Raw genomic sequence first — 140,094 nt, 5'->3', positions numbered from 1 at the left:
CCATGGTACTGGAAAAGCCATCTGCGCTGCAGGAGCTGGGCACTGAGGAATCCCTGCCTACTACCGGAGCCTGCTGCAATACACCAGAACAAGGAGGAAAACCCCTTCCTCATGCAGTTGTTCTCCAGAGCCCACAGCTGACAAAGCTTAACATTGCACCACCTGACAAAGGAATAATTACTTTCATATGGTCCAGCTCCATTCTTCCACAGCAAACAATGAAGATTGAATGTAGAACCAAGAAGCAATAAATCTGTAAGCAGCAAAATCCCTTCCTGTGGATGGGCACCTGGGTGGTTCAGTGGGTTAAGCCTCTGCCTTCAGCTCAGGTCATGATCTCAGGGTCCTGGGATCGAGCCCCGAGTGGGGCTCTCTGCTCAGTGGGGAGCCTGCTTCCCTCTCTCTCTGCCTACTTGTGATCTCTGTGTGTCAAATAAATAAATAAAATCTTAAAAAAGATTGTTGATCATAGCTGCTGGAGTACCACAGGGGTTAGAAGTCAATATGTCAAGGAAGGGCCAGCATGAAGAAGTGTATATTTGCCCATTTTTTAATTAGGTTGTCATTGTTATTGTTGTCATTGTTATTGTTGTCAATGAGTTGTATACATTCTGGATCTAAATCCCTTATCAGATACATGGTCTGCAAATATTTTCCCTCATTATGTAGATTTTTTCACTCTCTTGATAGTGTCCTTTAATGCACAAAAGTTTTTAATTTTGATGAAGTTCAACTTATCTATTTCTTTCTTTTGTTGCCGGTGCTTTTAGGTTCATATCCAAGAAATCATGACCAAATCCAATGTCATGAATTTTTCCCCTATGTTTTCTTCTAAGAGTTTTATAGTTTGGTCTCATGTTTAGGTCTTTGATTTACTTTAAGTTAATTTTTATATATGATGTAAGGTAAGGGTCCAACTTCATTCTTTTGCATGTGAATATCTTGTTTACCCAGCACCATCTGCTAAAAAGCACTTGACCATATATATACAAGGGCTTATTTCTGGGCTCTCCTACTCCACTGGTCTGTATGTCTGCCTTTATTTCAGTACCACACTGTTTTGATTACTTTAGCATTGTAGTTGGTTTTGAAATCAGGGAGTGTGAGTCCTCCAAACTTTTTTTCAAGAATTTTCTGACTGTTAAGGATCCCCAGGATGGACTTTTCTATTTCTGGAAAAAGAAAAAAAGTTCATTGCGTTGTGATAGGGATGGCATCAAATCTGTAGATCACTTTGGGTAGTATGGAAATGTTAACAATATTAAGCCTTCTGATTGATGAATTTGTTTTTCCATTTACAACTTCTTTAGTTAAAAATTTTTTTTAATATTTTATTTTTAGTAATCTCTACGCTCAATGTGGGACTGAAACCTACAACCCAAGGTCAGGAGTCACATGCTCCACTGACTGAGTCAGCCAGGCACCCGTATTTACATACACTTTAAATTTTCAGCTATGTTTTTTTTTTAATAAGATTTTATTTATTTATTTGACAGAGAGCGAGATCACAAGTAGCCAGAGAGGCAGGCAGAGAGTGAGGGAAGAGGAAGCAGGCTCCCTGCTGAGCAGAGAGCCTGATGTGGGGCTCGATCCCAGAACCCTGGGATCATGACCTGAGCCGAAGGCAGAGGCTTTAACCCACTGAGCCACCCAGGCACCCCTTCAGCTATGTTTTGTGGTTCAGTGTACAAATCTGCCTCCTTGATCAAATTTATTCCCAAGTATTTTATTCTTTTTAATGCTATTATAAATGGAATTTTGTTAATTTCCTTTGCAGTTTGTTCATTGTTGATAAAAAATATGCTGATTTTTCAATGTTGATTTATTTGTAATTTTGCTGAATTAGTTATAACAATTTTGTGTGTAGGTGCAGACTCTTAAGATTTGTCTACATATAAGATCATGTTATCTGCAAACAAGAATAATTTTACTGCTTCCTTTCCAATATATGTGCCTTTTATTTCTTTTTCTTGCCTAATTGTTCTGACTAGAACTTCCAAAACTGCACTGAATAGAAATGGTGAAAGCTGGCACCCTTGTCATGCTCCTGATCTTAGAGGGCACGTTTTCAGTCTTTTACCATTGAGTGAGATGTTGTGGATTTTTCGCATATGACATATTTACATTGAGGAAGTTTCTCTTCCTAGCTTGCCAAGTCTTTTATCATGAAAGGGTGATGAATCCTCACAAATGTTCTTTCCACATCAGCTGAAATGATCATATGGTTTATTTTTTCTATTCTGTTAATGTGGTGTATTACACGAATTTTCTCATTTTTATTAAAGTATAACTGACATATGACGTATTAGTTTTAGGTGTAAAACACCACAATTTGATATTTGTTTATACTATGAAATGATCGCCACAATAAATCTAGTTAACATCCATCATCGTACATAATTATGAAACATTTTTTTCTTGTGATAAGAACTTTTTTTTTTTTTAAAGATTTTATTTATTTATTTGACAGAGAGAAATCACAAGCAGATGGAGAGGCAGGCAGAGAGAGAGAGAGAGAGGGAAGCAGGCTCCCTGCTGAGCAGAGAGCCCGATGCGGGACTCGATCCCAGGACCCTGAGATCATGACCTGAGCCGAAGGCAGCGGCCTAACCACTGAGCCACCCAGGCGCCCTGTGATAAGAACTTTTAAGATCTCCTCTCTTAGCCACTTTCAAATATGCAAAACATTATTACTAACCATAATCATCATGATAGACATTACCTCTCCATAACTTATTCATGTTATAACTGAAAGTTTGTTGATGTTCTTTTATTGAACCATCCTTGCATTCCAGGAACAAATCCCACTTGGTCTCGGTCAGTAGTCCTGTTAATATGCTACTAAATTTGCTTTACTAGAAAATTTTGTTGAGGATTTTTGCATTGTTCATAAAGGAAATTGGTTTATAGTTTTCTCATAGTGTCTATCTGGCTATTTAAGAAGGTAATGCTGACCTTATAGAATGAAGTAGGAATGTTCCTTTCTCTTCAGTTTTTTGGAAGAATTTGAGAAGGCCTGGTGTTGATTCTTAAGGTTAGTAGAATTCACCGGTGAATCCATCTGGTTAAGGGTTTTCTTTGTTGGGAGGTGTTTGATTACCGATTGAATCTTCTTACTTTCATAAATTTATTCAGCTTTTTTATTTCTTCGTGATTCAATCTTGGTAGGTATGTGTTTCTAGGGATTTGCCCATTTCATCTAGGTTATCCTTTGATTCATGTCTCCTTTCCTTTTGTAGTCTATAAATATTTTCTTTGTGGTTACCAGGGGGATTGCATATCAAAGTTATAACAAGCTATTTCAGATAGATACCAACTTGACTTCAATGACACACAATCAAAAACTGCACTGGATACAACTAATACTGTTATTGATATCACAAGTTACATCTTTATATATTGTATACCCATTGACATAGATTTATAATAATCTCCATGAATTTGTCTCTTAAATCTTGTAGAATAGAAAAAGTGGAGTTATAAACCAAAATTATAACAATACTGGTTTCTATATTTGCCCATGGTTTTACCATTCACAGAGATCTTTATATCTTTATATGGCTACAAGTTACTGTCTAGAATCCTTTCATTGTAACCTAGAAGGCTCTCTGTAGCATTTATTGGAAGACAGATCCAAATGATGACCTCCGTTAGCTTTTATTCACCTGAGAATGTCTTATTTTCTCCCTTGTTTTTGCTGGTTATAGAGTTCTCAGTTGACAGGTTTTTTTTTTTTTTTTCTTCCAGCAGTTTAAATATATAATTCCGCTCCTTTTGGGCCTCCAAGTTCTTACTGATAAATTGGCTGCAATTTTTTTTAATAATTTTTTTCAAAGATTTTATTTATTTAACAGACAGAGATCACAAGTAGCTGGAGAGGCAGACAGAGAGAGAGAGGAGGAAGCAGGCTCCCTGCTGAGCAGAGAGCCCGATGTGGGGCTCGATCCAGGACCCTGGGATCATGACCTGAGCTGAAGGCAGAGGCTTTAACCCACTGAGCCACCCAGGCGCCCTTGGCTGCAATTTTTAAAAGAGATTTTACACCCAATGTGGGGCTTGAACCCACAACCAATCCCAAGATCAAGAGTCTCATGCTCCACTGACTGAGCCAGCAACATGCTCAGGCTACAAATTTTATTGAGGATCTCTTGCACATAATGAATCACTTTTCTCTCTCACTTTCAAGATTCTTTGCTTTTTCTTTTCATAGTTTAATTATAATGTGTTTTGGTGTAGTCTCTTTGGGTTTAATCCTATTTTGAGTCATTGAGTTTCTTGGACTTGTAGACCCATGTATTTCCTCAAATTTGTGAAGTTCTTGCTTATTACTTCTTCAAATAATCTCTGCCTCTTTCTTCCTCATGTCTCCTTGTGTAATTCCCATAATGCATATATTGGTTTGTTTGATGATCCCCCACATGTTCCTTCAGCTCTGTTCACATTTCTTTCTCTCTTCAGATGGGATAATTTCAAAATGTCCTATCTTCAAGTTCACTGATGCTTTGCCTGCTAAAGGTCTGCTACTGAGCCCTTCTAATTTATTTTAAAATTGTTATTGTATTTTCTAGCTTAAGATTTTTTAGTTCCTTTTTATAATTCCAACCTCTGTTTATATTCTCATTTTGTTCACATACAATATTCATGATTTCCTTTAGCTTTTTGTACTTAGTTTTTTTTTCTTTAAGTCTTTGTCTAATAAGTCTGATGCTGTGATTTTTCAGGGATGTTTTTTGCCAATTTATTTTCCTCCTTTAAATGGGTCATGTTTCCCTGTTTCTTTATATGCCTTGTAATTCTGTGATGTTGAAATTGGGCATTAGAAAGAACCCATCTCTCCTAGTCTTTGCAGACTGGTATTGCACTTATGCATTCTTCCTTAGTTATCTGGCTCATCTCTAGAACTTGAGATCAGCTCAAGTTGAAAGCTCAAAAGTCTTCTCATGTCCCTTCTGAGTATGTGTCTTCCCTCAGCCTTTGTGTCTTTACTAATTCCCCTGTATGCATGGCTACTTTTTAATGTCTTAATTTTCCAGAGTCTCAAGAGCTTCTTGAGACTATAGATGGTCTATTGTATATCTCCACCTATAATCCCTGTGGGTCTGTAGTCCTCTGCAGCTTTCTTGAGCCATGCCCACTACTTTTCCACTTAAGCTTTCAGTGAGACAAAGCAGATACAAGTCCTTCAGCCCCCAGGCAGTTTAGAATGTTAAAGTAAGTTCTGCTCTGCTCTCTCTGGTTTGAAGGAGGGAATTGAGGACTGGGCTGCTGCCTCTTTCAGGTGAAAACCATTGCTATGCCATGAACGATGTGGGGCAAGGACAGGTAAAAATAGTACAAAATTCCCTACTGTTTTGAATCTGACTTTTTCTTGATTGGGTATTTACTTTAACTGTTTACCAGAACTCCTAGAGGATTATTTTAGCTAGTTTCTGGGTTTTTAATTTTTGTTTAGTTGTTTGTTCACTTTAATGTCTTGTGTGAGAATAAGAGTTTGGAGGTTCCTATTCTACTATTTTGCTCTTGTCACTTTTGGTGTCTTCATTTTGTCCTTTGTTCCCATACCATTACCTAAAAAAAAAAAAAAAAAAAAAAAACAAACCCTTGTGTCTAAAATATTACATTCATGACATTTTCATGCTGCATATTTCTTATCACTGAGAGATCATATATTACATACTTTTTATTGTCTGTCTCTTCTAGAATATAAAATGTATGAGAGCAGGGAACTTTAATCCTGAAAGTCTAAAATAATATCTGGCACATGCTACATGTTTAGAAAATATATTTTGAATGAATGAGGTTTAAATTATTGTTTAAATTTTGCTCATTTTCATTAAGAGCTTTTAATGGTTCTGGTTGTTTAAACATACATATATGTATTTATTCGACATTTATTCATTCAGCATTTATTTTATAACTACTGAAGATGGGGGTGGAGGCAAAGGTGTTTCTAATGTTATAGGGGAGCTAGACAAATACACAGGTAATGCAAATGCGTGAATAAGTGGGGAAGAGAAAGAAGTGTTGAATATAAGCCATAGTGAGCTCTGAGCTTGTGAATGTGTCACTTAATGCAGACACAGGGAGTCACTGCACCATAAGCCTTGTCTTATCAAGGGCAAGCCATATGACCCAGATGAATCTCCATTTCTCTTTCCACTACCCTATGAAGTAGTTGCAATAATCTTTAGAAAGTGACAGAGCTTTATAAACTGTACATGGTTATGCTAACATGAGGAATTGAAGTCTTCTCCTGAAGCACGCTTACTAGTTTTTATCCCCTGTCTGGAGGTCAAACCACTACATAAGGTACAAAGTCCACTTTATAATCTTACTGCAATGATATCATCAGAATCAATTCAGAGTTCTGGGGCCAGAGAGCAAGACAGATGTTGGCACCTGTTTTTAAGTATCATCTCAGAAGCTAGGAGGGCAGGCATGTTTAGCAATCTGTGAACTGACAAGTAAGGAGTTTCTATGAAGAGGCATAGTAAAATGGAAGATACGGTTACGTAGGGGTCAGATCTCACTCTTAGCCTGAATTTGCTTTTTATTAGTTATATAACCTCAGGGAAGTTGTTAAATTATTTCCTTATTTGGAAAACTGGGACAGTAATAGTTCACAGGGTTTATGTAAAGACCAAGAAACGTAATACAAGGCCCTAAGATTGTTGTGTCTAAATCCATTCTCTACACTAAAAAGGTCAAAGACTCCTTGGGGAAATAGCTAATTCCAGGTCTGGGGCATACAATGTATAAGATGAGCCTAGATGGACATCTTGGTTTACACACAAACAAAGGCATTCTCCAAGACTACTAGGTTAATGCCAATAGAACATAAGAATCACACGAAGGAGCCCCCACTGTCCAAAGATGGAAAAATTTGAGTATTAAAAGTGAGTAAAAATGAATGAAATTGATTAAACACATTGTGTTTTAAAATGGTACTTGAGTTCATAATGATTCTCAATAGGATAAAAGGTAGAGTCTGTTAGAACCCTGAAAACCCATCTGTAAAAGGGAATTAGGGGTGCCTGGTTGGCTCAGTTGGAAGAGCATGTGACTCTTGATCTCTGGGTCATGGGTTTAAGTGCCACATTGGGTGTAGAGATTACTTACATAAATAAATAAATAAACTTTATTTTTTTAAAAGATTTTATTTATTCATTTGTCAAAGAGAGAGTGCACTAACAGGGAGAGCAGCAGGCAGAGCAGGCAGAAGGAGAAGCAGGTTCCCTGCTAAGCAAGGAGCCCAATGCGGGACTCCATCCCAGGACCCCGGAATCATAACCTAAGCGGAAGGCAGATGGTTAAACAACTGAGCCATCCAGGTGTCCCAATAAATAAACTTTAAAAAATGAAAAGGAATTAAACATTTGTTTTGCCTTTCTTGCCAAAATGTATTTCAGGGTAACTAAATGGACTAGGTTGATGAAAGAAATATTTCTAGCAAATAAATGTGGAAGGAATGATTGAATTAGAAATTTATATTTTGTGGCCTATAATGAATAGCAAATAAACATAATAGCAAATAAAGCAATGAACTATAGATGAAATCATTAAATAAAAGTTTATGTGGAACTTCACAATTTCAAGGAAAGGCTGTTACTACCTACATCACTAAAACTGAGACAATGAATTATCGTGGAAATCCTGGTGTGATACCAACACACATTACTTCCTAGGAACTTTTCTTTACCCCCAAATTGAATCTGAGTATAAACGAGTCTCTAGATTCAACCTGAATTTACAGGAAATGTGGGAGAGAGAGGAACAAGTTAAATGACACCACAAAGCAGCAGACAAATCCTCAAAGTGGGACATTTTACAGGACAACTGACCCAGTTTCTGCAACAAGTCAGTATCAGGGGATATGAAGAGGACAGGGAGACTGCCCTAGAACATGACTTCCAAGCAAGCTTCATGTAGATTTCGCTCATATTCTGAACTGCATCCCGGTGTCTTCTAGACAATCAGAGCAATGGGATTCTGGACTGAGGATGAGCTAATAACAAGACTGGCTGATTTTGTCAGGTGTGAAGATAACACTGCAATAGGTCTAATTTTTTAGAGCTCATATGGAGAAATATCGGGGTGAGATGACATTAGGTCCGCCGCAGAAGAAAACAGGGATGTGCAAAGCAAACGTGACAGGCTCTTGTTAAGCGCGGAAACCGCGTGGAGAATACGGGGGTTCATTGTTCTATTCTCTGTACTCTTGAGGTATCTGAATATTTTCGTGACAACAAACTCCGGAGAGATTTTTTTTTAAAGACCGTGCGTGGGAGAGTAGTAAAACGATATTAGTTTCTCTTTTTCGCAATAGCGAATATAAGACGTGGGCGGAAGAGAAAATCCTCTCGGCGTTTTATTAAAAATACTCTCGGGGACTCGTTCCTTTAAGGATCCCCCGAAACCGCCCTCGGAGCGGGTACGCAGGCCACGCCCCAGCCGGGAGCGGGCTTCAGAGCGCGGAGGGAAAACTCAGATCAGCACCAAACCCTGCAAGATCGAGTATCAGGGAAGGCGTTTTTTGTTTTGTTTTTGATCTGTTAAAAAGAAAATCCCCAAGAGGGGAGCCGCAATTTTTGTGGGACGAGAATTATCTGGGCTTGTTAACCCTCCGCACAATAAAGGCGGTCGCGGCCGTGACTCCCGGGAGCGGCGCTGAGAGCGACAGCAATTGGGGAATCGGCCCTGGGCGTCGCCGCTGAGCCGGGGGCCACGGAGCGCGGAGCCTCCCGCCCTGCGGTGCCGCGGCGGCCCCCGGAGCGCGGAGACCTGTTCCACTCGGGCGCAGTCCCCCGGCCCGGGTCCTCTTGCCCCCTCCCCGCGCCGCCGCCCCTCCTTCGGGCCCCTGCGCGAGCCGCCGGCGCGTCCGGCTAACGAGTGCGGCCCCGCTGGCCGGGGTCGTGGGCTCCCGCGAGGAATCCGCAGTCGCGCGGCTCCCGGCGCCGCAGCGGGCCCGCGTGGGGATCTCTCGCTGCCCCTCCTCGCCTCCCGCTTCAGATCATTCCTTCCTTCCTCGTCGAGAGGGGGACCGCGGGAGGGAAAGGAGCCGCGCTCGTGCGGCCGCAGTGCTGGCAGCGCTCTACGGGCCTCCCTTTCGGTCTCCTCGGTGGACGGCCGTGGGGCCCTGCGCTGCCGGGACACCAGAGTTGCTCGTACGGGAGCGACCGCTTCACCTCACGTCACCACCGGGCGCTCCCTCCGTCACCTACAACCTGACTGATGTTCACGGCGGAGGAGAGTCTCCGGACGCGCGCGGCCGGTTTCCCGTACGCAGTCTCTCACGGCTGACTTCGGGCCATTTTCCCGTTCGGGCCAGCGTGGACCGAGGGCTCGGCCGGACTCCGCCGAACGCCCCTCCCGCACCCGCGGCCACACGCCGCAGGGGAGGGAGCGGCCGCTGCTCCTGCGACTGGAGCGCGGGCTCCCGCGAGCGACTCCTTCCGGGCTCTGTGACGTCACCCGAGGTCCCGCCCCCGCGGGCAGAGCCAATCGGAAGACGGGGCACGGTCTGCCAGGAGCGCGCGCGCGCGCGGGCGGGCGGCCCTGGGGCGCAACGCCATGGACCCGGTTCTCCTCAGCGCCCAGGCTCAGGTCCCGCCGCAGCCACCGGAGGGGTGGCCGCCCGTGAACTCCGAGGAGGAGCTCTACGACTGCCTGGATTACTACTACCTGCGCGACTTCCCGGCCTGCGGGGCCGGGCGCAGCAAGGGTCGGACGCGGCGCGAGCGGGAACTGCGCACCAACTGGCCGGTGCCCGGCGGCCACGAGCGCAAGGTCGCGCAGAAGCTCCTCAACGGCCAGCGCAAGCGTCGCCAGCGCCAGCTGCAGCCCCGCGCGCGCACCCGCCTGGTCTGAGCGCGGGTGCGTGCGGGCTGCAGCAGCCCGGACCCTGGCCCAGAACCCTGGCCGCCCGGGCGCGGGTTGTGCTGGCCGTCTGCGACTGCGGCGGGCAGTCTCGCCCCCCTCCCCCCCCGCGCGGCGGCTCCCGCTGGCGAGTCACGGCCGGCCCCGCTCGCCCCTGGGCCGCAGTACGAATGGCGTGAAGGATCGACACGGTCAGAGTGGGGAGTCGGAGAAGAGGCTCGGCGGTGCGGAAACATGTCTTTAAGACTGAGTGGAGCATTTTCCTCCAGCGCCTGCGCGCCGGCCGGGGACAGTGATCGGCCTGGCGGTTCCCTGCGGGGCGCCCGGCGGCCCCGAGCGAAGTGTTTTCTCCGGCTCGGCGGCAGCTGTGCTCCGCAGGGGAGAGTGCATGTGAACCAGCATTTCTTCCCGACGTCGCCCAAGTTGACCGCCGCCGCCTCTTTTCCTTGTGATTGTTAAGTAACACCAAGTGTCCAAGGGGTGTGCCTTTTTAGGGTTTCTAATTAAAGCAACAAGAACGGCATTTTAACTCTTGGTGGTTTCTTTTCCCCGTTGCTACGGTAACTCGTTTCAAGTCCACAAAGAAAGTAGTTCATCTTACGCATAACGAAGATGAATGGGGGTAGGCGGAACCTGCACGATTCACAGATGTGGTGTGCAGGCTTAATACTCGCCAGAATAAGAGTGTATTCCGCTATAATCGTGTACATGGGACATTGGCTAAGACTTGATCTCGCACCAGTCCTTCCAGGCGCGCCCTGCTAGCTCCCATTCCTCAGGTACACAGATCAGGCCCCTGCAACGAAAGTAAAGGAAGAGGAGAGAAAGCACTCACCAAATTTGTGTGGAAGCTCGGAGTCCAGATGAAAAGACCCAGAAGCTCCACATTCAGGTACCAAATGATGTGGTTTTGGAATACAGGTGAGGTTTGGTGAGGTGGGGTCCAGAGCTGATGACCAAGAAAGAATTCTTGAGACATATTTGGTGCACAGGGGTGGTTTTATTAAAGCCTGGACAGAAAAAGCTGCTGTCTGGAGCTCTTTTTTATAGTTACATAGTATGTGATGTGACTTTAAAAAAAAATCAGTATTCTACTGACAGGAATCTAGGTTGTTTCAAATCTTATACCATTACAAAATAGCCTAGTACAAATATGTAATATTCTCTCTTCAGTGTAGGAATTAATGACTTAAGCCAGGAATGATTTTAAAAGTCTGTTCTGGATGCTTGCCTGAACTGTCCACAGTTATGCTCTTCTGGGGCCCCGATGTCCTATACAAGGCTGGCTCCTTTACTCCTTCTCCGCTTATGAATTCTCCGCCGGCAAGTACAAAGTCGCATCATTATTAAAGCTTTCATTGAGTGAAAATAAAACTTCTTCGTGAAAGGTTTGTGCGTTATTTACCTTTTGGATGCACACACATTCCCTGTTACTGGAAATAATGCGTTAAACTCTCTTACTCTGGTGGAAGGGGAAGGCGTCTCTTGACATCCACGCAGAAATGCAGGGAACACCTCCGCTTCTCCTCCTCCATAAATCCCACCCCATCCCAAGGCCCTTCCCATGAAATGCCACTAGCCAACCTCCCCCCTTACTGCAGCGGTTCGGAAACGTTACTGCAGCCGCCTGTCGCACCAACAGTCACGGAAACGCACACACTTGGGGCTTTCGCAACTGCTGTTCCCTCCGCCGGGCCTGCTGCGACCCCTGATCGACACCTGGTTTCCTTTCGGTGCCTCCTCCAGGAGTCTATTCAATGCCGCCTCTTCAAAGACCGCCGCCCCCTCCTGCCTCTCAACTTCCATCTCACTCGCGCAGCTTCTGTTCCTGTCGCCACGACCTGCTTCCTGCGGGCGTCTGTGTCCCGCTGCCTGCCTGTCTCACGTGCTGCCGTGTGGACCTGCAGGGCCTCGCGGGCGCCGGACCGTCGTTCGGAACACGGGTGACTACCAGCGGACGGTCCTACCCCGCTGACGCGCACAGGCCGGGACACAGACTAAGAGCGTCCGAACACGCGCAGCCATAAATGCGAGGCGCCGCTAATCTCCACTTCTGCTGCCTCAGCCCAGATGAGAGAAAGACAAACCGGTCCGACTCGGCGCCGTCGATCCTGCCTGAGGTATTCCGGCTCCCTCGTTCAGTCCCTACCGCGCGCCCACACGGTGACTCAGAACACCCGACCCGGGCGAGTAACTTCATGCTGAGAGCTAACGCGTCCGAGGGCAGCGGCAGTCGCGCCAGAGATCTGTCCGCCCGACTAACAACACGCCGGTCCGGAGGGAAGCGGCGACGGTCCTCGCGCCCAGGGAAGCGAACCGCAAGCCCCGCCCACTCAGGCTCAGCTGGGGAAGAACCCTCGCGCGGTTACTTCACGCACTTCCGGTCCCTTGCCGGCGTCCGGCGCGGAGCTTATGACGCAAACCGCGTGCGACCTGGCGCCGCTGTGGCGTCCTGCCCTTCCAGCGACCTTCAGGGCCCGCGCGGACGTGGGCGAGCAGGAGCCTCTGCGTGCGCGCTGATTGGTCGCAAGCGCAGGCCCAGCCCGCCCCCTGTTTTCCGTTCTGCGGCGCCGCCGAAGCCGCTGGGGTCTCCGCCGAGTCTCGGACGTCTGGAAGCAGGGCCGCTCCGCCAGGAACCATGCCGCGTGGAAGCCGGAGCCGCACCTCCCGCATGGCCCCTCCGGCCAGGTGAGGCCTCCGTAGGGGGTTGAGGCCCAGCCGGCGCGTGACGCAGACGGAGGCCGCGCTAGGCCTCGCCGCGGCCGGGGGCGCCCGGAGGCCGGCGTGGCGGGGGTCAGCGTCCGCCGCCGCTCGTTGGTTGTCACGGCCTTCGGCTGGGTTTCGCGGCGGGGGCCCTTCCCGGTTCCGAGCGCCCGTGACTCCCTAGAGCCCGTTGAGTTAAGTGACTCCTCCGGGAGGGGCTTGGGACTCAGGACCCCCGCTCCGGCCCGGCCCGCCGCGCGCTCCCAGAGCGCCTTTTACCTCGGAGCGGCCGCGGCCTGGAGGTGGCGTCCTCCAGTGGGAGCCGAAACGTCAGGAGGAGCCCCCCCCGGAGGAAGAGGGGGAGGAGTGTGCCGGAAAGGCCGTGGGTTGGGGGAAATGACCCGCATTTCAGTAAACTGGCAGATCTGAGCACCAGCAGTGGGTTCCGGGGGCTCGGCCTAGTCGGGAACGCAGTTACTGAAGCCTCCCGTGTAGGGGACGTTTTCTAGTTCTTTTCTCTTCTTTTTGTAATACTTATTTGTCAGGGCACAAGCAGAGGCCGCGGTAGAGGGAGAGGGACAAACAGGCTCCCCGCTGAGCAGGGAGGGGGCCCCCCCCATGTGGGCCTCGATCCCGCGACCTAGAATCATGACCCGCGGGGAAGGTGGACGCCTAACCAGCTGAGCCTCCTGCCCCCCCCCCCCCTTTTCTAGGTCTTAAAATATTTTGAAAGTACACGGTTACTCGCACTTTAACCTCAACACCAGTAACCTTAGGGAGAGATGTTATTCATCTTTTCCAGAAATAAGGAAATCGACGGCTCGGAGCAAGTGACTTGTCCACGGTCCCTCTGTCAGTGCGTAGGAAAGCCAGGTCCGACCCGAGTCTTCCAGTTCAGGACGTTTTAGCACACTGGTTTTCTGGAGTAGGGTGGATTGTGGTGAAACAGTAGGCTAGGAGTATAGGGAAAGAAGTTTAACGGAAAGAAGTTTCTCTCCAAAGAACCAAAAACCACATTTTTCTAAAGTGATGCCAGATGCACCTTGATGGAACCGAAGTATAAACTTCTGACCTAGCCTTTTTTGGGGCAAGAGCACCCGAGGAAGTAATCTAAAAATGGCCGGAGGAAACATAACATTTTATTTTTTAAAAATTTTATTTATTTGTCAGAGAGCAGAGGCAGGCAGGCAGAGAGAGAAGCAGGCTCCCTGCTGAGCAAGGAGCCCGATACAGGACTTGATCTCAGGACCCTGGGATCATGACCTGGGCCGAAGGCAGCCAACTGAGCCACCCAGGCATCCCTTTATTTTATTTTTTAAAGATTTTATTTATTTGACAGAGCACAAGCAGGGGGGAGTGGCAGGGACAGGGAGACGCAGGTAGCCTGATGAGCCAGGAACTCCATGGGGGGCTCAATCTAAGGACCCTGGGGTCATGACATGAGCCACCGCCATAGGTGAAGATTTTTAAAGCAGTGCTGGACATGTTAGTGAGAGCCTGTTGATGACCAGAAGCCTTAGTAATAACAGAAGCAGGTAACATGTATTTTGTATGTTTTATTATTAAAATACTGTATTCTTACAATAGAGTAAACTAAAGGAAAAATGTTACTAAGAAATCATGAGAAAATACATACGGTGGTGTACCTATCCTGTATTTATCGAAAAAATCCACATTGAAAGTGGGCCCCTGCAATTCAGACCTGTGTTAAATGGTCAACACTACCGTTCCTTTAAGTACAAACCTGGTAGCAGGTGGGCATTTCATACTTTCTGTTCTGTTCTTTCTTAGCCGGGCTCCTCAGATGAGAGCTGCACCGAGACCAGCGCCTGCAGCTCAGCCGCCAGCAGCGGCTCCCCCATCTGCTGTTGGCTCACCTGCGGCTGCACCCCGGCAGCCCGGTCTCATGGCCCAGATGGCATCCACTGCAGCTGGCGTGGCTGTGGGCTCTGCTGTTGGGCACACGATAGGTCACGCCATCACTGGGGGCTTTGGTGGAGGAAGTAGTGCTGAGCCTTCAAGGCCTGACATCACTTACCAGGTAAGGTTTTGAGCAGTGTTTTCTTTCCGTGGGTCATTATGAGAAAACCTAGTTATTTTTAAGTTCCTTATGTATAGGAACTGTCTGTAATTTTAGAATCCACAGTGCTTTTAACAGAAAATGGTTTATCAAGAGCCAAGCTTGGCAGTTGTTAGTGGCTTAGATCAGCATCATCAAGTACTGAACAAATTGTATTCGTTTTTAAGGAATAGAAGAGCAGTTCAACTTGATTTCACTGTAAACAGCCATTTCCCCCTTATTTTAAATTTAGTTTCAATCTTACTAAGTGTTTAAAAATCTCTTCAGTAGCTCTAAATCTCTTCTCTACTATGATCTCTTCTCTGACATTTGCCACTGCCCCTTTTTCTGAAGTATGTGAATTTATTTCTCTGATGAGCATATGTGTTTGGTGTGTAGCCTGTTGTATTTTGGTGTATTCGATACTCTCATCTGTCAATTTTTCTGTAATAGTCCCACTTTCTCCTCCATGAAACTTCACTGAACCTCACTGGTATTTTGCTTCATTGTTCTTGAATCTTCCTTCTTATAACTGGAATTTTGTTAAAGCCCATTTGCTTTTGCCTTTAAATTTTTTCACTTTCCATGTTATTAGATGGAAACCTTAATTTCCATCTAGTTCTAGTTATGTTTCCTCAGTTGACCTCAAAGACATTGGATACTGTTCTTTGTTCAGGCGTAGATCTAATTTGCTTTCTAAATGGTCCTGAATGTTGTGCCTTTCAGGAGCCTCAGGGAGCCCAGCCAGCGTACCAGCAGCCACAGCAGCAGTTTGGCCCTTGCCACTATGAGATGAAACAGTTTCTGGAGTGCGCCCAGAACCAGGGTGACCTTAAGCTTTGTGAAGGTTTCAGCGAGGTGCTGAAACAGTGCAGATTTGCAAATGGTAGGTGATGCATCAGTCCCTGTTCGATCCTGCATCTGCTCAGTTCATAACTTTGGGATTCTGTGTCATAAATTAAACTGACAAGTTGGAGATTTCGTTTACATTTTAAAAATAATCTAGTTCTTCTAACAAAGAGCTGGTCCAGAGGTTTCTAGTCATTATCTTGAGTTTTTGCCAGTTACATTGTGATGCTGATTTTTCTTTAAGTGGGTGTAGATTAGTGTGTCAAGTCTTGTTCTGGTTACAGGATGTGAGTGATCTAGCCATAAAGCTGTGAATAAAAAATTAGATTCCATTTTCACCCATGTCCAAGATTAGATATAAGGACTGATAAGTTATTGGCATTCTTCACACCTTATTTGAGAAAAGAGTTTATTCCATCCCTCAGTGGAACTCTGAGGTTTGGGCTATCTGGAATGCTGGCAGTGAATTTGTTTATATAATCTCCTCCTTTTGATCTAAGAATTCACCATCTGTTAAAATGCTCATTTTCATTTTCCTACCTTCATTTAGGCAAGAATCTGATAAACCTGGGCTTTCATCTGTCTTTTTATCATTTGGAAGGCTTCTGCTTTGCCAAGAATATACAGTTATTACTCTACTAACTTACCTTTTCTGTTTGCAGGATTAGCCTAATCAAGAAGTTCAAATTGAAGACACGGAAAATCATCTCTCATGACCAAGTTAATTTAGCATAAAAATATATAATTAACAGTGAATATATAAAGTCTAAAATCACCAGTTAAGCCTTTCCATCTTTAATTACAGCTTGAAAAAGCATGTTCTTACTGAATAGAAGTTCATTGAGATGGTTTGAGTTTGGGGCTGCCAGGATGTTTGTGTGCCTCCTTAAGTCACCTTTTGTGATGTTCTCATTTGTGAACTAATTAATAGAATAAAGTGATTTTCTCTCAAAATGTGGTGTCTTTGAAGTGTGAGATTATAAATTAGATATGGTATACGCACGCTGCACATAGGCATTTTGCAAAAGAACCCAAGTGTCTCAACTTGTCTTTAAGCATCTATGTTTTATAGTTTTAATATTAAATTAGCATCCATCTGGATGATCTGGCTGAGCTCCCCGAGGAGCTTTTGTAGGAAAGTAGTTCCGTAAGGAGTCGCTCACTAGCCAGCAGTGCTCACTGAAAAGGTTCCAGATGGAAGGCCAGGGTTTGGTACTGAGCAGTAGTAGGAAACTGTTTTAAAGTGAGCGATAAAGGAAATGTGGGCGGAGACCTATTGCAGGAGTGGGTTCCTGTGGCCAGGTCAGCACTTCTGTCACTTCCCCAACTATATCCAATTAATTGGTCAGAGATGTGAACCAGTCTCAGTCCAGGCATTTCCCCTGCAAATGTTTTTCTTCTACATAAGGCCTTGTAGCTTCCCTTTGCTGAAAGACTCAAGCTAGCTGCAGCTGCCCACTCCATGCTGTCTTGAGATGGGCTCAATTTGGGGTGCATCATTTTTAAAAAAGGAACCCAGCGCCACTCTTCACAACTCAAAATATCATTCACTTCTGGGAGTTCTCCAGCCTGTGTTGTGCTCTGCACTTCTGCTTTCAGATGCACCTTTCTGAGGCCACTGGATTTCTTCAAGTTGCAGAGACCCGTGTTACTGCAAGGTGAGGAAGGCGCTGTTGAGTGAGTAGATCTTCCTCCAGTTGCTGCCTCCTGTTCTCAACTGTGTTCTTAGAGTGTCCCACTCAAAAAATTTTTTAAAGATTTTATTGGACAGCACAAGCAGGGGAATGGCAGGCAGAGGGAGTAGTAGAAGCAGGCTCCCTGCTGAGAAGAGTGCCCAGTGCAGGGCTCCATACCAGGACCCTGGGATCATGACCTGACCCAAAGGCAGATGCTTGACCAACTGGGCCACCCAGGTGCCCCTAGAGTGTCCCAGTCTTACTGAGTTCCTGAAAGGGGCCAAGAACACCTTGCCTGAATCACCACTGACCATTCACTCCTGGCAAATCCCCCAGCGCCCAGTTCTGTGAAAGCTCAGAACTTCTAAATTCTAATAGTGTTACTTCTAATAGTTCTTGTAATAGTGTTACTGCCCCTTATGTCCATGGTGTGTGATGGGGTATGGTGGGTACCCAAGTAGTATTTTTTTTTAATTCTTTTTTTTTTTTAAGATTATATTTATTTGACAGAGATCACAAGTAGGCAGAGAGGCAGGCAGAGAAAGGGGGAAGCAGGCTCCCAGCTGAGCAGAGGGCCTGATGTGGGGCTCAATCCCAGGACTCTCAGATCATGACCTGAGCCGAAGGCAGAGGCTTTAACCCACTGAGCCACCCAGGTGCCCCACCCTAATAGTATATTGTTGAATCAATGAATCAAGGGAAAAATGGGGCAGCTGGCTGGCTCAATGGGTAGATCATGTCACTTTCAATCTTGGGGTTCAAGCCCCACATTGACCGCAGAGTTTATGTTAAATAAATAAATAAATAAACAGCTGTCAAGAAGAATGAAATCTTGCCATCTGCAATGGCGTGCATGGAACTAGAAGGTGTTATGCTGAACAAAATAAGTCAGACAAATACTGTATGATTTCATTCACATGTGGGATTTAAGAAAACATAAACACGAAAAAATGTTCATCATCACTAGCCATCAGGGAGATTCAAATTAAAATTACATTGAGATATCACCTTACACCAGTTAAAATGGCCAAAATTAGCAAGACAGGAAACAACGTGTTGGAGAGGATGTGGAGAAAGGGGAACCCTCTTACACTGTTGGTGGGAATGCAAGTTGGTGCAGCCTCTGGAGAACAGTGTGGAGATTCCTCAAGAAATTAAAAATAGAACTTCCCTATGACCCTGCCATTGCACTACTGTGTATTTACCCCAAAGATACAGATGTCGTGAAAAGAAGGGCCATCTGCACCCCAATGTTTATAGCAGCAATGGCTACGGTCGCCAAACTGTGGAAAGAACCAAGATGTCCTTCAATGGACGAATGGATAAGGAAGATGTGGTCCATATACACTATGGAGTATGATGCCTCCATCAGAAAGGACGAATACCCAACTCTTGTAGCAACATGGCAGGACTGGAGGAGATTATGCTGAGTGAAATAAGTCAAGCAGAGAGAGTCAATTATCATATGGTTTCACTTATTTGTGGAGCATAACAAATAGCATGGAGGATATGGGGAGTTAGAGAGGAGAAGGGAGTTGAGGGAAATTGGAACGGGAGGAGAACCATGAGAGACTATGGACTCTGAAAAACAATCTGAGGGGTTTGAAGGGGCGGGGGGTGGGAGGTTGGGGGAACCAGGTGGTGGGTATTGGAGAGGGCACGGATTGCATGGAGCACTGGGTGTGGTGCAAAAATAATGAATACTGTTATGCTGAAAATAAAAAATAAACTAAAAAAAAAGAATAAAGAATGGTCAAGAGAAAACAAAAGAAAACATAAACACGGGAAGGGAAAGAATAATAAAAGATGAAAACGAGACAAACCATAAGAGACCCTTAGCTATGAGGAACAAATAGAGGGTTGCTGGAGAGGAGGTGGACGGGAGTTGGGGGGGATGGGGTAACTGGGTGATGGGCATTAAAGAGGGCACTTGGAGTAATGAGCACTGGGCATTGTTTGCAACTAATAATCACTGAATTCTACCTGTGAAATTAATATGTGATAATTTAAGTAAAATTAAAAAATTAAAAGGAAAATGAATCGCTGACATCAATAAATGCAAGAGTCTGGCTGGCCTGGCCTCTCTCTGGTAGAAGCCATGGCTACAAAGAGACTGGAATAATCCACTAGATACATTGGCCTTTTGCCCTGAGGTTAGAAGGGATTTTGTTAAACACTGAAAGTATAAAGCAGAAATCAAGTCTGTAGTTTAGCATCCAGACAACAGAAGGGATCAGGGAACTTAGTGACTGTAAGTGAAGTGTTTTCATCTTGAGCCAGATGCTGCGTCTCAGCAAGCAGAAGCCTTTATGCACAGACCCCAAGTCACTTCTGCTCCTGCCTCTCTAGCAGTCCAGCAAGTATCTCCCCCAGGGGAAGAAACAGATGGTCAACATGAATAACGGAAAGAGCACTTGGGGCCACAGCTGAGATCAGTCTAGAACCTCTTACGTATTTAGTGGCCTTGAGCAAGTCACATTCTCTTTACCATGGGCTTAACACCAGAGTTTTGGGGTGCAAGTGCTTTGTGAAATGCTAACCAGGTGTGCTTGTGGGCTCCGCCTCTGTGTGGGGCACTGCATTACCCCTTCCTTCATTTGTTCTATTCAAATTAGGGATTTGGAAAAAGATAGTTTTAGGGACATCTGGGCGGCTCAGTCGGTTAAGCGTCTGCCTTCAGCTCAGGTCATGATCTCAGGGTCCTGGATCGAGTCCCACATCGGGCTCCTTGCTCAGCAGGGAACCTGCTCCTCTTTCTGCCTGCTGCTCCCCCTGCTTGTGCCTTCTCTCTCTCTCTGACAAATGAAATCTTAAAAAAAAAAAAGAGTAGCTTAGAACGAGAGAGCAATAAGTAAGTGTCTACTGTGTGCCAGCACCTTCCATACATTATTTCCAATTCTGTCAACCTCTTAATCATACTGATGAGGACCCTCACCCGAAGAGCCCAAGGGCGCACACTGTCAGAGCCCATATGCTTTTCCTGGCTGAAAACCAAATGGGTTAAGGATGAAATCATGGAGGTAGGTCAGAGATCGATTCCTAAAGGGGATGTTCCCTAACCTTTAAGGTCTGCATTTTGCAAGTCAGCCACACTAACCGTTCCTCCGTGGGCCCCAATGTCTGGGTCCCCATGGCAGCCAGGGCTGCTCTATGGGTCTGCCAGTGCTTGGGTTTCTCCAGGGCCTTGCTCTCAACATACACAGAAATGGTTCCCAGAGAAGTGACTGCATTCCCACCAAGGCTGGCTTTGTCTACTCAGGGTCCGGAGGCCGAGGGAGCTCCGAAGGGGAGACAGGTCACCTCTGCTGTCCTGACTGGTCCCAGGCCGCCCGAGCTTCCCTCACCCTCCAGCAGAGGTCACCTCCTGGGGAGACTCCGGGCCTTGGCCTGCATCCCAGGTTTGCAGTTGTGATTTATTTCTGGTATGTCAGCCTTCCGTCACCAAGTGGCAAAGCCCGAAAGCCGAAGGAGGAGCAGCAAGATATCTTACTGTGGCCACGAGCGTCTGCGGGGGAGCTGCTTCAGCGCTCAACTGTCCCCACTCCCCAAGGGGCTCTGAGAACTTCAGGATTCCTGTCACATTCACTCCGGGGCCTGCGAGGACCTAACAGTGAGTAGCTGGGCGGGTGATGGACAAAAGCCAGGCGACAGGCAGAGAGAGGGAGAGGCTCTGCGGCAGAGAAGACAGAAACCCCAAGAGCTGTTAGACCCACTTTTCTCTTCTGAGGGCAGATGGATGCAGAGCGACACCACCGACTCTTGAAGCCCCCCTCAGGGTATTTGCCTACAGAGAGCAGGTTCCCTGTATTTTCAGACTCTCTGAGCTTGGGGGAGGGATGTTTTGTTCCAAAAAAAATCAGGTAACCTACTCCCATCTGGGGACCCTTCCCAAAGAAGTCTTGGGAAAGGTGTGGGGGGTATGGATGGAGGCCATGGACAGAGGCCCAAAGATGGCCCAAGTTAGGCCTAGAGCAAGGGGCTGGCCCTCCTGCCCCACCCCAGGAGAGGTGAGTGCAGCCAGAAGTCTGTGAAGCTCCTCATGCCAGGGAATGGAGACCCCAGCCTGGATGGCTTCCGGGGCTGGGGGTGGGGTGGTGGTCCAGATAGATACACCCTCTGCCTGTGGAGGGCTGGGGAAAGGGAGAGACGGTGTGCTACCCAGTCGTGGCAGGTGGGGGCACAGATGCCCATCTTGGGAGCTTAAAAGGACTTGCAGGAAATAGGCTTGTTTTTACAGGAACAGACATTTCTGTGCTCAGCTGGGGTTGCTGACTGGGAGCCTGCAGCAGCCCGGGCACCTGCTCTTGGCAAAGGAGACTGTTGTTATTCTAATTCTTCCTCTGGTAACCAGGCACCCGGCAGTGGGGACACCAGGCATCCTGGAACAGCTAGCCCCACTTGGCTGGTCAGAAAATTGGCCCCTTGGATAGACCAGGCCTTCCTGAGCCCATAAAGGGCAGTAGAAGTGAGACTAGAGGCTGGTTTGGCCCTATGGAGTGTGAACTTGTGCCCATTTTCTGTCCGCCCCCTCTCCATCCCTCAAATCCTCTATCGAAGGTAGGAGTACTAGGTGGCCTCGTGGGTTGGTGGCCACCATATTCCTGTGGCAAAGCCAGCTAGCTCAGCAGCTCTGTGTCCGGCCTGCATATCCTGGCTTGGTAGTGCCCCGAAAGGCAGTACCTGCCACAGGGCTCACTGGCCAATATTTTGGTAGGACATGGGGCATTCTGAGGACAGGTCCACTCTGCCATCAGGACCCTGAGCCAAAGGGATACCTCCAACCATTGACTCACATTCAGGGAGCAGCACTGGGCACAGGTGGGGAGGAATGGCTAGGGCATCCCAGATAAGATCAGTCGAATGGAGGAGGTGACGCCACCCACTGATGAGTGACACCAGAGCTTGGGACCATGAAGCTCTGCATCCCTCTGAGCACCAGGCAGAGGGCTTCTCGAGGAGTATGGAAGAAAGAAGAGGAAGAAAGAGAAAGAGAGAGACATGGAGCGAGGGACAGCAGAGCAGGCAGGCAGGCAGGGAGGGTGGAAGGAGAGGACAAGAGGGAGGAGAGAAGGTTAGGAAAGTCCTGGATAAGGGCAGAATGAGTAAGGAACAGTGGGAAGCACAGGAAGTGTGTCCTCGAAGGAGGGGAGTTTCCAGGAGAGGACAGTTATGACTGTAGGTGGCAGGGAAAGGCTATAGGACTGCCATATCAAGAAGGGAAATCATGAAGCTTCTCATCTCTCAGAAGTGCAGAGAACAAGCAGAGGAAAAGCAGGACCACCCTCATCTCCTCAAAGAGAGGAGACAGCCCTTTACTTTGTCCCCTGAAGGTTTCTCGGGAGTTCTTTCTGGATTCAAGGGTGTGACAGCCTTGTGAGAGCTGACCTTGAGGGCTGATGGCCCAACCTCCTGCCTCCAGCCTGGGCTTAGGCCTGGCCGACCACATGCTGTCAGAACAGCAGCTTACAGCCAGAACATTCCAGGAGCCACGTGCTTGCCTGGGGTTCACAGAAATTTACAGCCAGTGGGAAGGTGCAGGTGTTTGGAGCATTCACAATAGGGCTGCTTTGTGCCAGGTGATACAGATGGGTGAGAAAGGGCCTGGCCCTCAAAGGGCACACCACCTAGATCAAGAGGACTAACAGCTGCTGCTGCTTCTTTTTTTTTTTTTTTAATTTTTAATTTAAATTCAATTTCGTTAACACCTGGTGTAATATTAGTTTCAAGGGTAGAATTCAGTTGACAGCGTCTTTCTATTTCTCCCTCAGAGCCCCTGAGAATCACCCCGAGTTGCTGAGCATGACCCGGGACGAGGCACTGCCAGACTCGTACTCAGCACAGGGCTTCTATGAGAACTATGAGCCCAAGGAGATCCTGGGCAGGTAAGGCCCAGACCTTCCCCAGGAAGTGCTGTCTTAGGCTCCAGCCAGTTCCATGGCCCCTTTTCCATCCCCAAAGCATTATCCCCTTGAAGAAACCCTTAGTTTGGGTCCTGCCCTCCTGAACCAGGACCGATGAGAAGGGTACAGAAGCATCCAGGTAAGAGACCTCTCCCAGCAGAGCTGTCCCGGTGCTGTCGACAAGCACATCCAAACCCAGTTTTGTGCCAGTGTCGGAGATCAGGGGTCAGAGGGAAGATTATGGCCTTCGGTGCTGAGAAAAAGCACTGAACTAGGAGTCGAGGGTCCCAAGACCAGGCTTACTACGAAGCAGCTCCAGACAAATCACCCTCCAACTACCTTCTTCATCCTGCCCTCCCCCCAAGCTCACAGGGAGGTTGTGGGCAAGAAAGGACCTTTCTTTGGTGGCTTAGACCTGGGATTCTCCCTGGGGTGAGGGGGCCCTGGAACCACTTGTCCTCCGCACCCCCAGAGGAGTGAGCAGCGTCGTCAGGCGCTGTATCCACAAGCCCACGTGCCAGGAGTACGCTGTGAAGATCATTGACATCACTGGCGGAGGCAGCTTCAGCCCTAAGGAGGTGCAGGAGCTGCGGGAGGCCACACTGAAGGAGGTGGACATCCTGCACAAGGTCTCAGGGCTCCCCAACATCGGTGAGTGGTGGCCCTAGGCCCCAGCACGGTGCTCCACCATGACTCTGCTCTACTAACCCAAGTCCAGGATCGTGGCCCCACCGGCCCGTCTCCTGCCCCTGAAACCCCGCCAGCTCGGTGCCCTGAGGCGTGAGACTCCCAGTTCCATGCTCTCCGCTGCAGAGATTCAGTTCTAAGCCTCCTCTTCCAGCCAGACGGAAGGGGTTGCAAGCAGGGCTGGGGCTAGTTGCAGGTTGGGAATGGGAACGCGAGGTCCCTGGGCGGGTCCCTCCCTTAGCGGTCCTCCTTCGAACAGCATTCTGATGCCCCTTCCAGCTTCTGAGGTCGGTCCAAGCAGCTTTAAACCTGTTGCTCCTCTACCCCTGCTGCCGCTCTGCCCAGGCTCCTCTGCTACCTGACACGAGTTAGTCATTTCCATTTCAGTACAGCTGAAGGACACTTATGAGACCAACACTTTCTTCTTCTTGGTGTTTGATCTGTAAGTACCCAGCCCCGGAGCCAGCCACACCCTGGGGCCTGTCGGAGAACCTCCTGTAGTGGTCCCCTATCCAGTGCTTCCTGAAGCCCAACAGTCAGCTCCCGACACTGTGGAGGCCAAATACGATCTCCAGTGCGTTAGGGAGATCAGCCCTGGGGGTCAGGCTGCCAGGTCTCGAGTCCTGTGTCCACCATGTAGAAGCCAATGATTTCTTTCAGTGTCTGTTTTCTCATGGGTATTGCAGAAGTAATAATAGCACAGCAAATGGCAGGATGTAAATGCTATGAATTATTTACTACAACGGTCCTTCTACAAGCGGTCCTTCAACCCTCACTTTAGACACGGAAGCTACAGCAATGAGCAAGACATATAAGGTTCCTGACTTCGTGGAAGGATTTTCAGAGAGTGAAGAGAAAGCAATAAAGTCAGCCACAACACACGCACAGTTACGTACATGTACAGACACATGAGCCAGAACAGGGCTTAGAGAGAGGTGGGGTTTCTTTAGATGGAACGACCGGCCAGGGAACGCTCTCCAGAAGGTGACCTAACTAGAGACACAGACGAAGTGAGGGAGGGATCGGAGTCAAGACCTGGAGAAGGCTCCGCAGAAGGGCAGAAGGAAGAGCCAAAGCAAGGGCCCTGCTGGGTGGGCTTTGCATGTTCCGGGAAGCCAGGGTGGGGGCAGGGAGCAAGCCTGTGGTGTTGGCAGGATGTGAGGTTGGTCTGGACACCGAACACCAGATTTTGCAGGCATGTTAGCCAGAGCCAGGATTTTGGAGGGATGCGAGCAGGAAGGTGATGGGATCTGATTTGCTTTTGAAAAGCATCCATCTGACTGTGAGGAGGCAAGAGTGGGAAGGAGGAGACCCTCAGTATTGGTGCAAGAGGCCCAGGAAAGCAGGTGGTAAAGGTTATATTTGGGGTGTGGCTGAAAGAATGACATCTTCGTTGTCATCATCAATGTCACTATCCCCCTGCTTCTGCACCACTAGGGCTCACAAGATGAGCTCCTGTCAGTGTTAGCTCTGAGAGCCTCTGTTTTCTCAAGAAAGGAAAAATGACACCAACCACTCTCTCTCCCAGGCTTTCAGCATTAAATTCCAACCACACAAAGTGCTCTGTGAACAATGCATTCAGACCTACTATCATTATTAGAAAAGTGTCCCAGGGAAGGGAGCCCTCCAGCTCCCTGTTCCCCCACTCCCGAGTCCTCACTGAAGAATGTGAATCTCCCTGTGTGCATCATTCCTGTGGGGGCGTCTTGATTTCTCCACACATAATGGCTAATTTAGGGACTGGGTTTACCTGAGGAAATTACTCAAGTAGATTTTGTCTTGTTAGAATGTTTCATACTGTAGCCATACTGTAGTACGAGCAGGGTTATTGTGCTCGGAGACACAGTGTAACTTGGCTGGTGTGTACTGTTCAACTGCCACCTCCAGGAAGCCACAGCCCGTTGCACCCTGCACAGTACCCAGTTTTACTGGTAAATCTTTCTGCAGCTGCTAACAGTGAATTCTCCTAGTGTCTTTAAAATGGAATTAGAATGATAAAAACTGGATTCACACATTGCTTTTTAGGAACACAGTACAGGTATCATGCAAGTAAGTTTCACCGCTGTGAATTCTAGGTTATCTCCTCAAAGGGGCCCCCTTCCACCTCCACCAGCTAAGCTCAAGGGTTTTCTTGCCTCTGTGCCATGGGCCAAATCCCTTGTGCCTTAGGAATCAAACCGATTTCCCCAGACGGGTGGCTGGGAGGGGGCAGGACGCATCTTTCCTATTTAACCAGGGGAGACTTTCCCAGGATCCCCAAGACTTAACTGGCTGCAGCTGTCCCAACTCTGCTCAGTGACATGGTCCTTCAGAGCCCTTGAGGCAGCTCAAATATCCCTAACCTTTGAAGAAGTCGCTCGGGGAAGCTATTTTTAATGCTGTCCTGAGTTGCCCTCCAGAGTGTAACTAGATTGTTCTAGCAGCGACCTCTTTCCACGTCATCCCAAGAAGTGAGAAGACTGAACCATAATTCTTAATCCCAAAATAAGCAGACTTCGCTCCCTCAGCACCTGCACTATGGCTTCTACCATTCGTTCCTGGGAAAGATCAGGATACTCCTGTCCTTCTGCTCTGCATCTGGGGCCTTGGACCAGTGGCTCGGGGTCCCTCTTTCACCTCCCAGCCCTGATTTTTTTTTTAAGATTTTATTTATTTATTTGACAGACAGAGATCACAAGTAGGCACAGAGAGAGAGAGCGCAGGAAGCAGGCTGCTGGGCAGAGAGCCCAATGTGGGGCTCGATCCCAGGACCCTGAGATCATGGCCTGAGCTGAAGGCAGAGGCTTAACCCACTGAGCCCCCCAGGCACCCCCCAGCCCTGATTTTGACACTGACAGATCCCAGTCTGGGCTGGGACTTCCACACATGGGGGACCCGACACTGCTGCCATCCTACCCCTTCAGCCCCCCCCGCTCTCTTAATCTTCTAGACAATGGCTCTACTCACGTCCCCAGCTTTTCCCTGCAGCCCTTGGTCCTTTATCGTGGCCTACCCTGTCTCTGGAGATGTGAGGGTAGGAAATAGGTCCCTGGGAGCAGGATAAGGTGGGGTGGACTTGGAACCAATCCAGCCACAAACACTCTGTCCCCACAGGATGAAGAGAGGGGAGCTCTTCGATTACCTCACGGAGAAGGTCACTCTGAGTGAAAAGGAAACTAGGTAAGGATCCACCTGCCCCCACCACCACCCCCTGTCCCAGAGCACAAGTGGTCCCACCACCAAGGGCTTGGAGGGGGCACAGCATGCGTTTGTCTGGGCTGGGGGTGTGCTGCAGGCTTCCACAGCCTTCTGCCAGCCTGTCCGGAGCCCTCCGTCACTGGCAGTCCGGCAGGTACATGGGCTTTCGTCTCCCTCCTGGGAGACCTGGCCCTGCAGAGGAGGAGCGAAGAGTAACACATGCCTGTCCCACCCCAGGAAGATCATGAGAGCTCTGCTGGAGGTTATCCGCAACTTGCACAAACTCAACATTGTGCATCGGGATCTGAAGCCTGAGAACATCCTTCTGGATGATGACATGAACATCAAGCTCACCGACTTTGGTTTTTCCTGCCAGCTGGAGCCAGGAGAGAAGCTGCGAGGTCTGGTAACATGGCCTTGACCTATGTCAGAGGCTCAGACTCTCTCATCCACACTTCCAGGAACAGAAAATGCCTGCATTTCTCCTCCAAGTCCTCCCCCCTTCCCCGGGAATAAAAATGTTACTGTCTCAGGTTAGGTGTCTTTTCGGGTAAGCCTCATCCCAGGGTTGGGCCAGGTTCCCACTGCTGGTGTTCTAGGCCATGAAACCACAGGCCCAGGCAGGTGTTCCTAGGAGCCAGCACCTAGTCCCTGCCCTTGGTCCTGCAGTTGGTCAGTATTAGAAGAATACCAGCCCAAGCACCCGGTCACTTTTATCACCACGTCACCATTGTTTTCTTTGGACCTTCCCCTTCCAAGTGCCCCCTGCTGACCTATCCCGATGGAAACTATTCCTGCAGAGGTCTGTGGGACCCCCAGTTACCTGGCCCCTGAGATCATCGAATGCTCCATGAACGATGACCACCCAGGCTACGGGAAGGAGGTGGACATGTGAGTACACTGGGGAAGACAGCGACCCACAGTGACAGGGGAGTCCCCATGGCCCAGAGCACCTGGTTACGGAGGGAGGAAATGGCAGGAGCCACAGCCAGCCCTCCCGCCTTCCTGTCTCCCTGGTGCCAGGTGGAGCACCGGGGTCATCATGTACACCCTGCTGGCGGGCTCCCCGCCCTTCTGGCACCGGAAACAGATGCTGATGCTGAGGATGATCATGAGTGGCAACTACCAGTTCGGCTCGCCTGAATGGGATGACTATTCAGACACTGTGAAGGACTTGGTGAGAGGCCAGGCCTGCTGGAGTGGGGGGCATATGGTGCTGCAGAATGGAGGACCCTGCTGGGAAGACCCTCTGTCTCGTCAAGTGTAGCGGGGACCCTGCCTTGGTGTCTTCAGCTCCCTTCCTTGTTCTCTCAGGTTTCCCGCTTCTTGGTGGTGAACCCCCAGGGCCGCTGTTCAGCAGAAGAGGCCTTAGCGCATCCCTTCTTCCAGCAGTATGTGGTAGAAGAAGTGCGCCACTTCAGCCCCCGGGGCAAGTTCAAGGTACTGAAGCTCCTCCCACCCAGGGCCCTGGGGCAGGACCCTCAAGCCCAAGCCTCCAAGTCCCCTTCCTTCCCCCAGGGACTCGTTTCACCCACAGGGCTTCCAGAGCACCTGCCCTTCCGCTCTCCACCCATCCCCGCGATGGTTCCAGTTCAACTTCTGAATTCAGAGAAGGCTCCATCTGGCTCCTGCAGCCTACATCTCTGCAGATGCCACAGGGGTTGGGATGTAGGGAGAACACGGGGAAGCGCCCAGCAGTAGGAACACAAGGCTTCATGGCAAACGAGCTCAGGGACTCTGTGCTTCGGAGGGGAAGGAGACAGGCCGGCAGGGGCTGGGGCCAGCTTCTCACTTCTGGCTCTCCACAGGTGATCGCTCTGACAGTACTGGCTTCAGTGCGGATCTATTACCAGTACCGCCGGGTGAAGCCTGTGACCCGGGAGATCGTCATCCGTGACCCCTATGCCCTCCGGCCTCTGCGCCGACTCATCGACGCCTACGCTTTCCGAATGTATGGCCACTGGGTGAAGAAGGGACAGCAGCAGAACCGGGCTGCCCTCTTCGAGAACACACCCAAGGCTGTGCTCCTTTCCCTGGCTGAGGAAGACTACTGAGGGGCTGGCAGGCGGGGTAGGTAGGGTGGGCAACAGGCAAGGGGGGGAAGCCCAGAAACGTAAGTTGAGGAGTAAGACCATGCCCAGGCCTCTATCCACAGGGGGCACTTGGCCCTGGCCAGGACCCCTGGCACTAGGGCCACCATCCCCTCTCAGAGGCTCTGCACAGGAAGAGCAGGTTGCTCCCATCACACGTTGTAAGTGTGGTCAGGGCCAGGTCCCGGGGAGGGGCAACTAGCATTTGGGTTTGAGAGCCTTCCTGCTTCTCTCCTTCCCAGCTGTACCACCATCTCAGGTCCTTCCCCGAGACCCAGAGTTCCTGACACTCACAGGTACTTCCCTTAGGGTTCCAGGAGGAGGGTAAAAGAGAGGACAGTCTGAGATACACAGTCGTGGAAATTTTACTGACCCCCAACACCCACTGACACCATGGGAGCAGGTTCCTTTCCAGGGACATGTGTTTAGAGGCATATGGAAGCCCTCATATAATTAATAATAGAAAAGGAAGGTTCTGGTATTTGTTTCTCTGGAGTGTTACTTACTTTGTGACTCCCACAATGTAGTTTTGTCTAGTCCATAATTCAGTTCTCCTAGACCTTTTTAAGACTCATACTGTGCTTTAAAGGCCTAGCTACCGCCTTCTACAGACCAACAGCGGAAATCAGGTTCCCTCAAAGGCACATGAAACACCCCAAATGAGGCTAATGATGGATGATTTTCCTTCTACAGCAGTTTGCTGGGAAAACAGAGAAAAATGGGGAAATTCTGTTTTCGGAAAACAATGTGGGATCCCTGCATCAGGCACTGAGAAAGGGAGAGGGAACAAATTTAAAAATTTCTAACGACGGGCCTTTCAGAGCATTCTGCCCCAGATGTTTAAGGACTGGCCCTATATGGTTAATATCTGACCTCTATGAGAAACAGCCAGCTCCCGGGCCACTATCCCTGAGTCAGGCCCCTTCTTCAAGAGATAGCGGGACCCCTCCTCTGAGGTCAGAGTCCTCTCCTGGCCTGATGAGAGATGCCTGCCACAGAGGGATGGGGTAAGGGGAGGGAACTCCTTCTTGAGGCTAAAGCTGAAGAGCCTGGAGTTTGGCTGTGTGGAGTGTGGCTGTGTGGGAGTGACACGGGTACCACCGGGCTTTTCTCGGCTCTGCGTGGCTGTTCACAACTCCCCAGGCAGGCGGCCTGCACTGGAAGCACAGCGGAAGCCTAGGTTGTCTGAGGCTGAATCTGGAGTGTTGCCCATCCTGCCACCAGAGAAGAGGAAAGAGAATGGACATTCGTTGAGAAAGGGGCCTGGAGCCTTACCCAACTTTCCTGCTCCACCTCCTAGGGCCTGCTGTGGTCCAGGGTGCCTAAGGACTGAGGGCAGGGACTAGAAAGAAGGCTGGTTTGAGCGCAATCCTGGGGAAAAGGGTAAGAAAGGATCTGGGATATGGTGGAGGAAGTGGGAGTGCGTAGTCCTGAGCGTCTGCTCTGGAAGGCAAGAAAGGCAATGACTAGTAGCTTCGGCTGCTCACAGTTCAGAATAACTCAGCCAAGACAAACCTGTCAGTAAGAAGCGAGAATATCATGTGCCAATGAGTACTTCATACTTTTCAAAGGACTTTCACATATATTCCTGCATTTGCCGTTTCTCAACCTTCCGGCAGGCAGGTTTGTTCACCACTTTACAGACCCAGAATCAGATACCAGGAAGATTCAAATGTCTTGGCCAAGGCCAACCAATGCTTCACGGGCACAAGAGATTCAGTGGCAAACCAGCTTCCTGGTTCCCAGGCAGTACTTTTTCTACTACTTTACTGTAGAAGAGGAGGGAGGGAAAGCCGGGGCCCTCACTGTACCAAAAGAACCAGCTGCAAACCTGACTTCCCGAGGCCACGGAAGCTGTGGTCTCTTTCTGGTCCTTATGGAACCCAGGAATGGGAGGAGTCAGAGGGAGATCATCCAAATAACCCTACAGATGAACAAAGCAGAGAGTCCCAGCAGGGGACTCGGGAGCCTGGGACTCTACCACTCAGGCACCAACACTACCCATCTGTGTGACACGAGCAGGTCCCAGCACCTCTGTGAACCTATTTTGACTGTGAAGTAAAATGGTTATAGAAAATGATTTTTCATGTGCTTTCCACTTTGAAGGGTGAGCATTTCCATGACCACGGGCCATGACCTAGTACTGATGTGGCCATTCCCCTCCCCTGCCTCTGCCACCTAGTTATGAGGAGAGGAGAAACCCTTATGATGCGAGACACAAAGTCTCTCTGGTTGCTGAGACATGGCAAGAAAAGGTGCAAGTTGACCTAGGTTCTTCTGCTTCTCATGGCAAATGCTGCTTATTCTCTTTCCTCTACCCACAATTTGGGGTGCAGACCGAGGGGTGGAAGCAGCAGCAGCACCAGCTCTGGGGCTGCCTGTGCTCTGGGAGAACAGGACCCAGACCCTCAGACCCCAGCTACCAAGCTCCTCACCTGGTGGTGACCCGGGCCCGGTGATTGGCAGAACCATCAGCTGTGTCGATCCAGGAGGCCCCCCGAAGGACACGCATGTCCTGCTCAGCAGCCTGGTATGGAGATGCTGTCCACTCCCACACGTTGCCCATGAGGTCATAGAGTCCTGCAGCACAGCAGGTGGGTCAGTCCCAGGCTGGGCAGCACCATCCCCCACTCCCATGCCCCATAGGTATCAAATGCTTCCCTGGTGGTGTTTCTCTCGCCTCATCCTTCAGGCAGAGTGATCCCACCAACCAATTTGAGTGTTGAAAGCAACGTGGAGGGAGAACTTACCGTAGTTATTCTGAGGGGGGAAAGCATTCACTGGGGAGACTCCATGGAAGCCATCCTCAGCCTTGTCACCCTTGGGGAACTTTCCCTGAGGGGGAGAAATTTAAGCTCAAACATTTACCATCCTGTTCCAAGGTGGGTGTTCCTGCCTGCCCGGAGGAAAACCAAGGTCACCTGGGGCAGGATGAAGGGCATGAGGCAGTGTACTGAGATGCCCATCCTGAGCTCCCAAACCTGTCTCCTCATGGGCTCCACCCTTACCTCCTGGCTGGATTAGGAAATGTGTGGTTTCCCTGTGCCCATAGTGGTCTACGTCAAGCCCATCCCACTCCCACTTTCTCCACTTTCGGCAGCTTCCACCTCTCAGCCTTGAACGCCAGGTCTTCAGTGCCTTGGGGAGGCTCCTCCTCTCCGCTCAGCACCACCTCCCTTCTCAAGGACGACTGATGCCTGCCCTATGCTCTCCTGCACCATCTCCTCCCCTTCTACCCCCAACAGTTTAACTCTCCCTCATCTGACCCGACTCTACTGTCCTCATCTGTTCTTATCACCAAAATGCTTGGAAAGGAACCTGTATTTGCCGATGCAGTTTGTTCAATCTTCTCAGTAAAACTGGGGTTCAGGTCCCCCTACTCTACAGAAGCTGATCTCACTAAAAGGAAGATGAAGGGGTAATAATTTACTCAGCAGCTACTCTGCTCCGGCTGCCACATTTCTCTCTTTTAATTTCATCCTTGCACGGTTGTGAGGTGAGTATTTTCTCCTTTTAAGAAACTGGCAACTGAGGCTCAACGTGGTTAACTTATCAAAGACAATAGAGCGAACACCTCAGATGTGTCTTTCTGCAAAGCTCTGATCCCAAGATCATCTAAAGATCAGTTTAGCCCTCAGGTCCACTTTAATGCTTTCCCCTGAAATGTGGATGCCGTGCCTGCCCCCCCACACTCTACAGGGATTCCCAGGGGAATAACATTCTTGCCTAAGATAAATGTTGCTGACTCTCAAGCCACTTGCTCTGACCCAGACCTCTGTCCTAAGATTCAGACTCATAGATCTAGACTCATGTTTTCAATGTTTGAGCACATAAAGGACCCAAGGGTACCTTAAACTAAGCTGATGCTAAACCCATCATGTTCTATCCTTCTGACCCCAACTGCATACCATCTGTTCTGGATGATGGTAGCACCATAACCCTGTTGCCCAAGCTTAGTTTCATGCTTGAATCCCTCCCACATCTCCACTTTGATTAATTACCAAACCCCGTCTATCTTTCGGCCATGCCTCTCCCATTTGGCTTCCTCTCCATCCCATTTCTACTTGATTCATGTGTTCATAATCCCCTGGGCCATTGCCACAGCCTCAAATTCAGAGACAGCTCCCACCCCTGCCTCCACTGCAGCTCTACTTCACTTAGGCACCAATGAGTGACTAGCATCCTCCCCAAATCGAATGATGTTGTGAGTCCCATTTAAAATCCTTCACCAGTTCCCCACTGCCTGTGGGGAAAACCGTACAACCCGCTGTCTACCTCATCTCCTATACCTCCTGGGCTCCAGCCTCTCTGAATTTGTCCCATTTCTGAACACATGGTATCCCTTCCAATATAATGCTGACACTCACATTGTTCCTTCTGTTGTGAACACCCTTTCCTCCTATTTTCACATGGCAAACTCCTATTCCATCAGCTCAAATGTCATCTTCTCCATGAAGTCACCCCCACCACGCTCAGGCAGTCACTAACTTCTGCAACTCTTCGATATGAAGACCTACCACAATGTCCTTTGCTTTACCAGGTTCCTGTCCCATTAGGACACAAAGCCCACTGCAGTCCCACAGCCCAACACAATGCTTAGCCTCAGGAGGTTTTGGTCGATGCTTTGAGAAGGGACGGGGTGAGGAACATATGACTTACCTGCCACAGGTTGGTGCGGTTTGGCTGGAACTGGTTTCCCCATGGGTAAACCTGACCTGCCAGGACACAAGGAGACAGTGGGGGAGGAGGTGAAGGGTTGTGGAAGGGAAGGCCAGAGAGAGGGAGGGAACCAGAAGGAAGTCAGGAGGTGGTGAGAAAAGAGAGAGTGAGCGATTACTTACTTTCATTTCCCATGCCTCACCATCCACTCACCATCCCGCATTCGGAGCCCTTGGACGCCTGATCTGCTCCAGGGCAGTGCAGTCCCAGGTGTGGCTCGGACTCAAGCCAGTCTGTAGACTATCTGTTACCCGCTCAAATCCGGAGAGGTACAGACACTGAGAGTAAGAGCTCAGACACTTGTCCATTGGACTTAGACTGGATAAATAAACAAGCAACCTCATTTATCACAGTAGTTTTGACTAATGGCATGGCTGGTATTTAAAAAGCAGCGGAGCTGCTGTTTCCTTCTCCTGACTTTTTGTTTAGTCGGGACTGCCACGCTTTGTAGGAGTCCCTTCACGCCTATGGAAAAGGATTCTGGGTAATTCTTTTCTTATTCCCTGTACTATGTTGTTCTGATTATATGCATTGAAATATAACATGTCTGGGTAGAATCTCCAAGAAAAACCAATTTTACGTCTGTTTCTTCATTCCAGTTTTCCAGTTATTAACTTTTATTGGTCTGAGATGGATCAGAACTGAGAATGGTAACAAGTGGCCCTCCGCCAGCCACACAGATTAAGAAGCACTGCTCTAGGAAGTATGGACCCTTCCCCCCCTTCAAAGCTCCCACACAGGGCAGGATGGGGAGAAGAATACGGGTAAGTCGCCTTGCCAGCTCTATACCGTTCAAGCCCCCTCGGGCAGCAAACTCCCACTCTTCCTCAGTGGGCAGCCGTTTCCCCCGCCACGCACAGTAGGCACGAGCATCATTCCAGCTCACGTGTACCACTGGGAGCTCCAGTTTCTCTCGGATGCCAGAGCCAGGACCTGCAGGCTGACAGCCAGGATGAAGTGAGACAAGCTTCTGGGACTTCACAGAAGTCTGAGGACGGCTAGGCCTACGGTGTCTGAGTTCAGCTTTTACCACTAGATGGAGCAAGGAAGCCGGAGGAGGCCGCCTGGAGCGTGAGCAGAGGCGAGTCAGGAGCATAAATGTGAACCAGAGGGGAATGGGATGGGCAACGGGCAAGAAGATCAGGGCGGAGGAAACAAGGGTGCTTGGCCGCTGCCCTTTTTAGTTTAATGTCCCCAGATGGGCAAGGGGTCAAAGGAAACCAGGCTTCCAGAATAAGAGTCAGCAGGAAAAAAATGAGGCACAGGAACCAACCCTTACCTGCCTCCAGAACGCCCTTTCCACTGGAAGCCACCAGAGGACAGACTACAAAAAAGAAGAAGTATGACCGCCAGATTCTCTGACCCAGCAAGGGCACCTTCCTGGCTGACACACACGAGGCAGAGTGACACTTCAGGCTCAGAAGCAGGGGGTCCAAGTGCGGGTGTTTCTGAGCCCCTGAAAGCAGGCCACCTCACTGCTGTTACTGGAGGGGTGACAGGCTGTTCTCTTGTCAGCTCAGGGAGTAACTTGAACCCTACATGTATCTGGTTTCTTACCGAGCCTCAGTGCGCAGAAACCAGCCCAGTGTGAACACCAGGAGTGTGTGTCCCACGGACCGTCCGCAGGGGGTCTCTTTTGCTTCCCCCCCACCCCGCCCCCTGCAGCTCTCAGATGGGCTTCCCTGTGATGCTCTACCGTAAGCACCATAACCCACTCGCACTCCCTCCGTGGCAAGCCCGGTCCTCTCACCTCCATCTGATGGGTCACTTTGTTTCTGAGCTCGTCCGAGACAAAGTCCTCAAAGACAAAACTCCACCCGAACATCTCAGCCTCTGTCCGGTACTTTTCTTCCCTGACAAACTCCCTGAAAAGAGATATTTCACTTGGTTAAGCTGATGATAAGGTTCCATGTCCTGCTCTTACCCCCTCTTGCTCCAGAAAACCTCATAGAGTCTCCTTGAAGCCACACATCACAGAGTTTCCGGCAGCAACAAGCAGGTCCTACGAAAGCCCGGGCAGGAGATTTTCTTTTAAAATCTGTGGCTGGGGGCACCTGGGTGGCTCAGTGGTTTGGGGCCTCTGCCTTCGGCTCAGGTCATGATCCCGGAGTCCTGGGATCGAGCCCCGCATCAGGCTCTCTGCTCAGCGGGGAGCCTGCTTCCTCCTCTCTCTCTGCCTACTTGTGATCTCTGTCTAATAAATAAATAAAATCTTTAAAAAAATAAAATAAAATAAAATCTGTGGCTGTATGTTTAATTCACATACAGTACTTTTTAGTGCATAGTTTTGTGATTTTTGACAAAGCGGACAGTCACCATCACAATCCAGATAGAGAGCAACTCCCTCATGCCTCTGCAACCACTCATCTGTTTTTGTCCCAATGGTTTTCCCTCGCCAAGAATATAAATTCACATAAATTGGATCATCCAATAAATTGGATCATAACCAAACTTCGCTTATCCATTCACCAGGCACAGATCATCTGGATAATCTCAAGTTTTGGGAGATTATGAATAAAGGTGTTGAGAAGATTTAAGCGGGGGGGAGGGGAATGGGTCTCCTCTCTGAAAGGCCTTCATCATACACCTACTCACCCAACAATCACGAGAGGGAGGCAGAATGTGTTACTATTTCCATCTAACAGATGAAAAAAATGGAATCATATAAAAATAACGTGCTGAAATTTTAGAACGGATGTTCACACAGTTCGGTATGGTAAAGCAAATTTCAGCAAGCAAACTGCCAGGGTAAGATGGATTGTTTTCACTGGGCTAAAAGTACCCCGTCGATGCCCGCCCTTTGATCTGAGAAGACCTTGTTCACCCGTCAAAGGGGCACTGAGAATGGAGGAGGTCAGATTAATAGCTATTTACCAACCTCAGAGTGTCTGAACGGTTTGAAAATCTTCCACCAGAGAGGCAGAGATAAATCATGGGTTCTAAGCAACGTTTAGAGGCTTGCTGAAAGTCTATCATAAACAGATGATAAAAATAAATAAATAAGTAACAAACAAGTGTTATTTGAAATATAAAAGATTTCTATCACAAAATAGATCATAAGTTGAAATACACAAAAGTGCACATGCGTCTACCCAGCTAGCTGTTTCTGTCATGATATAGTGCAAGCCTGACCTGAAGTGATTTCTCCTTAAATTTTTTTTTTTTTTTTTAAAGATTTTATTTATTTATTTGTCAGAGAGAGAGAGAGTGAGAGCGAGCACAGGCAGACAGAGTGGAAGGCAGAGGCAGAGGGAGAAGCAGGCTCCCTGCGGAGCAAGGAGCCCGATGTGGGACTCGATCCCAGGACGCTGGGATCATGACCTGAGCCGAAGGCAGCTGCTTAACCAACTGAGCCACCCAGGCGTCCCTCTCCTTAAATTTTAATAAACATTCTTTTAAAAAGCACATATAAGTAGTGCATATTATAGAAAAATGAGAAAATAGAGGTAGATAAAAACAAAAAAACTGAAATCCATTATTACATCAACTAAGATATATCGACTATATTCTTTCCTGTTCTGCCCCATCCACAGGAATTCTAAATAGCTTTAAGGTGTTTACCTTAAAAAAAAAAAGTGCTGGGGCACCTGGGTGGCTCAGTGAGTTAAGCTGCTGCCTTCGGCTCAGGTCATGATCTCAGGGTCCTGGGATCGAGTCCCGCATCGGGCTCCCTGCTCAAGCAGCAGGGAGCCTGCTTCTTCCTCTCTCTCTCTTTGCCTGCCTGTCTGCCTACATGTGATCTCTCTCCTTCAAATAAATAAATAAAATCTTAAAAAAAAAAAAAGTACTTCTGTGCAATTGTTCTCATTTGGACATCACAAAAACATGGGCAAAATCTGTTACCTAATGCAATGTTACATCTTCCAGTCCTTTTTAAACACATTTACACTCCATGCACGTATTTTTTAAAAATAGGATCATACCCTGTATATTGTTTGTAAGCTACTTTCTTCACTTAACATCTCACAATTCTTTTTGACAAAAGGATTTTAATGGCTGCTAAGTATTCTGTGTTGTTGATGTAACATGTTTAAGTGATCCTTATGTTGTTAGTATTTGTTCACAATGCCATCTTTTTAGCTAAATGTTTTTGGAAGACTTTCTTTTGCTTAAGGAGAATCTTTAAGGGTGGAATCACTAAGTCAAAGGGCCTGAGAAGTCACCAACCACCCTTATGCTCACCTCCGTCTGTGTCTCCTGAATTAAAAAAAAAATTTGTCTTTTATTTTTTATAGATTTTATTTATTTATAACAGAGACAGAGAGAGACACAGCAAGAGGAAGAACATACACAAGGGAAATGGGAGAGGGAGAAGCAGGCTTACCACCAAGTAAGGAACCCAATCAGGGACTTGATGCGTGTTCAATCCCAGGACCCTGAGCTACCTGAGTTACCCAGGCGCCCCGAATCAACTTTTTTCTAAGTCCACAATGTAACACTTAAGTCATTTCCCATGTTTGCTTTGTCGTTCTGTTCCTTCCTTTCCTTACACTCCCCTCCTCCCTTTCCATCCCCCTCCTGTATCATATGAAGGTAAGTCATGGGTATCTCCTGGATCATTTTCTGCTTTAGCCTGCACAAACATACACAAACATACCACCTTGAGGAGACCAAGACAGCTCAGCATGGCTTCTTAGATTGAGCTGGAACCACAATGTCCTTCCTAGACTAACTCCATTTCCCTAAGTAAATATAAAGGGAATTTAAGAGACTCAGCTACTACGACCCTGCTCCCAATTCCTTCTCCCTGTGGAAGAGGTTTTCGTTGAGTGTTTGACTTCCGCCCATAATTCTCAGTGCTATACCCAGTGTAATGGAAAATCCACTGGCTGAAGAGTTGGGGGATGTGAGTTCCAGACCCAGCTCTGCCACTAACAGAGCGTGAACCTCCAGACTTCAGATTCTTCATCTGAAAACTGTAACACTTATCCCACAGCATTACTGCAAAGATGACATGTAATAGTAAACAAGCTACTTTCCTTTTAGATATAAGGAATAAAAATTTGAAAAAGCTCTACCACTCCTGGAAGAACACCTGATGTACCTGAAATCTTTGTTGGTGACAGGAAATATGTCAATGGCAAAGGGTTTTACTGTCACCTCCCGGACAGGCCCTTCACCATCTCTGCCATCTGGAGAATTTGTTCCCATCTGGAATCTCCCACCTGGTAGCTGGACCATGTTAGTAGTCTGCCCATTGCCTGCAGAGAAGAAGAACCATGTAATACATGTATATAGAACCAGTAATACATGAATATATATTAAACAAGTGGCAACATTTGGATTATATGTAATATTCATAAGGGTGTAATGAAAAAAAGTAGGCTTAAAAATCTGGCCTTAAGTTCTTGTTCTGCCACTTAATTTGTTGGGTAATCTTAGGCAAATTAGGCAGATTTATTTGCCTACAAAGTTGAGATAACATCTAACTATTTCATAGGTGTGGCTGTATAAATTAAAATTTTATGTGTGTGTGAAAAAAAAAATTTGTGTGAAATGTTCTGAGCAGATGGTAATTACTCAAGGAATGTTTATTTCTGTCCCTACTGCTCTATTCCTGTACCCAACAACTCTGTCCCAGCTACCTAAACCTAGACACTAATACTCGCAGAACGTGTCTATCCATACTTCTCATGTTGTTTCTCTGCCTCTTCCTCCCCATTTCTTACTGATTTCCCCCATTATATTAGATGTTCCGGGAAGAAAAGTACTATATCTATTTGGCCACTGTATTCCTGGCATCTAGCACAGAGCACAGTACTTAGCAAATAATTGACTGAGATCCTTCATATCCACTGTTTGAACCTCAGAAAATCAGGATTAAAAGGATCATTAATTCAACCCCTTATTTAACAGGAAAAAACCCAGGACTCCAAAAAGGAAAAATCACGTGAAAAGCTAGTTAGCCGGGAGTAAGGACTCGATGACCCGGGTCTCCTTACTTCCTGCTCAGTGCTATTTCCAACCCACCGCACTTGTCCCCACTTTGGAACGTCCTGTTTCTACTTAAGGACGTCTAAGTACCCTACGTTCCTTTATGGCAGCAGCGTGCAGCCTCTTCGCGTGTTTCTGTCTGCAACCTCCTGTGCTCCTTCTGACGCACTCCCACGGGGACTTCGGCTACCTCAGGGAGAGGAACGAGCAAGCAGGCCCTCAGACTGAAGGGAGTTAAGAGACGACGTGCACTCGCCGCGCCACTTCCTGTCGACACCAGCGCTCGGAAGCCGGAACAGAGACACTGGGGAGCCGACGTTGAGGGACTTAACGAGAACTGTTACCCTTTTAAGGCAGGGAAAGAGGACAGTATTTTTTTCATGACTCTCTTGTGGCTTTTCAAGCTGATATTTACAAATAAAAGTGTGTAATGCCTGGATTCACTTCAAAAAGGCTGCAGGGAAATGGGAAAGTGGGAGCGACACCAAAACATCAAGATCAGCTATCAATTCGCAACTGTCTTAAGCTGCGCGACGGGCACATGGGAAGGGATGTCTTCACACCCTCCTCTACTTAACGTCCAGAAGAGAGAAAAAGAAGGGAGTGCACGCCGTTCCCACCGCGCCGCCTCCGGAGGTGCGTCGGGCCGCCGCAAGCCCTTCCAGGAAGCGGGCGGAGGGGCCACGGTCTCTCTCCCGACCAGGGCGGGGAACCCACCCCCTTCCTGATGTCTCCCGGGGCACACAGGGTCAGGCCAGCACACTGACCTAACGCGAACCGCGGACCACACAGGAGCAGCAAGAGCGCCGGGACCCGCGGCGAGGGGCCCATGCCGGCAACACGAGCCGCGCGCACAGAACGGCCCTGCTGCGCATGCGCTCCGCGTGCCCCGCGTCGGAAGCCGTACTGCGTGCCCCACGTCGGACGCCGTAGTGCGTGCGTACGGCCAGAGCTTTTTTTTTTTTTGGCGTTAAGGTTTACTTCTTCCGGGGCTACGGCTGGGTCCTGACTGAACACGTGTGGAGCCAGGTAAGAGCGGTGTCGTCAGGCTTAGCGCTGAGGGACGCCGCCTTTCCAGAAGTCCCTCATTACCCTATGAACAGAACATTTTGATTTCCTTCCCTTTTATATTCTAACCCTTGTCGGGCGCTGGAATAGCATTGGAGATCAGAGAAAAGGTTTCAACTTAACATTTATTATGCATGTACTTAGGCAGCTGCCAAGCCCCCCAAAACACAAAGCTTCACAACACACAACTTTGGGGGCGGGGGCTGCAGAGATACACCGACCATACCGAAACCCTGGGAGGAAGGGCACAAGCTCGGGGGTGTGAAGACATGACCCGCGGAGAATCCACCCCTCAGCCGCAGCCTGAAAGGAGTGGAGGCAGCAGTGGTGAGACGGCCTTTTTTCCCCACGTCACACCCTGGGCTCACTCAGCTCCCCCGTCCTTCTGTTCACGACGGCTCTTCTGGGGAGCATATTTAAGCACAGCTGCTTGGAAATCACTAGAAGTCTCAAGATCCAATAGTTTCACTCACAGGAATTTACTAAAAAGGGACGCTTTCAAAATTTTAAGTTACTTTAGTATTTGTATTAGCGAAAACTTCCAAGTGTAACAATGGATAAATGAGAATACGTCCATTAGAAGAAATTACTAAACCATTACAATTTGTTTTTCAAGTTACATTTAATAACAAGGTAGATAACATATACTTAACTAACATGGGACCTTTGTTATCACTCTAGCTAAAGCAAACATCCTTCTCATTGGGTAAAAACGGCCTGCTTGATGGGTGTACACTGCAGTGCAATTTAAAAAAATACTGTAATTTCAGAACTTCAGAATTTAGGTGTGTCAGTGTTCTCTTTTTTCATATGGGAAAAGAAGATGCTTTTGAAAATTGTTTGAAGCTTGGACAAAATTGTCGCTATATTCTTAGGATCACTCTATAGTCTTCATGATTCGGATGACATGAAGGAAGCTTCAAATTCAACCTTTTAGAGAAGACATTCCAGCTCGCATGATCTCATCAACCAGGAGAATGTTGGTGGCAATCACAGTGCTGAAAGGGGAGGAAAATTCAGATGAATTTGAGATATGAACCCTAATTCAGCTCAATTTCCAAACTGCAAATTACATCCAATTAAGTTTCTCCCTTTCCTCTCCAAAACATGGGAGGCTAGTTTAATTTCTATACTTTCAGTTGATGATCATTTCTGCAAACCAAAACCAAACAAAAAAACAAAAACCTGAAGGAATTAAATAGAAAACACCAAATTAAGAGTGTGATGAGTCCCTAAAGGTTATCTTAGTTTTGGTTTTCTCAAACTTACCAGGAGTGAAGCAGCTGCTTCTTTACACAATAGTTATCCCATATGCCTACTTCGGCTGCTACCATTGGCTCACCTGCAAAGAAATCCAGGCTTCTTAAAACCACACAGGAGGTTACAAGATCAGAATGCTAAGACAACAGAGTATTTTGTCATTTGCTCATCATTATCCAGACTTCCTCAATTAGTCCAATGTTGCTCCAAACCATGAATCCTGTATATACCATCTCTGATTAACTGGTTGATCTCTACTCAGAAGACTTCTAGTAATAGTAATGCTCTATTTGGTTACCAAATGATTTATCATCTCTATTTTATGGGACATGTTCTCATTTGTCCCTATTAAAGTAAAAAGCATTTGAATTGTAGTCTGGCCAAAATGGGTTATCATTTCCCTCACCCCAGGAACCTTTTCTATTAACCTGAATGTAAATGATGTTATTGATAACAATAGGTCTTACACATACTGCATGGGAGTAGACATCTCAGTTCTCTCTCTTCCACTTTCTACTTGTCTATTTTGTGTGATTGCATTTAAGACTAGGACTTTAAAATCATTTCATTAAGACTTGGTCCCATCTTCCAGCATTATTTGCTATCCTCAGCATTTTTTCATCCACGAATACCATCATCTAATGTATTTTCTTTTTAAAGTTATGGACAAAAGACTGAGTACAGTCAGCCCAACATGAAATCCTTCCATATTAACCTGAACCACCTACTACTACTCAGCAACATCAAAAATCCATCCTCTTTGAAATTACACAAATGTCTACCTTATTCCATTACTTACTGTATCTAGTCATTCCATTTTTATATTTTTTACAACTCTGGGTTCCCTAATAACACTGATGTCAAACTGCAAAGCATCACACCAAGATTCATTTATCTCCATTTTTTTAAACTTATTTTTCGTTTATCTCCATTTTTTATCCTTCCTGGCTTTCTCTCACCTGAATCTAGCTCTCCCCCTACAAATAGCTGTGTTCTCTTACCTGTGTTCAGGTCCACACCGACAAGTTGACCTGATTCTGAATGTTCTGCTTGAACTTTAACTAGTGTTTCCTGAAGGTCAAAACCAGAATTCTGAGCAAGTACCTAAAGCAAACAAATTTAATCCTTTAAAGACAGAACCTAAGAAGTGATAGTCAATCAACAATAAATGAACTGTAATTCCAATTAAGAAAAACAAACAAAGGGGAGCCTAGGTAGCTCAGTCAGTTAAGCGTCTGCCTTCAGCTCAAGTCATGATGCCATGGTCCTGGGATCAGAGCCTGCACTGGGTTCCCTACTCAATGGGAAGCCTGCTTCTCCCTCTCTCTGCAGCTCCCAATACTTGTGCTGTCAAATATATTAAAAAAGTCTTAAAAACAAAAAAACAACATACCTTTAATGAAGACAGACCGGTATTTACATTCACTTCACAGAACAGACATTTGTTACTAACTCAATCCACTTAGCCCAGCAACACACTGATATGAGCAATACCCCCAAATGAGCACATGACAGAATAAAAATAAAAAGCAACGTTTACTCGGGAATATAAATAACCCCTACACTCCAAACCCTCTACAAACAGTTTCTCTCCTGCATCTGAAACTTCAGATATTCAATTCCCTTCCAGAGGAACCAAACACATCTGACTGATGAGAGATACCGAACTCTAGCTACATTCATGAAAAAGTTGATAAAACCTGTTTACTCAAAATCTACATTATGAAAAAGATCCCACATTATCAAAAACTTTCATCAGCTAACTCATTTTGATATAGTTAGGAACACTGACTGTTAAGGTAGTCCTACCTTGGGAATAATGAGCAATGCATCAGCAAATGCTTGAACTCCCAGCTGGGCCCTGCCTTTTACACTGGGCTTGTACTTAATCAAGGCTTCTGCCATTGCCACTTCCACTGCACCTGCTCCTGGAACTACACAGCCTATGGGGGGTGGGTGAGGAAGGAGAGAAATGCTCAACTACCAAAATAAAGCTGTAGAATCATTTTTAATACATAAAACACAATGTAAAAAACATTAATTTCCTAAGAATGTGTTACAGTCACAATGTTAATATTGTATTTGAAAGCACTATAAGCAACACATCAAATGGCAAAACGGTTTAATTTAACTAGTATCTGCAAGCTTTTAGTATTAGCTCATTTACATGTACCCACTTTTAAATATGATATGCTATGAAAAAGCTTAGCATACCATCACAGGCATTTTAGAGGGAAGACTTTACTTTTGCATGGTGTCTGGCTGTGTAAACTACTGATAAAAAGAACACAGTATTCAGCCATGCCTTTCACATTAGCCAAAGAACATAAATACAGTAAGGATCTTACCATCATCAAGAGCATTTTTAACAGCCCTCAAGCCATCTCTTATTGCATCTTTGATTTGTGTGAGTGTGTGCTTATTTGGTCCTTTGATCAATAATGTGACAGAGCGAGGATTGTTACATTTCTCAATAAAAGTGAACTTCTCTTCTCCCTATGTGAACAAGAGATAATTATTTTCAAAAACAGGGTATGTTTGGACAAAGAATGAAAAGCTTACAGGGCTTATGGAAGAGTAAGTACCATATTAATAAGGGACCAAAAGACCAATAATATTACAGCAAATTACTTCATTAAAAAAAAAATCACATATAAAAGAAATGTGTTTTTTCCCATCAGTGGCTTATCATTTACTACACATAACCTTCAAAATGTATGTACACAAAGCAAAAACCTGATCCTAAGTGTGAATGAATTTTTACTACCAAAGAATTCATGAACCAAAAATCAGTATTTATTACATTATCTTTGGAAAGAAAATACACTTACCAATGTGTATTCATAGACAAGTCCTGCATGTCCCAAACAATCAGGACTTAGGTCATCAAAGGAATTTAGAGCCACTCCACCACAAGCAAGAGTCAGCCTGAAACAGTGAAGTGTGTTAAGGAAGATGTGTAAGCGGCTCTGTTATGTCTAAAGAGATTATTAATAATTTTTAGGAAGCAATCTTTCAGAATTACATACTAAAATCCTAAAATGTTATTTTAACTTAAATGTTCCCATTCACCACCAACCAGCTAAACTAGTCTTTTTTCCTAACTTCACATTTAATCCACTCTTTGAAAGTCAGCAAATACTCCTCTGATAAGAAATCTCAAGATGAACAAGAGCTCTTCATTGTGGTGAGGTCTGGGGAAAAAGTCATTCTCTGAAACCCCTTGATACTCTCTTGACATACTCTCTTAAGGTAAAAAACGAAAGCATACAACAATGTTCAGAAAAGCGTTATTCACAATAGCCTAAAGGAAGAAACTGAAGCGTCCACTGATAAATGCATTAAACAAAAGGTGATATATCCATACAACGGACTATCATTTGTCCTTAACAAGGAACAGCATTCTAACCCACTACAACATGGTGAACTTGGGAAACACCATGCTAAGTGAAATAAGCCAGACACAGAGGGCAATTATTGCATGATGTCTTAATATAAGATACCAAATTCACAGAGACAAAGTAGAATAGTAGTATTTGCAGGGGCAGGGGAAAGAAACAAAGTTATTATTTAATGAGTAGAGTTTCAGTTTGGGAAGATGAAAAAGTTCTGGAGGTGGATGATGAGAATGGTTGCACAATAATGTGTATGTAACTTAATGCCACTAGATTGTATGTTGGAAAAAAACGAGTAAAATGGTAAATTTTGTATTGTGTATTTTATTCAGAGTAAAAAAGGAAAAACACAATAGTAAGAACAGAAAAAAGAAGTAATCCCACTTAATTTGCAAAGTAAGTAAAATTTACAATACTAAGGTAATACGCTATGCATACCTTTCCATATTTCTCCTTTTAGCTCTACGCAGAGCTACTATACCTTCTTTTGCAAGAGCATCTAAGGAAAATGGGTCAATTCCCTATAACAAAAATAACAGTTAGTTAAAACAAAAGGCACTTTAAAAAACAGCAAAATGGACAATACAGACTCATTTCATTCTCACCTTTTGATTAATAACAACGAATCCTTTATCTGAATCACCACAAACTTTCTTTTTCAATTCTATTATTTTTTTAACTCTATCTTCAATGAATTTTCTTTCAGCCTTTACAAGCTTCTCTCTCTCTTCCGCACTCTTGTAAAAAAAGCCAGAATTCACTTCTCTGTTTAAGAAAAAGTTACGGAAAGGGGGTGGGGGAAGAATGTTTATTTTTTGAAAAGATAAACCAGCAGCCTCAGAAACAGGATTGGTCTTGAGATTTAACAAATAGCCACTGAGCTCCAATCCTGCCCCTGGTATATTTTCAGAGGTTGTTTTCCAGAATTCACCTGAACCCAACTGAAGCATTACTGCCCTCACAGTGGGGAAACTTAAATCTCACAAGTGACTTGCCCAAAATACCCAGCTCCTCCACCTTTCTATTCCATTTGTTAAGGGGCTGTAAACTCACGTTTTTTCATATTCTAATGACACATTGCATGTGAGGATGTATGCATCTTCTACTCTTTTTTTCATATCAGGATGCCGTGCCCCATGGTCCAAAACAAGACCTCTGATTAAGCTGTTGAAACACATAATAATTTGTACTGTTATTTAGTTCCAGATGATATATAACCTATACTAATGAAATTCAAATACTGAATTGAGACTGTATTGGTAATTTTCACATTATATTTCTTGAGTTTTTGAAAAAGGCTTTTGGGTTAAATCTAGGCAGGTTCAATTATGAAAAAGCAATACCCAGAACATAGTACAAAAACAAGCCATTCAAACAAAAGTAACAACACTTATCTTGTACAGAAAATTCTGCAGAGAAACAGTAGCAACTGGCAGGCTCTCAAACTGTGATAACCTCCTTTTAAAAATCATTTCCGTATTAGGCTTCTGAAATGTAATACATATTCTAAATTCCCTGAAAGTCTCCTGTTATGCTTTATAACCTACAGTTTAATAAATCACTGACACAGCTCACTTTTCAGAATAATTCCAACTATAAATACATCATTTCAAGAACAAAATTGAGCAAACTAAATACTAAATTACACTAAAAAGTAACTTATCTAGGCAATACACATAAACTCGAAGAAAAAGAAATCAGCCAAATGATATGAACATACGTATAAGGTGCCTGTAAATTTATAAACACACTTTGTAAGTATTTCATTGCTTTCTATCACCTACCTTGTATCAGTTTCAGATTTATGTTTCATCTCCATGATCTCAACCATGAAGAGGTCGATAGGTTCATCTTGTTTTTTAATGGCCAAAATGGAGTCCACCACAGCCTACAATAAGAGCATAACCATTAAATGAATTTGATTTGCAGAGGTCCAGATATTTACATTTCTTCAAAATCTCTGAATCAATCTATGTTTTTTTTTTTTTTAAGATTTTATTTATTTATTTGACAGACAGAGATCACAAGTAGGCAGAGAGGCAGGCAGAAAGAGGAGGAAGCAGGCTCCCTGCTGAGCAGAAAGCCCGATGCGGGGCTCGATCCCAGGACCCTGGGATCATGACCTGAGCCGAAGGCAGAGGCTTAACCCACTGAGCAATCTATGCTTTTTTTCTAGTCAGTAACAGAATACATTAGTTATAAAGGATTGAAGTCACTTAAATTTCAACATCTCAATTTACAATTACATAACTGACATTCCTACTATTCTATTAAAAATATTGGGGATAGGAAGTTTTTGCACAATAAAATCTCAATTTTATACACCTTTGATGAAAACTCTGATTACATCTTTATAACCCGGTCAGGTATACTGCTGTTTTTCTCATTTCACACACATCAACTCTCAATGCCACAAAAAGAGAAATATACTTATTTCACATGGTATGACATTGTGAGTTTTTAGGTAGTACTTTGTAATTTCAACTAGAAAGTATGCCAGGGGTTTTCAGTATAGATGTGCACACTGGACACATACATTTAACATACCTCTGTTAAGACATCAGCAAGTTCAGCATGCACTTTAGTACGCAGAGATGTTTTGGCCACATCTATAAGTGTTTCCCTGTCCATTTCTTTGCTTACTTTGACTTGTTCCAAAAACTGAAGTGCCTTTTCCTTTGCAGCTTCAAATCCTTCTGTTATTATTCTGGGATGAAGACCCTATAAATATACAATTATATAACCACCGCTAAGTGGAGTTCTTCAACTAGATGGTAAAATATTTTAAAGGGATATTCTGGATCATTCACATGCTTTATTACAATGTGCTGACTTTCTGAATACATTTAAAAGGATAAATAGTCCTTTCAATGCAGAGGGAAAGAACAGACATTGCTCTAGCACAGACTCAAAGCCAAGGGAACTATAAAGCACACTTGGGTGTTCACTGTGCACACCACAAGGAATAACAGCCAAAACTTACAACCATACTCAAGAAGACCATTTACCTTTTCGGTTCACATCATTTGCTAACAAAAACAAACAGGGAGACTAGGGGTCTGCTTTTTCTCTTCCCAAGAATTTCTTGGCATTGGATTACTATTAAGGTTTGCTTTAACCCTCAGACTAACTCAGGGTTAAAAACATTTTGTAATTCTTTATGTTTTAGTTGGCTTTGTCCTTTAAATAAATACGCCTAGTCCTGAATATCCTGTTTTGAGATCTCAACTATCACTCTCTTATAGATTTATATAAATGCAACTTGATTTAAAAAGCTTTCAGGCCAAGGAAGTTTCCTTAATCTGTCCAAGACTGTATGAAGACCAGGATATAGGTTCTAGTTCCCAGATTAAGCCCCTGCTCTTTACATTCTACTACATGGCCACAGCTATTATTAACAACTCAATTTATACAAATTTCCTACATATAAACTACTACAGAAACAAGAATCATGTATACTTCAGAAATGTAGAGATCCGCCTGCTTCAGTAGCTCGCCAATGATTAGGACATTAGAAGTGGTACCATCACCAGTTATGTCATCTTGGGCTGTTGCTACTTTGGCTATTAAGGAGGCTGTCGGGTGCTGAATTTGCTGAAAGTAAAAAAGAAAAAAAATACTTGAATGGAAAGAGTCCACATATACCATAAGATGTATGAAAGTTCTCCATACGTGTATTTATTTGTGTAAATTGCCCAAGTGTTCAGCTACAAACCACGCTGATTTAAAACTCACCATTAACTATTTCCCACATTAATTTATGGTAACTCAAACATTTTCACATATAGATTTGAGATCATCTCTGCTTTACTGATGAGAAAATCTGAGGCCTAGTAAGTTTTACTGAAGAATGCAGAGTTAACAGTAAGAAATAATTTCAAATCCATGCAAGCTTCTTTAGAACTCTTGAGAGTAAACCAGGTTCCTTCTAAAATTAAATCTCAGTCTCCAGTATTACTTGGAATTGAACAAAAATTACAAAAATCATCAGTGAATGCTAAATCTTGAAAGGTTCTGTAAGAACAGGACATTCACTAAGTCTCCAATATCACCCACGGATTCTTAAAATTGCAAAGGATACAAAAAGTGTTCCTGAACTGCTTTTGGTTTTTAAGTCTCCTTATTCTCTGTAATCTAGAACAGTTTCCAGCCTTTTCTCTTTGGGGACACTGACAGTTTTAAGAATCTAGGCCAGATATCTTGCAAACTATCTCACCTAAATGTGATGTTAATTTTGGGGGGGGGGGACAAGAATATTACATGAGTAATACTATATACTTCTCACTGGTTTCATGTGCTTCTTCATTATATATATATATATATATATATATATATATATATATATATATTTTATTCTATTTATTTGACCAAGAGAGAGAAATCATAGGCAGAGAAGCAGGCAGAGAGGGGAGCAGGCTCCCCAATGAGCAGAGAGCCCAATGTGGGGCTCAGGGATTGATCCCAGGGCCTTGAGGATCATGACCTGAGCGAAAGGCAGAGGCTTAACCCACTGAGCCACCCAAGCACCCGTCTCTCAATTTATATTGTATTACACAATTTAAGAACTCAAATAAAAGAAGCCACACAGATAAAGCCTTTTTGACAACCTATGACTCTAAGTATTGTCTGTTAGTGCAGGTCACCACTTAGCCAACTAAAAACAGAGTTTTATCTCCCTTTGAGTCTGGAGGTGGAGAGAGATGTTAAAAGACAGAAATGAATATTTTAAAAGGCGAAAAAGTATAACCATTTTGCACCTGTCAATCACTTAGTTTTTCAGATTTTAACAGTTAATCTTAATAACTACAACCCTTTAACCACAGACTTACATGGCGAGAACAGGGACTCACTCAAAATTTAGCTGTGACTGCAGGATCCCTCCCGGCACTGTACGGTCAGTGCTCTTACCGCACTTCCTCCACTGTCTGAAAGACCTGCTGAGAGCTGACCAACGTGCCCTCTGTTGAAAATAACATTAAAAACCTTCCTGCAAATCACACGCAACGCGGGAAACCCGGACATTTTGGACCTGGTAGAGCAGCCTCTCACCATTTCATGAAGCAGTACATTGCCGTCTTTAGTGAGCTTGATGTCTCCAGCTCCCGAAACCAGCCTGTTCGAAGGCACAAAAGAACCAGTGTGACTTTTTCAACGGGGACCTAACTGAAGAGTCCCACTGCAATCGGGCTTTACCCTGATCCTAGGCAGCGGGGCCACGCGGCCAGTTCTCGCCGCCCGTCACAGGAATGGTGCAGTGCCCACGCCCTCCCTTCGGAGAAACAGCCTGCCCCCCTCAGGGTCGCCGGGGTCCCCGGGCGCGGAGCGAGTCGCGCACGCGGGCGGCTTTGTTCTCCGCAGAAACGGCATCCATTACAAGAGGAAACGGCCGGGGCAGGAAACAGGAGCGACCCGGGAGTCTGCGGGTAAGCAGGGCCGCAGCTGCGAGCGGTGAAGCCCGGGGGCGCCCGGCTCGAGGCCCGGGCCCCCTGCGCCAGGCCCGCGATGGCGCTGGGTGCCCGCCCGGCCCCCGCCCCGCCGGCCCCGCCTTACATCTTCATGGTGCCTTTAGGCCCCAAGTTGGTCCTCAGCACGTCCTGCAGGCCCCGGGCCGCGCTGATGTTCACCGCCAGCGCCGCCTGGGCTCGAGCTACCTCGGCCTTGGGGTTCAGAGTCTTCACGGCCGCCATGGCTAACCAGCTCAGGAAGAGGAAGAGACCTGGCGGCGCGCCGAGTGCCCAACGCCGGCGCAGCGTGGCCAGGAGGCGCGCGCTCCCGGAGGCTTCTGGAAAAGTCGGGCGCGCCCGCCCCGCCCCCGGCGCTCCCGTGCGGCGCTACCATTGGGCCGCGGGTCGGCGAGCGCCGCTCACTGGGTGGTGGCAGCGACGGTCCCGCCCCTCGCGGCCGCCCGGCAGCCATTGCGCGTAGGAGGGCTCTATTACGGGGCAGTAAGGGTTCCGGGCGGTCCGTGTCGGCGGCGGCCGGGACCCCGCTTTTCGGACCCGGGACCTGGGGACGGAGGCGGGGCCTGTGGGCCAAGCGTGACCCGGCGGGACTGCGGAACGGGCGGCTCTCGCGGAGGTCTCCGGCCGCAGATGTAGGGTGGACTTCCCCCCTCCCCCGACTCGCGCGGTTCGCTCGGCGTCCTGTCAACAGCGTTCTCTTGACTGCTGCGTGCTTGGAGGGGGTCTCGGTGCCGTGGGGACACGGCGGTGCGTCTGATAGTGTCTCTCGCCCAGTGCTCGGGGGTTGGAAGAGAAAGAGGGCGGGTGCGCGGTGCCTTGTTAGCAAGCTGTGGGCTGAGGAGAAGCCGGGCGAGCCCCCCCTCCCCCCGGACGCGCTGCTCTCTAGGCGGGTTTTTCTTTATTCATTTGTCGGAGAGCGCCATGGAGGACTCGATCTCAGCACCCTGGAGTCACGACCCGAGGGGAAGGCAGACGCTTACCTGACTGAGCCACGCAGGCGCCCTCGAGGCAGGTTTTCGATGGTGGAGTGAGTCGGGATCCGGTTCTCGGAGAGGACTGACTCCCTTTTATGACCAATTCCGAGGGCTGCGTGCGGTTCCTCTCTGCTTCCCAGTCCTCAGCGCCCGTATTCGGTCTGCGAGGTGACGTTTGGCCTCATTCTTGCAGGTAATGAGGAAAATGTTAGAAGTCAAAGTGCCGAAGGGTGCGGTGAAAAGTAGGCTGCTTGCCTTTCCTTCAGCTTCCTTCAGACAACGGCGTCACCCTCAGATACCCCGAACTTCGGATGCTGAGTTTGTAAATAAGCCAGCAGAGGTACGAGCATTTCCTCCACACGGACGCCGGTTTATAACGCGCACGTTGGGTGTGTTACACTCCATCTCGGCGATTTTGCACATCAGTAGGAGCAGGGATGCCTCCTTCCCGTTAACGGCTGCTGGTATTTTCTGTGAGAGTGACGGGATTAACCGGTCATTCGCTGGGTGACACCTAGGTTGTTTCCGGTCTTTTGCTCTTCAGCTGCCGTGAATACCCTGGTGTGTAATACTCTGAGGTGGCTTTATGCTTGAGAATCGGAAAAGCACACGCACACGTTTGAGTCACAGCGTTACTTACTGTGTCAGCACCTTATGTGTGTGCAGATGTATTGACTGTTACAGACGAGCGGGGAGACGGGAGCGGAGATGAAGGTTGTGCGGTTTCCAGGCATGTGCTTGCAGGTAGGGAAAGGGGGAGTGGATCTCCTGAGGTACAAAATTTAAAGGGGCACCAAAAACTTAGTAATTGAGACCAATTTTTTTTAAAGATTTTATTTATTTATTTGACAGAGATGACAAGTAGGCAGAGAGGCAGGCAGAGAGAGGAGGAAGCAGGCCCCTTGCGGAGCAGAGAGCCTGATGTGGGGCTGGATCCCAGGATCCTGAGATCATGACCTGAGTAGAAGGCAGAGGCTTAACCCACTGAGCCACCCAGGCGCCTAAGACCAATAATATTTTAATACAATTTAAAAAAAAAAACAATTGATGCAAGAAATGCACAATAAATGGAATTTTATTTTTTATTTTTAAGGATCTTATTTATTATTTGACAGAGAGAGACACAGTGAGAGAGGGAACACAGCCGGAGGGAGTTGGAGAGGGAGAAACAGGCTTCCTGCCAAGCCAGGAGCCCGATAATGGGGTTCGATCCCAGAACCCTGGGGTCATGACCTGAGCCAAACACAGACACTTAATGACTGAGCCACCCAGGTGCCCCTGAATGGAATTTTTTTTTTTTTTAAGATTTTATTTATTTATTTGACAGGCAAAGATCACAACGAGGCAGAGAAGCAGGCAGAGAGAGGAGGAAGCAGGCTCCCTGTTGAGCACAGAGCCCAATGCGGGGCTTGATCCCAGGAACCTGGGATCATGACCTGAACTTGAAGGCAGGGGCTTTAACCCACTGAACCACCCCGGTGCCCCTGGAATTTTTTTTTTTTTAAATATTTTATTTATTTATTTGAGAGACATCACAAGTAGACAGAGAGGCAGGTGGAGAGAGAAGGGGAAACAGGCTCCCTGCTGAGCACAGAGCCGGATGCAGGACTTGATCCCAGGACCTTGAGATCATGACCTGTGCCCAAGGCAGAGGCTTAACCCACTGCGCCACCCAGGCACCCCCTGAATGGAATTTTTATTAGGCAGCTCCACTAACATGACACCAGACAGTCTCAGCAAAACAGATCCACATGATCCCTGTAGAGGCAGTCTGCTTGCATATAGCAGTCTCCACTGCCACACTTTGAAGCAAATTAATTGTTTTCATTATACCATGCAAAAGAATGTAGCAAGGGAGTGTTGCCTGTATGCTAATATATGTGTAGAGTAGAAAACACTAGATTGTCTTGGGAGAATTTCACAGAAAGGGTCATGTTGTGGGAGCAGCTCCATTTCAATTATAATTGAAGCTGTTGTGGTGACAGGAGATATTTAGCCATTTGATTTGAAAGGGATTCAATAAAGAATAAAATTTTGAGGAATGAACTCTAATGAGGCAAGGTGGTGATAATAGAATCCTAGAGTCAAACAATTTGAGTTTGAATTCTAGTTTGGCAAAAAAAAAAAAAAAAAAAAAGAATTCTAGCTTAACAATATGTACCATTAGTGACCTTGGACAAGTTATTTAATTTTTTTTTTTTTTACTCTATTTCCTAATCTATAAAGTGACATCTTAAAAAAAATTAAATGAAATTACGTTTGTAAGTAACATGCTTTGTGTTGTGCCTGACATGGAAGGTGTGAAGTAATTGCCACTTTTGCATTCATACGGTATAATTACGCTATATAATTTTTTTTTTTAAACACATTTTTTTTTTTAAGATTTTATTTATTTATTTGTCAGAGAGAGAGAGAGCAAGAGCGAGCACAGGCAGAGTGGCAGGCAGAGTCAGAGGGAGAAGCAGGCTCCCTGCGGAGCAAGGAGCCCGATGCGGGACTCGATCCCAGGATGCTGGGATCATGACCTGAGCCGAAGGCAGCTGCTTAACCAACTGAGCCACCCAGGCGTCCCTAATTTTTTTTTTTTTTTTTTAAGCTATATAATTCTTATGGGACTTCACATGTAGTGTTTCATTCACTAATATGAATCCTTTGCCATTTAATAGGTCAGGTATAATTAAGCCAGTTTCATAGGTGATTAAATCAACCCCAAAAGGTTAAATGACCAACAAGGTCATGCTGTGTTGTATGAGTAGAGGGTCAGAAATCTAAATTTCACCCTTGACTCCTCCCTTTGCCCCAGCCCCCCACATCCACTTACTCCCTGAACACTTTCACTTTCTAGATATATCCATTTTTCTCCATCCCCACTTAGACCACTCAGGTTTAGGCCATGATGATTTCTTACCTGTATAACTACTGTAGTGCCCTAAGTAATCGTTCTGGCTTTCTTCCCCATGTTGCTACTGGAGCAATCTATCAAAAGTAAATCTGTGAGCCACAGCTCTGCTTATAATCCCTGTTATCCTCAAGACCTTAGACTGAAATATAAACGTCTTAATTTGCTTCCAGAATCAGCAACATCTTGTGCCTACCCTCTGGGTCAAAACCCTTTTCTCTTTTTCTCTTACTGCATTCCCTGGTCATGTGAATTTTTCAGTGCTTGGAACACTCTTCAAGGACCACTTCACTCCTCATTCTTATCCCCATTCCCATCCAGTGTGTATAGAAATAAACATCCCTAATCTTCAACAGGCATGGCCTACAAGGAGATAAACTTATAAATAGGTGAATGACTATAGATTGTAAGATGTTATAGTTAAGAGAAATGAAGTACAATGAGCACAGAGATATTAGCTTTGAGCACCAAGGAAAGTTTCCTGGAGAAGATGAGGCTGATGGGATTTTGAAAGATACATAGATAATTCTTTCAAGAAGAGGACTTAGGAGAGTGATTCCAGACAGAGCAACAGTGAAAGAAACTGGCATGCCCATTGAAAGGTGTATACTTAGGATGGAGAGAAGAAGATTGCAAGAGACAAATCTGGAGAAGTAGTATTTCCTGGCTGTCATGCCTTTTTTTTTTTTTTTTTTTTAAGATTTTATTTATTTATCAGAGCGAGCGAGCACAGGCAGACATAGAGGCAGGCAGAGGCAGAGGGAGAAGCAGGCTCCTTGCTCCTTGCTCGGCAAGGAGCCTGATGTGGGACTGGATCCCGGAACGCTGGGATCATGACCTGAGCTGAAGGCAGCTGCTTAATCAACTGAGCCACCCAGGCGTTCCCTGGCTTTCATGTCTTGATTAAGACATCTGGGCCAGCAGTGGGAACCTCACAAACTAGTGATGAAGATGACTTTGGAGGTGGAATGGAGGATGAACGAAGAGAGAAAACTAAGGATAGGGCAAACAGGAAGAAGGATGTTGAAAAGTTTGTGCAAAGGTGTTGAAGGCGTGTTTAATGACATAAAGAGGTGTTCTTGGTAAGAGGGAAAAACATACTAAATGGCGTAAATTTTACGTTTTCCTTTTTGTAACCACTCCCCATGTATCTATACCAAAACAAGGATATGCATCAAAATACTATATTAAAAATTTCAGAATACTTTTATTTTTGCAAAGCTTCACAAATTTATGTAGACACAAAAGGGAGATGCAGAAGTATATAAATGAAAATATGAAATATACAAAGTGTGTCCAGTGTCTTGTTTTTAAGTCTTCTAAGTGTATGTGTGTATATTTGTATATATATCAATAAAGAACCAGAAGAATATACATCAACATGTTTAACATTTTCTATGTTTGCCAGTCTTGTAGGTGAAAAATGGTATCTTAAAGTTTTGTTTATTGAGAGTGAAGGTGAGCCTGTATCTTAGATGTGACCTGTTTCTGTGAACTGTCTATTCATGTCTTTTGTCTGCTTTCCTATTTGGTTTCTTGTGGATTTGTGGGAACTGTTTATGTTTTCTGTGTTGCAATTAACTTGTCTCTATACTATTTGTACAGTAGTTTGTATGTATGTCTTTTTTCCAATTAAAAATTTAAAAAATTCTTTTCCTGTAGTCATATATATATATATTTTTTCTTTTATGGGCATTGGATTTTGTGCTCTACTGTGTAAAACAGGCCTTATGCTCTTAAAACGTATTTTTAAAATTCTTCCATGTTTTCTTTTCTATTTTTAAGATTTTCGTTTTCATTTTAATCCTTGATTCATTTGAAATTTATTTTAGTAAGGAATGTGATAAAAATCTGTGGTATTATGAAAATATATATTTGGTCTTTGTCCCTGGTTCCTGGCACAGAAGTCCTTACCTATTTCTGAGTGATGGGATTATATTTGTTATAACAATTCCATTTAGAATATACTTGAGATGTGCTAATGATGTAAGTTAAGGTGAGAACTCTAGATAGCCTCAGGATGGGGACTGGTTACTAGAAAGACTAAACACAGTGATTACAGTGGGTATTCTCAGTCTTATGCCCCCATCCTCTGGGGGAGGCATAGTTATATGATAGTTTATAAAAATGGTTAAATAACCAGTGTGGGTAAACCCATTGGTATCCTGGTAGGGTGGTGTACCTAGAGGGCTTGGAAGCTCTGTGCTTCTTCCCCACTACCAGATCTTGTGCTTTTCTTCCATTTGGTTTCTTTATGAGTTGTATCCTTTATAATAAACCATAAACCTAAGTGAAGTGATTTCCCAAGTTCTGAGTTAGTCTCAAAAATTTTCAAACCTGGGGCGCCTGGGTGGCTCAGTGGGTTAATGCCTCTGCCTTCAGCTCAGGTCATGATCCCAGGGTCCTGGGATCGAGCCCCACATCGGGCTCTCTGCTCTGTAGGGAGCCTGCTTCCCTTCCTCTCTCTCTGCCTGCCTCTCTGCCTACTTGTGATCTCTGTCTGTCAAATAAATTAAAAAATCTTAAAAAAAATTTTTTTTCAAACCCGAGGAGGGAATTGTGGAAACCCCCAAATTTGCAGCCAAGTCAGACAGAAATGGAGGTAGCATGTAGACCTGGAGCTTGTAACTGGAGTCTGAAGTGGAGGCAATATTCTGGGACTGAGCCCTTCACTGCAGGGTCTGGACTAATTCCAGGTAGAATTAGAATTGGATTGAATTGCTGGATACCCAGTTGGTGTTGGAGAATTAAGAACCTTGGTATCTGAGGACTGAATTGGTTGTCAGTATTTGGAAAGAGCTCACACAGAATCCAGTTTAATTTTTTTTCAGAATAATTCATATTTTCCACCACTAATATGTAATGCAATTATTAGTATATGCTATGTTCTCAAATGTACCTGGATCCACCTTGGACTAAATTCATAGCTAAGTCTATGTAAGTAGGAATACCATATTTTATTTACTATAGTTTCACAATATGTTTCAAAGTTTGGTAGAGCTGCATCCTCTTCAGTCTTTCTTCAGAAATTTTCTGGCTATTTTGCATGTTTGATTTTTCCTAAATGAAGTATAGAATTATATGGTTTTGAAAAATCTGTTCTTTTGGCCTACACTTTCAGAAATAAGCATATATTACTTTTTAAATAAAACTCACGTTTTATAAGTGTGATATTCAAATCAAAGCAGTGGACATACAGATAGCAAAAGGCCAGGGGCTACAGGCATTCTTGACATAAAGTTGACAGAATTTTGAAACGTACTACGTGGTCACCATTTCTAGTCTAGGAGTCTGAAGAAGTCAAAGAAATCCCAGAAGTGGGCCAGGTTTAGAATGGGTAGGTGGAGTAATAGTATGCATTTGGGGTAATATTTTTTCTGTTATTCACCATTCATTATTTGAGTGTACTTTGTAGCAGAGTAGTGTGCTTGGGATAAACATATGCACATGAAAAGTGGAGGCTCTTTTCTGTAGAGCCTTCCTAGTTTATTAGACAAACATACAATAGGACACACAATATACACAATGTACTCAACAGCTATAATGGTATATTCTGAGTGCTATGCTACTAGGGTAGACTTCCCAAAGCAAATCTTGATTTATTTTTTAAAAACCTTATTTACTTCTTTGACACAGAGAGAGATCACAAGTAGGCAGAGAGGCAGGCAGAGAGAAGTTGGGGAAGCAGGCTCCCCGCCGAGCAGAGAGCCCAGTGTAGGGCTCTATCCCAGGACCCCGAGATCATGACCAGAGCCGAAGGCAGAGGCTTTAACCCACTGAGCCACCCAGGTGCCCCGCAAATCTTTTTTTAAAAAAACTATTAAAAATATATATTTACTTATTAGAAAGATAATATATGATAATCCTAGAAAAAAACAAAAAATTTTAAATAAATTTATAAACTTCCCCAAGAGATAACCATTTGTGATTGTTAATTTTATGTGTCAACTTGGCTGGGCAATGTTGGTTCTCAGATACTTGGTCAAATGTTATTCTGAATGTGTTTTTTTGGATGATATTAAAAAATTGGTGGACTTTGAGTAAAGTAGGTTATTCTACATAATATGGGTGGGCCTCATTCAATCAGTGGAAGGCCTTAATAGAATAAAGACTGACCTCCCTATAGCAAAAAGGAATTGTGCCAGCAGACTGCCTTTGGATGCAAACTGCAACTCTTTCCCTGGGTCTCCAGTCTGCCAGCCTGTGCTGCAGGTTTTGGATTCATGAAGCCTCCACAATCACATGAGCCAATTCCTTAAATTTCTCTTTTTTAATCTCAATGGTGGATAATTCCCTCGCTATGGATGGATATATAGATGTGTATATGCATCCTGTTGGTTCTGTTTGGAGAATCCTGACTAATAAAGATTTTGATACTAAGAGTGGTTCTAAGGAAGCAGAATCTTAAGGGTAAATTGAATTCTCTGAGTAGGTTCTGGGGTTTCTAGAATTGGCTCTCTGATCTGATCAGATTTTAGAGATGCTAAGGATTGTGTTTCCAGTAGTAAAGAGTAAAAGTAATGATAAAATCCGTGACATGATATGAAAATAGGAATATGTGAAATACCACTATTGGATATTCCTAATCAAACACAAGAGGCAAGAATCTGGATTACTGTGTGTGATACCTTCAAACATTTTTGTCAAACTAAGGAGTATAATGAAGTTGCTGTTGCTTCTAATGTCACTGAACAAAGTGGGGGGAAAATGGATGAGATGAAGGGTTCAGAGTCCCAGCCCAAGAACTGTATAAATGATTGAAAGCTTCTCTGTCCATGCTGAAAGATACTCCTGTAGCTGCAGAGCTGAGATTGCTGAAAACCAAACCCCAAATCTCATCATGTTAGTAGCCAAATTATAATGTGAGTTGAAAAGTGGAGGCATTGGTAAGGAAGGAATGGGATTCTGATATTTGGAATGGGATGTACGAGAATGCCCTGATGAAGTTTGGGACACTGGGCCTGTAAATTCAGTTGTACTTTATTTGCTGGTAGAAGCAGTCTGTCTACCCCTCTCTGTGGAGATATATCCTGCATTGCACTAGGAAACTAATGGTCTTCCCCAAGAGAGTTGCCTTGGAAGACACTGCTGATTCTCTTCAGAACCCATTCCCACCACCCCTCTTTGCACCTAGAACTATAACTAGACTAATATCCCAGTAGGTCCTGGAAGCACAAGTAATTGTATAAAGAAGTGGCCCAAATATTGATGGTCCTAACTCCTGCTGTCCTACCTTCTCTGTCCCAGCCTGCACCTGTGGCTTTATAGGAAGTTCCCTCTGATCAGGTGACAGAGGAAGAGAAAACTTGGTCCTGATTTACAAATGGTTCTGCAGGATATGCAGGCACCACCCAAAAGTGGGCAGCTGTGTACATCCATGAAGGCAGTGATAGAGGGAGATCCTCTCAATGGGCAGAACTTCAAGCAGTGCATCTGGTTACTCGTTTTGCTTGGAAGGAGAAATGGCCTGATGAGTGATTATATACCAATTCATGGGCTGTGGCCAGTGGTTTAGCTGGGTGGTCAGGGACTTGGAAGGAACATGATTAGAAGGTTGCTGACAAGGAAGTCTGCAAAAGAGATATGTTGATTTCTCTGAATGAGTGAAAAACATGAATATATTTGTGTCCTGTATAAATGCTCAGCAAAGGGTGACCACAGCAGAGGACGATTTTAATAAGTGGATAACAATTGGCCCCTTCAAGCCACCGCTGTCTTTGCCCAGTGAGTGGCCATGGTGGCAGGTGGGAGGTTATGATGGGGTCAACAACATGGACTTAATTCACCAAGGCTGACCTGGCTATAGCCATTGCCAAGTGCTCAGTCTGCAGAGACCAACACTGCATCTCTGATATGACTATTCATTGGAGTGATGAGCCAGCTACCTGATGGCACGTTGATTACATTGGACCACTTCTGTCATAGAAGAGGCAACGATTTGTTTTTATTGGAATTGACACTCTGGACATGGATTTGCCTTCCTTGCACATAATGCTTCTGCCCAAACTAACATCTGTGGACTCCATGAACGCCTTATCCACCATCACGGTATTCCACACAGCATTGGTTCTGGTGAAGGAACTCAACTTTATAGCAAATGAAGCTAGGCAATAGGCCTGTGGTAATGGAATTCACTGGTCTTACAATGTTCCCCACCATCCTAAGTAGCTGATTTGACAGAATGGTGGAATGGCGTTTCTGATTCAGTTACAGTGCCAGCCAGGTGGCAGTATCTAGTGGGGCTGAGGGAAAGTTTTTCCAGGAAGCTTATATACTCTGAATCAATGTCCAATATAGGGTGCTGTTTCTCTCATACCAGGCATTCACCAGTCTAGGAATCAAGAAATGGAAATAGAAATGGCATCCCTAGTAACCCAGTAAAATTTTTGCTACCTATCCCTAAAAACTTGTGCTCTACTAGGCTCCTGGTCTTAGTTCTAAAGGGAGAAATGCTTCTAATAGGAGACATTCCAATGAATTGGAAATTAAGACTGTCACTTGACCACTTTGGATTCTTCATGCCCTTGAATCAATAGATTTATCTTTTAACTTTATGAAGTTTGCTTTTGTTTTTGTTATGTGGAAACATTTATTTATTTTTTTAAAAAATATTATTTATTTATCTATTTGGCAGACAGAGATCACAAGTAGACAGAGAGGCAGGCGGGGGTAGGAGGCAGGCTTCCCGATGAGCAGAGAGCCCGATGCAGGGCTCGATCCCAGGACCCTGGGATCACGACCTGAGCTGAAGGCAGAGGCTTCACCCAGGCACCCCCAAAAATTTTTATTTATATGTGGTCAAATTTACTAAGGTTTTTGTAAGTTTGAGTACTCATTAAAAGTAACTCCTCTACTGCAAGAGTAAATTTATTTTTCCCTATATGACTTGTAATTTTTGCTTTATGAGTATGATATTATACAACATAATTCCTGATACTTATACCTTTTCTCTTCATTGTGAATTAAAACTGTAAGCAGTATTTCTCATTTAAAGATTTTTGGCCTCTACCTCATTGTCAATTAAAATTGTTACTCCTGCTTTCCTTTATTTGCCCTTGACTAGCAGATCTTTAGTCATCCTATTTCAATCTTCTGAATCACTTTTAGGTGAGCCTCAATAATGCAGCATACAGATTGGTTTCACTTTTAGATGCAATCTGAAAATTCTTTTTTAAAGATTGATTGATTGATAAATACCAGGGGTAAATATGCAGTAGTGCTATTGCTTGGTCGTAGGGTAGCTCTATTTTTAACTTCTTGTGGAAACTCCACACTGTTTTCCAGAATGGTTGTACCAGTTTGCATTCCCACCAACAGCGTAAGAGGGTTTCCCTTTCTCCACATCCTCACTGGTATCCGTTGTTTCCTGGGTTATTAATTTTAGCCATTCTGACTCCTGTGAGGTGGTTTTGATTTGTAGTTCCTTGATGCTGAGTGATGTTGAGCATTTTTTCATGTGTCTGGTGGCCATTTGGATGTCTTCTTTGGAGAAATGTCTATCATGTCTTCTGCCATTTCTTAGCTGAATTTTTTGTTTTTTGGGGTATTGAGTTTGATGAGTTCTTTATAGTTTTAGATATTAACTCTTTATCTGCTATGTCATTTGTGAATATCTTTTCCCATTCTATAGGTTGTCTTTTAGTTTTGTTCGTTGTTTTTCTTGATGTGCAAAAGCTTTTTACCTTGATGAAGTCCCAATAGTTCATTTTTCCTTTTGATTCTCTTGCCTCTGGAGAGATGTCTAGCAAGAAGTTGCTGTGGCTGATGTCAAAAAGGTTGTTGCCTGTGTTCTCCTCTAGGATTCTGATGGATTCCTGTCTCATGTTTACGTCTTTCATCCATTTTGAATTTATTTTTGTGTGTGGTATAAGAAAGTGGTCCAGTTTCATTCTTCTGCACGAGTGTCCAATTTTCCCAACACCATTTGTTGAAGTGACTGTCTTTCTTCCATTGAATATTCCTTCCTGTTTTGTCAAAGATTAGTACCCCTAGAGTTGAGCATCCATTTCTGGGTTCTCTCTTCTGTTTCATTGATCCCTGTGTCAAAAACAGGGCCCATACCACACTATCTTGATTACAGCTTTGTAATACAGCTTAAAGTCTGGAAATGTGATGCCTCCAGTTTTGATTTTCTTTTTCAACATTACTTTAGGTACAAATTTGGCTATATAAATTTTAAAAATTGTTTGTTCCAGCTCTGTGAAAAATGCTGGTGGTATTTTGATAGGGATTGCATTGAATATGTAGATCACTTTGGGTAGCATAGACATTTAAAAAAAAATTAAATTTATTTATTTATTTTTAATAAACTTATAATGTATTTTTATCCCCAGGGGTACAGGTCTGTGAATCACCAGGTTTTCACATTTCACAGCACTCATCATAGCACATACCCCCCCCCCCACCAAATGTCCATATCCCCACCACCCTCTCCCGTCCCCCCTCCCCCCAGCAACCCTCAGTCTGTTTTTTGAGTTTGAGTCTTTTATGGTTTGTCTCCCTCCCAATCCCACCTTCTTTCATTTTTTATTTTCCTACCCCCCAACCCCCCCCACATTGCATCTCCACTTCCTCATATCAGGGAGATCATATGATAGTTGTTTTTCTCCGATTGACTTATTTCGCTAAGCATGATACCCTCTAGTTCCATCCATGTCATCGCAAATGGCAAGATTTCATTTCTTTTGATGGCTGCATAGTATTCCATTGTGTATATATACCACATCTTCTTTATCCATTCATCTGTTGGTGGACATCTAGGTTCTTTCCATAATTTGGATATTGTGGACATTGCTGCTATAAACATTTGGGTGCACATGTCCCTTCGGAGCACCACATTTGTATCTTCAGAATATATACCCAGTAGTGCAATTGCTGGGTCATAGGGTAGCTCTATTTTCAGTTTTTTGGGGAACCTCCACACAGTTTTGCAGATTGGTTGCACCAGCTTGCATTCCCACCAGCAGTGTAGGAGGGTTCCCCTCTCTCTACATCCTCGCCAGCATCTGTCATTTCTTGACTTGTTAATTTTAGCCATTCTGACTGGTGTGAGGTGGTATCTCATTGTGGTTTTGATTTGTATTTCCCTGATGCCGAATGATGTGGAGCACTTTTTCATGTGTCTGTTGGCCATCTGGATGTAGCATAGACATTTTTAATGTTTATTCTTCCAACCCATGTGCATGGGATGTTTTTCTATTTCTTTCTGTCCTCCTCAAATTCTTTCATAAATGTTCTGTGTTTTTCAGAATACAGATCCTTTACATCTTTGGTTTGTTTTATTCCTAGATGTCTTATGGTTTCTGGTGCAATTGTAAATGGGATTGATTCCTTGATTTCTCTATTACTTTATTGTTAGTGTATAGAAATGCAACAGACTTCTGAGCATTAATTTTATATCCTGCAACTTTGCTGAATTCCTGTATCAGTTCTAGTACTTTTTTGGTGGAGTCTTTTGGGACTGGGTGAAGTCTGCATTTCATGTCATCTGTGAAGAGTAGAAGTTTGACTTCTTCTTTGCCACTTTGGATGCCTTTTATTGCTTTTTGTTGGATAGACATCCTTATCATGCTCCTGACCTTAGGGGAATTGCTCTCAGTTTTCCCCCATTAAGGATGATATTTGCTATGGTTCTTTCATATATGGCTTTTCTGATGTTGAGGTATGTTCCCTCTATCCCTACATTGTGGAGAGTTTTTATCAAGAAAGGATGCTGTACTTTGTCAAATGACTTTTCTGCATCTATTGAGAAGATTGTGTGGTTCTTATCCTTTCTCTTTTATTAATGTGCTGTATCACATTGATTGATTTGTAGATGTTGAACCACCTCTGCTGCCCAGGAATAAGTCCCACTTGGTCATGTGAGTAATTCTTTTAATGTACTGTTGGATCCTATTAGCTAGTATCTTGTTGAGAATTTTTGCATCCATGCAAAATTGGGGATATTATTCTGCAATTCCCCTTTATGGTGGGATCTTTGTCTAGTTTGGGGATTAAGGCTTCATAGAATGAGCTTGGAAGTTTTCCATACATTTCTATTTTTGGGAACAGTTTCAAAAGAATAGGTATTAATTCTTCATCAGATGTTTGGTAGAAAACCGCTGGGAAGCCATCCAGCCCTGGATGCTTGTTTTCTGGGAGATTTTTGATTACTGGTTCAATTTCTTTGCTGGTTATGGGTTTGTTCACATTTTCTGTTTCTTCCTTTTTCAGTTTTGGTAGTTTATATGTTTCTAGAAATGCATCCATTCCCCCCAGATAGTCTGATTTGTTGGCATATAATTGCTCATGATATTCTGTTAGAACTGTTTGTATTGCTTCAGTGTTGGTTGTAATCTCTCTTCTTTCATTCATGATTTTTTTATTTATTTAGGTCTTTTCTCTTTTTGATAAGTCTGGCTAGAAGTTTATCAGTCTTTCTAATTCTTTTTTAAAAATATTTATTTATTTATCTGACAGAGATCACAGCAGGCAGAGAGAGAGAGAGAGAGAGAGGAGGAAGCAGGCTCCCCGCAGAGCAGAGAGCCCGATGTGGGGCTCGATCCCAGGACCCTGGGATCATGACCTGAGCTGAAGGCAGAGGCTTAACCCACTGAGCCACCCAGGTGCCCCTTTCTAATTCTTTTATTAAACAACCAGCTCCTAATTTTGTTGATCTGTTGTACTGTTTTGTTTTGTTGTTGGTTTTTTTTTTTTTCCCTACATCACTGATTTCTGCTCCAATCTTTATTATTTCTTTTCTCCTGCTGGGTTCAGGCTTTATTTGCTGCCCCGCCCCCCCCTTTCAGGTGTAACGTTATATTTTGTGTTTGAGATTTTTCTTGCTTCTTGAGGAAGGCTTGTATTGCTATACACTTCCCTCTTAGGACTGCCTTTGCTGCATCCCAAATGATTTGAGCTGTCATGTTTTCATTTTCATTTGTTTCCATGTATTTTTTTAAATTATTTAATTTCCTTCTACCCATTCATTCATTTTTTTTAAAAGATTTTATTTATTTACTTGAGAGAGTGAGAGAGACAGAGAGACAGAGCATGAGAAGGGGAGGGTTGGAGGGAGAAGCAGACTCCCCGCTGAGCAGGGAGCCTGATGTGGGGCTCGATCCCAGGACCCCTGGATCATGACCCGAGCCAAAGACAGACACTTAACCAACTGAGCCACCCGGGCACCCGGCATTTATTCTTTAGTAAGATATTATTTAACCTCCATGTATTGTGGTCCTTCCAAATTTCTTGTGGTTGACTTCAAGTTTCATAGCATTGTGGTCTGAAAATATGCATGGTATGAACTTAACCTTTTTGTTCTGGTTGAGTCCTGATTTGTGACCTAGTATGTGATCTATTCTGGAGAATGTTCCATGTGTACTAGGGAAGAAAGTATATTTTGCTGCTTTAGGATGAAATGCTCTGAATATATCTGTTCAGTCCATCTGGTCCAGTGTGTAACTCAAAGCTCTCGTTTCAGGGCACCTGGGTAGTTCAGTTGGTTAAATGTCTGCCTTTGGCTTAGGTCATGATCCCAGGGTTCTGGAATCAAGTCCCACATTGGCTCCCTGCTCAGTGGGTTATCTCCTTCTGCCCTTTCCCCTGCTCATGCTTTCTCTAGCTCTCTCTTGTGTGTTTTCTGTCTCTCTCAAGTAAATAAAATCTCTAAAAAAATTTTTTTAAATGGAAAAAAAAAAACCAACCCACCAAAAAACCCCCCAAACCCTCATTTCCTTGTTGATTTTCTACTTAGATGAATCCAATGAATCCACATCCATTGCTGTTAGTGGGGTGTTAAATTCTCCCTACTATTATTGTATTATCATCAATAGGTTTCTTTAAATTTGTTTTTTTTTTAAGCTCTTTTTTAAAAGAGTTCATTTATTTGACAGAGAGAGAAAGAGCAGCAGAGGGAGAGGGAAAAGCAGACTCCCCACTGAGCAGAAAGCCTAATGCAGGAACTGAGTCGAAGGGAGAAGTGTGCCATGCAGGCACCTTCTGTAAGTTCATTACTAACTGATTTATATATTTGGCTACTCCCAAGTTAGGGGCATATATATCTGCAATTGTTAGATCTTGTTGGATAAAGCCCTTTATTATGATATGGTGTCCTTCTTCCTCTCTTATTACAGTCTTGGTTTAAAATCTAGTTTGTTTGATATAAGGATTGCCACCCCAGTTTTCTTTTGATGTCCATGAGCATGATAGATGGTTTTCTACCTCCTCACTTTCAATCTGGAGGTATCTTTGGGTCTAAAACGTGTTTCTTGTAAGCAACATATTGATGTATCTTGTTCTTTTGTTTGTTTGTTTTGTTTTTTCTTTCTGATACCCAGTGTCTTTTGATTGGAGCATTTAGTCCATTTACATTCAGAGTAATTATTGAAAGATATTAACTTAGTGCTATTGTATTACTTGTAAAGTTGCTGTTTCTGTAGATTGTTTGTTCCATTCCAGTCTTTGTTATTTTTGGTCTCTCTTTCTCTTAATGGGTTCCCTTTAATATTTCTTGCAGGGCTGATTTAGTGTTCATGGATTCCTTTACTTTTTGTTTGTCTTGGAAACTACCTCTCTTTCTATTCTGAATGGCAGCTTTGCTGGATAAAGTATTCTTGGCTGCATATTTTTCCCATTTAGTACATTGAATATATTGGGCCAATCCCTTCTGGCCTGCCAGGTCTCTGTGGACAGGCCTGCTGCCAGCCTTACATGCCTACTTTTGTAGGTTAAGTATCTCTTGTCCCAGACTGCTTTCGGGATTTTCACTATATTTTTGTAATTTGCAATTTTTACTATAATATGTTGAGGTTTTGACCTATTTTTGTTGTTTTTGAAGGGAGTTCTCTGTGCTTCTTGCCTTGAATGCCTGTTTCCTTCCTCAGATTAGGGAAGTTCTCAGCTATAATTTGTTCAAGTGAAACTTCTGCCCCTTATACCCCACTCTTCTTCTGGGACTACTGTATTATGGATATTATTTTGCTTTACGGAATCACTAACTTCCCTAGGTCTATTTTCATAATGTAATAGTTTTCTTTCCTTTTTCTTTTCAGCTTCATTATTTTCTGTAGTTTTATCCTGTAGATCACTGGTTCACTTGTCTGCTTCTTTCATCTTCATTTTTGTGGTCTCCAGTTGGGACTTCATCTCAGTTATAGCATTTTTACTTTAGACCTCACTAGATTTTAGTTCTTATTTCTCTACAGTAAGGGATTCTCTAGTGACTTCTATACTTTTTTCAAGCCTGTCTGGTGTCTTTATAATTGTTGTTTTAAATTCTAGTTTGGATATCTTACTTATAGCCATATTGATTAAATCCCTGGCTGTAGGGGTACCTGGGTGGCTCAGTGGGTTGAGCCTCTGCCTTGAGCTTGGGTTGTGATCTCGGAGTCCTGGGATCGAGCCCTGTATTGGGCTCTCTGCTCGGTGGGGAGCCTGCTTCCCCCTCTTTCTGCCTGCCTACTTGTAATCTCTCTCTCTGTGAAATAAATTAAAAAAAAAAAAAAATCCCTGGCTGTGAATACTACCTCCTGTTGTTTCTTTTGTGGTGAATTTCTGTGTCTCATCATTTTGTCCAGAAAATAAAAGAAGAAAGAAAGAAAAAAACAACCGCATCATCAACAACAGAAAGAAAACAAACAAACAAACTAGATCCTGGGTGTGTTTTGATCTCTTGTTGAAAGAAACTAGATCCCAGCCCCTGGGTGTCTGTGGGTTAAGCCTCTGCCTTCAGCTCAGGTCATGATCTCAGGGTCCTGGGATCAAGCCCCACATCGGGATCTCTGCTCAGCAGGGAGGCTGCTTCCCCCCCTCTCTCTGCCTGCCTCTTTGCCTACTTGTGGACTCTCTCTATGTCAAATAAATAAATAAATAAAATCTTTAAAAAAATCTTTAAAAAAATAAATTAGATCCCAAAATAAAGAAAGAACATATACAGGTAAAAATTTCCCCTAGAGCTGAAGCTTTGCAGCCCTCTATGATCAGTGAACTTGGTGTGAATGAGCTGTTGTGCTGGTCTTTTGGGGGAGGGACCTGTTACGGGTCTCAGGTGAACTTGCCCTAGTGGAAACTGGCCTCCAGTGCACAGGGAGGCAGGGCTCTGTGTAAGCAGCTCTGGAGTCCACTAGGTCGTGCTGTTTGACTCCTTGAGGGCTTTCAGTACTGATGGGTGGGATGAACGTCTTGTTGCCCAGCTCTCTAGCTCCAGAGCTGAAAAATGTGCATCCTGGACTCTCCAGTGAGCCCTTACAGGAGAGCGATCAATCACTCTTGTCTTCTGGGTTTCTGTCAGAACTCAGTGCTCACCCTGCCTGTGTCTGAGCATATTTATCTCGGGCATGCACTGAGTTCCCAAACTCTAACTTTCAGGGACTCCTGTGGTGTAGATCCAGGCTGTTCACCCAGGGAGGGTCTTGCCACCTTTCTGCCTTTTGCTGAACCAGACCCATGAAAGCGGTCACAGGATGGCTCAGTGGTTCGCAGTTTAGGACAACCCAGAGCAGAAAGTTGGCACCTGGACTCACTGTTCTCAGAGGGCTTTCATGCTCCTGTGCCTGGGAACCATTCGGCATGCAGGCACCATCAGTTCTTGCAAACCTGGCGATCCTCAGACCGCACTGTCACAGCCTGGATTCCACCCAGCTTCGCCACTTGAGCACCTTGAAGCCAGGCAGGTCCCCCACTGTAGCTGACTTCTAAAGGTTCTAATGTTGGTTCTGGTGTTTTTAATACTTTGGGGTAGTCTCCTTAGGCAGTCTCTCTCCCTGCCACCATATCCTTAGCTATAGCACACCGGATTCAAGTCTCTATGCTTCCTACCTTCCAGATTAATGGTGGTTTTTCTCCCAGGAGACTTGCAGAATTTTTCTCAGACTTCCTACTGATATTTCGGGTGTTCCGAATGATTTGATAACTATCTAGCTGTATTCAAGGGATGAGACAAACTTACGGTCCCCCTACTCCTCTTCCATCTTAACTCCTCTCCTGGAGAGATCTTTAGATCCACAAGAACTCTATGGATCTCCAGACGGCATCTCTCACAACTCCCCCATGTCATTCCTCTGGGCTTGATTCAGAGACCATTATCTCTGGCTGGGGCAACTGCTCTTGCTTTCAAATGGCTTTTAGAAGTGAGGACCACACTGTGGTTCATCTTGATGGGATGAGTGTCCTTCAGATGCTGGAAAGATCAGGGAAGCCTTGGCCTGGAGCCATGACACTAGGTCCAGGAGGGGGAGGAGCTAAAGGAGGATCTTGAGGACAAAGAGCTGATGCAAATTCAGCCACTGCCTCCCACCAAGGTCAGCAGGAAGCTGTTGATGGTTTCTTCAATGGTGTCTTTCCTTATTTTTAAATCCAGTAGCTGTTATTTATGTATCTTTAAATACTTATTTTGTTCTCATGTTTGGTTATTTTCTTTGGAAAGTTCAGCTATGCTTTTGTTGCATCTCCCTTGCCTGTTTTCTATCATTTTCTCTTTTATTCTCTTTCATTATTTTATATAGTTTGGTTAATTCTCTATCATTATTATATACTGTTTGCTTTGCTCAGTTTTATCCTTTATATTGGTAAGTGGGTTTTTCATAGTATCTAATTTATTTGTGTCCTTTTTTAGTTTCATCTTTATTTTTTTATTTTCCCCTTTCGACTTTTCCCTTAGATTTTGTTTTGTCTTTTGTCTTCCTCTTCTCATGTCATCTCTTCCCTGAACTCCTGCCTTTGTATTTTTGTTTGGATGGAGTCAATTCCCTGTGTTTTTTTTTTTTTTTAAGATTTTATTTATTTATTTGACAGAGATCACAAGTAGGCTGAGAGACAGGCAGAGAGAGAGGAGGAAGCAGGCTCCCCGCTGAGCAGAGAGCCCGATGCGGGGCTCGATCCCCTATCCCGGGATCATGACCTGAGCTGAAAGCAGAGGCTTTAACCCACTGAGCCACCCAGGTGCCCCTCCCTGTGTTTTTAATATTAAAACAGAATATAGGGGCGCCTGGGTGGCTCAGTGGGATAAGCCGCTGCCTTCGGCTCAGGTCATGATCTCAGGGTCCTGGGATCGAGTCCCACATCGGGCTCTCTGCTCAGCGGGGAGCCTGCTTCCTCCTCTCTCTCTCTGCCTGCCTCTCTGCCTACTTGTGATTTCTCTCTGTCAAATAAATAAATAAAATCTTAAAAAAAAAAAAAAAAAACAGAATATATAATCAGTCTTAGTTTTCATCTTTTCTGTGACTAACAGTTTTCTGGTGTGTACTTTTAGCTATAGGTAAGATTTGCTCTCCTTTTCTACCATTCTTACTTATATAGTAATTTTGTATGAAAAGTTGTATTAGTTTGTATAACAAAAAAACCACAGACTGGGTGACTGAAACAATACAAATTTGTTTTCTCACTCTTCTGCAAGCTAGAAGACCAAGATCAAAGTGTCAGCATGTTTGGTTTCTTCCAAGGCTTCTCTTTGGGCTTGCAGAAGGCTGCTTTCTCACCGTGTCCTCATAGAATCTTTGTTCTGTGTGCACTCACATTTCTGGTGTCTCTCCATGCATCCAGCTTTCCTCTTTGTTTTGAGCTCCCGGTTGGACTGGATTAGGGTGTAGTCTAAGGACCTCATGTTGACCTAATCATCTCTTTGAGAGCCTTATCTCCAACTGTTTTCACATTGTGAGGTACTAGAGGTTAGAACTTAAGCATATGAATTTTGGACATACACAGTTTTAACTCATGACAAAGGTATTTGTCACTTTGTTTTTCTTTATTTTTAATCCATTTCTTTAAAAGATTTTATTTATTGGGGCGCCTGGGTGGCTCAGTGGATTGAGCCACTGCCTTCAGCTCAGGTCATGATCTCAGGGTCCTGAGATCGAGTCCCGCATTGGGCTCTCTGCTCAGCAGGGAGCCTACTTCCCTCTCTCTCTCTGCCTGCCTCTCTGACTACTTGTGATCTCTCTCTGTCAAATTAATAAATAAAATCTTTAAAAAAAAAATAAAAGATTTTATTTATTTGAGAGAGAGAACATGAGAGGGGGGAGGGTCAGAGGGAGAAGCAGACCAGCCCCCTGAGCAGGGAGCCTGATATGGGACTCCAGGATCATGACCTGAGCCAAAGGCAGTAGCTTAACCAACTGAGCCACCCAGGCATCCATTTTTAATCCATTTTTAAATGAATTGTGTTTTCTAGGACCCATGATTTTCAGGGATCTCCTGCGAAGGAAGGGCAAGAGGGCCCAAGGTAGTTTTCCAGGCTGAACAGTGCCAAAGTTTTTAGCTGCCATGGTCACACCGCCTCATTCAGTGTGGCTTTTCTTAGCAGCTTTTGTGTAGCCTCTCTTCCTTTGCTTTCTTGTCCTAAACTGGCCCATACCTGCTGTCATACCTGTGCTCTCTGGCTTTGTCACTGGTCCCTGAACCCAGGAAACATAGTGCCTGCATTTGAGGTGAGCTGTTTATCTACTTTCTGAGATTTATCATGTTTGGTTTCCAAGACATTCTTTTGGATACTGTGTACCTTCTCTGTCTACTGGGTTTCTTGTAGCCTAAGTGCAACCTCACCTCTCATCGCTGTGTGCGTTCTGGTTGTTTTGAACAACAGGTATTTTCATTTTCATGTGAACCTCTCATCCTCAGGGAATCTGCTTTCTGGTGTTTTCTGGGATCTGCTGCTGCTGCTTCCCTTATGACCTCCCAAGTGCCACTCCCCCATGCGTTGCTGCCCAATCTCTGCTGCTTTTGGTGGCCCTTATTCAGGCCTTGGAGTCTCTAGTGGCTTTTCTTCTAATATTGTGGAATACAGGATATTCAGGTCCCCCTCAACCAACTCTCCATTGCTTTGTAGAATTTCTAGGAGGAGAGGGGAGATTCAGTCATGAATGGCTGCACTTTTTATATTGTAATCATCCTGCTTTATAATGTAAGTTTTCCTATTTTTCTCCACTATAAGGATAGCTTTATGTTTTCCCTAATGACAAATTTAATACTTAATGTGCAACCATGTAGGAGATTCAAGTAACACAAAAGAGTATAAGGAAGAGTGAAAATCATCGAGAGGCAGCCATTTAGCATTTTGGTAAACATTTCAAATATCTTCCAGTTACATACAGATTTATATGAATAAGTTCATACTGTATATATTGTTTTATATTCTGCATTTTTACTCAGTAATTTGTCCAAAAGCTCTTTGTCAATAAATATAGATTTACCATCCTTTTAAATGGCTATGCTGTATTCTATTGTATAATATATATATATACCATACATACATATATATACCATATGGTATATACATAACATAAATTGTTTAACTTATCTAATGAACACCCTGAAAGAGGAATATTTCTGCATTGATTGAGCTCTTTGGGATGGGTAACTAGAAGTTAAAAAATTGCATGCCTTTATATTCACACTGCAGATAAGGGCCCATTTTTCTGCATCCTTATCAACCTTTTTCATCTTTGTGTATGTGTGAAAAAATTTGTAACTCATTATTTTTCTTTGAATTTCTTTACTAGTTTAATTAGTTTTTTTTGTTTGTTTATTGGCCTTTAGTGAATTGCATATTCATGTTCTTTTCCCATATTTCTACTGGAATTAGTTGTTTTCTTTTCTTTTTTTTTTTTAAAGATTTTATTTATTTATTTATTTATTTATTTGACAGAGAGAGAGAGAGATCACAAGTAGATGGAAAGGCAGGCAGAGAGAGAGAGAGAGAGAGAGAGGGAAGCAGGCTCCCTGCTGAGCAGAGAGCCTGATGCGGGACTCGATCCCAGGACCCTGAGATCATGACCTGAGCCGAAGGCAGCGGCTTAACCTACTGAGCCACCCAGGCGACCCTAGTTGTTTTCTTTTTTAAAGATTTTATTTGCTTATTTGACAGAGAGAGATCACAAGCAGGCAGAGAGGTAGAGAGAGAGGGGGAAGCAGGCTCCCCGCTGAGCAGAGAGCCCGATGTGGGGCTCGATCCCAGGACCCTGGGATCATGACCTGAGCTGAAGGCAGAGGCTTGCTTAACCCACTGAGCCACCCAGGCACCCCTGGAATTAGTTTTTTTTAAGTTAGTTTTTTTTTTTTTTTTAAGTTTCAGAAGCCCCGATTTCTTTCTTTCTTTCCTCTCTCTCTTTTTTTTTTTTTTTTGAAGATTTTATTTGTTTATTTGACAGAGGTCACAGGTAGACAGAGAGGCAGGCAGAGAGAGAGGGAAGCAGGCTCCCTGCTGATCATGACCTGAGCCGAAGGCAGCAGCTTAACCCACTGAGCCACCCAGGTGCCCCTGGAATTAGTTTTTTATTACTTATTTGTAGGTCTTTGTAATCTGCGCTGTTCCTTGGCCTGCCTTTGTCCTATCTGTTCCTTGCTCTTCCTTTGCTCTGTTCTGTCTGACACCTACAGAAAACACATTTCCCCTTAGGTTCCCTGTGTCAGCTGGCTTCTAGGTAGATTTAGCCAGGAGAAACCCTGATGAGAGGAAATGAGAAACCAGGGTGTTTCTCCCCCATGTTTCAGGTGGCAATGTGTGTATTTCCTCTATGGCTCCTGCTTTGCTTGGACAGCCCACTGAGCAACCCAGATGCCCTGAGCATCTTGTGTTCTAATGGAGCACCTCTGGGTGGGGTTCTGGATGAAACCTAGTCCCCAGAAAGACCAGTCCATAATTAGAAGCTTGGAAATTTCAGTCCTGCCCCCATTCTCTTGAGAAGAGAGAAGGGCTGAAAATGGAGTTACTGATCGATCATGCCTCTGAAGACTCCATAAGAACCAAAAGTGTATGGGGTTCAAAGAGCCGCCAGGTTGTAGGACACCCTGAGATGCTACACCCAGCTTCATGGGTACTGAAGCTCCTACACTTGAGACTCTCCCAGACTTCACCCTGTGTGTATCTCTTCGTTTGTTTGTCCGTCTCTATGCTGTAGTAAGCTGGTAAATGTGTTTCTGAGTTCTGAAAAAGCACATTATCCAGCAAATCAATCAGACCTAAGGAGGGGGTCGCTGGAACCTCTAATCTAGAGCCAGTCACACCATACACATATGTCCATGATATGTCCTGTGAATGAGGCAGACTTCAGAATAATATATGCTGGTCTATTCCCATTTTTGAAAGAAGAAAAAACTCTGTGCATGTCAATAGTAATTATGGTGAGCAATTAATCCTGGGGAGTAAAAGGAATGAAGAATTTACCTTTCTAATTTTTTTGGTTTCATATTGGTTGAGATTAGTTTAAAAATATTTATTAGTTTTGTAATGGTTTATGAATCTATTAAAACTAAATGCTTTAGGAGTAGGGAGCATGAACTACATGAAGGTGGCCAAAAGGTACAAATTTCCAACTATAAAATAAATACATTATGGGTATGTAATTGAAAAGAGAAAAACTCAGGTTTTTTTCCTCCCAGCAAAACCCAATTCTTTCCTCCTATGTTGACTTTTACTACTTACACAAAACACTTTACTTCTGGTCATGAAATGTGGAAGTTTCACTAGCTGTGTATCCTATTATCCTAAATTTAACTCAATTCTGACACTATCTTCTCAAACATAATATCCCACAGGTTAAGGGCTCAGTCCCACAAGACTGCCCCCATCCACACACACATTTCATACACATTTGTGATTCTTTCATATTATCTGTGACCACCCATTAGCTTCCTCTGGACATTTTTTTTTTTTTCAGTGCGGTTTGTGTTGTAGAGCACTGCTACCTCATGACCCAAGTGTTAGTACAGATGTGACTATGAGGTAGGTAGAGAGACCATGAGTAGCTGACAGATTTTATTCAGTGCAAATATTTTATTTGAAATCTGTTTCATATTAAGCATCTATGAAATATGAATAATAGCAGGAACTAATTATACTTTCCCACATTATTGTACTTGGGTTTCTTTCCCCCTAGAAATACTCAATTACCGTCTATGCTTATATACAAATATTTGGTGTTTAACATCTTTTATTATACTGATGTCTAAATTACTACAAAATATAAACAGGTTCTTAATTAGATTGTTATTTTAGATCCCCTTATTTTACCCTCCCCCATTAGTGGTATCATTTTTTTACTTCATATTTCAGAACATCAAAATTCCACCTCTCCATTCTTCAGATCAGAACCCTCTTTGACACATCTGGGAGAAATTAAACCAGATGTGCCCCAAACCTGCAACCATTTTCTTGCTGAACTTCAAGGGCATGCCTGGCTAAAGAGCAGCAGCACTCTTGTTTCTGGATTGAATTGTGTTTTGAGAGGTTCTGTAGCAAAGAGCAGGGATGTGGTGACCGACTGTCCTGCTCCAGCAATTGCGTCCCCTCTCCCTGAGTGACCACTTGTAGGGAACCTGAACTGTTAGCGCCTGAGGTTTAGGGCGGCACCTCACTGTCCTGCTCCAGCCAGCTGACCCAAAGGTAAATGTTTGGAGGTGCTCACCCCTTATTTATTATAGTCAACTTAAAAGTAGCTCGGCAAGTGACACCTAGAAGAAAATAAGATGACAAGAAAAAAGAAAAGAAAAAGGATCAGACACATTTTGTCACTCACAGCTTTCTGCATTTAAGTTGTTTTGCTTTTGATACTGTATATATTAAGTGATGGTTGATATATAATATGATAGAAGTAGTTACTGAAATTCTCCTAGAGACCTACATTCCTAGAACAGAAGATCAAACGTGAATTCAAAAAAGACCCCTAGAAGCTTCCGTTAATTGCAGAAAAGGTCCCTAAGGAGCCCAGAAGTCCCTGGCTTTCTCTTACCCTCATTTCTAGTGTGGCGTGCGGGGAGCGCTTCTGCCCCTCCCGCATGAAGTGGAGGAGGGGCGGGCTCAGAGAAGCCCCGCCCAGGGGCGGGGCCGGGAGGCGGAGAGGCTGCGGGTCCGCGGCGGAGGGGCGGGCTCAGAGAAGCCCCGCTCAGGGGCGGGGCCAAGCGCTTCTGCCCAGCCCCGCAGCGCACGGCCCCGCCGGTGCGGTCGGCCGCTGGGAAAGCCGCCCGGAGGACGCCGCGCTGCCAGCAGACCTCACGGGGCGGCTCGGGGAAGCCTCTTACCCTGCGCAGGCCGCCCCCTCGGAGCTCCGGGCGGAGGGTCGGGGCGCGCCCGCGGCTGCCTGCAGTCGGAAGGGCAGCCCGGCAACCAGGAAGGGCAGCAGCCCCGGGTGAGTCTGGGCGCGTGCCGGGCGCTCCGGTGCCGACTTCAGGTCTCCGAGCCGGGCCTTGTCCGCGGCCGGCGGCGTTCGCGGTCGCGGCGGGGGAAGCGCTCGCGGGGTTTCCAGGCTTTGGCTTCCCGGTGTACTCTGGAGGAGCCCCCCGGTCTTCCCCCGCCGCCGGTTCCCGAGCCGCGGGAATGAATGATGCAATCCTGCACCGGGACGTCGCCGCGGCGAGGTCGGGGGTCGGCGCGCGTCCGGCCGGGCCGTCTTTCCCGGCCGAGCTGGGGTGTCCGCGGAGCACCTGCCGGGCCCGCTGCCGCCCGCGACCGCCGCGAGGCAGGGACTGAGACCGCTTCGTGAGAGAAGCTTGGCGGCGTCTGCTTCACGGGCGCCGCGCGCCGGCGTCTGCTTCACGGCGTCCGCTTCACGGCGTCTGCTCGTCCGGGGCTGGACTGACCCGTGCGGGCGAGAGGGTCCGGGGAGGAAGGGGCAAAGTCCAGGATTTCTGAACGGTTTTACCACAGCTGCTGGTGGGTGCTCGGTGTGGTCGCGGGGCCCTCACCGCCGCGGGGGTGACCTCGAGCGGTCGGGACGGTTGAGGTTTTCAGGTAACTGGATGCACGCCAGTGCCCTCTCTAAAGCTGATGTTTTCTGAGGTAGAATTCGACGCAACAGGACGCACCCATTTTGAGTGTACATTTGGGTGAATTTCGAGATTATCTACACACTTAAAATCGCCAGCGGATAGAATACTTCCGTCTCCCCTGCAGAGTCCCCAAGGCCTCTTTGCAGCCCGGCCGCCCCACCCCCGAGCCCTCCTGACCTGATTTTTGTCATCGTAGCGTCTGTGTTTTCTGGTGTGTCCTGGAAACGGAATCATGCTGCATGCGGTCTTTGGGGTCTGCCTTCTCTCACTATCACGTTTTCTGTGTTTATTTTGGCGCGTGGTACTCATTCCTTCCTCTGGGGCGCTGAGTACGGTTCCTGTGTGGGGATATCCCCCGGTTCTGAGCGCTCATCTGCTGGTGGACTTTCTGGTTGGGGGCTGTCACAGAGAGAGTGCTCTTGGGTCTCTCTTGGGTAAACCTCTGTTCAACTTCATCAGAAACCACTAAAATGTTTTCCAGAATGGTCGGACCATTTCCTATCCCGAGCAGTTCTGCGGTTCCCTGTCCTCACCAATACTTGGTGTGGTCGGTCTTTTTCATCTTAGTCATTCTTCTTTTCAGTTTAGTTTCATATCTTCTTTTCTGGAATGTCTATCCCAGTCTTTTACTCATATTTTAATAAGTCGTGTTATTACTGACTTGTAAGAGTTCTTTATTCTGGATACAAGTTCTTTGTCAAATACGTGTATGGTAAGTATTTTCTCCTATTCTGTAGCTTGTCTTTTCTTTTTCTTTTTTTTCCCCATTATGGTATCTTTTGTTGTTGTTGTTGTTGTTGTTGTTGTTGTTGGCAGAGGCAGGGGGGAGAGAGAGAGAGTCTTAAGGAGGCTCTGTGCCTAGTGTGGAGCCTGATGTGGGGCTTGATCTCACCACCCTGAGTCATGGTTCTGAGCTGAGATCAAGAGTCAGATGCTTAACTGACTGCACCAGCCAGGTGCCCCATCATGGTATCTTTTGAAGAGCAAGTGCAAGTTTTTAATCTTGAGGAAGTCCATTCTATCATGCTTTCTTTTTATTGTTCATGCTTTATTTAAGAAAGTTTTGCCTACCTCAAAGCTGTTGTTCTAGCTACCTATTGCTGTTTAACACATTACCCCCAAACTTAGCAGCTTTAAAACAAACATTCATTTTTTCACAGTTTCTGTGGGTTTAAAATTTGGGAGGTCACGTTGGCCAAGTCCAGTTTATTTGAATGCTTTATTGGAGATCTGCCTTGCTCATTCACATGGGAGGCAGGATTCAGTTCCTTGAGGGTTGTGGGATCAAGGGCCCCAGTTCCTTTCTGGCTGTTTCCTGGGGGCCTCTTCCAGTTCTGCCACATGGACCTCACCATAGGGCAGCTACCTCCCAGGGAGGGAGGCTGGGCCAAGATGGAAGCCACATTCCTTTTCTTTGCTTTTGAGACCAACTCAAAAATTGGATGAGAGAAAGGTTATGCAAGGTTTGTATTTTGAACCCTCTGAATTATTTATTGCCATTATGGTTCCCCTCTTCAGACTCTTTGCGTTTTCTTGCCTCATCTTCTTAACTATTTCTATTATCTTTTTTTCTTCTGAGTTTTGGTACTTTTATCTATTTCTACTTATAGTTTTAATTATGAGGATTATAATTCAGAATTGTTGGCTGTGTTCCCTTGATATTGGGCAATGGAACTTTTCGTTGACTGTTCTTGGCATGTTGGCCACTGTGTCTACTCCTTTTGAAGACAGAAGGGTCTGTTTTGCAGAGTCTGGGATATACCTGAGTCAGCCCTCTGTCTGCATTTTGTTCTCTCAGTAGATCCTCTCCCCTTTCCCTCTCGTTGGCATTCTGCTAATTGGGTTAGGTGATTTCCTGTCAGACCTGAGGCTTTTGCAGAATAAAGCCAGAGAAAATAATGTGTTTACTCCTCTGCAGTGTGAAAAGGAGGCAGAAGTCAAGCGTTTCGCAAGGCAAGCAGTCTTAGGGAATTTTGCATCTGACCCTTCTTTGTACTAATCCTGCCAGTGGGGAGAGGGAAGCTAGACAGTTTCTCTTTCTTCTCTTGTGTCTGGACCTTGATGTTCGTTTCCTCCTCTCCTTCTAGGCTCTCATCTTGCAGAACTCTCAAGATCTCTTGTAAAGAGATTCATAGTCAGAGCTTTATGCTGCATTTTTATTCAGGAAAGAAGCAGGGAGAGAAGAGTGTTATTTCCCAGGAATCCAGCACTGGAGAAACGTGAGTCTGGTTTGTCTGTTGTTGTTGTCATTTATCATTACCAGTTTCCTCCTCACCTGAATAAAATTGTCTGCTGTCATGTATGTGGGATCCATAAAATCTCAGGTTCTGCAGAACAGCTATACTTTTTTTGAGTCATAAAATACACTATAAATTCATTGACTGGGAACCCTAGGCCTATTTACCAGAGGCTCTTTGATTCTCCTCTGACCCAGAAGCTTCTCAGGCTGCATTTGTGCCTTCTTGCAGTGCCTGGAGGACCTGAAGCCGACTCACCGCTCCTCTGCAAGGTGACATCCATCTAAGCCTGGTAAGGTTTATTCTCTTGGATGTGCTTGTTCTCCACAATCTCTGTACCAGCTTGCATTTGTTCTTACACAGGTGAAGGTAAGAGGTTGGTCCTGACAAAGAGTAAGCTGCTAAAGCGATTTTGGATGCCTCTCATGAAATACAGAGATGAAGGAGTTCAAAGAGATTCTGGGTGAAGAGGTTTTTCCCTCTTATCTAAAATCAGACCCCCTAAGCCTGGCCCTGAAGGAAAACTTGCTTTTGTACTTTCGGAGCTGGGGATAAGAAGGGGTCATCCTCAGAGGCTTCTTCACCATTTGGCCCTTTCTTTCCCCCAGACAGACCAGCTGGGCGCCGGGCGGGTGGGAGACCTGTTCTGACCCGCGGAAGGGAGGGGCTCAGTGGTCCGGACTGGGCCTGGGAGCTGCCATGTCAAAGCACCTACCCTTCCACCAGGACTTCTTCTGCCTCCTGTCCTGTCCCCTTGCCAGGGCCATATGTGAGGGATCCAGAGTCCATTCTCTAGCAAGGAGTTTTGTGTATGTGAAATTCTAAGGTTCACAATTTACTTGGAAGCACCTGAACTTACCAGATGTTTTTTTCCCCCTTGTAGACATGAGAATTTTGACTGAATTATGAATGGCTCCTGGTGGAGAGCTGAGAAAAAAGGCAACTGGCAGTAAATAAGGAGGCAGGGCATTTTATGGTGCGGGCTGGGAAGGGCTAGGGGAGGCTCAGGCCGTTTGTTTTGAGTGTGAGCAGGGAGCTGAAACCTGTGTAACCCCTGGTGTGGAGGGCATATCCCCTGATATGAGCATTTTGTGGGCAAAGTTAAGGTTCTGTAATCCAGCTCTGTCTCCCAGGGAGGGTGTGGAGAAAGATTCCGCCTTCCCAGTAAATTCAGTGCCATTTTTGTCTCAAACATCGTATTTTCTCTGCCTTTGGTACCACTATAGTGTACCATGGGAGGTGTCGGCAATTCTGAGTCCTAAGTCAGGACTCGTGTTCATCTGGGGATATGGAAGTCAGCCCTCACTCTACTTAAGGAAATGTGTGTTTCCTTCCATATTTGAGGCTGATGGTCTGGTTGAAGCTATTTGTTTTGTCTGTGGTTGGGGAGAAGCTCAAGCCACTGGCTTTTCAGACATGAACAATAATGATTGGTCTGGTCATCTCAGTGAGACTGCGCCTCTTGGAGATGATGCCCGTTCTGTACTTTCCAGGTCTGAGGCTAGGCGCAGGGGGGCAGTGTGGACTGGCTTTGGGGTTAGGAGTTTTGAGACTTCAGGAGCCCGCCAGTCCTCCTCGGGAGTCTTGCCCATTCTTAGTTATGTTGTGTTGCCTCATGCATAGTCTTTAGCCTGTCCCATTTATTTCATTTTAGCTCTTCTTAGGTATATTTCATTTTAGCTCTTCTTAGGTAATTTGTCTGCTCCTGGCTTTCCCTCCATTTACATATGACTCATTCTCCATGCTCAGGGGGGTTGCATTGCACTAAGCACTGCTTCTCTGCTGGCAGACCGTCTGTGCTCTTCTGTGCTGGGGTAGCTGTCTTTCCATGTGATGTGAAGTGCGTTGATTCTCTCTGGACCAGTGCCACGTGGGTGGTTACTGAGCCATAGAGAGTGGGATACGAGGCTCCTTGGTATTCCCTGGCTTGGTGGAGATTGGACAATTTATGAAACTTGTTTCTATCCACTGGTCTCCCAAAGAATGTGCAGACTTTCTTCTTTCATTATTAATGAATCATCACCCATCACATTGTCCAGCTAGCAGAACTTTGGTCTGTTTTTTTTTTTTTTTTTTTTAAGGTTTTAGTTATTTAAGAGAGAGAACATGTGGGGAGAGGGATAGAGTGGGAGAGCAGAGGGGAGCCCAAAATGGGGCTCAATCCCAGGACCCTGGCATCATGACCTGAGCCAAAGGCAGACGCTTAACCGACTGAGCCACCCAGGCACCCTGGTCTGAATTCTTCATGGCAATCTTTGACATTTCCTCAGTCCAGATAGGTTCCTATCCAATGTTTAACCTTATTTAGTTCTGCTTAATTTATCTGCCTCTCAGTTTATCCACATCTTAATTTATGTACCACCTTTTATGTTGTCTGTATGCATTTGAGATCCAAATTTTAGTGTTTTAGCCATCGCTTAGGAGCTGTGTCACCTGGGTCATTTAATTTCCTTATACCTCTGGTCATTAATCTGTGAAATGGACACATTAATATCATTCCTACAGAAAGGCATGGGTCCAGACCTAAATGATGGCTGTGAAGTTTCTTCCAACTTAAGAATTTATGATGTCAATTCTGTTTCATTCATGATAGTCATCATTGCTGGTTAAGGATTTTAATTTTAGGCTAATAGCATTCTAAGTTGGAATAGGTTTTTTTTTAAAGATTTTATTTATTTATTTGACAGAGAGAGGGAGATCACAAGTAGGCAGAGCAGCAGGCACAGAGAGAACTGGAAGCAGGCTCCCTGCTGAGCCGAGAACCCCCCATGTGGGGCTTGATCTCAGGACCCCGAGATCATGACCTGGGCCAAAGGCAGAGGCCCAACCCACTGAGCCACCCAGGCGCCCCTAAATTGGAATAGTTTTGTTGAGAACAATAATCTCAGTTCTAAGTTCTCAATAACTTCTTAGATTCAACTCTATTTAATTTATGAAACATTTACTTTATACCTACGGGGTCCTGGAAATAAAGGTGAAAGATATTTCACTCAAGGAGAGGAATGGGAATGATTAATTAATTCTCTGAAGGAGTAGGAAGGAGATAATGTAGTATAAGGCAGATTATTTAATTATCATCTTGAAGAATAAATAGGAATTTGCCCACTGAGTATGTGGGATTAGGCGATTTCAGGCAGAGAAAATAGCATTTGCAAAAGCATAGAGGATTAAAAAACCAAGACATATTTAAGAAACAAGACATCTTCTGTATATTATGAACATAAGTTGTGTGTGTGAGTGTGTGTGTTTTGTCTTGGGGGAGAAGGTTGGTGAAATAGGATCCAAATCATGAAGGGCATAAATTAATTGAATAACAGAGATATTATGGTTAATTAATATGCTAATGATGGGGAATGGTTTAGCAAGGGCATCATTAGGTCTGCTATGATTAAGTACTTTTTTTTTTTTAAAAGGTTTTATTTATTTATTTGACAGACAGAGAGAGAGATTACAAGCAGGCAGATAGGCAGGTAGAGAGGGGGAAGCAAGTTCCCCTCTGTGCAGAGAGCCCGATGTGGGCGGGGCTTGATCCTAGGACCCAGAGATCATGACCTGAGCCAAAGGCAGAGGCTTAACCCACTGGGCAACCCAGGAGCCCCTTGATTTTGATTAGACTTTAAAGATAGAACCAACATAGTTTCCTGAATGATTGGATAGGAATTTTGGACATGGGCCATCAAGGGAGAGAATGGATTTTTATTTTTTAAGAAATTAATTGGACTAGAATCTTGGGGGTAAACAGGATTCTAAAGGTTCCATTTACCTTTAGGTAAATTGAAGAATGGCAGTTTTGGTGGGACAAGAAGATCAGGAGTTCAGTTTTAGGCTTGTATTTGGGGTGTTTCCCAGACATATGAGTCAGGTCAGGTAGGTGGTTGGAGTTGAGAGTTTGGGAGAGAGGACTGGGCTCCAGGTACACATCTGGGAGTTCCCATCCCAGAGACGACATTTCAAGCCATGAGCCCGGATGAATTCCATCGGGGAGTGAGTATGGTTGGAGAAGACCCGTGGGGGGCCGGGGACTGTGGGCATTACAACATTAAGAGAATGGAAGAGAAGCAACCTGCAAAGGAGCTCAGTCTGTTTAACGGAAACTAAATTCACATTGAGGCTGATGTTAGTTTAGAGTTTAATACTCTATTATCTTACTGGATTCACGGACTGTCTTCTCTTTCCCCCTTGTCAGTGGGTCTCCAGTGAAACTCCAATTTCCCATTAAGAGCCCTCTTTTATAAGGGTTCCAAACAGGGGTCTGCAGTTTTTCTGTCAAAGGCCAGATAGTAAATATTTTAGGCTTTGCAGGCCTTACAGTCTCTGCTGCAGTGGCCCACCTGCTGTGTTATGTGAAAGCAGCTGTGGACATGTAAGCCAGTGAACATGGCTGTGTTCTTCTGAAACTTTAATTATGGACACTGAATTTTTTTTTTTTTTAAGATTTTATTTATTTATCAGAGAGGGGGAGAGAGCGAGCACAGGCAGACAGAATGGCAGGCAGAGGCAGAGGGAGAAGCAGGCTCCCTGCTGAGCAAGGAGCCCGATGTGGGACTCGATCCCAGGACGCTGGGATCATGACCTGAGCCGAAGGCAGCTGCTTAACCAACTGAGCCACTCAGGCATCCCATGGACACTGAATTTTGAAACCCATGCAATTTCTGTGTGTCGCAAAGTTTTATTCTATTTTTTTTTTCAATTATTTAAAACATAGGCATGCCTGGGACTGGGGCTCAGTGGGTTAAGTGTCCCGCTCTTCATCGCAGCTCAGGTCTTGATCTCGGCGTTGTGAATTCAAGCCCAGTGTTGGGCTCCGTGCTGGTGTGGAGACTACTTGAAAAACAATAAAAAAAGCAAAACCAAAAACAACTTGCTCTTACTTTACAGACTGTACAAAAACAGGCTGATTTGGCCTACCGGCTATAGTTTGCCTCCCCCTGGCATAAAAGTGTTAAAAATATAAAACGTTTCTTCCCCCAGGTCAGCTTTGCCCTGGACCCTTCTGCCAGGTGCACTGCAGCTCTTTGGGGTTTGTTTTCAGCAGTGTCTGTTCTAAATACAGATTATTTGCATCATCTGTGTAGCCTCATATGGGACATATTTGATGAGAGACGGGTCTGGGGAACCTTTAGGATCCCATTTACCCCCAAGATTCTGGTCCAGTGATTTTCTTAAAAAATAAAAACCCACGACATCCCTTTCGAAACTGTCCTCCATTGCTTCTGCAGCTCTGTGGTCTCTCAGTCTCTTCCTGTGAGTCTCGACCTCCTTTTCCTTCCCAGGCTCCTGATCTGATCCTTTCTGCTCCTGAGAGCTCTGTCCTCAGACCCCCTCTTTCCCCCTCTCTCTACTCTCTGGTGACTTCCGTTAGGCCATACCCTCTGTATGGCTGACTGACAAATGTGCTGTTCCGCTCTGAACTCTCTTCTGTGGCAAAAAGCCTTTCAGGATTTTCCACTACCTAGATGTTAAAATCCAAACCCGTCAGCCTGGCCCAGAGCCCCGCTTGGTGCCCTGCCCGGCAGCTGGACTCCAGTGGGCAGTTTCCAGAATGTCAGCCATCATTCTTGTTCCTTGCCTTGGGCCCTGCTCTTCTCTTTGCTGTCATTATCCTCTCTTCTAGCCTCCATCTCCCTGCCCCCTACTCCCAGCACCCACCAAACTGATGCCCTGCCCTTGGAGAACCCTTTCAGGCTACTTACCCTTCAAGATTTGGGTTGAGTTTCTGTCCCCTTGGAAGCCCTGTCTCATAGGCAAGCTCAATAATCTTCTCTGTGTGCCTGTAGTATCTTTAGTACATTTCCACTTCAGCGCTTGCCTTTCTGCAGTCATTGTCAGGTCAAAAATAGTCGAATATTGGTTGAATGTGATATATATTTGTAAGTCGGTACCTTCACCAGACTGAGCTCCTCGGAGAAGAGTTTGGTCCTGCTCATCTTTGTATTCCAAGAGCCTGATATTTAGATGGTGCTTACTTTGTGTTAAAAACAACAACAACAGGGCACCTGGGTGGCTCAGTGGGTTAAGCCGCTGCCTTCGGCTCAGGTCATGATCTCAGGGTCCTGGGATCGAGTCCCGCATCGGGCTCTCTGCTCAGCAGGGAGCCTGCTTCCTCCTCTCTCTCTCTGCCTGCCTCTCTGCCTACTTGTAATCTCTCTCTGTCAAATAAATAAATAAAATCTTAAAAAAACAACAACAACAACAACAACAACAAATGAGCCCAGGAGTCCATGTTTATGTGGAATATGCTGACTTTGATACAGATCAAAGTATATTGGCATTAGTAGGCCTAATTGGATCTTTTTATGGTGAAGCATGTTTAAATATGTCTGTCTTTTTCTGTTGTAGGAGGAAGATTCTTGCGAGGATGGTCTCCCATTCAGAGTTGAGGAAACTCTTCTGTTCTGCAGATGCAGTGTGCTTTGATGTTGACAGCACGGTCATCAGAGAAGAAGGAATTGATGAGCTAGCCAAAGTCTGTGGTGTTGAGGCTGCCGTGTCAGAAATGTAGGAATAGTATTTATTCACTTTATGAAGTGATAAAGAGTTGCAAGAGAGTGTTTGGGTGGCATGCAGGACCATGGCCGTTATTCCCTGAGTTTTAGGCCCTGACAGCAAACCTGGGCAAGTTAGCTTCTTCCGTCACTCAGGGCTGAATTCACCAGTGTGCATCATCCAGTCACCCATTTATACAGACTCTTATGGCAGAAGAAAATAGTTGCCTCTAAATAAATATGAGTGACAGGCTCTTACCCAGTGAGGGAAACAACGACCCTAACTAACCAGAGGAGATGATGGGGGGTGGGGATGGGGATCCACGGGGATCCCCAGTCGTCCAGCGCTTTGTGTCCATGGCTGACCATGTGGCCTTAGTGGCTTGCTACAAAGCTAGTTTGGGTTCAGAGTCTCTTAGTCTATGTGCAGGTGAGACCCTTCCCTTCCTCCTGCCCTCCCCATTGCTGCCTGCAGTCACCAGGTCAGACATTTCATGTTCAGCTGCATTTGACGTGAGATGTGACCACAAAATATTAATGTGATTCTCAAGCAGACTGCAGTAAGTTTATTCCCATGGCCTCGCTGCTGTGGCACTGTAGCATGTTGTGTGGTGGGGCTCTAGGCAGCACCTTCCTCATGGGTGGACACTGGAGGAGCTAGGGAGGTAAGGTGTGGACTTGGGGGACATCTGACTTGCCTAGTCTGATTGTTGGGTCTTCCTCCTAGGACACGGCGAGCCATGGGTGGGGCAGTGCCTTTCAAGGCTGCCCTCACAGAGCGTTTAGCTCTGATCCAGCCCTCTAGGGAACAGGTGCAAAGGCTCATAGCTGAGCACCCCCCACACCTGACCCCGGGCATAAGGTAAGAGGAACCCTGGTCTTGGTACCATCTCTCCGTAGCACCTGCATTTTGGGGCATATCCTCTTGAAAGCATCTCACTATGGCTCTAGTGCTGCCTTCTGCCTGCCTCTTTCAGCTCTTACATGCGGTGCTGTCTGAGTGGTTCTGCCCAAGTCATCTGCCCTCCCCTTCTCCGAAGAGAGAGCCGAAGTTTCCTCCTCATTATCTGTTTCTAGGTTCATGAGCAGATTGGGTTGTGGGATGGTTTCTTAAGCCGTCCAGCCCCACCTATTAATTTCTTTTTTTTTCCCCTAAACTTTATTTTTTTTTTAAAGATTTTATTTATTTGACAGAGACACAAAGAGAGAAGGAACACAAGCAGGGGGATTGGGAAAGGGAGAAGCAGGCTTCCCGCAGAGCAGGGAGCCTGATCTGGGCCTCCATCCCAGGACCCTGAGATAATGACCTGAGCTGAAGGCAGATGCTTAATGACTGAGCCACCTAGTGCCTCCACCTATTAATTTCTAAGTGCATTTAGAAAAACATACATGGGGGGCCTGGGTGACTCAGCAGTTAAGCATCTGTCTTCAGCTCAGGTCATGATCCCAGGGACCTGGGATTGAGCCCCGCATCGGGCTCCCTGCTCAGTGGGGAGTCTCTTCCTCTCCCTCTCCCTCTGTATGTGCTCTCTCTGTCTCTCTGTAGCTCTCATTCTCTCTCAAATAAATATATAAAATCTTTTAAAAAATACATAAAACATTATAATTAACCAAGCAATATACCTTGTCCAATGTGTTTGGGCATATGCTTTGCGAACAAGAAAATGTATTTTAGTTTCCTTTTCATGTTTCACGTTTAGTAATGATTTTGGTGTTTTATATTTCTTTTTGCAGGGAGCTAGTAAATCGCCTCCAAGAGCGAAATGTTCAGGTTTTCCTAATATCTGGTGGCTTTAGGAGCATCGTAGAGCATGTTGCTTCAAAGCTCAATATCCCATCGACCAATGTTTTTGCCAATAGGCTGAAGTTCTACTTTAATGGTAAGAATTGAATGGTACCATTTTTCCTTTCTTGTTAGTTTTAGTGTTCGGTATCTTATGAAATGTCTGTTGGAATGCACCTTAAGTAAGGCAGCCTCAGAGTTAAACACTGAGATGAAGGATTCTCTCCTTTTTAATTGATTTAATTTAATTTAAATTCAATTAATTATCATATAGTGTATTATTAGTTTCAGAGGTAGAGTTCAGTGATTCATCAGTTGTATAGAACACCCAGTGTAGGGGCGCCTGGGTGGCTCAGTGGGTTAAGCCTCTGCCTTTGGCTCAGGTCTTGGTCTCAGAATCCTGAGATCGAGCCCCACATCGGGCTCTCTCCTCAGCAGGGAGCCTGCTTCTCCATAACCCCCTCCTGCCCCTGCCCGCCTGCCTCTCTGCCTACTTGTGATCTCTTTCTGTCAAATAAATAAATAAAATCTTAAAAAAAAAAAAAAGAACACCCAGTGTTCGTTTTTTTACACCTAGTGCCCTCCTTAATGCCCATCACCCAGTTGCCACATCTCCCCTGCTAACTTCCTCTCCAGCAACCCTGTTTGTTTCCTAGAGTTAAGCGTCTCTTATGTTTGTCTTCCTCTCTGACTTTGTCTTATTTTATTTTTTCCTCTCTTCCCCTATGATCTTCTGATTTGTTTTTTAATTCTACATAGGAGTAAAATCATATGGTAATTGTCTTTCTTTGATTGACTTATTTCACTTCACATCATACCCTCTTTTTTTTTTTTTTTTTTTTTTGAGATGAAGGATTCTCTACTGGTGTCTTTTGCTCCTTGGGATCCTTTGCTCTGTGAAATAGACTTAGGCCATCATCTCTCCCAGCTTTAATGTCCATCTAATCTCTCTCGGTGTATAAGTGCCTGCACTTGATTCCTATGTACCTAGGTGACTTGTTTTGTTATGTGTTATAGTTCCATTTTTTGAGCTCTCTTCTGTATTTGAACCAGTTTAGGCTCAGGAAAGAGGGTTTGTTGGCCACGAGTCGCTGCTCTCCCAGCTCTGAAGGGCCTTCCGGTTCTTCTCTGGGCCATCACAGGGCCGCAGCTGCATCCCTGCCATTTCAGGAGGTTTCTCGTGATGGCCACGGGTGGCTGACAGCCTTATAACCAAATAATGTTAATTTAAAAAAAGTAAATGTGTTGGTGGAACATTTTTGAAGGGTCTACAGGTAGAGATTGTTTAAAAACGTAGACAGGGGGCTCCCTGGGTGGCTCAGTGGGTTAAGCCTCTCCCTTCGGCTCAGGTCATGATCTCAGGGTTCTGGGATCGAGTTCCGCATCGGGCTCTCTGCTAGGCAGGGAGCCTGCTTCCTCCTCCCTCTCTCTCTTTCTCTCTGCTTGCCTCTCTGCCTACTTGTGATCTCTCTCTGTCAAATAAATAAAATCTTAAAAAAAAGTAGGCAGAAAGTGTGAGAATTACTATAAGAAAGAAAATCGATCAAATCTGAGTTGGAATCTCCTCTTAGATGAAATTATATATTAACTTTTTAAAACTTCGATACATTATATATTACTGTTTCATGCTGTTCTGCCCCCTTAGTGAGGTTTGAGAATTACAACTCTGACAGCTTAGAGGGTAAAACCGATTGACCCCAAGGTGTTGATGACCTAAACACCTCCACAAGAGGGACCTGTACTTTAAAGTTGTCTGTTGGAGGGAGGGTGGGGAGAGGTGTGGACATCCAGGCTGTGTCACTTTATTGAGGGCCATTTTTAGCTTTCTCGGTGATATTTAAGTGAGGGTATCATCTGTGCACAAAGCTGGCTCTACCGGTATAATTCTTTGGGTCACTGACAGTGTTTTAACTGCTTTTTTAAGGTGAATATGCAGGTTTTGATGAGATGCAGCCAACTGCCGAATCTGGTGGGAAAGGAAAAGTTATTAAACTTTTAAAGGAAAAATTTCAATTTCAGAAGATAGTCATGATTGGAGATGGCGTCACAGACATGGAAGCCTGCCCTCCTGCTGTACGTATTAAGTGTGCTGGTTTTTCTGGTTGTGTTTTTGTTTTATACGGCTAATTTGGAACTCTGTGAGATTGGTGAAAGTTAAACAAGAACACTAGGTAGCATTGTGAAGAACCAAAACAAATAAAACAACTTCAGTCTCAGTATGTCAGCTGACATTTTGCAAACCTAAGGAAGAGAATGGTTTAGAACTTTTTGACCTGGTTCCTGACACCTCTCAGCCCAGGTGTGTGCCCGATTTTCAGCTTCACTTCCTTGAATAATACCAGAAATAGTAAGACAGCTCTCGTAGCTGGAACCAAAATTTTAATGTATATACATACATATATATGATTTTATTTTTTGAGAGAGCGTGTGTGTGCGGTGAGAGAGACACGAGAGCATGCAGGAGCAGAGGGGAGGGGCAGAGGGAGAAGCAGGCTCCCTGCTCCGCCGAGCAGGAGCACAGTGTGGGACTTGCTCCAAGGACCCTGGGACCATGGCCTGAGCTGAAGGCAGACACTTAATGGTCTGAGCCTCCCAGGCGCCCCTGTGTTTTTATATTTGATAAAGTATTTCTTCATACATTATCTTCTCATTTTTACTAGTTAAAGGGGACTGAGGCTCAGGGAGGTTTGAGAGTGTGCCTGTGTTAAAGCACTTCATTCCTATGAATGAATGTTTTCTGAGACTAGCTGGAAACGCATGCTGTGTAGTAAGTGTCCAGAATATCAAATATGTCCCTTTCAGGTAGGACTTTATCCTTATTATTTCATTCTAAATTAAGAAAAAAGAACCAAAAATAGAGTGGTGAACTTTTCAGTACCTACTTTCCTGAGATCTAAAAATAGTTGTCTCTGTAAATGATTAACACAAAGTGGTTAAAGAACCTTTGGGTCCTTTTCACTGACTTGCATCAGCTCAAGATAAGACATCTTCAGATGATTGACCCCCCACACTGGTGCTGAGTTAGTCACAGAGGCTGGGCCAGTTGAACGAGGAGTGCCTGAAGGAAACCGTGGAGAGTTCTGTCAGGTTGCTGCTAACCCTGATGTCAAGAAATGACCAAACTGTGAATAGCAGAGGACCTTACCCGTCATCAGACAATGACAGGCCTGACTGAACCGAGCGCGAGTGTGTCTACGCAGACGTATAGCCCTCAGAGGTGGTCAGAGGAGTGTGTGATATAGAGGAAGGTTAGCTGCCCCATGTGAAGGCCTGGCAGGATGGGGATGGGGGGGCAGCGGAGCAGAATGGGGACGCACTAGGAGCGGACCTGGGCCTGTCAGGGGCCCAGGAGACTTTATGTATCAGGCACTTGGGGGTTTCCACTAGGCTGTGGGGAGCCCTGAAAGGCTTGGGGACAGAGAAGGAAGGCGACAGTGTGTTGGGACAGCTGAGTCGGTGCTTGCTTGCAGAAAGGGCTGCCAAGGAGGCAGGAAGCTCATGAGGCTAAATTTAACTGGAAGGTCAGAATCTTGCTCTGTTTTCCCCTTGTGTGGTCTGAAAACAAAAATGAAGAGAAAAGGCAAGTAAAAGAATTTTCAGTGTCCAAATTAGGTACAGTGTGCCTATACCCTGGCAGAAAAAGAGAAAGTACCGCTTTAAAAGACCATTGACTATAAGAAGGTGTCACTTGGTAGATACTAAGGAAACAACATAGATGCAATATTAAATTTAATGATGGAAAGAAGAGTGTTGCCCCAGATCCTGGGGCTGTCATCGCCTTCAGCCCAGAATAACACCCTCCCTGGGAGGGAGGTCCGTCAGGCTCACAGAGGGCCGGTCAGGAGATGCCTGCTGTGGTCCTGATTCTAGGGTCAGTGGGACTTCACCTGCACCCCAGGCTTCTCTCTCATCTTCCCTCTTTGAGATCATCTGGCCTGGCTGTGCCTGCGTCCAGTTTAGAACTCAGGGGATTTTATCTTTGTAAGAGATTGTGCTGGTGTTAAGGGGGCTTAAATTCTCCTGGAAGGCTGCAGTGGCCTGGGCCTGAGTGGATTTGCAGCAGAGGTGCTCGGACTCATTCATTCTTGGGACAGGGGAGGCAAGAAGGCACCCTTTGAAGGCTTGGCTTTACCTCTCTTTGCACAGTTTGTTCTTTCAAGGAACACTTACTGCCCCAGGGTGTATCCTTTTTTTTTTTTTGTTTAACTCTTTCCCCCCCGTTTTCCCCTCTTAGGATGTTTTCATTGGATTTGGAGGAAATGTGATCAGACAACAAGTAAAAGACAACACAGAATGGTACATCACTGATTTTGTAGAGCTTTTGGGAGAACTGGAAGAATAATATCAATTTTTATACGGTTCATAACAACTTTAGGTAAATTTTTAAGAGTTATACAGTTTGATACCATTTGCTTACAATTGCTTATTACAGCCTAATGTATAGGTTTGGTACCGATTATCTGTACTTCCAAGTAGACTACAGAAAATTGCTCCTTTTTAACTGCAGTCCCAACATTATTATGACCATTAATTACCTGGAGAGTTTTATAATCTGAATTCTTTATGTATTTTCCTACCTATATTTTATTTGAAACCTTTTAAAGGTGTATAGTAAACGAAACACCTTCCCTATTGGAAATACAGGGTAGGCAGCTTATGTGAATGTTGGTTTTCCCTTTGGAGGTAAATAAAAATTTATCATGTATCAGTACAGATTGGTGGCATTGTCACTTTCTGCCTGTCGTGTATTTCACTATCAAATGTTTAAGGTACGTTCAGTGTTTGAGTAGAAATAGCCTCCAGGCAAGGGACCAAGAAGTTGGGAGACCCTACCCTGATCACAGGGCGCAGTGCTGGTAACCACGCAACCCCGCCAACCCTCACCCTGGGCGGGGGGCGGGTTGGTGGGGGTGGTGGCGGCTGGAGACGCTTCATTAGCTCTTGGAATTAGTCCTATCAGGAATGTTACAAAGGCTTAAAAAAATGGAGCCTTAAACAAAAGCAGTGACCTTAAAAGACAGGCATTTGATAATCCCATGAAGTAAAAGAACTAAAAACACATTTTACTCATCCCAAACGGGTTTCACCTTAAATGAGTTAATACCTCCTAATAGCCGATTTGAGCCGTTCTTTCTTAACAGAGGACTTGGAAAGACCTGGAAGCCAGGTTTGTGTTGATTCTTGCAGTGCCAGGAAAGAGGAATTTCAGAACGGGCTTCGAAAGTAAGTGGTTATATACCGTCTCTGGTAGAGACACGGGGAGGGTAAAGCACAGGTGTCGCTAGAGGCATTAAGTGAATAATTAGGTAGAAAAGGCCAGAAGGGTTTAATACAGGAATTTATTTGAAAAATTTATTATTTAACCAAATAATCAAATTTGGTCAGATACTCAGGTAATTGTGTACCAATCAGATGACTCGGATTTCCCTGAATCCAAGTTGCGGGAGGAGCGCGGTGACAGGTTTGGCGAGTTTAGAGGAGACCCGCAAACAGCGAGGCGGCCGTCAGGCGGAGAGACTGGCTGGCAGCTCTCCCGGGAGCTGTGCGGGGGCTCGGGGCGGGGCGGGGCAAGGCTCGGGGGAGGGGGTGGGGCGGGGACGAGGCTCGGGGGAGGGGGTGGGGCGGGGGCGGGGCTCGGGGGCGCGGGGCGGGGCTCGGTTCAGGGGGCGGGGCGGGGCTCGGTTCAGGGGGCGGGGCGGGGCTCGGTTCGGGGGGCGGGTGCTGCCGAGCCCGTCTCCTCGCGGCGCGCGCTGCAGGAGCACCGGTCCCCGGCTGCGGGAGGGCGGCCTCGGACGCTTCCGACTGCCGCACCGCCGGGGCCCGCCTTCTGCGGGGCAGGGGCCTGAGCGGGAGGGCGCTCGGGGTTTGGCGCAGAGGCGTCCGATGGGCTCAGGAAGCGCGTGCCCGCGTGGAACCGGCTGCGCCCGTCGCCCGAGGCCCCGGCCCCGGCCCTCAGCGCCGCGCCGCGCGCTCTGCCCCGCGCTGGGGACCCGGCGGCGCCGGCAGCTGCGCGCGGTCCCAGGAGCCCGGGGGCGGGGGTGGACGGGGTTGGTTGTGACGCGGCTTCCCGCCGGTGTGACGTCACGTTCCGTGCTGATGACGCGCTGTGCTGTGTAGACGGGAAGGCGCGAATCGGGGTGGTGGAATAACTGGTTTTTCGCGTGGGAAATGGAAACAGTCCCTCAGGGCTTCCCCGCGCCGAGAGGGGCGCGAGCGCGAGCCGCGGGCGTGTCGCTCCCACCGCCGCCCCCTCTGGGCCCGCCGCGGGCGTCCTCCCGCTTCTCCCCGGACGGCGGTTTTCCGCGCCGCTGCGGGGCCCCCGCGGCCGCTGCCAGGCGCCGGGCCGAGCGCTCGGGACGCGGCGCAGGGGCGCGGGAGGCTCGGGAGGGCTCCGGAGACGCTCGGGGTGGCGCGAGCGCCGTGCTCCTGCCTCTGCGACCCTCCGTCCGACTCGCCAGGGTCCGCACGGGAAGCGCGGGCCGCGGCCTGACCAACGGCCCCTCCGCGGCCGGCCGGCCCCGGGCTGCTCTCCGCGGCGCTCGCGTGGCTCTCCCGGCCCGGGGCCCGCGGCGCGCGCACGGCCCACCTCTTCCCCGCGAGGGCCGCGCGCGGGGTCACCGCCGGCGGAGGTCACGTGCGGAGCCGGCGACTCCCCGACCCGAGGGTTCACGGGGCGCTGGGCCCGGACGCCCTCAGCGGACACGCGCCCTCGGAGCGCCGTGTTCACGCGTGTCCCGCGGCCGAGGAGGTTTCACTCCCCAGGCCGGAAGCCTGTTCTGCGAAATGTGCGGCGGGTGTCCTTTCCGGTGGTCACGACCTCTGCAGAAAGTACTGCTTTCAGCCCTAAAGAGAGGACCATTCAGGACTTTGCTGACCAGTTTGCACCTCGGAACTTATTTGATGTATGTTTATGATTTTCCTTGTGAATTGTTTTTGCTGACTTGACCTAGGCATATCATAACTTCCAAGGACTGCTAGAATTTGCCTCAAAAATAGTATGCATGAAGACACTGCCCTGCCTTCCGAGAGCCTCGTGTATTTTCCAGCGGGAACCGACCGTCTCCATCCTGTCTCTTTTCCGAGCTTCCCTTTCTCCCTTTCTCCACTTACTTCCCCCTCCCTTCTTTCTCTCCATTCATCGAGCACATTATTAACATCTACTGTGTCCCAGCCAGAAAGTGAAGGTATCAATTTAGTAAATATAATGCAGAACTGAAGAAAAGGCTCTTTCACAGGCAGCCATGGAATAAGGGGGAAAGAAGTAGGTTCTGTCAATTGTTGGTTTTCGGAGAGCAAAGTGTGGGTCCTAGAGGGCTTTTAAAAAGGAGTAGGGATGATATCCCATGAATGATAATTAAAAATGAGTGGGCTTGGGGAAGTAATATTCACCAGACTTACACCCAACGGGTGGAAAACGAGTTTGGAAGTTTTGAATATTCCTAATGAAAATTCGTAGTAGGACAAAATGATTTGCTCTTCAGTGGGCATTTTATAAAGGGAGTTGGCAAAGTGGGCAGGAGCTGGTAAAATAAAGTGATTATTTGTAATTAGTATAATGAGAGGATGTTCTTGATAGTCACCAGGTGATGGCCATACTACTTAGTGAGTGCTCAGTTTTCAGACCTCGTCTGACCCCGCCTCACAGCAGCATTTGGCATCGGTGATCGCATTCTTGATGGACGTTGTTCACTTAGCTTTCATGACATTACACTTCCTTCAGTTTCTTCCTGTTTCCCTGATGGTTCCTGGTTCCTCCTTACCCTGGCCCTCTTCTCTTTGTACACTCACTCCCCATAAGACTTTAAGTTCTGTATGCAGAGAGTTCACACATGCCTGTCTCCAGGCAAGTCTGCTCTCCTGAACTGCAGAATTCTCACGCACCTACCTGCTACCTCCATCTTATACCCGCATGGACCAGCTCAAACTCTGTATGAGCCAAACAGTTCCTGATCTTCACTTCCCCAGATCTGCTGTACCACGCCACCGACAGCCTTCCCCATCCTTAGTTGTGGAGGCCAAGACTTCATTCACTTGATTTATTCCTTCATTCATACTTTCATTCAAATCATCTTGGCTCAGCCGTCAAGACATATTCAGAATCTCTCCATTCTGCCTACTTCTACTGCTACCCCACTAGTCTAAGCCACATTTAAAATGTAAGTCAGATCTGTCCTTCTCGGCTCAGTACCTTCCAGTGGATCTCATCTCGAAAACTAAAAGTCAAGGTCCTTCCAGTGGCTCCCAACACTCTACTGATCCAACCCCACGACCTCTGCCTTCTCCCATCAAGACCTCCCTCCCTCCTGTTTCAGCCAGTGGCCTCCATCCCTCTGGTGCATGCAGGAATGACCCTGATTCAGGGCCTCTGCTGCAGACATTCCCCCAGCATGGTGGAATTCCCTTCTAAACACTTGTTAACACTGTTACCTCCAAGTTTTTGCATAGATCTCAGCTCTTCAGTGAGGCTGACTCTGGCAATGCTCTGGCACTGCCTCTCCCAGCCCACCCTTAGATTCCTGATCTCCATTACCCTATTCTACCTCGCCCCACTACAGCATGCATCAACTTCTCCCATATCATGTAACTTATAGTATTTTTTTCCAGTAACATATAATGTATTATTTGCTCCAGGGGTACAGGTCCATGATTTGACAGCTTTCACCATAGCACATGCCCTCCCTGGTGTCCATCACCCAGCCACGCCATCCCTCCCATCCCCACCCCTCCGGCAACCCTCAGTTTGTTTCCTGAGATTAAGAGTCTCTTATGGTTTCTCTCCCTCTCTGGCTTCATCTTGTTTATCATATGATCTCACTGATATGAGGTATTTGAGAAACAAGACAGGATCACGGGAAGGGAGGGAAAGAGAACTTGCAGGATCTTACATTTTAATTGCTGGTCTCTTCTACTGCACTGTAAGCTTCACAATGGCAGGGATTATGTTTTGTTCATGATGTATTCCCTGTGTCTGATGCTTGGCACATAACAGAAACTCAGTATTTGTTGAATGATGACTAAAGCCTAGCATGAGGCATGCTGCTTTGGGAAACCCAATGACTTAATTAGGACAAATTCCTCTTCCTAGTGTAGGGTATATTCTGAAAGAGCTCCATTTTACAGTTGGTTCATTCCTTGGCTTTCTGGACAGAAAGCTCCTTTAAGAAAGCAAAACAAAAGAAAAGCAAAGTTTCTAAAATAAAACCTCATTCTTGCATATTCTGTTTGGCATCTGGACATCGTGGTGCTCACCAGAGACTGAATGGCATCTGGATGGGGAGTTGGGTGATGGCACAATTTAGGGAGACTCATCCAGCTCGTCCACCAACTGAGCTCAGTTGTGATAGCTAATTTTATAGGTCAACTCGACTGCCCGAGGGATGTCCAGGTAGCTGCTAACACATCTCTGGATGTGCCTGCCTGTGAGGGGTGTTCCTGGAAGGTCAGCATTTGATTCACCAGGATGAGTAAATATCCATCCTCTTCAATGTAGGGGGCATCATCTGATCCTTTGGCGGCCCAGACGGAACAAGGCAGAGGAAGGGCAAATGTATGCGTTCTGCTGGAGCTGGGAGGTTTATCTTCTGCTTTCAGAAGATCTCTCTGGAGATCTTGGTTCTTGGGCCTCTGAGCTTGGACTGGAAGTTAAGCAATCAGCTCTCCTGATTCTCAGGCCTTTGCACTTGGGACAGAATTATACCACTGGTTTTCTTGGTTTTCTAGCTGGCAGATGGCAGGTTCTGGGACTTCCTGACTTCCATAACCATGAACCAATTCCTGCCTCTTCTTAAGTGTACCTTATTTAGGTATTCTATTGGTTCTGTTTCTCTGGTAAACCCTAACACCCCAGTGAATGATAGAAAATTCGTTTCTGCAGGGTTCACTTCAAGTCCATACAGTTTATAAGTGAAAATCCCTCCATTCCTCGCAATTTTTTCCCAGTTCTGAATAGCTAGGTCACCAGTAAAGGTAATTCACCAGTAATACTAATTCTATCCTTTCTCTTTATATAGTTTAGAAAGCAGTTTCATCTAAATAATTCTTTGTTTCACATCCTATAAACATGCTCTGAGCATCCAGTCAGTAGAACTGCTAAGATGCAGGTCTTCTATGCTGGGGCTCCCCATCCCCCCTCCTTCCTCCTGCTCCCCGTGGCACTAAGAAGTTAAAAAATTCAGAGCAGAAGGGATGTTAAATGCCACTGAATTCCACCTCCCCATTTTATGGATTCAGGGAGCTGAAAACCGAAGACGGTAAGTGCCTTGTCAAGGAAAAGCGCCGGTTCTTCTGCCAGCTGCCCCAGTCCCCCAGACACCATGCCCTGGTACACCAACACCCAGTCCTCGAACCCTTGGCTAAATGGCTAGGGAGAAGTCGAGGAGCTTATTCAGTATTTTGCTCCATAAACTCAACATGTGCCCACTCAACAGGGACAAGCTGTATTTCAAGAGGATCAGGGTCATTTTCAGCACAAGTTCATACAAAAAGATTGCAAACAAGTAATATGTGAAAATCAAGAGGATTTTATTGATTTTTTAGGTTCTTGGAGAAAACCATTCACATGTAAAAGTTTGACATTTGCTATGAGATTTATTCACACTTTATTTTATACATAAGTTCTTTAATTTGGGGGTCAGACAATTTTTCACTTCAACAGAACTTTCACGTGATTACAGTCACAAAACAGGCACACTATATTGAAAAACTAAATCAAACAGAGCTCGACAAAATATGCACTTTATTCCAACTTGAATCTCAACATGCACCACCCCTCATATATGATCTTGGAAGTATCTGCTGTGAGCTTACTAAAATATTAACTACAGAATGTCTGAGGTCACAAATGATTGTTTACAAAATAAAACCTCTTTTCCTAGTGCTACTCATTTTATTATAGAAAAATATTACCAATAAAAATTAGTGCTTTTCAAGATGTTCATTTCAAAATCACATATGATACACAGGTTCAAGACATTATTTCCTCTCACACAGAGCTATCACAGTACACTCTGTGAAGACAATTACTGATTAAATGTATGTACCTTAGCAACCACTTAGTAATGACATGTCGTTTACTACACCAACTGATTAAAAAGGAGAATGAATTAAAACATTTTCAGGTATTGGGTATGCTCTTAATTTGTTCTGAGTCTGAGGCTCAGAAAAACTGCTGGAGTAACATGACAAAATTTATATTTCTTCCTGATACAAGAAATTTGTCTAAAAAAATCTGTAATTATAAAACAGATTTGCTTTTAATAAAGAGGTTGCTAGCTTTTTTTTCATGGTTATGTTCCTATTTGGAGAGGATTCAAATTTTAATTTGGGCCCTCTTTTTCCAGAGGGTGGAGAGGGGTGGCTAGAAGTATAAGGTGTATTCGACAAACACAGGGATGTTTCCACTGTTACAGTCAAAATGTAATAGTTTCCTTTCTTGTGATTATGTAAATTTTAAAAAGAAAAGAGGTCTCATAAGCTATATACAGCAGTTTACACTTCAGTGTTTTTTCACTTGATATACAATTAAAATTAATTTATGACAAATACTTGTCCCATAAATTTATGTAGGCACGTCTAAAATCTGTTTACTGGAGGGGTGAGGTCTTCAGTGGGATCATGATTCTGGATTCCATTTCCTGAATGAGTGGGACTGAAAACAAGGATAAAGATTATTACGCTTGTTCTTTTCTTTCTTTTTTTTTTTTTTAAAGATTTTATTTATTCGACAGAGAGAGAGATCACAAGTAGGCAGAGAGGAAGGCAGAGAGAGAGGAGGAAGCAGGCTCCCCGCTGAGCAGAGAGCCCGATGCGAGACTTGATCCCAGGACCCTGAGATCATGACCTGAGCCGAAGGCAGCGGCTTAACCCACTGAGCCACCCAGACGCCACGCTTGTTCTTTTCTAAACAGATTATGGTAAATGTACAGTAACAAACAGGTTGCAGAGAATGTTCAGAAGACATGCTGCTTGGAATCAGAACAGACTGGAAAACAAAGGACTGATCTCAGGGAGATAAATACATAGGCTAAGGGTAGACCAGTTAATGTCCCAGGAGATGTTTTTAAAATTAAAGCAGATTCTGTTTGGAGATCTGTTTCATTTGTAGAAACTTAGGAAAGTCCCTGTTGTAAGAAAAATGATGCTTTCTCAAAAGGCTGAGAAGTCTGAGCTAAATAAAGTTATATAAAACGAAGTAATACTGCTTGTAACTACAGACAGCACTGAAACCCACTGCTGAGTAAACTATGCCTCTTGGAACTAATGAACGTTTAAGAATAAGCAAATCATCCAATACAATTACATGATGTTTTGAACCAAAAGACAAGATAACACTTATTTTCTAGAACAAATTACTCTTTGATTTTCTTAGTAGTGTATGGACTTAGGCACTTACCTGACATGCAACATGACTTGTACTTATAACCTGTGTCCACGTTACTGGGTTGTATTCAGCCCAACTGTTCTTATAAAAAATCAAGCCACCAGGATTTCATAGTATATATGTATGTGGCTATCCATGCAAAATGTCAAATTAATTTTCAAAATTACTTTTAATTGCTGTACTAAATTATAATGTTTTTGGGAATAGATAACTTTGATGAGAAAGGGAAAGCCCAGAAAAATATTGTGTAATAAATATTCAGAGAATATTCAAATGTACAAAAAAAGGGGGAATGATGTAAAATTTATAACATACAAGGATCTGAAAACTGTACCAGACAATACTTGCTTTTTAAAAAAGATTTTATTTTATTTTTTAAAAAGATTTTATTTATTTATTTGACAGAGATCACAAGTAGGCAGAGAGGCAGGCAGAGAGAGAGGAGGAAGCAGGCTCCCCGCAGAGCAGAGAGCCGGATGTGGGGCTCGATCCCAGGACCCTGGGATCATGACCTGAGCTGAAGGCAGAGGCTTTAACCCACTGAGCCACCCAGGCGCCCCTAAGATTTTATTTTTAAATAATATCTACACCCAAAGTGGGGCTTGAACTCACAACTTTATGAGATCAAGAGTCACATACTCCACTGACCGAGCCTGCCAGGCGTCCCCCACACATACTTGAAAGAAGGAAAGTTCCTTATTGAAAACAAGGCATTAAAGAAAAATCTGACTCTTCTCCATTAAAGAAAAATCTGACTATTCTCCATTCCCCCCAGCCTTATGAGTCACCATCCTAGAGCAATATACTATTAAAAAAAAAAAAGTACATATTAGCCTTGAAGGGAAAGAACATAAAACAGTTAAGATGAGAAGAATGACAAGTTTTATGTTTATGAAAATATTACCTGTATAATATACCAATTCTTCCCAGCCATGTTTATGCCACGCTGCATTCCGTATATCTTCCCTGGTCTGAAGATCCTTGTAAGCTGAAAAAGAACCACACAGAAGCAAGGCTTAAACCAAAGAAAATGTCCTGTATTCCACTAGTATGTCCGTCAAGTACTGGGTCAGCTGCTCGGCTAGTTTTCTCAAAAAGACCACTTTGGGGATTTAACACTAAGCTGAGATCACTATAAGCTGGTTACTCTGAGCAAAATCATTTAAGCCTTGTGAGAAGTAAAATAGCTCTCTTAAGTTTGACAGTCTAGTTGATCCAAGACCTATCTTTCAAACCAAGTGAATTTCTTCAATAACATGTTAAATTCATAATCAAAACTGTCACACTACAGATAAATAATATTCAATTCAATTTTGCTCAACATTTCCAAAGCACTACAACGATGTGCTCACTGCAGCGGAGGGTAAAAAGACTAGTAAAGGCAAAGAACACGGTGGTCTCCTTGAGAACAGAGCAGGGAGGAAAGCTGCGGGAGGTGTGATTTGACCAGGTGCTCCTTGAGCCTGGTTGAAAAGAATGTCATCGACAGGAACAGAAGAGAAAGCTCCTCCAGGTAGAGAGAAGAGGGTCAAAAGCATCAGGTCTTCGGTGTCACGTGGTACAATTCAGGGATCTCATCCGGATGCCTTGATTTCTGATTCCCGATTCCCGGGCTAGGCAACCTCCTTCCAACCACTCACCAGGGAAATACCTCTGAGGCATTTTGACAGGGGTGTGTCAGTGCATCTCTAAAGCTTTTCACCATCGCAAATTAAAACTGTACCCACTGAACACTAACTCCCCATTCTCCCTGCCCCCCAGGCCCGGGTAACCTCTACTCTGCACTGTCTCTATGAATTTGCCTCTTCTAGACACCTCGTATAAGGGAATTTAATGTTTTCAAGGGTTATCTGTGTTGCCATATGGACTGGCATTTTGCTCCCTCCAGACGGATAAATACGTACATACCACATTTTGTTTATCTGTTCATCAGTCTATCCACATTTGGATTTGGGGAGGCTTTTATTTTATTACTGTTTTTTTTTGTGTGTTGTTGTTGTTGGGGAGGCTTTTAACGGTGGGAGGCCCTTGAGCGTGGACGTATTGCGGAGGGAGGGAGCCTCCCTCCCTCGGTGGTGGTGAGCAAACGGATGGGGTGGTGGTGAGCAAATGGATGCAGCGAGGCGTTGAGGTGAGGAAGGAGCGCACCAAGCGTGCAGGTCAGAGGAAGAGTTGCCGTGCTGTGGAGAGATCTGCTTTGGAGTTGGACGTGCTCAAGTCTGAGCCTAGTGCAGTGACTCAACGGCTACAGATTCTCGCTGATTTATTTATCTGTGAGTCGCATATACCTCGCTGTGGCACACGGCTGTAAGGTTGAAGGAGAATGACGCTGGAGGGGCTGGGTCAGTGTGGTTCTCTAAGAAGTACGGCACAGGGAGGCAAGGTTTTGGAGGCAGGCAACTGAAAATTCAATTCTGCCTGTCTCAGTACTTTCTCCAACAAAGTAGTGAGCAGGCAGTGGACATTTGGCACACTAACTGGGGACAACAAAGGCAGGCAGAGAAAGGCACTGCCTAAGAAAAGACACGATCACAGACACGGCCTGGTGGCATGTCCCTCGTACTGGCTCTTCCCTCATGAGACCCGTCACCGCTCTGACACAGCAGGCAGACAGGTGCCGCCCTTGGTGGGACGCGGCAGGTCAAACCAATGCCTCAGTTAATGAATATGGTCCAGAAACGAGTTATGCTTTTCATTTCTTTTAAAAGTGGGCCCCACACCCAGTGTGCAGCCTTTGGAGGGCTTGAGCTCACACCCTGAGATTAAGACCCGAGATGAGATCAAGAGTCCGACGGGTAACTGACTAAACCACCCAGGCATTTTAACTTTAATGAACATACACACATGTGCCCCAAATGACCAAGCTGTTACTCAGACCTGGCTCCCGTTCAATCGGGGGACAGGGACATATAGCCTCAAATGACGACCTACCTGGTATCAGGCTCTGGGGGCTCAGGAGGAGAGGGACAGTCACTGGGGGGCGAGGGGGCACATCTGAGTCAGGCCCTGAGAGGCCAGACCAAAGTGAGCAGTGACGGAAAAGGTGACAGGAGAAGGGCCTCCAGAATGACAGTCTCAGACACAAGGCAGGCAGTAAGTGAGCACGTGGGGACCTGCCTCTCTGGATTGAATGTGGGATAATCCGTGAGGAGCCACGGAAGTGTCTAGAAAGGGATGGCAGCTTTATCATCTTCCCTCTCCCATGGCTGCTCACTTCTCTTGCTCCTCTCACCATGATCCCCACTCTGATGTCAGCCTCTAACACACCCCAAGTCTACGGGCCTTTCACTGCTGACCTCTTTCCTTCTAGACAGCCCAGCACTTAACTTTCTGTGTTTCAGTTTGCTGCAGTGTTTAAAGTTACTGATGGGGGATGTGCTGTGTCGCCTGGTATAGCTTATTTGGTAACAAACTCTGAAATCCTAGTAACACAAAAATGAAGGAAAAAGTTACATACCCCAAAGATGATGGACCATGTATAGCTGCCCAATCTGAGAGAAGAATCCTCCCACCGCTTCACTACCGTCCTGTCTGAAGCGAATCGCACGAGCCCTGTGAGGAAGAATGACAACGCTCAGGTGCTGAGCCAGGTGTGCTGGAACAATCCGATTCTCTCCGCCCTCAGAGCAAGTGGTACCCTATCAAGACTAAGTGGTTTTTAGCTACCAAATGCAACTGAAAATTATTTTAATGTGGATAACATATCTAAGTGCAAATGTACTTTTCTGTAGCTTTAACAGTTATTTTGGGGAGAAGTGGACAGTAATTAATGACTCTTAAAATCAGTGCTTGATAATACATTAGTCAAGAAAATTGGCCGAGGTTAGGACCCATCAACTTAGAAAGAACTGCTTCTCCAAGAACATGCTGAGAGAAAGCTAGAGAAATGTGGATGCTAGAACACTCAAGATGCCGAAGGTACTGTGTCTTAGGGAGACAGGGACTGCTCCTGGAGAATGGGGTTTAAGAGAGAGATGAAGGGAGCACACCTTCAAAGCAGCTGCAGACCCAGGAATTCTGGAAAACACACTGAATAACCACGAACGTGGAGCTTCCTGGCAATCCAGTGTCACTATCAGAACGGAAGCTGCCTTGTGGTATTGTCATGGTGTTGCCCTATGATGACAGACGGCAACTACACTCGGGGTAAGCAGAACATAATGTACAGACTTGTCAAATCACTGCTGTATGCCAGAAACTACTTTAACATGTGTGTCGACCATATTTCAATAAAAAATGGAAACAACCCCCCCTGCCTTTTTTTCTTTTTATCAGAACAAACCATCAGGAAAATTACCAAATGGCATTCCTAATTTGTGGAAGAACATGTATATACATGTGTCCATGTGCATGACATGGAATTGTGATTAAGTTGGCTAAAAACCGGCACTTGTCTTCAACATTCCTTTTTAAGATTTCCTACTGCAAAACCCAGCTCCTTAAACACCTTCCGTCATATTTGCACAGTACTTTGTTTATCTATGTAGTGATGCATCTGAAATCCTAAAATGGTTTTTAAGAAAAATGTACAGGGGCACCTGGGTGGCTGAGTCGGTTAACGTCACACTCTTGAAATGGACTCAGGGTCCTGCGATCAAGTCCCTCATCAGGCTCCACACTCAGCTGGGAGTCTGCTGCTCTCTCTCCCTCTGCCCCTCCCCTAGATCGAGTGTGTGCCTCCATGCTCTCTCTCTCTCAAATAAAGAAAATCTTTCTAAAAATTTGTTTTCCAAAAGCAGTTTTCAGGAATCAAACTTGAAAATGAAGGAAGTGGCCCGAAGTGATATACATAAGTCACCTGGAAAATAGCTGGGGTGTCTCCAGGGCCCCACACCACAGACCACCCGGTATATTTACAGCAACACTGTCCAGGTTTGGGCCTGAAGTCTGTCACCTCAAGGTACCAGAGTTGACAGGACTTGGGAAGATGGATTTGTTCTAATTAATTTAAAGGAGCTGGAGGCATAAGAACAAGGATTCTAATCTACTCACATATACAGTGAGACAGAACTCTTGAGGGACAAGAGATTTCAGTTGGCTTGACCAGCATTTTCTTGTCCTGGAGGTAAACTTCACAGCAACTGAATTAGAACATCTTGAGACAGTGGTGGGGTACAGATCCCAGCAAGGGCAACCAGGGCAGGAGTGATACACCCAGAATCCTCCAGACTGATCTGTGCATCTCCACTCTCATACCCATGAGCTCCACTCTGAGCGGGACCCACGCTTTCAGGTTCTTCTGTGGTGAAGGAGGAATCTCTTGCTAGTGCCCCCATGGGTTACTCCCAAATAATATTAAATTCTTTAACCCTTACATTCAGAATTAAGTGATCAACAGCTTTATAATAATTATAAATCTGATTGGTAAATTACTGAAATTAAGCAAATCACTTTAATGTGCACTCTAGCTCTAGAGGGAAAAACTGTCTTTCATTGATCGTTATAAATATTCAGCATTATTCATTCCATTACGAATTTTTCTAATTCAGTTACAGGAGGCAAAGAAAACATACTTGCCTTAGCGTGGTAATAATCAGAAGCATGTACTGAAGAGATCACCATCTTAAATAGTTACCTATGTGCCAAAATATAAATTGAACGCTGAACTGGCTTTATAAATACTTAACTGAAGAATCATCTCAGCACTTCTTTGTGAAGTCCACGGCGGGCAAGTCTTAATTAGTAATGTGCAAAAACAGAACTAATGAATGATCCTATTCTGCGGGCAACTAAATTATTACATTTATAAGGCCCCTCCCTAAAAATGATCCCTTAATAAAACGGTGCCTCTAATAGTGGTATCCAATTAAATAGGTATGTCTTAGTTTTCAAATTAAAAAAACTTCTAACTTGCTTTATGTAGCCTTTGATGACCCAAGAAGAAAAGATTTATTAGAAATAAGAATCACGGGGGCCCCTGCTGGCTCAGGCTATAGAGCATGTGACTCTCGATCTCTGGGTTGTGGGTTCAAGTCTCATGCTGGGTATAGAGATTACTTAAAAGAAAATCTTAAAAAAAAAAAAAATCCAGACCTGTTTTTTGGAGCTAGAAGAGATCTTAGTTCAAAGCAAGAAATTTCATTGCTGAAAAAAGAACACGTCTAAGCTGAAAGTAAGTAAAAAGTCACAGGTTCTCATTTAAAGATAAGGAAGGCAAGGGGTTAATGTCTGACTAATGGCCAATAACCTACTCTTCTATCCCTCTTAATTCCTGAGGTTTTATATTATTATAACTTCTATTTGTTTTTTCCTCACAATAGGATTTTAAAAAACTATATAAAATGATGGTAAAAGTTGGTGTTTTGTGATAATGCTCTTGAGCCAGCTTCTTATGTTCCACCATCCAGTTTAACATAGCTGTTAAGATGGAAGAAATGGGGCGCCTGGATGGCTCGGTTGGTTGAGCTACTGCCTTAGGCTCAGGTCATGATCCTGGAGTCCCAGGATCAAGTCCCACATTGGGATCCTGCTCCACAGGAGTCTGCTTCTCCCTCTGACCTTCTCCCTCTTCATGCTCTCTCTGTCTCTCTCTCAAGTAAATAAATAAAATCTTAAAAAAAAAAAAAGAGATGGAAGAAATGGAGAGTTTTATAGTTCAGGCCAGGGCTGGCAAAACAGATCCTCAGACTAAATCCCACACCAGAGTGAATTGTTTTGGACACAGAATGGTCCACAAACCCTAAAATATTTACTAACTGGTCCTTTACAGAAAAGCTTGCCAACCCGTGATTTTAAGAAAATATTCTCTATTCCTAATTTTTAAAGTGTCTCTTATTAGAAGTTAGTGTTTAAATAAAACTGGTGTTGAATCTTACCAAATGTCCTTTGAACATGTACTAAGATGATTTTTATACTGTTAATTTGTGCCCATTAAAACACTCTGGCCACTTAGATTTTTAAAACATCAATACTTGACATTTTCATACATTTCAGATCTTTTCAAACAGAAATGACCACCACAGAAACAGAGGAAGCTCCCTTTGCATTCTTCCCCCACCCCCCCACGTCCCCGGACTAGTTACCACTTTTTGGAAGCAGTTACCTCTCCTTTGAAGACCGTCTTCCTGTCCACGGTTCTATATTTCTACTTCATATGTGTGTATCCATGAACAGTAATTATATCTTTTTCATAGAACTCGTTTATATCACTCTCTTGATCATTTTAAAATTGTACATATTCTCTAACTAGCTCTTTCTCCTCAACTTGGCTTTTCAATATTACTGCATCTGCCAATCTGTTTCACATTCGCCACCGTGTAGGATTCTACAGCACGAATTTACTACAATCCATTTCCCTCAGACACATAGGTTGTTCACAGGTTTGGCAATTAACCTTTTCTTCATGTGCAACCACGAGTTTCTGCTGTCTGTTAAATGTTTACCAACCGCCCAGGATGGGCCAGGCCTTGTAGACAGTGTCAGGGACTGGAAAGTGGAGCGGCTCCTGGGCTGACAAGTGCTCTAACAGAGGCGTGGAGGCAACGGGCTGGGGTGCAGAGGCCACACACCAATTACACACTTGACTGTGTTGTATCTATCAATTTCCTTATTGTGAATTACCCTTGGATTCATGGTATAAATTCTCTTTAGCGAGGCGTGTCATTAGCAGCTTCACTGAGGTATATTTTATAACCTATAAAATTAAATTAGATGTATAGTACTTTTTAAAAAAAAAGTAAACTTACAGCCTTGTGCAATCATCACTTAAGCTAGGATCCCTTGTGCCCATCTGCAACATTTTCTGTTCCCACCTCCAGCCAAAAGAAATCACTCATCCTTCCGTCTCTATAGATTAGACGTTTCTGGACATTCCATACATGTGGACTTCGAGCACTTATCCATGGTTCACTCCTTTTCATTGCTGAGTAGACCCCCACACGGACCACCACGGCTTGTTTATCCGTTCCTCTGCTGATGGGCATTTAGGTTGTTTGCACTACTTGGTTATTATGAGAAATGCTATCTATGATCACGGATATGAATCTATAAGGATGCATGCTTTCATTCTCTTCGAACAGAACTGCTGGGCCATATTGTAATTCCACGTGTAACATTTTGAGTAACTGCTTATTTTCCCAAGTGCCTGCACCATTTAACATTCTCCCCAGCAATGTATGAGGGCCCCAAAGCATTCCCAACCTCACCAACATTTGTTACTATCTGTCCGTTTAGCCACAGCACTCTGAACATGTGTGGAGTCTCATCTCTTGTGGTGTTACTTTGCATTTCCCTAACAACTGAGAGGGCTGGGCACTTTTCATGTGCTTATTAGCATTTATTTATACATCTCCTTTGATGAAATGTCTATTCAAATCCTTTGCCCACTGAAAAACATTTTTTAACATTTATTTTATGATTATTATTTTTTACTATTAATTTATTGTATCATTAAAAACACGTAACATTAAACTTATCTCAGTCACTTCACAGTTCAGGACTGTCAAGTACATTCACATTGTTGGGCAAGAGATCTCCGGAACTTCTTCATCGTGCAAAATTGAACTCGATACCCACTAAATACCAAGTTCCCTTCACCAGGACCCTGGCAACTATTCATTTTCTGTTACTGTGATTTTGGCTACTTTAGATACTCATAATAGCGGAATCATATAGTATTTGTCCTTTTATGACTGGCTTAATGTCCTCAACGCTCATCATATTAGAGCACATGGCAGAATTTCCTTCTTTAGAAGGCTGCATAATATTCCTTTATGTGTATATATAAGATTTTCTTTATCCATTCATGTGTCAATGGATATCTGGGTTGCTTCCACCTCTGGGCTACTGTGACTAATGTTGTAATGAACAGGAATGTGAAAATACCTTCTTGAAATGCTGCTTTGAATTCTTTTGATTACATACCCAGAAGGAGGGTTGCTAGATCATATGATAATTCTATTTTTAGTGTTTTGAAGAGCTGTTGTACTGTTTTTTCCTAGTGGCTGCAACATTTTACATTCTTACTGACAATGTACAAAGTCCCAATTTCTCTGTATCTTCACCAACACTTGTTATTTCCCGTTCTTTTGATAATGGCCTTCAGAGAGGGTGTGAGATGGTATCTTATTGTGGTTTTGATTTGCATTTCTCTTATGATTAATGATGCTGAACATCTTTTGGCTGTTTGTGGATATTTAGAGAACTGTCTATTCAAATTCTGTCCATTTTTAACTGGGTTATTTGTCTTCTTATTATTGAGTTGTAGGATTTTTTTTATATATGTGGATACAAGTCCTCTATCAGGTATGATTGGTAAAATTTTCTCCCCGTCTATGACTTACTTGCCTTTTAATTTTAAAATGATGCCCTTTGAATTATAAAAGTTTTTAATTCTGATGAGTTATAATTTATCATTTTCTTGTGTGCCCTGTGGTTTTGGAGTTACATCTAAGAAATCTTTGCTTAACCCTAGATCACAAAGATTCTCTCCTGTGTTATGGTTAATTTTGGTATATATGTGAGACAGGGCTCTAAATTTATCCTATTGCAAAGATATTCAGTTATTTCAGCACCCTTTGTTGAAAGGCTATCTGTCCCCACTGAAATGACTTGGTGCATGGACTGAAAGCTAATGAAGTCATGTATGTGAGTTTCCTTCTGAACTTGCACTTCTGTTCCATTGATTTGCATGCCTGTTCTTATGCTAGTACCACACGGTCTTGAATACTCTAGCTCTGTAGTCAGTTCTGAAATTGAGAAGTGTGAGTCCTCCAGCTTTGTTCTTCTTTTTAAGGTTGTTTTAGCTGTCCTGGGTCCTTTGCATTTCTGAAGCCTTGCTGGGGTTCTGACTGGGATTGTTGTGAATGTATAGATCAGTTTGCGGAAAAACTGGTACTTTGTTACTTAAATGAAGGAAAAAAACAACAAGCAACTGTGTTATTGTGGTGTTGTGTGTGTGACAAAGACATTTCAAAAAAAGTAATATCCAAGAAGAATATGAAATAACCTAATGCAACAGGGGGGGTTTATTTAAAAAAAATATATATATGTGTGTGTGTATGTGTATATATATATATATATATATATATATATATATATATATATAACACGTTATTCAGGATTTACCTTCAAATAGTCTGGGTTGGGAGAGTCAGACCTAAGCAAGACTGGCCAGGTGTTGGTAACTACGGAAGCTAAGTCACGGGCATGGAAGGTGGGGAGATTCATGGGGTTATTCCCTCTAGTTGTGTGTATGTTCAAAAAAATTTCATAACAGAAACATCAAATAAAACAGTCTAGTATCAACTCATGGCTTTATACCCAGATTTTATTTCTGGAATTAACTCTATAACCTAAAATAATCTATTAGTAAGATTACAAACTCACCATTTGGTAATATACTCACCAGTAATTGCCCCATTCTATCATAGTTCCTGGCTGAAAAGAGATTTGGATTTTGGTTTGTTAGTTCTGTGAATACATATGGAAATAGTAGTATAAAAAATATCAAATGACAAAACTAACTTAAAAATAGCTTTTAATAACATGCAGTATAATGTTAAAAATGTAACAAATTAATATTATTTACCATGCTCATATCTATCCCATAGTGGAAGTAATGTTCTATTTCAAGTAAGAAGGCAGTATTTACAGTAAAGCATCCAATTATGGTTATCAAAATCATAGCTAGGTCCATTCTCCAGATGTACTGAACTCATGATTAAATTGTTGGCACCCATTCAGACTTTATTGTGAAATTTAAAAAAAAATTCAATTTACTGAATCACTATATTTTCCAGTATAATGGTGAGTATTAGACTACTAAGATCTACTACTGATATGTACTCCTTTTAACAATATTGCCATGTTGCTATCTGGGGCTTTCTTTCTAGTAGTGCTCAGTGGGGAAGCACCATGAAAGGCTTACAAAATATTCCCTTCGACTCTTAACAGTGCTGTGTGACTTATTCAGCGGGGCCACATTTATTAGTGGCTCTAGTTCAATTACAGCAGATGCTATAAATTGCAGCTAGTCCTGCATTTAAGGTCTTTCCTCTTAAAAACCGCTATGCTAGATGGAAAAATGTCAAATAATAAACATTATACATAAGATTATAAAAAACAAAAGAGCATGGCAGAAGAGAAAGAATATGAGAAAAGAAGATAAAAAAGGAAAGAGGAGAAGGACTGGACAGCAGAGAAGACAAACCAATCAAAATATTATGCCAAACAAACATCACAAAATGTCAACTCAAGTTTTGTTTTTGGCACTAAGGGGTGCTCACGCCTCCTCACAGAAGAATGAGGGCTGTTACCCGTATTTCAGTACTCACTCGGAGCTGGTAAGATCTGAGTTCATATATATTAGGTCCTGACCGTGGCACAGGCTCATTCCAGAAACTGAACTCCAACAGCAGCTGATTCTTCCTAGAGAGAAGCATGTTGCTTCTTGCCTTGCGGAATTCCACAAATTCCTTTGAGGGAAACAAAAAATGTGCTCATGATATCCTCTGATAGTTACATAGAAACCCACGTTAGTATCATTTATATTCCTCCCATGATAGAAAGCTACCATAAAAAGGGTCCCAGGTGGCCCGAGACAGCCCTGGTTTACAGCTTGTTGAGCCAGCATAAAAATTATAAGCACTCACTTTCACTCTCAAAAGTGTCCAGAGTTAGATGACCAACTACATGGCCATCTCAAGTACTCAGGTAAGAGTGTAAGCAAATTCAATTCCTACAGTTTTAAGTTCTCCTGACAGTGACTGACAACATATCAATAGAAGTGACATAGGATTACAGAATACCAGATGGTCCAAAAGCCACTTAGGTTTGGACTGGGAATCTACACAAAAGGTTTTCTTTCCAGTAGTGTGTGGCTGTTCAAATTCTCTTCATCGACCTGCACCTATCACTGAAGGGATAGGAAGGGGAGGGAAGTCGCTTCCCAAAGCAGCTGTGTGTTAGGTAACCCACGGCTCACTGTGTCTACCATGCTGACTTGCTGGCGTCGAAGTACCGGCTCACCAGTTTCAAAGCATAGCCGACTTCTATAGTAAGAACTGTTATGTTAATAGTATTATAGCCTGTTAATTAGTTCCAGTACAGCTTCAAGAATCCAAACAATAAAACTTTTACTACAAAAAAGTTTATTGGGGCGCCTGGGTGGCTCAGTGGGTTAAGCTGCTGCCTTCGGCTCGGGTCATGATTTCAGGGTCCTGGGATCGAGTCCCGCATTGGGCTCTCTGCTCAGCAGGGAGCCTGTTTCCCTCTCTCTCTCTCTCTCTGCCCGCCTCTCCGTCTACTTGTGATTTCTGTCTGTCAAATAAATAAAATCTTTAAAAAAAAAAGTTTATTAATGTTAAAAACTGAGGACAGAAAAGAGTCATTTAATTCTATACTATCATTTATCATTAGTCTGAATAAATAAACATTTTTCAAAATCATACCCGATTTTCTCTGAGTTTACTCATGACCTCTGTGAGGGCTGGGTAGCCTCCTTCATACCTCCAGAGGTGCACTGAAATATATTTTAAAAGAGAACATACATTTAGGGTTTCATTAAACTCTTCCCTTGAAAACAGTCTCCACACACACGTTAACACGACACGAAACTATAATGGGCTGTGCTGCATACGAGTGACACCATAAATATTCAATAATGGATTCAAATTTAAAGAAAAAAAAGTAGTTTTTTGAAATCAATTACTGGAGAAACTATTTTAAACATAAAACTAGACAGACTTGGAGAGCTTTGATTATAAAGACAAGTATTAAATTAAATATTAGTTAAGTCATTGACAGGAAAGGCATAGGGAACAAGCGTTTATTCCAAAGACGTCTGCTTCCTACCAGCTTGATCCTGCTCGCCATACCACGTGTTCCAGGTCCCCACCAGAGTACAAGGGTAATGCTTATCTTCATGAATCTTTGGCAACACCTCTTGACTTAAAGAGAAGAAACAGCAACACTAATTACACAACTGACAAGATCATACCAGGTGGACACATGATCAGCAACAGGGAGAAGCCGTCTACTCTGTTCTGACAACTAACATCACAATACATTTATGATAAACCTGTGTTTAGAATTACCCTTTTAGCTACGTTCTACTCTATCATCCCCCTTATCAGAGACTCAGGTTTCCGTAGTCCAACTACCTAGAACAGCTGGAAACAACTGCAGTGATAAAAATGGATAAGGAAGAGCCAAAGGTCCCAGCATTCCAGGAACTACATGGGTCTACCATTTGCTATTTCAGGAAAAAGAAAATGAAGTACTTAGGAATGGTGAAGTTTCTAAGAGCTAAGTTCTGCTAGTTCCCAAGATAGGAAGGAGAGAAACAGGAATAGAAAAAGAGCACAGAAGAAATAAGAGAAGGAAGTGATGTTTAAGACAGGGGACAACAGAAGCGGCCCGAGCAGGTAGAGGTGGCCGGGGCAGAGAACAAGTTGGCTCTAAGGAGGGAGGAGGAAGACAGAGCTGGAACCCAATAGCCTGGAAGCAACCCAGCTCTAACAGTCCCCGAGGGAATCAGAAACCAAATTAAAGATACAGCGTGGAGCATAACTAGGTTCTACTCGATTCAACCAGTTGATGGGATTTAGGAAGTATCATACAATCCCATTTTGCATCATTACCAGTGACTGTACAGACTAGCGGCAAAGCCATGATGGTTATGACAGTCTATTAATTTAACAGAGGTGCCAGAGCTTGGCTCCATGGAAACCTTCCTATCGTACAGATTTTAATAGCCAGAGCAAGGCAAAAGGAAGAGACATGACTGTGCCATCCAAAAATAAAAGCTAAAACATGCACATGTTCTGAATAGAAAAACTGTGATGAAAAAATACAATACAGATTCAACAATAAATGCAAAAGGGTATCAAGGCTTGGAAATGGAACCTGTTCGAACTATTTGCTGACACTGAGTGAAAGTTAGTGGTCACTGCCAGAGGCTGAGGCACCACAACTGAGTGTACATGCAGTTAACAGAGAAAAGCCCAGAATGCTCTTCTGTCGAGCCAAATGAAAACCCAAAATGTCATCCTTCAAAAAATACACATGGTGTGATCATTGTACAGGTCAAAAAAGACTTACGTTAGAAATAACACTGGACTGATGGAAATCAAGGGTGGGGAAAGATGGATTATATATAACTACTGGAAACGGATCTCCTTTTTTGTCACAACATGAACAACCCCAAATGAGAGCCAGTGTAGAAGAAAATCTGTAGAGATGACCAATGTGGTGTCGAGACAGGGGCTGGGGCCTGACGGCGAGGCCTAGGGTTTTCACCAATACGGAGTGGTATCTTCTTTGCTGGGGACTCCAAAGCTGCTCTCGGAAGCCATGGCCTTCCTTACACAAATGAAGGCTGTAAGGCAGGTAGTACTTGTACCTAGAACTAGCTGGGTTGGCCAGACCTCACCACTGGGGCCTCTAAAAACTAGGCAGGAGTTAAATCTTTATATACTGGAAACAGTTTCAGAGAAAAGAAAAACTCGATGAAGGAGAAAGCAGAACTCGGGGAGATTAATTTGATAAACTTCTAAGTAATGAATTGGGTGTGGGGTAAGGTACAGGCACAGCCTTGAGGCCAGGAAGGCACTCAACGAGGAGGTTACTTAGAAATGGGGCTCAAGAGGCTGGGAGAAGGAGATGGAGAAGGAAATGGAATAGAACCAAAATGCATGTCAAATGAAGAATGCATAGCTCTTAGCAACCAGTTGCAAAGAACTAAGGAAAAGATTAACTAAAACCATGGTGAGTGACACATGTGGGAGGTAGGAAGTGCCGTGTGATTCCACATGTTGAGTTTGAAGGGAGAGGAAGACATCCAAATGGAAATATGAACACACAGGAAATGAAAATCCGAGACAGGAGATGAAGTGATACAAACAGGACAGGAAGGATAACCCAAGGAAATACTAACATGGACAAGAAATTTCATTTTATGAAAGAAGATTTAGAAATATGCATCTGCTTTGTTTTAGGACATTTTTTAATAAAGAGAACTGTGCTGAGGTGATCAAGAAACACTATGCTAATGTTTTATTTCATGAATCCTTCCCCAAATAAAATAACAAAAAGTTTTTGCATCAAAAAATTATGCTGATTCTGGTGACAAAATTATTTGCTTTCTCATGAAAATAGCAGATGTGAAAGGTAAAAAAATGCTTTTTAATGATGTTTGCTCATAACTGATCATTAAAATACAATTTGTTAGCTTAATCAAGAATGAATGCACTTAATTCTCTTTGGTCTTAAAGTTTACAAATTCTGTAAAAGCATATGCATCTCATTATCATATGAGAATCTGCCAAAGGGACTTGAATCCTGGTGAATGAAGACTTGAGAAGAAATGGTGGCTATATTCAAATATATATGGGACTTCCATGTGGTGGAAGATCCAGTGGAAGATCCATCTTCCAGTGGAGATCACGGGGATGTCAGTTCTAATTCCTAACACTCAAGTTATCCAGAGATGGAATGTATGAATGTACCTAAACACACCAGTCAGGAAGGTCTGCAGAAAGGACTCAAGCACTGGTGAGTAGATGGACTAGATGGCATTATACAGTTCCTTCCAACCTACGAGTCTAGAACATTCTAATGTCTGAGAGCTTACGTGATAGCTGTGTGAGTCCTTAAAACCAAAATGCCCTTGGCAGTCCCACACAGAGCTCAACTTAAGAGCCTCTGAACATTCAGCTTCAAGAAGAGGGATCAAAGATCCGACTCTGCTATCAAGGGTTAGCTGAACCAACAAATATGCAAATTGTTAATTTTCCCCAAGTAAAGGATAGTTTGGTATACACACCAAATTTTGTTGTATGCTTCTAGGCATTCCGGTTTAACATTGTGAACTGAAACAAAAGAAAATTCAACGATAAACTTATGAACAAAGGGAAAAAAGTCAACTATGAAGATAGCAAACCTATCACTCACACTGCAATTTGTATAGACTGCTTGTTTCCTTTTTGGCTAGAAGATTAGAGTGAGCATCTTTCCTTGGATCAACTTTCCGGACAAATAAGGATTTTAGCCAGCTGTCTTCTCGAGGTCTATTATTAGAGAACGTCAATCTCCTATGGAATAACAAACATAAAAATGTGAGTCTCATTAGCGGAATGAAGATTTCAGCATCTTCAGGTAATGTCACATAGCACACCGTTTTCATAAAATCAATCCATTCAGCAAACATGCCTTGAGCACCTATTCTAGGCACTGTTATAGAACCTAGGATACCAGGGTGCGTGGGTGGCTCAGTGCGTTGAGCCTCTGCCTTCAGCTTGGGTCGTGATCTCAGGGTTCTGGGATCAAGCCCCACATCCAGCTCTCTGCTCAGCGAGGAGCCAGCTTCCCCCTCTCTCTCTACCCGCCTCTCTGTCAAAGAGGTAGAATCTTAAAAGAAAAAAAAAAAAAAAGAACCTGGGATACCACAAAATGTCCACTCTCCATTCTGATAGCACGCAATCGAAATGGCAAAGTGTAAAAGATGTAACTTGTGGTCCTTAAAAGAGAGTTTTAACTTTTTAAAATGTTTTTATTTTTTAAAAGATTATTTATCTATTTATTTATTTATTTGACAGAGAGAGAGAGAGAGAGATTACATGGAGGCAGAGAGGCAGGCAGAGAGAGAGAGGGGGAAGCAGGCTCCCTGTTGAGCAGACAGCCCAATGCAGGGCTTGATCCCAGGACCCTGAGATCATGACCTGAGCCAAAGGCAGAGGCTTTAACCCACTGAGCCACCCAGGCACCCCTAAAGTTTTAAGTATAGTTAGCATACAATGTTGTATTAGTTTCAGGCATATAACATATTGATTCAACAATTCTACACCGTCTGTCAACATTCAGCATTACGACAGTATTATTGACTATATTCTCTACGTTGTAATTTTCATCTCCATGACTTATTTTATAACTGGAAGTTTGTACCTTTTTTTTTCTTTTTTAGATTTTACTCATTTATTTGAGAGAGAGAGAGAGAGAGAGATACTGAATATGGGGAGAGGGACAGAGGGAGACAAAGAACCCCAAGGAGAGCCTGACATGGGTCTTGATCTCATGACCGTGAGATCACGACTTGAGCCCAAATCGGACGCTTACTCAACTGAGCCACTCAGGCACCCCTGGGAGTTTGTACCTTTTAATCCGCTTCACCTATTTTGCCCATCCTCCCTCTACCCACCTCCCCTCTGGTAATCACCAGTTTGTTCTCTATAGTTAAGAGTTTGTTTTTTTGTTCATTTGTTTTGTTTTTTAGATTCCACATGTAAGTGAAATTGTACAGTATTTGTCTTTGACTTATTTTACTTAGCACAATACCCTTCAGTTCCACCCATGTTGTCACATGATCTCATTCTTTTTTTTATGGCTGAATAATATTCCATTGTGTATTATGTGTGGGTGTATATATATGTGTGTATCTATATGTAGCATATCTTCTTTATCCATCCATCTATTGATAAACATTTTGGTTGCTTCCGTACCTTGGCTATGGTAAATAATAATGCAATAAACATATGGGTGCACGTATCTTTTTAATTTAGTTTTTTCATTTTCTTTGGTTAAATACCCAGTAGTGGAATTACTAGACTGTGTTATTTCTTTTCGTTTTCCACATAAATTCCTTATACTGTACACTTCATCCTTGTGATTTGTTCATTCCATAACTGCAAGCCTTGCACCTCCTATTCCCCTTGGCATTTCTATTTTCAATGTTTCGTGAACCTTCCATATTGTTTTCCACAATGGCTCAAACCAATTAATATTTGCACCATCAGCGTAAGATGGTTCCCTTTCCTCCACATCCTTGCCAATACTTGTTATTTCCTGTCCTTTCGATACTAGCCATTTTGACAGGTGTAAGGAAAAATCTCATGGTGGTTTTGATTTGCATTTCCCTGATGATTTGTGATGTTGAACATCTTTTCACAGAGTTCATGTTTATCTTTGCCATTTCTGCTATGTGTCTTTCTCTCCTCTAATGCAATTTCTGACATAGAAAAAATACATATGGTAACCTAGAGTAGTCAAGTTCATAGAGAAAGAAACTCGTAGAGTGGTGGCTAGAAGTTGAGGAAGGAGGAGAATGAGGAGTTATTGTTTAATTGGAACAGAGTTTGGGAAGGTGAAAAAGTTCTGGAGTTGGAGGTGGTAATGCACAACAGTGTGAATCTACTCAGTGTTACTGCTGAACTGTACACTTAAATATGATTAAAGCGGCAATTTTATGTTACATACACTCTACCACAATAAATAAGTGTGAAGATATACAGGGAAAATGAAATAAATTCTTTCTTTGAAAAAATTATATTGGGGTGTCTGAGTGGCTCAGTCAGTTAACTGTTTGCCTTCAGCTCAGAAAAGATATATGCACCCCTATGTTCACGGCTGCATTATTTTTTTTTTTTTTTTGGTCAGAGAGAGAGCGAGCGAGAGCAAGCACAGGCAGACAGAGTGGAAGGCAGAGTCAGAGGGAGAATCAGGCTCCCCAAGGAGCAAGGAGCCCGATGCAGGACTCGATCCCAGGACGCTGGGATCATGACCTGAGCCGAAGGCAGCTGCTTAACCAACTGAGCCACCCAGGCGTCCCATGGCTGCATTATTTAAAACACCCAAGATGAGGAAGCAACCTAAGTCCTAAGTCCACTGACACATGAATGGATAAAGAGAGGTGGTCTATGTATATGCACATATTGTAACAGACACACATGCGCACAAAAATTATTCAGTCATATAAAATCAATTTTTTGTAAATAAGATTTATTTATTTGTCGAGAGAGCGACCGAGCAAGCATGAGGATCAGCAGGCAGAGGAAGAAGCAGGCTCCCCACCGAGCAAGGAGCCTGGGGTAGGACTCGATCCCAGGACCCTGGGGTCATGACCTGAGCTGAAGGCAGACGATCACTGAGCCGCCCAGAGCCCCAAGATTTTTTTAATAGGACTATATAATTCCTGTTTTTTCTTTATTTTAGATTTTAAGTTCACTAGACAGAAACTGTATTGAAAAATTTTGGGGGGTGGTGGTTAAATAGATTTTAAGACCTTAGGAATAACTGTTATGAATAATGAAGAAAGGGGTCCAATGCAGATTTATAAAAATATCAGCATTAGGGAATTTCATTTAAAATAACAAATATTTACCAAAGCAACCACTTCTAACAGTATTTAATTCCAGAAATGCACAGGCATGCATCATCATGTGTACATACAGATATTTAATTTTTATGACATTTAATTCTTTATAACATTTATTAGTACCTTATTTCCAGTTTTTTTCCTGGTATAGGCAATTTAAGTATCCATTAACAGGGACCGGTGAAATAAATTTGCAATATCCAAAACCATAATAGAAGCAATCATGAAAAAGAATGAAGCAAATCTACATGCACTGATAACCTGGTATTTCTGAAAGTAAATTATGTGGGAAAAGCAGATATAGAACTGTACCATAAATACACAGAGCGAATTGTTAATAGTAGTGATACCTGGGGAAGGTTACTGGATGTGGGGTGGGAGTTTTTTCTTTTCATGTATAGTCTTCTGGACTATTTGGCAAATTTTCCATATATATTATTGTACTTAAAATTAGCTATAAAAGTGCCCATTTAGAGAGTCTTTTATACGAAAGGCACATAGGTATATTGGCAAACTAAATTTGGAAGGGGAAAGACCCTGAAGTAATTTATTTTCCCTCCTCTTTAGAATTTAAGGGGATTACAAATTAATAAATATATACTTCCTGTTAGGCACTGAGTTAGGTAGCCCGTCTATGTCATCTCTTTCAGTCCCCGTACAGCCTAGCAAGGTAGATATTATCACATTTTAAGGCTTGTCTCAGAGAGGTTACATGACATGAGCTAAGACGTGGCAAAATGAAAATATGAACCCAGACCTAACTATAAAGTTCAAAGAACTCTCACTTACGTGGGATGCCTCCCGAACATTCATCTCACCAGTTGAGCATTTTCCCAGGTTTTACTAACACCAAAGGGATTCACTTTAAGGTGGGTAAAATGAGGTAAAGTGTATGGAAACACTCTGTAATCTACGAATGAGCCTAAGAAATAGTCATGGGACACACACAAGAACGCAAGCGGTGTTTGCTTATCGACTTGGGTAGCAATTGTCTTGACAAATAAAATAGAGTCCAGTCCAGCATTACCCCCAGCGGATGGTGGAACACTGAAATCTTTTCTGCGTCAGGTGGCCAAAGCTGACTCATGCACCCAGTCCATCTAGCTGTCCAAGCTGAATCAGGGAACACAGCAGAAAGCAGCCATGCCAACAGCTGTCAGGGTGATAAGATCCGAGCCGGGGTTCTTTTTTGAGAATGACAAACACGATCACCACCACATGTATGTTGTGTGGCACTTTACAGAGTGTGGGTGGGAGGGCAGATCATTCTATAAAACATTAGACTTTATTTTTATTGTATTTTCCCAAAGATCTTATTTTTAAGTACTCTTTATACCCACTGAGGGGGCTAGAGAGATCAGGAGTTGCAGGCCTACCAGCTGAGCCAGCCAGGCGCCCCACAGCACAGCAGACTTTAAATAGAGTCAGCATGAGGAGCCGAGGAGTGCCCCGGTGGGGCAGGCTTCGTGCCCGACTCTTGGTTTTGCCTCAGGTCATGATTGCAGGTGAGACTGAGCCCCGTGGTGGGCTCCACTCAGTGCAGAGTCTGCTGGAGACTCTCTCTCCCTCTCCCCCCTGCATGTTTTCTAAAACAAAGAAATAAATCTTAAAAGAAAATAAGCACTATGTGCCAGGCTCTGTGGGTATAAAGATGAACCAGACGCTTCGCCTGTTCAGTCTCACACCCGGAGTGGTCCCAGATACTACAGACTTACACACACACACACACACACACACACACACACGGTCCAAGATACTACAGACTTACATATACACACACGGTCTCACAAACTACAGACTTACACACTCACACACACACGGTCTCTGATACTACAGACTTACACACTCACACACACACGGTCTCTGATACTACAGACTTACACACACACGGTCCCAATACTACAGACTTACACACACACACACACACACGGTCCAAGATACTACAGACTTACATATACACACACGGTCTCACAAACTACAGACTTACACACTCACACACACACGGTCTCCTGATACTACAGACTTACACACACACACACACACACACGGTCTCTGACACTACAGACTTACACACACAGACGCACATACATGCATGTGCACTGTGTGCGCTCAAGGGAAGGAACCACTGGTCTGGCGTGTGAGGAGAGGAACTCCTGCAGAGACATTCTGGTTCGGTCTTGGGAGACAACACAGACTGGTGGACAAGGCGGGTGGCAATTCGAGTCACAGGGAACACAGACCCAGGGGCATGGTGTGGTGACCCCGTAGGGCGCATCTGGGCAACAGCAGAAGTTCAGCGCGGCGGAGGGGAGGGGCGGGCAAGGGGGCGGGGCTAGGTTTCCCGCGCACCTCGGCTGTCCGCCGCGGTCATCCCGCCGTCATCCCGCCCGCGGTGCCGCGCTAGCCGGTCTGAGGGAAGCAGCCTGGCCGCGGCGCGGCGGCGGGCGGACGGCGACCCCAACAGCAGGGCGCGTGGCTGCTGGGTTTTCCGCCGGCAGCCGTGCCCCGCACGCCAGCGACACGGGAGGAACCGAGTACTCCTGGGACGGGCCGACAGCCGGTCCTGGGTTCCGACCACAGCAGCAGGCACGAAGGGAAGGTCACCTTCAAGAGATACTCCTGAGCCGGAAAGCAGAAGACGCGGGTCCCGACCGCGTGGGCAGACCGCGTCGCACTTCGGATGGAGCAAACCACACGAGGAACTGCACGCGACTCTGAGACCCCAGGACGCGGCAGCCCTCCGCGCGCGGGCGTCTACACCTGGTGCCCGCGTGGGCCAAGCCCCGTGCCCGTGAGGCTGTCGAGAGGAACACGCCCGGCCGTGACCTCGCAGAGCTGTCCGCTGGTGGCAGCACGCGGACAACCATGATGACGGCCTAGCGGGAGGTGAGCTCCCGGACAGGCGCGTCAGGTAGTGCCGGGGACAGCGCGGGGTCGGAGGAAAGGGACTCCCAGCGGCTGGGGGAGACGTGAACCCCTTCTCCGAGGAAGCCCTTGCTGCGCTGGAGACTGGAAAGATGAGGCCGATGCCCAGGAGAGGAGGCAGAACCGCACCTGCCAAAGCCAGGAGCCCGCGAACGCGGCTGAGGAGGCTGAAGGGCCGGGTCCGCGGAACAGTCTTGGGGGAGCGCAGCCGTACGTGCCCCTCCTGACCAGCAAACCCTCCGCCACCCCAATAAACCAGTCTGCAGAGAACTAGCCCCTAACTCTTCATTTTTTAAAAGAAAACTACACAGAGGGGTGCCCGGGTGGCTCAGTCGTTAAGCATCTGCCTTTCCAACAGGAGAACGTTCTACTCAGAATTCTTTAGTTGTCCCCTTCACCAACAGGTTCAAATCCTTACTTTTCACAGGACTCCGGACAAGTGTTACCAAGAGTTGAGGTAGGGGTATGGTGAGAGAGAAGGTAGAGTCAAGACATTCCGGAGGCAGAACTGACATATCTGGCAGCTGGCTAGCTGGGAAGCAGAAGGGGTGGACCTGGGGCCACCACACGGAAGATGTACCATTAGTGGAGAGAGAACCTGGGAGGACAAGCAGGTTCTGTTGGAGGAAGAGGAGTTGAATTCTGGGCACAAAAGCATCTCAAGCACCCGTAAGACACTAGTGCAATGTCCGCTAAGCCACTGGAACTCCAGGCACTGCACAGAGCTGGGAGGTGCTGGCAAATAAATCTCCGGGGAAGGCTTCCTCCTTCCCCTCTGAAACCCCTCTCACAAGGTCACTCAGACTCCTGTCGGCAAATCCAGTTTTCTTCATCTTACCTTTTTAGCAGCATCTGGCACAGCTGCCCACCACCTTCTTGAAATACCTCCCCTTGGGCACTGCCACAAACAGGGACGTCACTGGCTGCCCCTTCCCAGTCTCCCTTCTTCTTCTTATATCTAGCATGTGAATTTTCTTTTTAATTTAAATTCAAATTAGCTAACATATAGTATGGTACTGGTTTCAGGAACAGACTTTATTGATTACCTGTAATACCCAGTGCTCATCCCAACAAGTGCCCTCCTTAATATCCATCACCCATCTAGTCCAGCCCCCAGACCTATATGTTCTCCATATTTGATTCTCTTACGGTTTGCCTCTCTATTTTTATGTCATTTTATTTTTCCTTTCTTTCCCCTATGTTCATCTGTTTTGCCTTAAATTCCACATAGGAGTGAAATCATTTGTCTTTCTCTGACTTATTTGCTTAGCACAATACCCTCTAGTTCTACCCACATTCTTGTAAATGGCAGGATTTTATTCTTTTTGATGCCTGAGTAATATTCCACTATATACAAATACATATATAATCTTTACCCATTCATCATTTGATGGACATTTGGGCTCTTTCCACACTTTGGCCTACCAATGCTGGCATGCCTTAGGGCCCGTTTTTTTAGCCCCTTCTCTATCCACACTCTTCAAACAATCTCATCCATTCCTGTGGTTTTAAAAAATATTTTATTAAGAAAATTTTCAATTAAATGCAAAACAGTATAATGAAGCCCATAGATCTACCAACATTTGGCATTTCTATATACCAATAACTCCCAAATGTAACCTATAGTCCAGACATCTCCTTTGAGGAGTCAAACAGGTCAAGTGGGCCAAATGCCCTTCCATTTGAATAGCTCACAACCATCTCAACTCCAAAAGTGCTCTGGATTCCCCTCTTCCGACCTTGTACCTGTTCTTCCTTCTCCGAATTAGGTGCAAGCTCCCAAATGGCCACAACTTTATTCACTGACATTTCCCAACAGCGCCTGGCACATGGTGGGCACTCACTCACTCATATGCTTATAGAACAAGTGACTTTCAGTAAATGGCACCACTATGAGCCCTTGATTCTGTTTCCTTTCCAAAATCAGACTGGTATGACATAGATCAGATCATGTCACACTAGAATGTATACCTTTAAATGTCTTCCATGGCTCTCAGTAAAAAATCCAAACTCTCCAAAATGGCTTGCAAGGCCTGAAATTATGGGGCTCCTGCTCCTTGCCACCTGTCTTCCGGCCTGTCTTCCCTTCACTCTTTATTTTCCATCCTCCTAGACTTTTCTGGAGTTTCCTGGTATGCCTTGCTCCTTCCCAGTCAGGGCTTTCCTGCACACTGACCCTTTAGGTCTCAGCTTAATCGCACCTTCTTGGAGGGCCTTCCATGATTTCATGGGGTAGGGTCCCTGATATTCTCTCATACTACCTACCTCAACCTTTAAGGTTTAAACCTGATGTAGGTTTTTATACGTCTGCCATGGCTTCCTGGGGATAGTGACCACGGCTATTACATTGAGCTCCGCAAGGTTTCAAAGATATATACATTCAATATTTGTAGAATTAGTGTATTAGTTGGGTCTAGACGTAGTCCTAAAGAACTCCTACAGTTAAGGAAGTCAAAAGATACAGAGGCCTGTGAGAATAATCCAAGAGTCAACAGGTTGGGCTTCAGTTTCGAGCGCATTTGGTTCCAGCAGGGCGTGGGGGTACTGGGCAGACAAGCTGACTCTGGGTACTTTAGATGACTATGTTGGGGGAACACCTTTCAGCCTCAGCTGTCTTTGTTGGAAAGGAGAAAATATGAATTTCAGTTTCGTATCCCCTGTGTAGGGGAAAAAATAACAAAAAACAAGACACAGCAGATGCTCAATAACAGAATAAAGGGAGACTGCTCTGTCGACGAACTCGGAAAGATACACATCGAACCTGGAGACCCAAGTTGGGCTTCAGTCCTAGGAACGCCTGATAACCCTGAGCTCAAACGCCTTTTCTAGCTGGACGTGTCCCGCGCTCTGAGGCTCCCTCTCACGCGTAAAACAGACCCCGACACCGCAGAGCGCGTCTGGGGCTGGATTAAGGGACCTCTCCGGCCCGGAGTAAGTCTGACAACGGGCGCCCCTCCGCAAGCGGCGGAGACTCAGCACCCAGCCCCAGCAGACCACGTCTGGATCCTCCGGCGGGAGGAAAACGAGAGCAAATCTGCGCCAGCCAGAGCCTGGGTCTTGACCACGGAAGCAGGACACGGAGACGAGGGGATGGTTCGGGAAACCCAGTAGGGGACCCAGCGCGCGGGGAGAAGTTCCTACTGGAACCCAGAGCCCGCTCCCGAAGGCGACCCGTAACGCCCGTCGCCGCGCCACCTCCGCTTCCCCGCAAGCCAGCCTGTCCGCGCTGGTCGGACGCCCCGCCACTCCGCGCGCCCCGACCACGAGCTACCGAAGCCCTGCTCACCGCCTCAGGGGCGAGCAGCAGCCCCGCCCCGCCGCCGGTCGGCGGACGCAGACCCCGCGGCCCCGCGCTTGCGAGCAGCCGCCGGCGACGCCAGGGCCTGGCGCCTCCGCGCGCGCGCCCTCGGCCACCGCTCGGGTCGCGCCGGGTCAAGGTCCCGCAGGCCGGGCCCGCACGGCGCGCGGATGTGGCCTGGGCACGGAGCGCCGTCCCCGCCGTGACCTTGAGCCCGGCGCGCCCCGACCGCGCTCCGACTCTGCCGAGGCTCCCGTCCGCGCCGGCCTGGCCCACCGCGGCCTCGGCCCCACCGGCCACGCAGCCCCCGCGGCCCGGCCCGAGCAAGCGCTGCCGGGCCGGAGCGGGCCGGGGGACCCCGCGCCCTCCGCCCCGCGGCGGCCACTCCCCGGCCGCTCCCGGAGAGGGCGGCGCTGCTCACCGGAGCGGGGGCTGGAGGCTGCAGGGCGCGGCCCGCCGCAGGAGACCGCCGGCCGAGGCCGCTCCGCGAGCGTGCAGTACTCGCGCCGCCATCTTGCTCTGGCGCCTGGGCTCCCACCACCCGGGCTGCCGCTGACGCTCCCGCCGCCGCCACCGCCGCCGCGACCCCTCCCCCGGCCGGGCCCGCCGAGCCGGGGCGGGGCCGGGGCGGGGCCGGGGCGGGGCCGGGCGCGCGGCTGCTGCAGGGCGGGGCGCGGCCGCCAGGGAGGCGCAGGGCGCACGGTCCGGGCGCAGGAGGCCCCGCGGCGGGGAAGGAGGAGCGCCCGAGAGGCCTGCACTGGGCGAAGACGAGCCCCGCGAAGGAATCCGGGCGCCTCCGCAGGTGCGCAGAGGAACGTGGGCTTTAATCACAAGGAGCGAGCAGCACCGCGTTCGACCCGGGCCTCTCCCGGCACCGTCCGCACTTCGTGCCGGCGCGGGTATTTCCTCTTCTAGCCGAGGCCGACCCCAGACGACGCGGTCACGGACACCTCCCGGCTGGAAACACACTCAGGTCGTCGCGCGGTCTCGGGACACCGTGTTCCGGTTCATTTCAACGCGGGCGGGCGCCGGCCGCGGCTCCGCTCTCCAGCCGGCCCCGTCCAGGGGTGTGCCAGGGGGATGCGCTGAGCGCGCCGAGCGCGGAGACGGAGAGGCTCGCAGGGCGGGGAGGGGCCCGGACGGGAGAGCGAGTCCCGCGGCGCCACAGGCAGGGGCGGGAGCCCGGGCCGCCGGCGCCACAGCGTAGTCCCTGGGGGCGAGGAGCTGACCGGTGCAAGGGGGACATCTCCGGCCAAGGAAGCAACTTAGAGGCGTGGGGTCAGGACGGCACCTGTTCCCGGAAAATGCATCCCGGGTCAGATAAAAGGGCACAAGCGTAGTCTCGAAAACTGCCACCCAGACGAGGTAGGCAGAAAGGGAGCGAGACCGTGCGCGAAGGGGGAGCAACGAGGAGGAGGAGACGCCCAGCCGGCAAGGGGAGCATCTGCAGGGCCGCGCGAGACACTGCGGACGCCGAGAAGAAAATGCCCTCCGGACTGGGTAGCTGGGGGTGTCTCTGTTACCCAGGCAGGTCTCCGCAGAAGAGGGCGGCGGCTCGGGACACCTGGGTGGCTCCGGTCGTGATCCCAGGGTCCTGGGCGGGAAGCCTGCTTCTCCCTCTCCTACTCCCCCTGCTTGTGTTCTCTCACTGTGTCTCTGTCAAATAAATAAATAAAATCTTGGGGCGGGGGGCGGGGAAGCCGCGGGGTCAGGAACTGGGCTTCTTGGAGGCAAAGGAAGCACCAGCGAGCAAGGGGTGCAGTTTTCTGACTGGGGGATATTTGAACATGTTCGTATGCCACAGAGCCACCTGAGAGGACACAGAGGGGTCCTGTGTATGGAGAAGTGGCAACAAGGATTTGCTGCAGACCAGGGAGATACGTCTCTCTCTCTCGGAGGCCAGTGGAAAGAAGACCAAGGGGCACAGGACAGGAGGCCGGAGGCAGTGTGGCTGAGCAAGCTCCTGGTTTCAACTGGCTTACGTTAATGAACCTGTAAGGAACTGGAGAGATCCAAAAGGGAGGCTGAAGTGAGCTTTCCCCAGGGCAGAAAGGACATGTCCCCATCCTTCCCTGCAGGAGCCCTCTTCAAGCCCATGGTGTCAGTGTGCCCTTGTGACTTTCTCACATATTCTCCCAACTTCTCAGCTATTTTTCAAGAGACAAATGTTTTCAGGGGCATCTGGGTGGCTCAGTGGGTTAAGTCTCTGCCTTTGGCTCAGGTCAAGATCCCAGGGTCCTGGGATGGAGCCCGTATCCGGCTCTCTGCTCAGTGGGAAGCCTGCTTCTCCCTCTCTCTCTGCCTGCCTCTCTGCCTACTTATAATCTCTGTCAAATATATCTTAAAAAAAAAAAAAAAAGACAAATGCCTTCTAATGCATTTTCCTGCATTGTAAATTTGGTAAATATTTCTTGGATTTGACCTTGCTTTTGTGATATTTAGCGTAAGGCCACTTATTCTGCACCTTCCCCCTCCATCATCTTGCTCTGGAGTTCCATTAACCCTGTGTGTCTCACTAGGCGAGATACTTTAATTTCACAGGTGTATAGCTTAGGTTACTCCATGCCATAGAGGAAATATTGGGCATATTCCTGGAGCATAATTTTTATACCAAGATTATTAAGAAAAATATCTTAACATAAAAAAACAATAAAGTATATGCAAACATTTTAAGTGTTTGAGGCTTTTGAGATGGCTTGTACAGGTGTCCTGTTTATTCCAGGATAACCGGTTCCATACAGCTTCACCTGTGGGAAACCTAGGCACCATTTTGCTTGTTGGAACATCATCTATCCAACCTCTTTTCTTCTTTCCTTATTCAGCTCAGTTTAGGTCTTAGGACCAGTCTTTGAATAAGTCTGTCTCCTTCCTTCTAATCTTTCCTCTTCCAGCTCCATTCTCTACACTGATGCTGTAACGTTTATAGGAGTGTGAATCTAATTATATCATTCTCTTAAAAAATGTCAAATAACCTAAACCACCTGAGTATAATGTCTGCCTATTTCTTTTTCTTTCATTCATTCTTTTTTTTAAAGCAAGTTTATTAAGCAAGTATACAGAAAAAGCTCTCAGGAGTGAGAGGGGTTCTGACAGAGTTGCCCTCTGCCTGTTTCCTTACCTGAGCTCCACTCATGTTCAAAATGTCCCAGCAGTCCTCACCAGCTTACAGAACCCCTTGGTTATGCTCCTTTTTCTCATACTTTCAGGATTTTACACTCTTCCCTCTGCGTGGAATGCCCTTTCCACAACCCTCATCTACTAGCCTGGAGACTATTCCTTTAAGATTTAGTTCTCTAACACTATCTAGTCTCTCCCGGGAAAGTTACCCTAATTTCTTCCCCACCGGTGTGCTTTTCTTTGCCACAAAGAACCCCGTGCATACCTCACTTACTAAATTATGAGCCTGAGTGTGTGGACAGTGCCTCGTGGTTACTGCTGAAACCTGTGCTTATAAAATACACATATTAGTTGAGACTGAAATATGTTCCAAATCTCTTTCTAAGAGCCAGAAGACTGAATTACATAACTTGTTGTTTCTTCAGGTCAAAATCTAGGTTCGTAGTTTATTAATAAACAGCAACAAAACAAACTCTCCAACTCAAATGCACAGTGCGAGAAGCTCTAAAACTTCATCAATGTATCAGATTTTAGGAACTCAGTCTTACTTAATCTACGCTAGAATACAGGATTAAAAAATAAGTGACAGAATTTTCAAGTTTTATTTTCTATGTTTCAACATTCATAATACAAACTTTAATCTGATAAAATCTGACCCCAATCAGACTGTTAATTATTTCCATTTGTAACTAGTTAAATCAGAAAAAAATTTAATTTCAAATATATGCCACCAAAAATAAATATTCACTTAATGTAGTCTTATCTGTTTTTTATCAAAAGATATTTCCTCCCCAAATAAAGATTCTAAGATAAATTCAAGATTCCTTTGAAAGAAAAAAAAAAAGGATACCTTCTAACACAGTGAGCTTATAAAACAATGCTAGGGGACTGCTAGGCACATTTACTCTAAGAGGAAAGTATGTCCACTGAAAAGGAAATTTAAAACATGACCTTAAACTTCTATGAAAAATTTTAACGGCCTTTACTTCATTTACTTTTAGCTATTCCATAAATACCGGGAGAGAAATCAGTTTGTAATGAAACTTAAAAAAATTTCTTTTTCCATAAAGCAAGCTTATCAATCTTTCCCTTTGGCTCCTTCTTCCAATCCTCCTTCACTGTGCTGAAGAGCTTTTGAGTTCTTCCAGATTTTTGGGTAGGCAGGTGGTTTCTAAGCTGACTGGGCTTTCCAGGTAGGTAGTTCCTGCACAGGGTTTTCCAGTCACTGGATCTATGACTCGTCCGACTTTGAAAATGATCTCGGCCAGTTCATGTTTCACGTGCTTTGTTCGTGGAACAGGTAGAGCTTTGAGAAGCACAATATCCCCAACTGTGCACTGCTGAAGAGCATCGTGGGCAAAGTAGGTTTTTCGTTTATTAAAATACTGTTGAAAGAAGGGGGAATAAAACAGTAGTTTCCATGTGTGATCTGACAATACAGTACAGAATATGAAAAAGATGCATGGAAAACAAGCTGGGACTTGGGGGAAAAAATAATACACTAATACAGAAATTACCTGCTTAATTTCTGGAAAAACAGCTGAATTCTAGAGTGGATCATGTCCCTGAGCTCTCCAGCCTAATACCCTCAGTAACCTTGGTCTATCAAGCATCATCATTCTTTACCCTTATTTAAACTCTTTCTTCCTTGTGGAGCCTTCTCTCCAGCCTATAAACATGCTACTTTCACTACTAGCTATGTGATCTGGGGAAGTCACTTAATCATTCCAAGCTTAGTTTTTTTTTTTTCTCCCCCAGCAAAAAATGAAGCTCCAATGTCTGCATCTCTAAATTTACCCAGAGAATCAAATGCTATAATATACAAAAAACACTTAGCTCCATGTGTGGCTCAAACTGCAGACTGAGCCACAGATGGCCATCAACAACCTTGCTACAGAAAGTATTTTCACTCTACATGCGAGAAAACAGGTCTGGAGTAAGGCAACGGGCACAGCTAGTAAACAAGAGTCCATATTCAAGCTAAGGTATTCGGACTCTCACGACAATAACCATGCTGTCAGTTTCCTGCTTGCTCCTGTGTTATTATTGTTAATAAAAGACCACTTTATTTGCTCCCTAACCCACTTGGTGTCCCCTTCCCTCAACTGTCACCTCTGAGGTGCCTGGGTGGCTCAGTCGGTTAAGTGTCTGTTTTTGGCTCAGGTCATGATCCCAGAGTCCTGGGAACAAGTCCTGCATCGGGCGCCCTGCTTCTCCCTCTGCCCCTCCCCCTTCCTGGGTGCACTCTCTCAAATAAAATCTTTAAAAACCAAAACTCCCTGTCACCTCTGCTCCTGTGTTTTTCATCCTAGATAGCAAAGCGCATTTCTACCTCCCTGTATTCCCAACCTTGAATGCAGAGCCATCCCTGGCACTTTTTCTTGCTTCCTTGCACTTCTAACAAATCAAAGACTATTTTTTTCTGAAATCTACTTTTCCCACTCCATTTGCATTACTCCAAGGACTGTTTAGGTCCTTATATCCAGTTCTAGACTTTTGCAAAAGCCTTCTTATCTACTTCCTTACACCCAGTCCTCACCTGTGTCTCCAAGTCTGCCTTCCTTTGTCTATAGGATAAAATCCAACAACACCACATCCAAGGCCTCTCTCAGTCCAGCTCCCAGTGTTCTTCCATTCACTCAACAACAGTCAGTGCCTATGGGGGTCAAGCTCTGGGCTTGATCTTGCCAAAGTACTTGTTGTTCCTGCACAATGTCATGCCCTTTAATGGCTAAAAGAACTCCCATAAGCCACTCATGATGGCCAGAATGACTCCCCCACACCTGGTCCTTTGGATAAAAGCCTTTCTGAGATTCAGCCCCAATGTCTCTTAACTGAGGATGCCCTCCTTCACCCATGTGGGAAGATAACAAGTGTCCTGCTCTCTGCTCCCAGTACTTTGCATACGAATGACTACAGGAGTTATCAGACCAAGTTAAAATTAACTCTATGTGTCCCCGGAATTTGAGAATGGACCACGATCAATTCGCTCCGTTAGACCCACAGGTCAGCACAGCGTCTGGCTCACAGCGGATGTCCAGGGCATCTGTACTGGCGGAACCGTTTCTCTGCTCAGAACCCACAACATGCTGTGATTTACCAGTGTCTTCTAAAAAAGGACATCCCTCACCTTTAATAAATAGGGATCCAAAACCAGTCTGGTCACTCTCACTTTGGCTGTTTTTTGCATTGCTGTTCCAATCACCTTCCCCACGACCCACTTGGCGTGGACGGACGAACGAACTACTGACATCACGTGGCTCCGGTCACCTGCAAAACAAATCCCGAAGTTCAATGTGCGGGCTGTTGGGCTCCCACAATGAATTCTGCTGCGAGAACCGCCGAAGTTCAGAAAGCTCTCCTGCCGGCCTTCCGGCACCGCCGCTTCGGAGACGCTCGCGCTCCGCCTCCTTCCCCCAGCCTTCCACCTCACACCGGGGACGGAGCCGGCCTGGTCGCCCAGGCCTCAGTCTCCCCGCGCGCAACGGGAGCGAGAACAGGCTCCCGCCGCAGCAGTGCTTTGAGGGTGCTTGGTCGCGGCGTCCCCGATTCCGTTCCTTCCGCTGGGCGTGCCCGTGCCCGAAGGCTCCGGCCCCGCTGCTCGCGCGCAAGGCCCAGACGGCCGGGACCTCCCCGGCCCCGGGAGGGCACCCCGGCTGGGTCCGTCCGCCGGGCCTGGGGTACGCTGGGGTGACTGACCCTCCCGCCCCGCACTACTCCAGGGTCAGGCACTCGCCTGGCCTCCAGGCTCTCACCGGGCCTAACCCTCCTCCGGATTCACCCACTGCAGCGGCAGGACGCCGGCCGCGCTCGCCAACCCGCTCCGCTTTCGCCGCGCGCGGTGCGGACGGGCGGCGGGAGCGTGGGCCGGAGCGTGATGACGTCATGTCCTTGCACGACGGCTCCTCTCATTGGCCGCGTGGCCCATCGGCCACGGGCGGAGTAAAGGCGTGGCTCCGCCCACTTCCCTCAGAGGGAACCGCGGACCGTGGGTCAACGGGGGACCTTACCTGCGCCTTGTCCCCCCGCGGTGCTGCTGAGGCGTGGCGGATTTCAGCCTTTCCTTTAACTATTCCATTCGGCTTCCGCTTTTTCTGCCGAGCTCCCAGGCTTGGACTAGGCCTTTCAGAGCGGAGGAACCTCGTTCATTCATTAAACGCCAGACACAGGACACTGCTAAATGATGAGACCTAAGCATTCTACCCCACAGCTGCTTTAAAGAAACACTGTAGGTTTTTGTGCCCAGTTTGGTTTTACACGTTATTTCTCAATATCTGTGAGACGGAGAGAAGTCCAGCGTTGGCACACACTTACTGCGCCAGTGACGGAGGAGCTCCGCGGGCCGTGAGCTGCTTGACCTTCTCAGAGGGACGGAAAACTGGGACTGTGTTGGGAAATTAAGAGAAACGGAAAACAATAGCTACTGGCACAGACAATTTGAGGGTCAAAATATGGGTATGGAATCCTGTCTTTAACCATTGAAACATCTTAGCAACTGGTGAGGGAAGACTGAAAATAAGAATTCTCCCATACTTTAGTCTGTCCAACACTCACTTCTTTCTTAGCAAACTGGTCTAGAACACCGCTTAGATTCTGTGCCAGGCAAAAAGATGCGATAAAGAAGACTCCTGCTCTCAAAAAGCCCACAGTCTAGTAGGGACAGGTGAGTAAAGAAACAAGTATTCCCACCCACAGTACAAAAGGGTTCCCTTTTCTCCACATCCTCTCCAACACACGTTGTTTCCTGTCTTGTTGATTTTGGCCACTCTCACTGGTGTAAGGTGGTATCTCAGTGCGGTCTTGATTTGAATCTCCCTGGTGGCTAAACGGTGTGGAGATTCCTTAAGAAGTGAATAACAGAGCCATCCTGTGACCCTGCAATTGCACTGCTGGGAATTTACCCCAAAGATACAGATGGCGTGAAAAGAAGGGCCATCTGTACCCCAATGTCCATGGCAGCAATGGCCACAGTAGCCAAACTGTGGAAAGAACCAAGATGCCCTTCAACAGATGAATGGATAAGGAAGATGTGGTCCATATACACCATGGAGTATTATGTCTCCATCAGAAAGGACGAATACCCAACTTTTGTATCAACATGGATGGGACTGGAGGAGATTATGCTGAGTGAAATAAGTCAATTATCATATGGTTTTGCCTATTTGTGGAGCATAAGGAATAACACGGAGATCACTGGGAGATGGAGATGAAAAGTGAGTTGGGGAAACTGGAGGGGGATACAAACCATGAGAGACTGTGAACTCTGAAACAAACTGGGGGTTTTGGAGGGGTGGGTGAGCCTGGTGGTGGGTATTATGGAGGGCGCATATTGCATGGAGTACTGGATGTACTGCATAAACCAGCCACACTCTATTTTCTACCATATCTCTGAAGTGGATGTTAATTCTTTCATATCTCTGCATCATCATTAGACTAAGTTGTACACATTTTATTTTTCAAAGTTCTTATCTAAATTCTGGAACACTCAAAAGAAATTTAAAAAAATAAGTAAAAATTAAAAAAAAAGAAAGAAGTGTAAAACAATTGTACGTTATAGGAACCTTGAGAAAGGAATGCATACTTTTGTGGAGAGAGAAGGCTTGATCAATACATAGCCCTTGACCAGGGGCTGTATAGCTTGAGGGGAGAGGGACATGGGATTTGGGAAGGGGATTTGAAGCAGAAAGGAGAGCATGTGCAGGGGTGCTGGGGTGTGAGAGACAGTATGATGAGCAGGAGGCTGATACAGGAAAAGAATGACAGGGATAGAAATTGGTCAGAGATAGGCCTCTACCTTGTTAAGGGCCTGACCTCACTTTTTGTTCTAAATGATGAGAAACCTTTGAGAGATATGAATAGTTTTGGTAGCTTTCAACATCATTGTGGTAGGAGTGTGGAAGAGAGGAGAGATGTTGGGGAGATTGGAGGCTAGATGCTTTGTCAGGGGATGGTGAAAACCTAAATTGAAGCAGTGGGAATGGAAGAAAGAAGGTGGGTTGGAGAAGTGATTGGGAAATTGGTCATGTGAGGCAATGGGACAGAGAGGAGGTAAGAGTGTGCAAGTGAGGCAAAACCTTAACATGTCCACAACTGAGCTCCTTGTCCCTCAACCTTATTCCACCTCCTTTTCTCAAAGGCATCATCATGCACTCAATTAGTCAGGCACATCTTGGATTACACTCTCCTCTCTTCTTTTATGAGTATTGTCATTTCTACTTCCCAAATATTTATTGTCTATTTCTCTCCATCTCCACTAACCCAAGCCACCATCATTTCTGACTTAGACAAATGCAACTGCCATCCTTTAATTCTTTGCTTCCGTTCTTGTCTTTCTCTACATAGCAGTCAGAATACGCACATTGGATCATGACATTTCCTTGTTTAAAAACCCTATATATGGGTGCCTGGGTGGCTCAGATGGTTAAGTATCTGCCTTCAGCTCAGGTCATGATCTCAGGGTTCTGGGATCCAGTCCCAGGTCGGGCTCCCTGCTCAGTGGGGAGTCTATTCTCCCTCTGCCCCTCCCCTGCTTGTGTTCTCTCTCTCTCTTTCTCAAATGAATAAATAAAAATTGAAAAAAAACAAAACAAAACCCTGACTGCTTCTCATTGTACTTGAATACATTTCAAGATCCTTAAAGGGCCTACAGGGTTGTACCATTTAAGAGTGCTTTTGGTGAATGTCTGTCTATTAGTCAGGTAAACAAATAGAAGTTCTTAGGGGTGATGTCCCATCATGAAACAGGGTGTTTTTTTTTTTTTTTTTAAGATTTTATTTATTTATTTGACAGACAGAGATCACAAGTAGGCAGAGAGGCAGGCAGAGAGAGAGGAGGAAGCAGGGTCCCCGCCTAGCAGAGAGCCCGATGTGGGGCTCGATCCCAGGACACTGGGATCATGACCTGAGCCGAAGGCAGAGGCTTTAACCCACTGAGCCACCCAGGCGCCCCATGAAACAGGGTGTTGAGAGGTTTGCAGTCCAGGTCTAGTGAGGGTCTTAACAATGTCATCAAGGAGTCTATCTTTTATCTGCTATCCTCAGTGCTTTGGCTTGTTACCTCATGGGTACAAGATGGCTGTGGTAGTACCAGGAAGCACATTGAGTATCATGGCATAAAGGAGGAGCAAGGGCAGCATCAGCCCATCTGTCTTTTTATCAGGGAAACAAAAACTTCTGCTTATGTCTGCTTCACCAGTACTGTGCCATATGGCCACTTATTAAAGCCTCAGTTTTAAGAGAGGCTGGGAAGATGTGTGTACAGCATCTTTACCTCAGTATTGGAAGCAGGCAAATGAGAAAGGGGATTGGGAGTGGAAGTTGGGTTAAGTATGCAAAGTAGCTGCCCTAAATGTCTTTTGTTTACTTCTCCATCTCAATGTACATTCATCATCCTGTTAGCCACTACGCTCCAGTTATACTCTTAGCTTCTTGCATAAGCCAAGTTTAGTGAATCCTTTTATCCTGAGATTCTAGTCTTTCTTCACTACAAAGAAATTCTACTTTCTTCTTTCTCTTCCTCCCTTCTTTCATTTTCTCTTTGCTTCCTTTATAGTTTCTCTTCTTTACTTTGTAATTATTTCTTTCTGGAAGGTCTTGAAGAATTTAGATTTTGCATAAGTTAAAAATGTATATATTTGTACCTTTTTAAGACCTTGAAATACATAGGAATTTTTCAGATGATTAATTAATTTATAATCTATTATTTTGTTAATCCCTGGCAAAAGTGTATTTTTTATAGCCTTAGAACATGTCATTGTTTCTTTCCCCACTCTCTTTAGATCTCTATGTTCTATTTGGCATTTCCTTTTTAGACAATCCAGCATTATTTATGTAAAAATTTTCCCACACAGTTATAGAACCTTTTTAGCATTTGAAAATCACTTCTGTATGTAGGTTTTCTTATCACACATTTTTACAGATTTTATTTTATGGTTATGTGATCCACTCATTTTATATTATTATAAACCAGCCACACTCTATTTTCTACCATATCTCTGAAGTGGATGTTAATTCTTTCATATCTCTGCATCATCATTAGACTAAGTTGTACACATTTTATTTTTCAAAGTGCTTATCTAAATTTCAGTTAGTTCACGTATAGTGTAATAGTCATTTCATGTGTACGATATAGTGGTTCCATACCTTCCACACTACACCTGCTGCTCATCACAAGTGCAGCCCTTAATCCCATCTCCTATTTAGCTCCTTTCCCCACCTCCCCTCCGATAACCATCAGTTGTTTCTCTATAGTTCAGAGTCTGATTCTTGGTTAGCTTCTCTCTCTTTTTTCTTTGCTTATTTGTTTTGTTTCTTAAATTCCACAGAGGAGAGAAATCATAGGGTATTTGTCTTTCTCTGACTGACTTATTTTATTTAGCTTTATACACTCTAGCTCCATCTGTGTCATTGTGAATGGCGAGATTTCCTTCTTCTTTATGGCTGAGTAATGTATAATCTCACATCTTCCTTATCCATTCATCGATTGATGGACACTTGGGCTATTTCCATAATTTGGCTATTTCAGGTAATGTTGCTATAAACATTGGGGTGCATGTATCCCTTTGGACTAGTATTTTTGTATTCTTTGGGTAAATACCTAGTGGTGCAATTGCTGGCTGATAGGGTAGCTCTATTTTTAACTTTTTGAGGAAACTCCACACTGTTTTCCAGAATGGCTGCATCAGTTTGCATTCTGATCAGCAGTGCAAGAGGGTTCCCCTTTTTTTTCACATCCTCACCAACAAGTGTGGTTTTATGTGTTGTAGATTTTAGCTGTTCTGGCAGGAGTGAGGTAATGCCTCATTGTGGTTTTGATTTGCATTTCCCTGATGCTGACCGATGTTGAGCATCTTTTCATGTGTATGTTGCCCATCTGTATGTCTTCTTTGGAAAAATGTCTGTTCATGTCTTCTGTCCTTTTTTGAATTGGATTATTCATTTATTGGGCATTAGGTTTTATAAGTTCTTCACATATTTTGGATACTAACCCTTCATCCAATATGTCATTTGAAAATATCTTCTCCCATTCCATAGGTTGCCTTTTAGTTTTGTTGACTGTTTCCTTTGCTGTGCAGAAACTTTCTATTTTGATGGAGTTTATTTTTGCTTTTGTTTTCCTTGCCTCAGGAGACATATCTATAAAGAAGTTCCTATGGCCAATGTCAAAGAATTTACTGCCTATGTTCTCTTCTAGAATTTTTATGGCTTCAGGTCTCACATTTAGATCTTTCATCCATTATGAATTTACTTTTATGTATGGTGTAAGAAAGCGGTCCAGTTTCATTCTTTTGTATGCTGTTCTCCAGTTTTCCCAACACCATTTGTTGAAGAGCCTGTCTTTTTTCCATTGGATATTCTTTGTCAAAGATTAGGGGCACCTGGGTGGCTCAGTGGGTTAAAGCCTCTGCCTTCGGCTCAGGTCATGACCCCAGGGTCCTGGGATTGAGCCCTGCATTGGGCTCTCTGCTCCATGGGGAGTCTGCTTCCTCCTCTCTCTCTCTGCCTGAGTCTCTGCCTACGTGTGATCTCTGTCTGTCAAATAAATAAATAAATCTTAAAGATTAGTTGACCATACTTTTATGGGTTCATATGGGTTTTCTATTCTGTTCCATTGATCTATGTGTCTATTTTTTGTGCCAGTGTCATACTGTCTTGATCACTACAACTTTGTAATATAACTTGAAGTCTGGAATTGTGATTCCTCCAGTTTTCTTTTCTTTTTCAAGGTCTCTTTGGCTCTTGAGGGTCTTCTGTGGTTCCATACAGATTTTAGGATTATGTGCTCTAGCTCTGTGAAAGATGTTTTTCGTGTTTTGATAGGGATTGCATTAAATCTGTAGATGCTTTGGGTAGTATAAATGTTTTAATAATATTTGTTCTTCCAATCCATGAGCATGGAATGTCTTTTCATTTCTCAGTCTTGTCTTCAATTTCTTTCATCAGCGTTTTCATAGCTTTCAGAGCACAAGTCTTTCATCTCTCTTTGGTTAGGTTTATTCCTAGGTATCTTATTGTTTTTGGTGTGATTGTAAATGGGATTGGTTTCTTAAATTTCTCTTTCTACTGCTTCATTATTAGTGTATATTAATGCAATAGATTTCTGAACATCGATTTTGTATCCTGTGACTTTACTGAATTCATTTATCATTCTAGCAGGTTTTTGGTGGATTTTTTCAGGTTTCCTTCCTTCCTCCCTTTCTTCCTTTCTCCCTCCCTCCTTTCCTTCCTTTCTTCCTTCCAGAGATTTTTTTCCTTTCAGAGATTTTATTGATTTGACAGAGCATGGGCAGGAGAGCATAAGTGGGGGGGTGGGGCGGGGCTGTCAGGGGGAGAAGGAGAAGTAGTCTCCCCACTGAGCATGGAGCCTGATGTGGTTTGATTCTAGGACACTGGGATTATGACCTGAGCTAAGGGCAGATGCTTAACTGACTGAGGCACCCAGGTTCCCTCTTTCAGGTTTTCTACATAGAGTTGATGTCATCTGCAAATAATGAAAGTTAGATTTCTTCCTTGTTGACTTGGATGCCTTTTATTTCTTTTTATTGTCTGATTTCAGTGGCTAGGACTTCCAGTACTATGTCCAATAATAGTGGTTAGAGCGGACATCTCTGTATTGTTCCTGACTGTAGAGGGAAAGCTCTCAGTTTTTTTCCCATTGAGGATGATATTAGCCATGGGTTTTTCATATATGACCTTTATTCTGTGGAGGTATGTTCCCTGTAAACCTATTTCCTTGAGGGTTTTTGATCATAAATGGATGTTGTACTTTGTCAAATGCCTTTTCCACATCTAATGAGAGGATCATATGGTTCTTATCTTTTATTAATGTGATGTATCATGTTGATTGATTTGTTATCACGTTGATTGATTGATTTGTTAATAATTGAACCACACTTGTAGTCCAGGAGTAAGTCCTACCCGATCATGGTGAATGCTTTTTTAAATGTATTGCTGGATTCAGTTTGCCAGTATTTTATTGAGAACTTTTGCAACTATGTTCATCACAGATATTGTGCTGTAGTTCTCTTTTTCAGTGGTATCTTTATCTGGTTTTGTTATCAGGGTAATGGTGGTCTACAGAATGAATTTGGAAGTTTTCCTTCCTTTTCAATTTTTTTGGGATAGTTTTAGAAGAATAGGCATTAACTCACCTTTTTTTTTTTTTTTTTAAAGATTTTATTTATTTATTTGACAGAGAGAGATCACGGTAGACAGAGAGGCAGGCAGAGAGAGAGAGAGAGAGAGAGAGAGGGAAGCAGGCTCCCTGCTGAGCAGAGAGCCCGATGCGGGACTCGATCCCAGGACCCTGAGATCATGAC

At 45.1% G+C, this 140,094-nt stretch overlaps 7 protein-coding genes and 2 non-coding genes across 19 annotated transcripts; 3 read left to right on the top strand and 6 right to left on the bottom strand.

Annotated features, from left to right (window-relative positions):
- Window positions 1-12,370: 12,370 nt before the first annotated feature.
- On the top strand, window positions 12,371-16,441 carry CHCHD2 (coiled-coil-helix-coiled-coil-helix domain containing 2). The gene is made up of 4 exons (XM_045074888.1): window positions 12,371-12,564; window positions 14,371-14,620; window positions 15,365-15,524; window positions 16,150-16,441. Exons 1-4 carry the CDS (start codon window positions 12,515-12,517, stop codon window positions 16,158-16,160), a joined length of 471 nt encoding a protein of 156 aa, XP_044930823.1. The 5' UTR covers window positions 12,371-12,514; the 3' UTR covers window positions 16,161-16,441.
- A 3,524-nt stretch (window positions 16,442-19,965) lies between these two features.
- Window positions 19,966-29,498, top strand: PHKG1 (phosphorylase kinase catalytic subunit gamma 1). The gene is made up of 10 exons (XM_004761723.3): window positions 19,966-20,773; window positions 22,932-23,045; window positions 23,536-23,714; window positions 24,138-24,192; window positions 26,844-26,909; window positions 27,165-27,328; window positions 27,728-27,818; window positions 27,951-28,104; window positions 28,242-28,367; window positions 28,736-29,498. Exons 2-10 carry the CDS (start codon window positions 22,963-22,965, stop codon window positions 28,979-28,981), a joined length of 1,164 nt encoding a protein of 387 aa, XP_004761780.1. The 5' UTR covers window positions 19,966-20,773; window positions 22,932-22,962; the 3' UTR covers window positions 28,982-29,498.
- SUMF2 (sulfatase modifying factor 2) lies at window positions 29,360-40,557 on the bottom strand. 4 transcript variants are annotated; one of them, XM_045074886.1, is made up of 10 exons: window positions 40,438-40,535; window positions 39,761-40,015; window positions 38,781-38,937; window positions 35,487-35,601; window positions 35,016-35,060; window positions 34,526-34,676; window positions 33,677-33,732; window positions 31,768-31,852; window positions 31,453-31,597; window positions 29,360-30,231 (listed from the first exon to the last, which is right to left on the bottom strand). In XM_045074886.1, exons 3-10 carry the CDS (start codon window positions 38,915-38,917, stop codon window positions 30,147-30,149), a joined length of 819 nt encoding a protein of 272 aa, XP_044930821.1. In that variant the 5' UTR covers window positions 38,918-38,937; window positions 39,761-40,015; window positions 40,438-40,535; the 3' UTR covers window positions 29,360-30,146. The 4 variants fall into 4 exon arrangements, with proteins under 4 accessions (XP_044930821.1, XP_004761782.1, XP_004761784.1 ...); XM_004761725.3 differs by lacking the exon at window positions 39,761-40,015 and having other exon boundaries at window positions 40,438-40,557; XM_004761727.3 differs by lacking the exon at window positions 40,438-40,535 and having other exon boundaries at window positions 39,770-39,987.
- A 287-nt stretch (window positions 40,558-40,844) lies between these two features.
- CCT6A (chaperonin containing TCP1 subunit 6A) lies at window positions 40,845-51,186 on the bottom strand. The gene is made up of 14 exons (XM_004761732.3): window positions 50,944-51,186; window positions 50,443-50,506; window positions 48,853-48,987; window positions 47,941-48,114; window positions 47,178-47,281; window positions 46,447-46,557; window positions 45,999-46,158; window positions 45,832-45,914; window positions 44,830-44,926; window positions 44,347-44,494; window positions 43,808-43,941; window positions 43,000-43,102; window positions 42,008-42,080; window positions 40,845-41,736 (listed from the first exon to the last, which is right to left on the bottom strand). Exons 1-14 carry the CDS (start codon window positions 51,078-51,080, stop codon window positions 41,664-41,666), a joined length of 1,596 nt encoding a protein of 531 aa, XP_004761789.1. The 5' UTR covers window positions 51,081-51,186; the 3' UTR covers window positions 40,845-41,663.
- Window positions 44,164-44,303, bottom strand: LOC123390738. The gene has a single exon (XR_006605306.1). It is a non-coding gene; the product is annotated as a small nucleolar RNA SNORA15 (small nucleolar RNA).
- On the bottom strand, window positions 48,215-48,348 carry LOC123390739. Its single transcript, XR_006605307.1, has one exon. It is a non-coding gene; the product is annotated as a small nucleolar RNA SNORA22 (small nucleolar RNA).
- Window positions 51,187-51,372: 186 nt separating the features above from the next.
- PSPH (phosphoserine phosphatase) lies at window positions 51,373-92,681 on the top strand. 6 transcript variants are annotated; one of them, XM_045074883.1, is made up of 8 exons: window positions 51,373-51,492; window positions 52,023-52,169; window positions 79,553-79,684; window positions 86,042-86,200; window positions 86,915-87,049; window positions 87,922-88,067; window positions 89,895-90,043; window positions 92,205-92,681. In XM_045074883.1, the coding sequence occupies exons 3-8, from the start codon at window positions 79,611-79,613 to the stop codon at window positions 92,310-92,312; spliced, it is 771 nt and encodes a 256-aa protein (XP_044930818.1). In that variant the 5' UTR covers window positions 51,373-51,492; window positions 52,023-52,169; window positions 79,553-79,610; the 3' UTR covers window positions 92,313-92,681. The 6 variants fall into 6 exon arrangements, with proteins under 6 accessions (XP_044930818.1, XP_044930817.1, XP_004761788.1 ...); XM_045074884.1 differs by lacking the exons at window positions 51,373-51,492; window positions 52,023-52,169 and adding exons at window positions 76,808-76,825; window positions 79,934-79,994 and having other exon boundaries at window positions 79,630-79,684; XM_045074882.1 differs by lacking the exons at window positions 51,373-51,492; window positions 52,023-52,169 and adding an exon at window positions 76,583-76,825.
- Window positions 92,682-98,470: 5,789 nt separating this feature from the next.
- NIPSNAP2 (nipsnap homolog 2) lies at window positions 98,471-126,260 on the bottom strand. Of its 2 annotated transcripts, XM_045074880.1 has the most exons (10): window positions 126,081-126,257; window positions 116,241-116,380; window positions 116,113-116,158; window positions 113,142-113,236; window positions 112,739-112,809; window positions 111,623-111,763; window positions 110,695-110,726; window positions 103,807-103,901; window positions 101,254-101,337; window positions 98,471-99,617 (listed from the first exon to the last, which is right to left on the bottom strand). In XM_045074880.1, exons 1-10 carry the CDS (start codon window positions 126,170-126,172, stop codon window positions 99,553-99,555), a joined length of 861 nt encoding a protein of 286 aa, XP_044930815.1. In that variant the 5' UTR covers window positions 126,173-126,257; the 3' UTR covers window positions 98,471-99,552. The 2 variants fall into 2 exon arrangements, with proteins under 2 accessions (XP_044930815.1, XP_044930816.1); XM_045074881.1 differs by lacking the exons at window positions 112,739-112,809; window positions 116,113-116,158 and having other exon boundaries at window positions 126,081-126,260.
- A 3,041-nt stretch (window positions 126,261-129,301) lies between these two features.
- MRPS17 (mitochondrial ribosomal protein S17) lies at window positions 129,302-132,654 on the bottom strand. Of its 2 annotated transcripts, none has more exons than XM_004761737.3 (3): window positions 132,513-132,654; window positions 131,907-132,046; window positions 129,302-130,161 (listed from the first exon to the last, which is right to left on the bottom strand). In XM_004761737.3, the coding sequence occupies exons 2-3, from the start codon at window positions 132,027-132,029 to the stop codon at window positions 129,892-129,894; spliced, it is 393 nt and encodes a 130-aa protein (XP_004761794.1). In that variant the 5' UTR covers window positions 132,030-132,046; window positions 132,513-132,654; the 3' UTR covers window positions 129,302-129,891. The 2 variants fall into 2 exon arrangements, with proteins under 2 accessions (XP_004761794.1, XP_004761793.1); XM_004761736.3 differs by having other exon boundaries at window positions 132,532-132,642.
- Between the last annotated feature and the right edge of the window lie 7,440 nt (window positions 132,655-140,094).

Source organism: Mustela putorius, unplaced genomic scaffold, assembly GCF_011764305.1.
Source record: "Mustela putorius furo isolate JIRA1106 unplaced genomic scaffold, ASM1176430v1.1 tig00000139_pilon_pilon_pilon, whole genome shotgun sequence".
Taxonomy (NCBI): Eukaryota; Metazoa; Chordata; class Mammalia; order Carnivora; family Mustelidae; genus Mustela; species Mustela putorius.
This window is presented reverse-complemented; position numbering and strand designations above follow the sequence as displayed.

Bases quoted from the DNA above. Each gene is read 5' to 3' on its own strand.
- CHCHD2 (XM_045074888.1), top strand. From the start codon at position 12,515: ATGCCGCGTGGAAGCCGGAGCCGCACCTCCCGCATGGCCCCTCCGGCC. The intron at 12,565-14,370 runs GTGAGGCCTCCG...GTTCTTTCTTAG, and splicing joins CGCATGGCCCCTCCGGCCAG to CCGGGCTCCTCAGATGAGAG. The intron at 14,621-15,364 runs GTAAGGTTTTGA...TGTGCCTTTCAG, and splicing joins GGCCTGACATCACTTACCAG to GAGCCTCAGGGAGCCCAGCC.
- PHKG1 (XM_004761723.3), top strand. From the start codon at position 22,963: ATGACCCGGGACGAGGCACTGCCAGACTCGTACTCAGCACAGGGCTTC. The intron at 27,329-27,727 runs GTCTGGTAACAT...CTATTCCTGCAG, and splicing joins GCCAGGAGAGAAGCTGCGAG to AGGTCTGTGGGACCCCCAGT. The intron at 28,105-28,241 runs GTGAGAGGCCAG...TTGTTCTCTCAG, and splicing joins CAGACACTGTGAAGGACTTG to GTTTCCCGCTTCTTGGTGGT.
- SUMF2 (XM_004761725.3), bottom strand. From the start codon at position 40,501: ATGGGCCCCTCGCCGCGGGTCCCGGCGCTCTTGCTGCTCCTGTGTGGT. The intron at 35,061-35,486 runs GTGAGAGGACCG...TCTTTTTTGTAG, and splicing joins AAGTGACCCATCAGATGGAG to TCTGTCCTCTGGTGGCTTCC. The intron at 30,232-31,452 runs GTGAGGAGCTTG...CTCTGGTGGCAG, and splicing joins CGGGCCCGGGTCACCACCAG to GATGGGCAACACTCCAGATT.
- CCT6A (XM_004761732.3), bottom strand. From the start codon at position 51,080: ATGGCGGCCGTGAAGACTCTGAACCCCAAGGCCGAGGTAGCTCGAGCC. The intron at 46,159-46,446 runs GTGAGTTTACAG...TTTCTTAAACAG, and splicing joins TCATTAGAATATGAAAAAAC to AGAAGTGAATTCTGGCTTTT. The intron at 44,495-44,829 runs GTAAGTGTATTT...TTGTTCACATAG, and splicing joins TTGTCTATGAATACACATTG to GGAGAAGAGAAGTTCACTTT.
- PSPH (XM_045074883.1), top strand. From the start codon at position 79,611: ATGCTGCATTTTTATTCAGGAAAGAAGCAGGGAGAGAAGAGTGTTATT. The intron at 86,201-86,914 runs GTAGGAATAGTA...TCTTCCTCCTAG, and splicing joins GAGGCTGCCGTGTCAGAAAT to GACACGGCGAGCCATGGGTG. The intron at 88,068-89,894 runs GTAAGAATTGAA...TGCTTTTTTAAG, and splicing joins GCTGAAGTTCTACTTTAATG to GTGAATATGCAGGTTTTGAT.
- NIPSNAP2 (XM_045074880.1), bottom strand. From the start codon at position 126,172: ATGGCGGCGCGAGTACTGCACGCTCGCGGAGCGGCCTCGGCCGGCGGT. The intron at 116,159-116,240 runs GTGAGTGATAGG...CTTTTGTTTCAG, and splicing joins CAGTCTATACAAATTGCAGT to TTCACAATGTTAAACCGGAA. The intron at 110,727-111,622 runs GTGAGTACTGAA...ATCTCTTTTCAG, and splicing joins TCAGATCTTACCAGCTCCGA to CCAGGAACTATGATAGAATG.
- MRPS17 (XM_004761737.3), bottom strand. From the start codon at position 132,029: ATGTCAGTAGTTCGTTCGTCCGTCCACGCCAAGTGGGTCGTGGGGAAG. The intron at 130,162-131,906 runs GTGAGGGATGTC...TTCTTTCAACAG, and splicing joins TGGATCCCTATTTATTAAAG to TATTTTAATAAACGAAAAAC.